This window comes from Geotrypetes seraphini, chromosome 13 (assembly GCF_902459505.1).
Source record: "Geotrypetes seraphini chromosome 13, aGeoSer1.1, whole genome shotgun sequence".
NCBI lineage: Eukaryota > Metazoa > Chordata > Amphibia > Gymnophiona > Dermophiidae > Geotrypetes > Geotrypetes seraphini.
The window spans coordinates 55,146,042-55,279,911 of record NC_047096.1 but is presented as its reverse complement, the minus strand read 5'-3'; the positions used below and the strand labels follow the sequence as shown (position 1 = coordinate 55,279,911).

General features: G+C 43.7%; 1 protein-coding gene across 1 annotated transcript; it reads left to right on the top strand.

Annotated features, from left to right (window-relative positions):
- Window positions 1-12,315: 12,315 nt before the first annotated feature.
- STT3A (STT3 oligosaccharyltransferase complex catalytic subunit A) lies at window positions 12,316-131,950 on the top strand. Its single transcript, XM_033919253.1, has 18 exons — window positions 12,316-12,433; window positions 43,251-43,375; window positions 49,531-49,591; window positions 53,361-53,485; window positions 55,911-56,056; window positions 58,854-58,944; window positions 62,116-62,222; window positions 66,722-66,886; window positions 71,026-71,206; window positions 76,825-76,980; window positions 103,386-103,477; window positions 108,847-109,002; window positions 117,708-117,896; window positions 119,819-119,935; window positions 123,187-123,289; window positions 123,399-123,587; window positions 127,409-127,524; window positions 131,736-131,950. Exons 5-18 carry the CDS (start codon window positions 55,916-55,918, stop codon window positions 131,772-131,774), a joined length of 1,842 nt encoding a protein of 613 aa, XP_033775144.1. The 5' UTR covers window positions 12,316-12,433; window positions 43,251-43,375; window positions 49,531-49,591; window positions 53,361-53,485; window positions 55,911-55,915; the 3' UTR covers window positions 131,775-131,950.
- The last annotated feature ends 1,920 nt before the right edge of the window (window positions 131,951-133,870 follow it).

Here is a 133,870-nt window from a genome sequence, read left to right as displayed (position 1 = left end):
GGCGCCATTGTAATTGAAATACTGTATCTTGTACTTTGCAGTCCATTCACATTCATTGTCTTTTTTTACTGTTTCCACCAGATAGTGATATTACTATTTCCTATCTGTTATACATAACATTTTTTTTCCAGCAGTATCAGCTTATTTTAATTTTTTACTTTCTCACCCACAATTTATCCACAAGCTGAATTTTTTTTTATTTTGCTATGTATATGTGAGTGTTTACTGTATTGGCTTGCACTCACTATATATCCACATGGCTTTTCTTGCTATTTACACATCACATTTTAGCATCTCCTGCTCATCATATGATTTGTTCTTTTCGGTTTTCAATATTTACTCCTCTTTTGGCATACGTTGTATTTTCTGGCCCTTCACTTGTGATAGACGTCACTTTGCGTTACAGGTTTTTAGCGCAGACCAGCACAGTAAAAGCTCCAGCACTCATAGAATTCATGTGAGCAGCAGAGCACTTACTTCACTGGCCTGCACTATAAACCTCTGCACTGCTTACACATCACCGTCGCCTCCTTGGGGATCTTCTCATAGAGCACTTGAGCGTTTTAAAGGTGAGACACTGACTAGGGGAGAAACACATCATTCGAGGAAGACAGCTGGGTGCTCACCTAAATTAGCCAGGCGGAGCGCCCGGCTAAAAGACGCTAGGGTGAACACTGGGGTTGCCATATTTTTGAAATGAAAAAAAGAGGACACGACCCTACCTTGGGCCCTCCCTCACTCCATCCCACCAGCAGAGGTTAATGTTGAAATTAAACATTGGCATCTTGCTTGCAGTCTGGCAGGACTGGCTTACTCAGAAAAATTGCTGCAGAGGCGGCATCTGGGGCAGGTCAACGGCAGCAGGCTCACATTGCTGAGCTGCCAGCGGCCAGAAGAAAATTGCATTGCAGTGCCAAGAGGGAGAGAGCCACCAGTTTCCTTGTAAGCCAGCCATGCCAAACCAAGACAGACTCCCACAATTTAAAAATCCCATCTGGACACCCGGACAGTCCTAAAAAGAAGACATTTCCAGGTTTTCCCAGAAGTATAGTAACCCTACCTATGTGTCCATATTCCCCTCCCATGTCTGTTATTGTCGGCCTGTGTCCATGTACCATCCCCATGCATTTCCCTTTGTGTCCCTGTCCCTATTCGCCTCTCCATGCCTATCATTTCCCCTCTGTTCCTGTATGTCTTCCCCCCTTCCTCCATCTTCTGTGTATTTACTATTTAACACCCTCTTCCTTCATTCCTTTAGTTCATAAACATCTCTTTCTTCTCCCCTCCCTGCAGTGAATGAGAAATAGGGCTCAAAGTTTGAGAGTGAAAAAGCTTTCAAATGAGTGTGACATACTCCTAATGAGTGAGACTCAGCTTCTCTGGAGAAAGAGAGCAGGCGTGAAAGAGGAAAGATTAAAATAAGGGGGAAGATTGTCTGGAAGGGGAGAAAAAGGAATATTAAAATATGAAGTGAGTGAGCATGAAGGTTGAAGAAATGAATGAAGGGGCAGAGTACCAGGAGAGAGGTGGAGATAGTGTGAAGGATCTGGAGAGGTTAGGAAGAGCTGAGAAGTAGTATTACATTCAGGTACTCTAAGTATTTCTCCCTATTTATCCCAGTGAGCTCACAATCTAACTACAGTACCTGGGGCAAGAGTGTTAAGTGACTTGCCCAGGGTTACAAGGAGTGGCATGAGGATTGAACCCACAGTCTCAGGGTGCTGACATAGGGGTTCTAATCACTAGACTAATTCACAGGAGAGGAGTTGAAAGAGGGGGAATGGGAAGCCAGGCGGTTGGTAAGAGAGACGATAGACTGGATGTCAAGAGCAGTTGAGCAACGTGGAAGGAGTTGGAGCTGATGAGGGAATGGGTCAATGGAAGGTAGACAGTGTTATGGGAAGTGATGAGGATGGAAATGAGCGGAACTCCGCTCGTGACTTTCCTCCAGCCCGAGTAGTGACCCTTCACTCCAACCCTCTGTCTCCTGACTGCCAACCAGTGTTTGATCCATCTGTGTACGTCCCCTTCCACCCCGTGGTTCCACAGCTTCCTAAGTAGCCGCTCATGGGGTACCTTGTCAAAGGCCTTTTGGAAGTCAAGGTAAATGATGTCTACAGGTTCCCCTTTGTCCAACTGGCTGTTTACCCCCTCAAAGAAGTGCAGTAAGTTTGTTTGGCACGATCTTCCCTTGCAGAAGCCATGTTGGCTCGCTTTCATCAGCCCATTTTTTTTGATGTGCTCACAGATGCTGTCCTTTATCAGTGCTTCTACCATCTTGCCTGGAACCGATGTCAAACTTACCGGCCTATAGTTTCCCGGGTCTCCTCTTGACCCCTTTTTAAAGATAGGTGTAACATTTGCTATCTTCCAGTCCTCCGGAATCTCTCCAGTTTTCAAGGATAGGTTGCAAACTCGTTGGAGTATTCCCGCTATCTCATTTCTTAGTTCTTTTAGTACCCTAGGGTGGATTCCGTCCGGGCCTGGTGATTTGTCGCTTTTCAGTCTATCTATCTGTTGGAGGACATCCTCATGGCTCACCTCTATTGCTGACAATTTTTCTTCTTGGTCACCATGGAAGATCACGTCGGGTTCCGGTACACTGGATGTGTCCTCGCTTGTGAAGACTGACGAGAAGAATTTGTTTAACCTGTCGGCTACCTCTTTTTGCTCCTTTATCACTCCCTTTTTGTCTCCATCATCCAACGGTCCTACTTCCTCCCTCGCTGGTTTCTTCCCCTTAACATATCTGAAGAATGATTTGAAGTTTTTTGCCTCCCTGGCCAGTCTCTCTTCGTATTCTCTTTTCGCTCTCCTAACCACTTGATGACATTCTCTTTGGCGTTTCCTGTGTTCATTCCAGTTTTCCCCAGTTTGGTCCTTTTTCCATTTCCGGAATGATTTTTTCTTGTCTCCTATCGCTTTCTTCACCTCATTGTTTATCCATGCGGGGTCTTTTGTTCGGTTTTTTTTGCACCCTTTTCTAAATCTGGGGATGTACATATGTTGTGCTTCTTGCACTGTGCCCTTGAATAGAGACCAGGCTTGCTCTACAGTTTCTGTTTTCCTTGAGCTGTTTCTAAGTTTTTTTCTTACCATTGCTCTCATAGCATCATAGTTCCCTTTCTTGAAGTTGAACGTTGTCACTGTGGTTCTCTTCCCTTTTGCTGTACTTACTCCTAATTTGTACTGGATCATGTTGTGATCGCTGTTTCCTAGTGGTCCTACTACTTCCACTTCTTTTGCAGGTCCCCCTATTCCGTTGAGGATTAGGTCAAGAGTGGCATATCCTCTTGTTGGTTCCTTGACAAGCTGATCCATAAAGCAGTCCCTCACAGCCTCTAAGAATTCTGTTTCCCTCGCACAGTTTGAGTTTCCAATATTCCAGTTTATCCCGGGGTAGTTAAAATCTCCCATTACTGTCACATTCCTGTTGTTGCCTTCCTGCCTCAATTCTGCTGCCAGATCTTTGTCGTTTGCTTCCGTTTGTCCAGGTGGACGATAGTATAGACCCAATCTTATGTCAAGGCCACTTTTTCCTAGTAATTTGACCCATAATGACTCCAGTCCTTCCGCCTTTGGTTCTATATCCACCCCGGACGAGGGAATGGAGTCTTTTATGTATAGTGCTATTCCTCCACCCTTCTTGTGGGTCCTGTCTCTTCTATAGAGTTTGTACCCTGGCAGCACTACGTCCCATTGGTTATCCTCATTCCACCATGTTTCCGTGATTCCAATGATGTCTAGGTTTTCTTTTTTGGCTATGGCTTCTAATTCTCCCATTTTGGTCTTTAGGCTCCTTGCATTAGCGTACAAGCAATTTAAGTCCTGGTCTTTTCTTTTCTCTGCTGGTTTTACATGTGTTTTGCTCCTCTTACCATCCCCTAGTTGGGCTGCCAGTCCCTCATTTCTGTTCCTTTCTTCCTCATTTTTTGGTGTATCTTTTTCGTCTGCAACCTGATTTCCTGATCTCTCCTGTTCCTCTAATTTTATCTGTTTGCCCTTTTTGTTGGTCAACAGCTTCTGTTGTTCGTCTCTTGCCTGTTCCCAGCATTTTTCCCGCTCAGTATCTTCTTTGGATACTCTTGTCCGAACCGTCAACGTCGACTATCGGCTTTCCCCTTCTTCTCAGTTTAAAGCCTGCTCAATTCCTCTCTTGACGTTGTTTGCTAGCAGTCTCGTTCCTGCCTTGCTCAGGTGTAGTCCGTCCCTCCTGAAGAGCTTGTTCTTCCCCAAAAAAGTTGTCCAGTTTCTTACAAAAAGGAATCCTTCTTCTTCGCACCATCTCCTCAACCAAGTGTTTATTGCTTGTAGCTCGGTCTGCCTCTTCACGTCTGCCCTCGGTACTGGCAGAATCTCTGAGAATGCTATCTTCTGTGTCCTCAGCTTCAATTTCCTTCCTAGGATCTTGAACTGTTCAATTAGCGTAGTCCTGCTGTAATTTCTCCTGTTGACATCATTTGTTCCCACGTGGATTATCACTGCTATCTCTTCTGTTTCCGCGCCATCCAGGATCCTCTTGATTCTGTCGGTGATGTCCTTCGTTCTTGCTCCTGGGAGACAGGTCACTAGCCGATCCTCTCTCCCTCCTGCTACGTGACTGTCCACTTCTCTCAGGATTGAGTCTCCCACAACGACTGCAGATTTCTCTTTCTTCAGCTTCCTCACTGGTCTCAAATCTGTATCCTCGGCGTGGTTCAGTCCTTCTCTTCCAGGGTACCCTGGAACAGATCCAGGGTACCCACAGAGACAGGGTACCCACGAACAGATCGAAGAAGGTTATCATGCCACTGTACTGGGCCATGGTATGTCCCCACCTGGAATACTGCGTGCAGTACTGGTCATCATACATGAAGAAAGACACGGTACTACTTGTTAAGGGTCCAGAGAAGAGTGACTAAAATGGTTAAGGGGCTGGAAAAGTTGCCGTACAGCGAGAGATTGGAGAAACTGGAAAGAGGAGACTGAGAGAGGGGTCATGATCGAAACATTCAAGATAATGAAGGGAATAGACTTAGTAGATAGAGACAGGTTGTTCACCCTCTCCAAGGTAGAGAGAACAAGAGGGCACTCTCTAAAGTTAAATGGGGATAGATTCCATACAAACATAAAGAAGTTCTTCTTCACCCAGAGAGTGGTAGAAAACTGGAACGCACTTCCGGAGGGGAAAACACCCTCCGGGGATTCAAGACAAAGTTAGACAAGTTCCTGCTGAACCGGAACGTATGCAGGTAAGGCTAGCCTCAGTTAGGGCAATGGTCTTTGACCTAAGGGCCGCCGTGGGAGCAGACTGCTGGGCACAATGGACCACTGGTCTAACCCAGTAGCAGCAATTCTTATGTTCTTTGAATAGATCAATTCTTATAAGAGACTATAACTTGCAGCATCCTCTTCTTCCAAGCCACCACCATAGAAGAGACAAAAGCATCAGCAACCTCAAAAGACCCATGCACTAAGGCAATTTTTACTGACTGTAAAAGCCCTTTATTTTCCATTTATTTCATTTTTGATGTGCACCAATGCTACCCTTTGTACTCAATGTTATCGCTCTTCTCTTTGATAATCCCCCATGGCCTCTCCCACATTGTTGCACTAGTTTCGGCATTTCCCCTCCTTCCCTTGTAGCCCTGCCCTTCCTTCCTCCCTCCCTTTCTCCACATCCAACCCTTGTAGCCTGGCATCTCCCTGTCCTATTTCTCTTCTCTCCTATTCCCACCCATGGTCTAGCATCTTTCCCTTTCCCTCTTCTCCTTCAGCCAACATTTCTCCATGTCTTTCTTCCTCTGTCCCATCTGTTGCAGGTTTGTTCATCTCTCTTCTTTTTCTCCCTCCCATTGTCCAGCATCTCTTCCCTTCTTTGGGTATGCGGTATTATGGCATAGGATTCAGCTTTGGGTGCAATACTGAGGATACTCCATTGGGTGTGAAGTTGGAGATTTCTGCTGAATGTAGAATCTTCAATCTTTTTCAAACCTTAGGTCCTATGATTTATAAGGTCTCAATAAATTCTTTTATGGTCTTAGTGGCTCTTTTGTCTTTGAAAGAGGCAGGGATTTTGTGTGACTTCTGTAGCAGCTCTGCAAACCACAGACATGGACAAGCTTCCCTGTCCACAATGAAAAAGTAGCTACAAAGAAAAATTATCTTGTGATTTTCAAAGATAACAATTGATTCAGAATGCTGCAGGAAGATTGATAGAAGGTTGCAAGCAATGTGACCACATTACACCATTTCTGTAAACTCTTCACTGGTTATCAGTACAATATAGGTTAAATGTAATACTTCTGTGTCTGACCTTCAAGGCAAAATCCTAATAAATAAACAAATTTGGCACCAAGGATGATGCAAGAATATCAGATGGCCTAGATCAGGGGTAGGCAATTCCGGTCCTCGAGAGCCACAAGCAGGACAGGTTTTCAGGCCATCCACAATGAATATGTATGAGATGGATTTGCATACACTGCCTCCTTGAGATGCATATCTATCTCATGCATATTCATTGTGGATAGCCTGAATCCTGACCTGCCTGTGTCTCTCGAGGACCAGAATTGCCTACCCCTGGACTAGGTGAACCTTCAGCTTCTCAACCCCTTAATTAACTTTCAGGTTTCTAATCTGTGTTCTCTCAAGATGAAATATTTTTAAATATTTAAAGTTTGCAGTGTGTGCTAGCTAGCATGCTTGTTTATTTATACACTTTGGGGTTAAGGGCAGAACCAGCCCGTGAATATGGAAAAATCATGAATAAATTTATGGCCAACTTTGACCCACCCCCGCCTTCCGAACCTGTCCACTGTACTTAAATTTTAAAGCCTGGTGGTCTAGCGAACCCAGCCAGAGACAAGCACAGAATAAATTCAAAACAGCTTTCTGTGCCTGTGTCGATGTTCCTGCCCATTAGTATAGTATATACAATCCTACTACCATGCCCTTCTGTCAGTTAGTCTCTAGCTGTCAACAACTTGAGTAGGATGGGTGGGATTATGTGGCTGTAGGATCCACTGTCCATGGAGAACTACCATTACAGGTAAGCAACTATCATTTCTTCATGAACAGGGATCCATGATAACCACACAGTTGGTGATTCCCAAGCTGCAAGATAACAGTTCAAAGCATTAAATATAATTATGCAAGAATATTGAATGTATGCTAAGTAAAAGCTCTTGGTGGAAAGTTGTAAATTCAAAGGGCTGAACTCTTCCAAAACTGGAATCAGTTGGAGTTGCCTCATCTAGACCTCTCCCTACTGGCCATACTTTTCCCTATTCAACCTAGCATCCTTCTAGCTTTTGCTGTCACTTTTTCAACCTGTTTGGCTACCTTAAGATCATCACATACAATCACACCCAAGTCCCGCTCTTCTGTTGTGCACATAAGTTCTTCACCCCCTAAACTGTACTGTTCCCTCGAGTTCTTGTAGCCCAAATGCATGACCTTGCATTTCTTAGCATTAATGGCCTCTTACAAAGCCGCACGGCAACAGCCCTGAAGCCCTTTAAATCTCTATGGGTTTCGGAGTAGAGAGCTGTACGGGAATGGGGACGACGGGAATCCCACGAGACCCGCGGGTTCCCCCTTCGGGTCACGGGGATCCTGTGGGGACGCCTCTGGGAGTCGCGGGGTTCCTCCGGGGCTGGATGTACTCAGCCCCGAGGCTCGACTTCTCCCTACCTGCCTTGCCGCAGCACACAGCCGAACGGAAGTCTTCCCGATATCAGCGCTGACGTCGGAGGGAGGGCTTAAGCAAAGCCCTCCCTCCCTCCGACGTCAGCGCTGACCTCGGGAAAACTTTCGGTCAGCTGTGTGCTGTGGCAGGGCAGGTAGGGAAAAGGCAGTGGTGTACCAAGGGGGGGGGCGGGGAAGGCGATCCGCCCTGCGTGTAGCACAGCCGGCCAGGTCCCCTTACCTTTGTGGCGCTTCCCCCGACCGACTGACAACAGACCCGGTCCGACAAACCTCCCTGTCCTGTAGCCGCAAATCTAAATTACCTTCTTACAGCAGCTTCAATACTCCAGCTGCTGTAAGAAGGTAATTTAGATTCGCGGCTACAGGGCAGGGAGGTTTGTTGGACCGGGCCTGTTCTGTTGTCAGTCGGGCGGGGAAGCGCCACAAAGGTAAGGGGCAGGGAGGGAAAATGGGAGGAAAGGTGGAGTGGAGAGGAAAAGACGCTTAAGGTAAAACTGAGGGGGGAGAAGGACGCTGAAAGCACTGGGGAAGACAAAGGGGGGAAAAGGACGCTGAAAGGACATGGGGAAGACGGGGGGGAGAAGGATGCTGAAAGCACATGGGGAAGACAGGGGTGGAGAAGGACGCTGAAAGGACATGGGGAAGACGGGGGGGGGAGAAGGACGCTGAAAGGACATGGGGAAGACGGTGGGGGGGAGAAGGACATTGAAAGGACATGGGGAAGACGGAGGAGAAGGACACTGAAAGCACATGGGGAAGACAGAGGGGGGAGAAGGATGCTGACAGGACATGGGGAAGATGGGGGGGGGGGAGAAAGGGAGAGGCACAGTAACAGAGCAAATGGAAGACGCAGAGAGAAGAGAGACAGTGGATGGAAGGAACTGAATGAGAACATGAGGAAAGCAGAAACCAGGCAACAAAGGTAGGAAAAAAATTCTATTTTTTTTTTTTTTTTTTTGCTTTAGGATAAAGTAGTATATTAGTTGTGTTGATAAAAATTTATAAACATTAGAGGCTCTGGTAGAAACCCGTTTACAAAGTATGTATTCTTCCCAATTAATATTTCCAAATTAATAAAGTCTTTTTACTTATTTGTAAAAGGGTTTCTACCAGAGCCTTTAATTCATTAGCATAATTAAATGAAATAACTATTTCTGTAGTTTATAGGGACGGGTGGGATTCCTCACGGGGACGGGTGGGACTTCAGTCCCCACGCAACTCTCTATTTCAGAGCCATTAGCGCAGTGCAGCTGCTAGCACGGCTTTGTAAAAGAGGCCGTAAATTTTAGCTGCCAAATTTCAGACCATTCTTCAAGCTTCGCCAGGTCTTTCTTCATGTTATTCACACCATCCGGTATGTCTATTGCAAATTTTGGTATATTTCTGCAGAGGCAAATCTTATCTGATAACCCTTCAGCAATATCGTTTATAAAAATGTTAAAAAGAATAGGCCCAAGAACAGAACTTTGAGTCACACCACTGGTAACATTGAACAATCTCACAGTTCTTCAAAGAGTTACAATAATTGCTCCAGTAGAATGCAACTTAAATCATACCGGAGATAAACTCATCTTACAACCATTTATAATAAACACCGTTATAATAAACAACCTCCTACCAATTATACAAAATGGTGTCCATAGACCTCAAAGACGCCTGGTCACATATTCCAATACATCCATCGTTTCAAAAGTACCTGCACTTCATATGCAACAAGCATCATTACCGATGCAAAGTCCTACCATTTGTACTTTCTTCAAACCCCCCCTCCCCCCCAGTTTTCACAAATGCATGGCAGTAGTGGCAGCTCACGTAAGAAAACAAAACATAGCCATTTTTCCATACCTGGATGACTGACTCATAGCTGCCTCAAAACCTTAAGAGGTAACAAAGTCTCTACAAACTACTGTTCAAATCATTCAAGCCTTGGGATTTTTAATAAATTTTGAAATTTATTACAGCTGACACAATCTTTGGAGTACATAGGGTACATCTTTATACTCCACTTATAACAACATACATTCCAATCCCACATCAACTCCAGATCCTTTCTTTAGGACAGGACTTGCAATCAAATCAATCAGCCCCAGCAAAGTCATTCCTATGCCTCCTGGACCATATAGTGTTGTCAGCCCACACCATTTCATATGCATATCTTGGGATCTCAAAACCAAGTGGAACCAGTTTCTATATTTGTTACATACCAAACTCCAAATAACTCAGGTGGGAACCTACTACATACAGTGGTGTACCAAGGGGGGAGGGCAGGGGGCAGTCTGCAGCCCATAAGAGCATGCTCTGAGCGAGGGCGCTGTCATGGTCTGACTCCGGGAACTTCTGGCAGTGGCAGCATTCAGAATTCACTGCTTTGCTGGCATCAAGCCTTTGCAGAAACAGGAAGTAGGTGGGACCCGGCAGAGGCAAAGGCCCAATGCCAGCAAGAGCAGTGAATTCTGAACATTGCGCTGCTGACTGGAGGGTGACAGAGAATCGGAAGGAGAAAAATGCTGCACCTGATTGGGGAGAGAGAGAGAGAGAGCAAGGGAGGGAGGGAGAAGGAAGACCAGGGAGAGGAGAGGAAAGAGAGATGTCAGACCATGGGAAAGGAAGGAATGAAAGGACATGCCAGACCATGGAGAGGGAGGAAGAAATACCAGGGCATGGGGAGGGGGGAGAGAAGGAGACAGAGATGCTAGACCAGGGAGGAAGGAGGGAGGGAAAGGAAATAAGAGATACCAGAGCATGGAGGGGGAGATGGAAGGAGAGGAGATGCCAGGGCTTGGGGGGAGGGAAAGGGACAGAGATGCCAGACCATGGGGTGGGAAGGAAGGAAAGGAGATTAGAGAGATGCCAGAGCATGGGAAGGAGGTGAAGAAAGAGAAGAATAGGGAAGGGTGATTTGTATGATGTACAAAGGAGAGAAGGGGCACAGGGTAGATAGTTTATGGAAGGGTCATAGAGGGAAGATGCCATATGGAAGGGGCAGTGAGAGAGGGCAGATGATGCATGGAAGGGAGAGGGATGACAGAAGCTGGATGGAAAGAAATGAAGATGTCCTCAATTCTCAATCAGTGTGTGCTACCTACATGTTAAAAAATAGTTTTAAATTTTGCAGAGTGGGCGTTCCAGTGCTGATCGGTAAGCACATCCACATTACCACACAGTAATTAGTACAGGATCATCACAGGAGTCATTATTGCTTACAAAATACCCTCCCCCTTTTTTTTTTTTTTTTTTACAAAGCCATGCAAGAGGTGAACCTCTTGTGCGGTTTTGTAAAGGGGGTGATAGATGTCTGTAAGTGCTTCTACGGAATTTTTTTAATGGTTTTGCACTAATGGCAACTTCATGCATAGCCATTAATTGAAAACAAGCAAAAGGTTGACCCTTAATAACACAGAAAATGGGAAGCCAGCAAAAACTGTGGAGATGGTGATGTTCAGGATGCAGGCTTTATTAAGAAATATACAAATTCATAATCCACATAAAATATATCTAGGACCCAAACCATTGGGAACTGTGGACCCAACACGGTCTGTGTTTCGACAATACCGTCTTCCTTAGGGGTCCCTAAAAGTCCTGATATAAAAACACGTAGATTAAAAACTGAAAACAATACTGCGTCGTAACTGTGCGCGACTCAGTATTGTTTTCAATTTTTAATCCACGTTTTTATATCAGGTCTTTCAGGGACCCCTGAGGAAGACAGTTTTGTTGAATCAAGGACTGTGTTGTGTCCACAGATCCCTACGGTTTGGATCCTAGATATTTCATGTGGATTATAAATTTGTATATTTCTTAATAAAGCCTGCATCCTGAAAATCATCTTCACAGAGTTTTTGTTGGATAGTCATTGAGAAATAAATAGAAAATCGACCATTTTACAGTTGTGGGGTAAAGCCATATAAGGCTAAGGCTCCACTTGATTAAAAAAGGACTTTAAAAGGATTGTACCGGTATTAGAAAGAGTCTGGGGTTATAAAAACGGTTCTCAGATTTTTGCCTGCTACAAAAGATATACAGTATGTATAGAAGTAAAACAAATCTATAAGCAATGAATATCCAGTTTTAATTTATTTTCCTGACACTTCAAACACCAGGAACTGTTTTTTCCTTGCACAGATGAAACAGTTACAGAAAAGAAAAAAGAGCTATCATTATAAACTACCCTACAACCAACCGGAAAATAAAAAACGAATGGTAAATGCCCACAATGAGCCTTACAATACTCTGAAAAAGGCTATTGGACCAGCTGAATGAGGCTTGTGAATACATTTAAAAAGACAATTGGAGTACCAGAACGAGGCTTAGTACACTCTGAGAAAGGCTATTGGAGCACGAACATGAGGCTTGAAATGCATAGAAGAATACCAGCTTGAAACGTTAACTGATTGATTAGCGATTACCGCCCTTATAAAGCCCATATACTATAAGAAGGTAGCATCAGCATCCCCCCCCCAAAAAAAAAACAACCAACCCCAAAACTAACTAAAAACCCTCTCAATCTGCAGCCACAAAAAATTTCCAATAGGTGGGCCTTAAGAGTAGTCCAATGTAGCTAAACTTGTAACACTTGACCCCCGGCCCTTCGGATACAACTTCTTCCCCCCTGCCGCGTCCCGCCCCACCTATAAACGCAACTTCCTGCTTCCGGCAGGACGGTACGTGGCAGAGGGAAAGCGCTGGGGCTGCAGCAGGCAGATGTATAAATTGCAGCTGCTGGCGGCCCTTAGAGATAATTTTGAAGGTAGGCATATGGGATTGGTTCAAGAGTGAGGGCGAAATACGGTACCGCGGGCAGGGAGGCGCGGGGGAGATATCCTAGTGCGGAGAAAGAAGGTGTCGGGTTCTTGAATGCGTGTGAAGGCTGCTCGTTGTATGAGGGCAGTCAAAAACGTGTGACTTAGTATCTCTGGCACCGGGGAAACAAGGATTAATTCTGGTTTTCTTCTTAATGTTGTTTATAACTGACCAAGTCACTTCACTTTTCATTGCCTCAGGTTATCATATTTGTGAAGACAAAAAAGAGGACATATGACCCGCCCTGTTCCCACTTTCCCCCCAGCCCCCCTTCCCAACTAAACATGCACGTGCCAGATCAGGTGACCACAATGATATACCTAGTATGTTTACCTTTGTTGTCTTTGGTTTTCTGTTTTACTAATCTTCTTTTCTCTCATCTTTCCATCCAGCGTTTGTCCTCTTTTTCTGCCCCTTCCATCCACTGTTTGCCTCTCCCCGCCTTCCATATAGTATCTGCTCTCTTTTTCTTTCATCTACACTAGAGCCAGCATCTCTGTCTGTCTTGTCTGTCTCTTTCTCTGCTGACCCCCCCTTTTCAGCATCTCTCGCTCTCTGATGCTTCTAATGTCTTTTTCCTCTCCCTCACCTGATCTCTCTACTTCACCCTGTCTCCTCCCCTCTCCTCCAATCTCCATGCCAGCTGTTTCCTTCCTTCCTCCCACTCCCCCTATGAGCTGCATCTTCTTTCCCTGTCATGTGGTCCGGTATTTCTCCCTACTTCTTCACCCATGGTCTTTTACTCCTCAGGGTTGTTGTTAGAGTCGGTGATTTAGACACCCGCTGTCAGCCAACTCCTGAACTCTTCTCTCTGCCATGTCCCACCCATGTGGGAACAGGACATTACATCAAAGGAAGTTGGACGCTGCAGAGAGAAGAGTTCAGGAACCGGCTGGCAGTGCCTCAATCACTAACGCTGCTGGCAATGAGTTTGAGGCTGCAGGGTGGGAGGGAGAAAAGTGCCTGGATGTAGAGGAAGACATCCAGACTTCAGAGAGAATGTACAGTAGGATGCATTAATATGCTGAGCGACTTGCTGGGTGGGCGGCTCGTTTGTCCAGATTTTAAAACAAACACAAATTCCCCTAAATTAAAAAAAAACACCCAGAATCTTGGGAAGTCCTCTAAAAAGGACATGTCTGGGGAAAACCAGACGAATGGTAACCCTAGGTAGATCGAGAGCCAATTTGGGCAGAGAAATGACTCACCAGAATATGTAACTTCTCTGGAATTCATATTTGGTAAAGGCCATGCAATTGTAAAGAAAACTTGAGCCTCCAGTAAGTGGTCATGTGTTGTCCTTCATGCTTTTCAATTTATATAAACCTATCCATCCATTTAAACTTAGGATAGTTTTCAGAAACATATATGGATAGTCTTATAGACAGGTGATTTAACCCTCAGTTTTGCCCATTTGTGGCATTATGGATCTAGCCATCAATAATTACTTGATATCGCAAAAGGTGGGAAATATGGTCTGGCCTACTTGACCTTGAGGCCATCCATACTGTGAGTAAATATTGATGGCTAGATCTATAAAGCCACAAATTGACAAAACTGAAGGTTAAACCACCTGTCTGTAAAACTACAGGGGAATCATGAGGGTTGATTCATAAGTCACGGCAACTATTTTTTCTCTCAAAAAATGTGCCAACACTAAAAATCTAATATATACGTTTGAAAGTATGTTGACATGTACTTCTTAATGTTGCCACCAGATGAGAGATGAGTGCAGCGATCTGGAATTGATCACACCCCCCAATGTCAATCTTTTTGTGACAAGCGGTGTGTAATGGAAGTAACTAAAGTCGAACAACGTTCTTATGTCAAGATAGCATTTCTCCGCGGCAAAAATGCAAGGGGAATGTCATGCGAGATTTACGAGAAGCATTGGGTGATTGTGCTCTGCCATAATCGAACAGTGGCAAGGTGGGTTAGAGGCCTTCAAACGGGGAAGAGTGTCAACTACTGACCTGCATCGCAGTGGACGCTCTGTGTCTGCTCACAAAGATTTATCGGTGGCTAGTGATCGAACAGTGCCTAAATGAAGACAGGCGCTGGACTATGACAGAATTAAGCCCAGCATACAGGTATTCCATGCTTCAACAGTAGCGCCGAATTTTACAGCAGGACTTAAAATGCACAAGATTGCTGCAAAGTGGGTGCCACATCACTTAAACGAGATACAGAAGTGGATTCGCTATGAAACATGTCGTATCAATCTGGAGAGATTTCACCGAGAAGGAAACGACATGTTGAATCGTATCATTGCAGTCGGTGAAACATGGGCACGAGCATACGAATCTGAACTGAAGCAACAGTCAAATGAATGGCGTCCTCCTGACTCACTACAAACATACAAAGTTCGACAAAATCCATCACCCACAAAGCTCATGATTATTTTAGCATATGACAGTCAAGGTGTTCTTGTATGTCATCTAGTTCGTGAGGGACACACTGTGAATGCACAGTATTACAAGTCATTTCTGCAGTACCACCTGCGTCGTGCAGTACGGGAAAAACGTCCAGAACTGTTGCACAACGCCATAATCCTACATGACAATGCTACAGCTCACACAGCAGACACTGTTAAACGTTGTTTACAGTGTTGGGGATGGGAGATCTTGCAACACCCTCCTTATTCTCCCGATCTCAGTCCATGTGATTTTGATCTGATTCCTAAAGTGAAGAAGCCATTGCGTGGGAAACGCTTTGCTAACAAACAGGACATTTTAGCTGCATTTCAGCGAGAGGTGACGCACATTAGTGAATCAAATGCAGCTGATGGTATTCACTGCCTTCCCCATCGATGGCAACGAACTGTGGACAACCTGGGAGACTACTTTGAAGGATGTTAACAGTTAAACAGTTTGTACTTGTACTTTGTTGTTTATGTTGTACATTGTATAACATAATAAAACAATGATTTCAAATGTCATGTTTTTATTTCTCCCCTATCATAGACTCCTGCAGTCATTTATCTTGTGGCAACGTTAAGAAGTACATTTCACACACTTTCAAACATATGTATGTATGTGTGTGTGTGTAAAATATATATATATATATATAAAATCACTTTCAGGAAACATTTTGGAAGTGAATAGGTGGCTTGGGACAGTGAATTATGGCATTATAGAACTTGTTTGTCTATTTCTATGGAAATGTGTCATATAATGTGTTTGGCTGTTTTGTAATTGTCATGTTTATATGTTTTGTGGATGTTTTTATGTGACCTGCTCAGATCTTTGGATGTGTGGGATATAAATGTTTTAAATAAAATAAATAAATTTCCAGTGTCTGTGCATTTGTGAGAGGAAAACAAATTAGTTGCTATGACTTATGAATCAACCCTTGTGTGTGTATATATCTATCAACAAATTTTGCATTAACATAAACCAAAATCTTTCTCCGCAAACTTAAGGACAGAAGGTTTGAAGTACATATCTGAAGAAAAGGTTTGTGGAAATCTCAATTCTGATGCACTTACCTATTTGTTTTGTTGTTGGCCTTTTACAAGTTATTAAAACATACTTGCAGTTTTCTGCAAACCCCAGAATGGTCACTAGAACACTGTACTTCATCTCTCACAAGATTGTAATTCTAAGGGTATTTGTATGGGACTATTGTTACAACATTACTCTAACATACACTTTAGAGTTTGGACATTTTCAATCTGATGGGGGAGGTGGAGTTAAAAACCTGAGCACCTGATTGTCAGTACCTAAAAGATATGAGCTGGCATCTGCTGCTGTGTAAGTTAAGGAGGAATTGCTGCTATTCTGGGTGAAAAATGAGCCATGCTTCCCTCTTAAGAAAATGTGTGCAGCTACTTCTTGTGGCTTGTAGGAACTGTGTCCTGCTGCTACCAGCTGATGTCCAGGAAGAGGAGGAGTTCTCCCTTTCAAGCTTTGCCATACTGGGATAAGATGGAAGGACCATCAAGCCCAGTATCCTGTTTCCAGTATTGGCCAATCTAGGTCACAAGTACCTGAAGATCCTAAAAGAGTTAACAAGATTAAGGATGTTATAATGCCCCTGTATCGCTCCATGGTGCGACCTCACCTAGAGTACTGTGTTCAATTCTGGTCTCCTTATCTCAAGAAAGATATAACAGCACTAGAAAAGATTCAAAGAAGAGCGACCAATTTGATAAAGGGGATGGAACTCCTCTCATATGAGTAAAGTCTAAAAAGGTTAGGGCTCTTCAGCTTGGAAAAGAGACGGCTGAGGGGAGATATGATTGAAGTCTACAAAATCCTGAGTGGAGTAGAACAGGTACAAGTGGATCGATTTTTCACTCCGTCAAAAATTACAAAGACTAGGGGACACTCAATGAAGTTACAGGGAAATACTTTTAAAACCAATAGGAGGAAATATTTTTTTCAGTCAGAGAATAGTTAACCTCTGGAACGCATTGTCAGAGTTTGTGATAAGAGCGGATAGCGTAGCTGGTTTTAAGAAAGGTTTGGACAATTTCCTGGAGAAAAAGTCCGTAGTCTGTTATTGAGAAAGCTATGCTCCCTGGATCGATAGCATGGAATGTTGCTACTCTTTGGGTTTTGGCCAGGTACTAGGGACCTGGATTGGCCACCAAGAGAACGGGCTACTGGGCTTGATTGACCATTGGTCTGACCCAGTAAGGCTATTCTTATGTTCTCCGATTTGTTTAAAATTTACTACTAAGATTCATTGCTTGTCCCTAGTTTTACTATTTTTGGAAAGAGTAAATAAGTGATTCACATCTACCCTTTCCACTCAGTATTTTATAGATCTTTGTCATACCTTCCCTTAGTTTTCTCCAAGCTGAAGAGCCCTAGCCTCTTTAGCCTTTCATTATAGGAAAGTTGTCTCATTCCCTTATCAATTTTGTCACCCTTCTCTGCACCTTTTCTAATTCCGGTTTATCTTTTTTGAGATATGATGACCAGAATCGCACACAGTATTTGAAGTACGGTTCTACCATGGAGCAATATAGAGGCATTATATAACATTCTCATTTTTGTTTTCAATTTCTTTCCTTATAATTCCTAGGATTCTATTTGCTTTCTGAGCTGCTGCACACTAAGTAGATGTTTTCAACATATCAACAAGAATGATACCTAATGTGGACCTTTGCATAATATAGCTATAATTTGGGTTCATCGTTTCCCACATGCATCACTTTGCACTTGCTCATATTAAATCTAATCTAATCTAATCCTTAGGTTTGTATACCGCATCATTAAATGTCATCTGCCATTTGGATTACCAGTTTCCTAAACTCATAAGGTCCTCTTGTGATTTATTAACTTTGAATAACTTAGTCATCAGCAAATTAACCCCATCCTTTTTACAAAACTGCAAAAGCGATTTTTAGTGTCGGCTGGTGTGCTGAATGCTCTTCGCTGCTCCTGACACTCATAGAATAAATATATTGAATAAATGAGCTCCAGATTTTGTCAGTATTAAAAAGTAAAGTCTTTATTGGAAGAATAAAATTCAGATAATGATTATCTTTGCAGCAAAAAAAAAAATGCACTCCAATTTTATCCATTTTTTATTTTCCTCATTTATCCTCCCCCCCCCCTTTTTTTTTTTTTTTTTTTTTTTTTTTACAAATCCATAGCGCTGGCCGCAGCGGTAACAGCTCTGATGCTCATAGAATTCCTATGAGGATCGGAGGTGTTACTGCTGCGGCCAGCGCTAAAAAACGCACTACAATTTTGTAAAAGGAGGGGGGCGTTAATGACTCGTCCTTCCAGCCTCTGTTCCCTGCTTCAGATGCCAGGAATCCTCTGTTTTTTTAGTTCAATATATTTTTATTGAAAAATTCAAATACATACAGTTCCCAACCCTCAGAATATCATTCTCAAATAGGTGAGTTCTCAGAACAATTAAACATTTAGTAAGTTGACAAAAAGCATCCAGTAGTGTCCACATCTCTTAATAGCAGCCACTTCATATTTATGAACCTTAATAGATAACATTCCACCAGGCATTTATTGACAAAGCAATATTAAACCCCACAAGATGATATAGCCCTATAAACATATCAAACAACATAGCTTTATCCATGTTCAAAACTAGAGACAAGATTGCTGATTGCATGTCACATAACCATTATTTTATGATTTAATTCAGTCTGAAAACCCAGCACAGTTGTAATCCTTTCCCATACTGAATCTCAAATGTTTTAAATTCAAACTTAAGCAAACAACATATTAAAGTACACATAGCAGTCTTGCAGGACCAGCACCTACAAGACCCCAAGTTTGACATTTTATAATGAATCCAAAACACTTTATGGGCAACAGAGAACAAAGACTGAAAAACTGAGTTTCAAGTTTAATAATAATTTGATTAATCGCTTAATCTAAATTCTAAGCGATGTACATACAGATAAAATTACAATATAAGGGGGATAATACAGTAACTAAGACTAACAAGACTATTGACGAATTTAACAAGACTAGAAACACAGGGAAGAGTTGGGAAAAAGTTACAATTTGTGTAGAAGTTGAAAAAACAAGTAAGGTGAACACATAAGGAAAGGGGAGTAAAAAAGAAAAATTATTTCAATAAAATTGTAATAAGAAAAATAAAATTAGTTCAAAGACTAAAAGGTTGGTGTGGAAAAGCCTCTTAAGATTAGTTTATGAAGGCATCTTTAAAGAGAAAAGTCTTCAGTGGTGGGTAAAGAAGACCTAGAAACCATAACCCCAAATTTTTCCCATACCAACTCAGAAAAAATTTCCCTCAAATCATATTTGCAAATGTGTTCCAATACAACACATGAAAACACACTCTTATATTTAACCTTTCTGTAAACTATGGAAGCCTTCTTAGGCATCCTAGCCAGCTCAACACAAAAATCCTTCATCCTTAAATTCCCACTAATTGCTTGTGCAACCAGACCAAAGCCCTATAGACAATGTCTCACTCACAAACACTGATGATAATTTTTCGGCTCCAACTTATACTTCCTCTTTAACACTTGAAAAGACTTAAATTGTCTCTCCCCGAAGAAGCTGGTAAACAAAGCAAATACCCTTCTCCTGCCAACTAGACCAGCTAACTATACTGTCCTGTATTCTAACATCAGAATTATTCTAAATAGTAATGAACTTGGAGCCAAGCCTTACCAGACCCAGACATAATTTTACAGTTGTGGCACTCAAAGGAAATGAAGCAGCAAGTTCTTTCTCTATCTGAAACCACTTAGGAAGATGTTCAACGGGTCCATCTGTAACCAAACCATAGTGGCAGTCAAATAAGCAAAATGTTAATGCTTAAAATCAGTTAATTTCACCTCTATCCTTAAGCAACTGAAGCTTCTTCAAAGCAATTTTGGTTGTCTTATTATGCCACAAAAACAAAATAATACTTTATAACAGGAGTCCTGAAAAGAGATTGGTACCTTGGAGTGGCCTTGTGGTTAGAGGAGCAGCCTCAACATCCTGAGGTTGTGAATTTGAGTCCCACTGCAGCTCCTTGTGACTTTGGGCAAGTCACTTAACACTTCATTGTCCTGGGTACAAATTAAGTACCTGACTAAAATATGTAAACTGCTTTGATTGTGTAAAAGCCACGTAGAAAAAGTGGTATATCAAGTCCCATGGTGACAGGTCAAATGCACGCAAGACAAAAGCGCACGGTCAAAAGCGCCAAGACAAGTGAGTGCAAGACAATTGAGCGCAATTGACTATGAACCAAGTCCCCTCCCCCTATACCTAAACCCTTACCTTACTTAGAATATAATTAATCTTTGGAACCATATCCAGCTGTCCTTAGTCCCCACCAAAACAAATACAGTGAAGACCACTAGAAGACAATATCATCAACCAGCCCTAAAAGGGCCTATTAAGCTTCAGAGTGCTCTTTCTTGTTACTTCAAAACATTTCAATTTATCTGGGCCCCAAAAACTTACCTATAAACACGCAAACTAAAGGGCATTGCCACAGACTTACCCTTTGATTGAGTTGAGTGGAGTTATTTGTTTGGTGTATTGACTTGGTTTGGATTGGGAGCACAATTTATAGCTATGATTTGCTTATTGTATTCTACTTCCCAGGCTAGTGTCTTCTTATCAACAGACTCAAAGACTGTGGTATCATAGGTCCAGCTCTTTTATGGTTTACGTCCTTCTTTAACGAACGCTACAACATAGTTCGCGTAAACAATGTTACTTCCGCAGCTACAACACAATCCTACGGAGTCCCTCAAGGTTCAATCTTATCCCCACTACTATTTAATATTTTTCTATCTCCTCTCCTTACATTAGCCCAATCCATTGGATTTACTGTCTTCGCATACGCCGACGACATACAACTTCTTCACTCGATCAACACATCAAACATTTCTGATATAAAAGACATAAATAATAAATTGGACATTATATATGATTGGTTGTTCACAAACAAACTCTCCCTCAACTTAGATAAATCCCGAAGCCTCCTACTTCCAATCAAAACCACAGAATTCTTACTGGAAAATATTTCAATCAAATCTACTCCAATTCAAACGAACACTAAAATAAAACTATTAGATGTCATCATCGATAGGGATCTCATCTTCCATGACCATATAAGTTCAGTTGTTAAAACCTGCTTTTTCAAATTACGTATCATCCGATCTTTAACTTCTGTTTTGGAGATCAAGTCAATCACTATTCTGAGACACTCATTAATTATCTCCCATCTAGACTATTGTAACTCTCTTCTCAATGGTCTACCTCAAAAAGAAATTCATCGCCTACAACTAATACAAAACACTGCAATAAAACTTATACATAAAATAGGCAAATACGACCATGTCACTCCTCTTCTAAAAAAAGAACATTGGCTCCCCATCACCCACCGTATCACCTATAAAATCATCTTACTTTCCTTCAAAATAAAACTTTCTCACCTGCCCTCATTCCTTGATAAACTTCTCATTCCCCAATGTTCCCCACGAACATTAAGATCAACTGATCAAAAACTTCTTTTCATCCCCTCCATAAAAGATTTTTACTATACACGAAAAGTAAACTTCGCCGTAACTGCTCCAACCCTCTGGAACTCCCTACCTCAGCAACTCCGCGATGAACAAAGACCAGATAAATTTAAGACAGGCCTAAAAACTTTCCTATTCCGCGATGCCTTCGCTAACATTTAGACTCATTATTTTTCTTCTTCTCACCAGCAACAAACCGTTTTGATAAAGCGATCCCGCCCCCTCTGTTCTATCCAAACCCCACTATCCCCTTTTTCTTCTTAAATATGTAACTCTTCCCCTCCTTTCCCCTCTACCCTCACTCTCCAGTTTGTCCTGTAATGTTATTCATGTTCACATACTATTAATACACCTATTTTATTTTAGTCTTCCTATCTTTTAAATTTATTGTTAACCGGCCAGATATTAATTTGATGGTCGGTATATTAAAATTAATAAAACTTGAAACTTGAAGTTTGTCAGGTTCTTTTCCTCTCTGTAAAGGTACGAAGCAGGGGTGCCCATGATTTCCTTTGTTGTTTAATCTAGCACTGGAACCTCTTGCTTTTCTGTGAGAGAGGTTGGAAGTATTAATGGGATGCAGTGTGGGAAGGTTAGTTGTAAGTTGTCAGTGTTTATGTATGATTTAATATTTTATGTAGATACTCGTGCTGCCCAGATTCTATAAACAGCGTAGCCTCTTAAAAAATCCCCCTTTTCTATTAAACTGCGCTAACAATTTTTAGCACAGAGAGCTGTGCTGAATGGCCCGTGCTGCTTCCGACACTCATAGGAACTCTGTGAGCGTTGAGAGCAGCACGGGCCTTTCTAGCACGGCTCCCCATGCTAGAAACTGCTAGCGCAGTTTAATAAAAGAGGCCCTATGTCACCTAAAGAAATATTTTACAAATTTTTGAAGGAAGTTCTCCAATACCCTGAAGAAGGTCTTCCTGCTCTGCATAAGATATATTTTTTTGCCAGTTTCTCATAAAATAATAATAATAATAATAATTTTATTCTTATATACCGCCAAAGCCATAGAAGTTCGAGACGGTTTACAGAAAGAAGCCAAGAGGTTACAGTCAAAGTCAGCGAAGAGGTTACAATCAAAGACAGCAATACAATTTTACATAATGAAGGAATATGAAAGCTATATAGTTCATTAGGGTTACTGGTTGAGTAAGCAGAGCTGAGTAGATTCTTAATTAACAAATCGATTGAACAAGCTCGTTTTTACCAGTTTTCTAAAATTGAAGTAGGATGATGAGAGCGTGAAAACTTTACTAAGCCAATCGTTCCATTTGCCTGCCTGGAAGGCAAGAGTTCTGTCCAAGAATCTTTTGTAGTGGCAGGCTTTTATAGTCGAATAGGAGAACAGATGTATTCTTCATGTGGGCCTAAGATAACTTGCCAGATTGAAGTGGGAAACCGGGTAAGTGGGGGTTAGGCCAAATATTGATTTGTAACACAGACAGGAGAACTTAAACAGGATTCGTGCCTCTAGGGGCAGCCAATGGAGTTTTTGATAGTAGGGGCTTATGTGTTCCCATTTCTTCAGCCTAAAGATCAGCCGAACTGCTGAGTTTTGAATGACTCTGAGTCTTAGGATGTTTTTTTTGTAGGATCCCAAGTAAATAATGTTGCAATAATCGAGCAGGCTCAGGATGGAAGATTGAACCAGTAAGCGGAAGGATGGAGCATCAAAGTATTTTCTGATGGTTCTGAGTTTCCATAGTACCGAAAAGCATTTTTTAACTAATAAATCTGTGTAAGCATTTAGAGTGAGGTGGCGGACCAGGGTGACTCCCAGGATTTTAATGGAGTGGTCAATAGGGACGTCCTGACCATTCAAGGAGATCGATGGGTCTCTGATTTTGTCATTGGGGCTTGCAAGGAAAAATTTAGTTTTGTCGGTGTTCAGCTTCAATTTGAAGTCGGTCATCCATAGTTTGATTTCCTTTAGAATGGATGATAGATGAATCTTAGTCTTGGAGGTCAGAGTAGTAAGGGGAATAACAATGGTGATATCGTCCGCATAAATATAGAATTTAACCTTTAGGTTTTGTAGTAAGTTCCCCAATGAGGCAAGGTAGATGTTGAACAGAGTGGGGGAAAGGGGAGAGCCCCACGGGACTCCGCACGAGTTAATCCAACTAAAGGATTTTTTATTGTTACTGTAGACTTGATATGACCGTTTGCTCAAAAATCCCCAAAACCATTTTAACACGTTACCTGAAAGACCATTTGACTCCAGACAGTCAATCAGAATAGTATGGTCAACTAGATCGAAGGTACTACTTAGGTCTAGTTGTAGAATAAAAGCACTGGTACCCTGACTGAATAAGGTGTGGAGGAAGTCCCGTAGTGATGCCATGACAGTTTTGGTGCTGAATCCAGAGCGGAAACCAGACTGATTGTCGTGCAGTATGCTAAATTTGTCCAGATACATTACTATTGTCAACCTTTGCCCCTGCTTGGACACACTTCCTGCTTCAACAAAAACACCAGTTTTACTACAATACTTCTTGTTTTGCTGATCGGAACCAATGGCTTTCTCCAGTCCTTCCATTAACTTGACCAGTCCTTCCATTATCTTGACGAAAAAGGGAGTGCAATTGGTCTATAATGTAGATGTCTGTTTGGTAGATTCTCTAGGGTTTTTTACGATTGGGGTGATCAAAATCTGACTTAGATCCTCAGGGAAAGTACCGGTTAGTAAGAGAGAGGAGAGCCAGTTGTATAACTTGGCTTTGAAGGAGAGTGGCGCGACTTTCATAATGTTTGAGGGGCAGCAGTCTAATCTGCAGTAGGAGACGGCGTATTTTGCATAATATTTGGAGAATTGTTGTCAGGATGCTGTAGTGAAGTTATTCCAGGCCATATCTACCCTAGGATCATTTTTGTGTTGGGCAACCGGGTAGTTCAAATGGTTGATTGAGGAGCCCACTAGATTTGATCTCAAATTGATGATTTTGTTGTTGAAAAATTCTGCCAGTTCATCTGCAGATGGTGGGGAATCAAGGGTAGAACGAGATAGGGCCTTTATGTCATAGAGATTGTTGACTAATTCGACTAATTCTACTGTTGGTGTTCGGCGATCCGATTTTTTGGGCGTAGAAGTTGGAGCGCTTCTTTGTTATTAGTTTTTTTATATTAGTTTAATTTTAATCTCCAATTTGACCTCCCCACACTGTCCCCTGATTTCAACCATTGTCTTTCGAGTTTTCCGTAACTCCCGTTTCATATTTCCATGGAGTCACGTGATGCTGTGAACAGGGAAGGACGTGTTTCAGCCCTGCTCTAGGAGCCTCCTGCCTCATTGACCTTATATTTTGCTTGAGACTTTGTGTGGTTCACCCTAGGATTGTGCAAAACAAGTGGCTTTCTATGGACAGATATTTGACAACGCCACTAAGTCCGGTGATGGCTGCGAGAGGGGCAAAGAAAGATCGGGTTAAATCTGTGGAGGATAAGATGGTGGAGCGGCCTAGTTGTAGTGGCGCAGTTACACAATTTTCTGAAGCTGCACTGGCGGATCTTACCACGGCAATGGTGTCGGCATTGGAGCTGCGATTTGAACAATTATCGGGGCATATGTCTCGTCTTGAGCAATTACTGACCGACACCACTCGGAGGACAACGGAGCTGGAATCGAGGGTCTCCGCAGTCGAGGATGAGACTCATGGATTTCAGGCAGAGTTAACTACTCTGCAGTCTTTGGTCAAAGCTCAGGCGGATAAAATAGACGATCTTGAAAATCGTTCTAGGTGGGGAAATATGCGTATTCTTGGCTTACCTGAACTTGTTCCTGATTCTGCACTACTTGGAGCTGTAGAGCATTGGATCCAACAGACTTTCTGTTTTCCTGAGGGCTCTGGGGTGGTGCGCCTGGAGTGGGTGCACCGCCTGGGCCGTCGTCGTGAGGGGGAGACTCGTCCTAGGCTGGTGTTGGTGAAATTTCATAATTACTAGCATAAAGCTGAAATTATGCGGCAATATAAATCAAAGCGTAGTGAAGTGAAATATGAAGATCATCTTATTCGTCTATTTGAGGATTATTCTGCTGCTCTTTTGGATAAACGCAGGCCCTTTCATGCAGTTTGTTCTAAGTTGGTTGAGAGGAAACAAAAATTTATGTTTTTGTATCCAGCTATATTGAAGATATTTTCGGAGGGCCAATGGATTGTTTTTGATTCTTTTCAGAAGGCACAGGATTTTCTTAATTCACATCCGGTGGATGGTGGCTCAAAGACCTGACTGTGTGATATATTGTGAATATTGATTTTGAAGGAACCGGGAGTGCTTTAAATGTTTTGTGGACTTTATTTTGGTTCTTTTAATGTATGGGCCTGGTGGATTCTTTTGGTGGGTGGCTTCCTTTTTGGATGGGTTTTGGGGTCGATGGGGCATGGGGTCCCAGTAGCATTAAGCGTGACTTCGCATTTCTCCCTGTTTTGGTTGGGGAGATGCAGTGGGTGGATTGTTTGTGTGAGGGTATGGATCGTGGGTGGTTGGGATTGTTGTTGTTTGTGGGATATTGGGAAGTTTTTGGGATGTTGTTGGGATGGGTTTCCTTCGGAGGGGTTTTGATTTCTTATTTGAGGCATGGTAGTAGTGTGGGTCTGTGTGGGTGGGAACATTCTAGGAGGAGTGTGTATGGTTATTTTATGGAGATCTCTCAGATAGGGGCTGGGGTCTGGGAGATCAACATTATATTGTATATTTTGTTTTTTGGTTTTATTTGTTTTCTGGATACTTAGGCTGTAATGAAGTCTCCTAATTCGCTGAGGTTAGCATCTTGGAACGTCTCAGGTATAAATTCCCCAATCAAGCGTTCCAAAATTTTGACTTATTTAAATCGCACAGCAGTGGATGTTGCATGCTTGGTAGAAACTAAATTATCGGCAATAGAACATGCTAAATTGAAAAAAGATTGGGTGGGTCAGGTGTTTTTTGCATCTAATCAACACAAAAAGGGTAGTGGGGTAGCAGTTTTGATAAGGAAACATCTCCCTTGCCAAGTCCATTGCCGTAGATCCGTATGGTAGATATTTATTATTACGTATGCACTATCAAACCAAAATTTTGTATTTGCTGGTGGTTTATGCTCCAAACGTTTATGAACATGCTTTTTTTCAAAAATTGATTGGATTAGTATCTCCTTATTTGGGGAAGTCTTTGGTGGTATTAGGGGATTTTAATCTTGTGTCTGATCCGCATCTGGATCGTTCTCGAGGTAGTGGCACTCCGACAATGGGAAATAGAAAGGGGTTACCCTTCTTTATGTTGGCTTTACATTTAGTAGATCCATGGTGCTTATTACATCCTTTTGATTCTGATTATACACATTTGTCTAGAGCTCATGGAACGTGGTCTCGCATTGACTATATTTTTTTGACACATGATTTATTTTCTTCTGTTGTTCAGGCTGTAATTGGTTCCATGGCATGTTCGGATCATTCATTGATTTGGACTGATTTTCAGTTTCCGGGGGACCCGCTTTTACGTTGTCCTTGGCGTTTTCCGGCGTATTTGGCATCGGACTCACATTTTAAAACTTATCTTTATAATAAATGGGAAGAGTTTGAGCGTTTTAATGCACAACATCATAATACGCCTTTGCTTTATTGGGACACTCTTAAAGTAGTGTTAAGGGAGATATTATTGTCTACACGGTAGCTCGCAAAAGAAGATTAACACAGGGTATTATTACTTTGGAGCGAAAGTGTAGACGATTTAAATCTGTTTATATTTCTTCTCCAACGGTACCTAATAAGGAAAATTATTTGTCCGCCCGAGCTGCTCTTAGTGCCCTTTTGCATGATAGAGCAAAACAGTTTTTTTATGTTAGGGCTCATACGTATCATCGGTATGGTAATAAACAGGGTCGTCTATTGGCCAATATCTTGAATGCTGTTAATAGACCAAGTTATATTTCATTTTTGGATTCCGCGGGGGGTACTAGAGTGACATCTACTGCTGATATTGCACAGGTTTTTTATGAGTATTTTAGTCAGTTTTATGCGGAAAAACCGTTAGAATCTGGTCCGCCTTTGGCTGATTATTTGGTTGACTCGGGGTTACCACGCTTTAGCGCTCGTCATTTAAGCGATTTAAATAGTCCTATTTCTGGTTTGGAGATTCAGAAAGCGATCAGGGCGATGAAGAGTGGTACGGCTCCTGGTGGGGATGGTTATTCTTCTGACTTTTATAAGCTGGTTTGGCATTTGGTACCGGATCCATTAGTGGATTATTACACTGCCGGTATTGATGCAGGTGGATTTCCGGCTCCTGCTAATCAGGCTTTGATTACATTGATTCTCAAACCTGGTAAGCCAGAACATCGTCTTGATTCGTATCGCCCGATATCTCTCATTAATGTCGATTTGAAAATACTATCTCGGATTTTGGCGACTCGGTTAGCCAGTTTTTTAATTCTAGTAGGGTTGGACGCGGAGAAGGCTTTCGATCAAGTTAGTTGGTCATACCTTTTTCAAGTTTTAGATTATATGGGCCTTCAGGGGTGGTTCCGAAAGGTGTTAATTGCTCTTTATGCGTTGCCTTCAGCAGTATTGTTGGTGAATGGTTGTATTTCTGCTCCCTTCTTCATTTATAGGGGAACGAGACAGGAGTGTCCCCTTTCTCCTTTGTTGTTTTTGTTGTATATGGAACCCCTATTGCGCACACTTCAGAATGATCCAGATGTGGTTGGGGTCAAATTTAAATCGGGTATAGTCAAATCCTTGGCCTTTGCAGATGATGTGCTTTTGGTCTTAACTAATGTACACTCTTCTTTACAACATGCTTTGGGGGTTTTGGAGGAATTTAGTTATTATTCTGGTTATCGGTTAAATGCACATAAATCGGAAGTTTTAGCAATTCCTTCATCATTGCAAACTGAATGGGAAGGCCCTTTTCCTCTTAAATGGGCAGATGGCAAGATTAAGTATTTGGGTATATGGATTTCTGAGTCCCTATCTGATTTACATTTGCTTAATTTGAAACCGTTACTCCAGGGTACAGAAACAAAATTGCGTGTTTGGCAATCCTTTCCCCTCACTTTAATGGGTCGTATAGCGCTATTTAATATGATTATTGTACCACAATGGTTGTATATTTTTCAAATGTTGCCATTATTATGTTCTTCGGTTTATCACCTTCGTCTGCGGAGAGCTATTCAGCAATTCTTGTGGTCAGGTAAACGTGCGCGTATTTCTTATGCGACTCTTACGTTGTCGCGAGATAAGGGGGGTTAGGCTTGCTCAATATCCATAATTTTGCGATGGCTTGTCAACTACGTCATCTTAATGATTGGTATAGAGGGACTTCTCACTTTTCTGTCACATCCGTGGAGCTTGAACTTCTCGCCCCATATACTGTGAGTACTCTTTTGCATGCTCCGGATCGGTATTTAGTACAGGTGTTATCCCAATATCCTATTTACCGTGCGGTTCGTCAGGCTTGGCAATGGACTTGTGCATTTTTTGGACTCTCATCAGTAAGTTCCCCTTTATTGACCATTAAAGGGAATCCACAATTTGTCCCGGGAATGGAATCTTCGTTGTTTGATTCTTGGGTTGTAAAGGGGGTGGTATATCTTTATCATGTTCTTACATCTGTTGGACAGTTGCGTCCTTTTCCGACTTTGGTTCAGGAGTATGGACTGCTTCCAGGTGATGTGTTTCCTTATTTGCAATTGCAACATTATATTCGTACCTTACCTATTGAAACTTTAAAGTTGTCTGTTTTTGATTCTCTGAAGGAGACATATTGTTTGGAAGCACAATCTTTTATACCTTTGCGTTTTTACCATAAAATTTTATTAGAGGAAGCCCCGAAATATAATTTTGCTTCTCTGAGCGACTGGTGGTCTTTGGATTTGGGAATCCCCATTTCGGTTGTTGTATTAAGGTCTTTTTTGAAATCATTGAGGCAAGTATGGGCTTCCATTCCTATGATTGAAATGCAATATAAACTGCTGATGCGTATTTATATTTCTCCAGCTAGGGCTTATCGGGTGGCTATTCGTTTAGATTCTTGTTGTCCTAAATGTGGGGGTGTTAATGCCACCTTGGGACATATGTTTTATTCTTGTCCTGTGGTGTTGAGATTTTGGACCATTCTTCATCACCATATTACACGTCTTTGGAATACTAGATGTTTGCCTCATCCGAAGATGCTATTTTCTACTTCTTTATTGACGCATCCTATACCGAGAGGTATTCGCCTTTTTCTGAAGCGTGCATTATTGTTGGGGAAAAAGTCAATTTTGATTCATTGGATGGATGCTACTTCCCCCACATTATCGCAGTGGCGTTTTTTAATGATTTCTCAATTGAAGATGGAACACTTGTCTATATCTGACATGGATTCTGTTCAGGGACGTAATTTACAGCTTATTTGGGAGCCATTTTGGGTATCCCTTACCGGGTATGCTCGTAGTCATGTATTGAATATTTGATTGAGTATCTAATTATGATGATATTTACTGCCATATTATTGTAACACCATGCCTCTTTTTTTTTTTGTTGTTGTTGTTGATTATACTTTTGTGAGGGTGGGGGGAAGGGGGTGGGAGGTGAATGTTTTCTTTCAAAAATTTGGTCAGCGTTGTTTGTTACTATTTTGCATTTGTGCTATGTTTTTTCTTTGACCAATAAACAGTTTTGAATATATTAGTTTAATTTTAATCTCCAATTTGACCTCCCCACACTGTCCCCTGATTTCAACCATTGTCTTTCGAGTTTTCCGTAACTCCCGTTTCATATTTCCTAACTCGGTATCGTACCAGCCATCCAGATTCTTGTTTCTTAGTTTAGTGGGGGCCATTTTGTTTAATAACTTCATACACTTGTTGGTCCAAGAGTCCGCCGAGAAGGAGACTGAGTCTGGGCTAGAAGTTAAGTCATAGTGTGACCAGAATTCTGTTGGGTTCACCCTCTGCTAGCTACCATTTTATTAGGTCTTTTTGCCACCTTGGGTTTGGATGGGGAGCGTCTTACTTGCCAGCTGAATTGGAAACTGCATAAACGGTGGTCTGACCATAGAGAGTTGGTCCATATGGCTTGGTTCCAGTGAATCTTGGGATTGGCTGGTTCTTTGGTGGAAAAAGTGACTATATCTAGCTGGTGGCCTTTTTGATGGGTCTTTTCTGGGGGCGGCACAAAGAAATCAAGTGAAGAAATGAAGGAAATTAGATCTTTGGAGTCACCCTGTTCTGTCTGCTCTAGGTGAATATTTAGATTGCCTGTTAGTAGGTTGTGTGGGCCTAGTGTAGAGTTTGTGAGGAGGAATTCGTAGAAAAAGTCTTTGGCTGCGGGCCATTTCTTAGGCGGAATGTAGAATAAGGTAATTATTAGCGTGTCTTCTAACTGATCTGTCAGAGTTTACAGGAAATGATTTCAAGGTCCACTGAGGAATTTGAGGCTAGGATTGTGGACTTGAATGATTCTTTTAAGATGATGGCTAATCCTCCCCCTTTACCTCTGCTTCTAGGTAGAGATAAAATTTTGAACCCAGGAGGGAGACAGTTGCATATAATAATGTCGTTATCAGAGACCAACCAAGTTTCTGTTAGAAGAACAAAATCGGGGTTGGCTTCTTCCAGCCAGTCTTTGACCAGCTGTGACTTGTTCCTAATAGAGCGTATGTTTAAATAGAAACCGTGAAGAATTTGATGGTAAGGAGCATCGGTGGTTACAGAGTAGGTAATCTTTCTCAGTTTCCATTGTCTTTTACAGTATGGTCTGCTAGGTTTTTGTGAGGGGGGTACGACCGGGATTTGGAAGGGACCCCATTCAGAGCAGTCGTATAGAGAAGGATTATCAGCTCTAAGGTGGTTTGAGTTAGCAGGGTGAGATCTTATGAGTAATGGGATAGGGATAGCAAAAAATGCAGCAACTGACCTGCTTTTGTAGCAGATCCAATAGACCATAAGGACCCAAATCAAATAATTAGTTAAGAAAGCCATCTTATGGGGTCACGTGATGCAGCCTACCTGACCGGTTGTGGGAGCGGAGAGCTCCGTCCTGATCCCGCTGAAAACCAGCTATTTCTCAGCACTTTTCCACCCGAGCTGAATCGCGCGATCCTCAGGAGCAGTGCTAGAAGCCTTGCGCTGTTACCCTCGCAGTTCGGGGACGCGCTGCCGTCGGGCATGCCGATTCGCTCGGCAAAGACCTCTCGGGATCGGCCTCAGTCTCCCGCTGTAAAAATGGCGGCGGAGTCAGCGTCATTCACCATCCCTGCGGGAGACTGGATTCAGGAGATTACCCGATCAGTTTCGGCTGCCCTGGCGGATCGCCTCAACAAACTGCAATCGGCAGTTGATGAGGTGCATGAAAAATTCGACTCTCAACAGAGGCGCCTCACTGAAGTGGAACAACGGGTCTCAGGCCAGGAAGACACGTGTGCGTCTCTGGAGGCTCAAATGTCGGCGCTCCGTAAAACTAACAATGACATGCAGGACCAACTTGAGGAGCTGGAAAACCGCAGCCGCCGTAACAACCTGCGGCTGGTTGGTCTACCAGAATCTGTCGGTGATGCTGACCTGTACCGGATCTTCACTATATGGCTGCCGGAGACACTGGGCCTGTCGGGCTCTGGCCTGCACTTTGACTGTGAAAGAGCCCACCGCATTGGCCCTAAATCGGGGGATGGCAAGAGAGCACGCACAGCAATTGCACGTTTCTGTAACTGGAGAGGCAAGGAAGCGCTGCTAAGGGCATACCGCAAGGCTGGAGCCCTGGAATACGAGGGGGTGAAGGTACTGGTCTTTAATGACTATTCAGTGCGAGTTGCCGCCCAACGCAAGTTAATGTCACCTTTCTGCTCTGAGCTTCATAAGAGGGGGATCCAGTTTGCCCTGGTTTTCCCTGCCAAGCTGCGGGTCTGGAGAAATGGTGCCTCTGAGACCCTAACCACTGTGGAGGAGGCCCGCACCTATGTGGGCAATCTGGCAGCCCACCCTCTTCCTTGATCCTCGACCGCCGGGCCTTTGCTGTGCTTTGGATGCCTCGGATGCTGACCTGTGGCGGACACCTGCCGCTCTGACTGTTGCTGTTTGTGTTCTGACGGTTTCTGCTGGTGCATCGGTCGGATCCTTGAGTGGTCTAAGGATCCGAGGTTGGCTGCTTTCTACCACGCCATTTTCGGGTACATCTGGACACCAACCCTCAGCTGTTGGGGCATGGCACTGCTCTTGAACCTATTTCGGCTTGATCTGGACCTCTTATATCCTACATGTTTCTTTTTTGTTCGTTGTAATGGTCCATTTGGGGTGGACAGTTTGCGGGAGGGGGGAGGGTTCTGCTATGGGTAGGCAGTGGGTTTGTTGGGGACAGTGTATGGGTTACACGAATGGGGAGGGGTGGGGGAGGGTGGGAGGGGGGCGAGGGGGGCTAGGGAAGGTTGTTGGGGGTGTATGTATGGGGTTTTGTATGTCGGTGTGATTGTGCTAGGACTGTGGGTTGGATGGAATGGGGGGGAGGTATCGGGGAGGTGCAGACTTATTTGGTATCTGTTGTCTGGCTACTGGGTTCAGCTGGGAGACCCAGGAGTGGTTTTTTCTCTCTTTTCTCTGCTCGGCTCCAGCCCACCTAGAATTGATCCTGGCTGACCTTAAGATACTCACATTCAATGTGGATGGTATCAAGTCTCCTATTAAGCGATCGCGAGTGCTTTCTTGCCTCCGCAAGTTGGGCGCGGATATAGCCTTCCTACAGGAAACGCATCTCTCTCAGCTGGAACATATCAAGTTACGCAGGGGATGGGTGGGGGACGTGTTTTCCTCGGCCTATACGGGCCGCCAGCGGGGGGTGGCCATTCTCCTTCACAAACACCTCCCTTTTCATCTTCATAAGCAAATTCAGGATCCGGAGGGTCGTTTTGTTCTGGTGCTGGGAGAGCTTTGGGGTCTTAAGTTACTGTTGTGCAACCTGTATGCACCCAATGTCTATTGTCACAAGTTCTTCTCTACTGTATTGGCCCATATTTCACAACACTCTGATTACAATTTAGTTGTGGGCGGGGATCTCAATATCACTGCGAACCCGGGTGTGGATTGTAAGCCGCCTCGGGCACGGACCCGGGACCACGACACACGTGGGGTAGGCTTTCTCACTCAACACTTGGAGTTGGTTGATGTTTGGCGTACCTTACACCCCTATGACATTGATTTCACTTTTTACTCACATGCCCACAAGGTGTATGCCAGGCTGGATTACCTCCTCCTTGATAAACGCCTTTTCTCGAGGGCTACTCAATCTGAAATTTATGAGAGCACATTATCTGACCATGCACCAGTGGGACTCCGTTTATGCGTGGCGCCGGCGGGAAGGACCTCCTCTTGGCGATTGCCCTCTTCCTTGTACCAGGACCCGGAGTTCCGCATTTTCTTGAGGGCGCGTTGGTTAGATTACCAACTTACTAATGACACGCCGGATGTGGGCCCCGTTACATTCTGGTACGCTTCCAAAGCAGTGCTCCGTGGGCACATTATCGCTTATATTGCTAGCAAACGTAAACAGACGGAGGGGGAACTCTTGAGGCTATCCAATCGGTTGCATACCCTCCGCCAATCCCATATCACCACACTATCGGATTCGGATCGGGAGGAGATGCGGTTGGTGCGGGGTCAGCTGGAGGAACTTCTCAATAAGCGAACGGAGACCTCCTTGTACTACCAAAGATACCAGCTTTATAGGTGGGGTAGTAAAACGGGGAAGCTCCTGTCCAACTTGATCCGCCCGCATAAAAAGAGACAGGTCATCACGTCTATTAAGGACTCTAGGGGGGTTCGTCACGAGGGGGAGAGTCACATTGCCTCCCAGTTTGTTCAATACTATCAGGCCCTTTACGGCCGGCGTTTTTTGGATGCCGACGCTATGTCACAGTTCTTCGCCGACTTGAAGTTACCCATGTTGTCGGCGAGCCAAGCCGCGTCTCTCAATGAGCCTATTACGGCGGAGGAGATCTCTACCACGATTGGCTCGCTCACTTTGGCTAAGGCTCCGGGACCGGATGGCCTGGGTCCGGAATTCTACCGGATTTTGGGGGATCTGGTGGCTTCTCCGCTCAGTAAGATGTGTAACGCGGTGGCGAGAGGGGACGCCCCCTTTTCTGACAACATGGCCCATATAGTATTGTTGCCCAAACCGGGGAAGGACCCTGACCTGGTGAGCTCTTTTCGCCCGATCTCCCTTCTGGACCAGGATATCAAGGTGTTGGCTATGACGCTGGCGCGGCGGCTTAATTGTTACCTACCGCACCTGATTCACCCGGATCAGGTGGGTTTCGTACCGGGTCGGTACGCCTCCATGAATCTGCTCAAAGTGTTAGGGGCCATTCACGAGCATAGGGGTAGGGGAGGGCAGTCGGCAGTGGCGGGATTAGACATGGAGAAAGCGTTCGACAGTGTCTCCTGGGAATACTTATTTCAGATATTGGAGGGTTTCGGCTTCACAGGGAGTTTTTTGGATTGGATTAAAGCTTTATATACCAAACCGCGGGCCCGTATACTTATCAATGGGAGTTTGACGGAGGCGTTTGACTTGCAGCGGGGAACAAGGCAAGGGTGCCCGTTATCTCCTCTGTTGTTTTTGCTAGCCATAGAACCCCTAGCTATCAAAATACGTCAGGCCCCGGAGGTCCGTGGCATCCTAGTGGGGGGACAGGAGTGCAGAATTAGCATGTTTGCGGATGACATTTTACTATATCTGGATCGGGCTCCCGTACACCTGGAGGCGGCTTTGACTATTGTTCGGGAATTTGGGGCCCTATCTGGCTTGCTGGTTAATTGTAGTAAATCCGAACTCTTGCTGCTGGCTGGCGGCCCCGTGGAACCATGGCATGCCTTACTACCCATCCCGCCGTCGCTTCATCCGGTCCGTTATCTGGGTATTTATCTCAGCACCAACCCAGCCACATTTTACTCTATGAATGTTATTCGTCATCTTGACGCCGTTGGGAAACTGTGCCTCCAGTGGCAGGATCTCCCGTTAGGTTTGCTGGGTCGAGTGGCATTGGTGAAGATGGTCATGCTCCCCAAACTGCTTTACCCGCTCCAGACAGTGCCGATCTGGATTCGCCGCCCTGATGTCCTCCGCTTTCACTCTTTGATCTCCCGGTTTCTTTGGCGCTCTAAGGCTCCTCGTGTTGCGCTGGCAAAGCTAATGCTGGCTAGAGGAAGGGGAGGGCTGAATGTCCCTGACTTACGCCTGTACAATGTAGCGGCCCTGATGCGGTGGATTCACGAGGGCCACACCGGTGTAGCGCGCTACTTTCCGCAGGGCTGGGTTGCATCTTGGAGCCTACCTTTTCAGTTCTTCAACCTGCTTCATTCTCAGCCGGACCATCTGGCTCGCTCGGGGGGCCGCTCAGCCCTGTTGGCTCCATTTAGAAGGGCCTGGCAGTGGTGGCGGCGTCGGCAAGATCTGCCGGTTGCGGTTTCGCCCTTTATATTCCTCGAGGGTAATGCGAGTTTTCTCCCCGGTTGGGGACGGACGATATTCAGGGCCTGGGCACGCAGTGGATGTCGCACCATATCCGATGTTTTGGCTGTTTCGGGTGGCACTTTCCCCTCGTTTCAACAGATCCAGACGAAATGGGACTTCCCCTCCTGGTACTTGTTTTCTTTCTTTCAACTCCGTCACTACTGGGAGGCCACGCGACAGACTCATGCGCGGGGCTGGGATGCGGGGCCACTAGACCGGATTTTCGAAGGGACCCCGCCGGCGTTCAATCGGCTGTCTCACTGGTACAGCGTTCTCCGTCTCTCGGCACAGGTTCCTGGGATGAGTGCCCTACGGGAGAGGTGGGAGGGGGACCTAGGTTTGAGTATTTCCGAGCCCCAATTTTTGGACTGCTTCCAGTCTCTTTACCTTTTCTCTAAATCGGCAGACTACCAGGAACTACAGTATAAAATCTTGCACAGAGTCTATATTACTAAACAACGGGGGGCTCAGATAGGACTTTGGGAAAACGACCTATGCAGTAAATGTAAATCACAGCCTGGCACGTACCTTCACTCTCTCCTTGAATGCACAAAACTCACTATCTGGACGGGGCTGCTGGGCCTTCTTGATGTGGTTACTCACAGCAATATTGAGTGGGACTATGGCACTCTCCTCTTGGGTTTCCAGGGGTCTTTACAGGAACAGGGTCTCTCACTTCCGCAAAGACGATTCCTTTACAATGCTCTTCTAGTGGGGAAGAAGATGATTATGACTTACTGGGTATCCGAAGACACACCCCCCCAGGCCCAATGGCGGACCAAGCTGAGAGAGATGGCGCAATTCGAGATCCGCGCCTACAGTAAATCTAGTAAGTTAGAAATGAGACACTATGTTGCTTTGTGGGAGCACTTGCTGGAGCTTCTTTCACCATGATCTCTTCTATTTGAGGGCTTTCCTTGGCCATACTAATGGTCAGGAATTTCTCTATTTCTACTGCTGTCTTCATCACGGTTCACTTCGTGCTTGCACTCTCACCGGGGCGGGGGGGGGGGTTGGGCTTGGGTGTGGGGGGGTAGGTGTGACTGGTAGTACAGTTTGTGTGGTGACTGGGTGCCTTGTGAGCGTCTGTTGTGAGGACTGGTGTGCTTGATGGACGGTTTGGGTGTTGGTGCCTGTGGGGAATATTCACAAAAATTTATGGCTGAGGGTCCAGACGGGCTTCTCATCGTTGTGGGTTCTGGGAAGGAGTTTTTGTGTTCCTAGTTTTGGCCTCTTACTGCATGTTGCCTTGCGCTTGTTGGCTGTGTTCAGTTGGGAGAGGCGAGTTCATGCTTGTTGCTGATGTTCCTCTTCTCTTCTGTGATACTGTGACATTGTGTATGTTTATGCTCTGCTTGTGGTCGCTTGTCCGGACCTTTTGCCATTTTCAATAAATATATTTTGAAAAAAAAAAAAAAAAGAAAGCCATCTTATATAGAGTGGTCCAAGAGACTGAAAGACTTAAGAGAAGTAAAGCTAGTAGATCAAATCATGCAGGGAATGGGTAGGAATTGACTGGAGTAATCATGCAGGTATTTTAAGTGGAAAAGTCAAGCTAAAGATTTATCTGGAGTAGTCATGCAAATACTTATCAGTTTTTCCAGTCCGTGGGCCTGCGGGGGTCTTCCAGAGCAGAAGTAGAGATCTCTCAAGCAGGCGCAAGTTGTTGAGAGGAACTTGTAGAGGTGTGTGGAAGTTCTGCATAGCAGTCCCCGAGTAGCTGGGGGAAGGAAGTGGTGGCGGAATGAGTGTCTTTCGCCCGTTGTTTGTATGTGCCAGGCTACAGGTGGTGGGGAGTTGGAGCAAGGGAGATTGGGTATGCTCTGCTCAGTCGTTTCGCAAAGGCGCGTGCCTTAGCTGGCGCGCCGAACGGCTAAGCACCGTTCCCTCTTCGAACTTGAATGCTCCCGGCAAAGGAGGGGCGGAGCAAGCTTGCATGCCCAGATGTGGGAAAGGGACCGCCGCAAAGCTCTGTGCAGGAGCCAGCCCGATCGTCGGTGGATCCAGAGGGGCGGCTGCTGTAAAGCTCCGTGCAGGAGCCGACTCCAAACGAACCAGGAGATTTCCCTTCTGTAATTTCTTCAAGTCCATTAGATCTTTCTAATATACTGGAAAATTCTCAGGAGAAAGTTGTATTGCGTTCTAAGCTTTTGATATTTGTATTCTAACAGGATAAGGAAGCACTTCTTCGCCTTTTTTTAGGCATAAAGAAGTATCCTTTCTGAATGGAAAAATTTCAATTTTTCAACATGTCTCAAGATCTACCCAAACAAAAAGGAAAAGATTCCTGGAGATAAAAGAAAATGTGAAAGCATTGGGGGTGAAATTTCAATTACGTTTCCTTTGTAAATGTATGATTTATTTGGATCAAAATACTTAGGGCTCCTTTTACGAAGCCGCGTTAGTGGCTTCAGCACACGCGACTTTTAATCACGCGCTAACCCCTGCGCTAGCCAAAAAACTACCGCCTGCTCAAGAGGAGGCGGTAGCGGCTAGTAAGGCCAGCGGTTTAGCGCACGCTATTACGCACGTTAAACTGCTAATGCGGCTTCGTAAAAGGAGCCCTTAAGTTTTTTATGAACCCTCTCAATTATAATTTTTCTTAGAAGAAAAGGGGTAATAATTCAGGGGACCAAGTGAATCGTATTGTGCTAGTCCATTTAAATGAATGGAGAGGAGTCACTATTAACAAATTTGGAAATGTTTATTATAGTTTTGTTTAAATATCACTCCTTCTGATATGTGTGATTGTTTCTTCTGAATGTGGGCTATGGAAGAGTCTTAAAAATTATTATTTTGTTGTAATGATTTCTAACTTGTTTAGATATGTTTTATTTTGTAATGAAATTGGGTTCTTGATTTGTTAAAAAAAATTTTTTGTTGGAAAATGAATAAATGATTGATAAATAATTTTTAAAAAATGGCTGCTGATCATGGGTCAATCGTGCCATGGCACTGTTTATAGAATTGTGGTTTTGGAAAAGGTAGGCGCTGGAAATGTAGGCCAGGGTTTTCAAGGCTTGCATTTCTGGCGCCTACCTTTTACGTGAATCGTGCCTATGGAGGCGCTTTATGACAACGCCAGTTCTGGCATTAGCCATACCTACAATGGTGTTAGGTGTCATAAAGCGCCTCCGTAGGTGTGATGCAGGCACCGGTAGGCACCTACATTTTTCCTTTTAAATGCTTTAAAAAAAAATTGTTTTAAATGGCGCCTTCAACTTAAGTTAGACGCGGGTAGGGAGCCATTTACAGAATATGGGCCTCAGTCTTTACCCAGTTGATTTGATTTGATTTGATTGAGGAATCATCTTTTTTTCTGCGGTCTTTTAACTTGTGAGACACTCCATCATCTTTCCTCACATCTCTCATCCAAGAGTACTCTCTTCTGGCCTACAAGACATCTCACAGTATTTCCATTGTCCAAACTCCTCCCTCCTTTAGAAATCTCATTCTTAGGATTCTTTGAACCCAAGGAGAATATTGGGGTAGGCCCTGCTCCCAACATCTCCTCTCTTTGGCTTATGGACTATTACCCCATGGCTCTCTTTTATATACTGCTTTAATCCTGAAGGACATTTGACTATCAGAACCCTGGTTGTTTTTTAATTAGTTCAGTCTTTCTGACCTTTGAATATTGACCCTACACAGAATTTTCCCTCCCAATCCTGGGACTTCTTCCCTGTGGGCTTCCCTCCTCAAACAAAGAAATGTTCCTCTCTCTTGTCTTAATTGAAACTGATTTGATAAACAGGCCTAATCTTTCAAAGCCTGGAGCTCTCCATTAAGCTTGCTACCATATTTAAGACAATAGAAAAGAAGCAAAAGATAGGGGGGGGGGGGGTGTTTCTCTCATACTAGTGGCTTTTCTATTCAAGTCTGACAGCATCCTATTTCTATATCTCCTTCTATGGCCTTTCTCAATGGGGAAGCCATTTATTTACCTGTAATCTCCCACATGTTATATGGCTACCAGGGCAGGTGTAAATGGTGGATGTGAACTACATGATGCCATCGGTTATTGAATGAATCAATTGAACACATAACACCAAATTACAAGGATTTTTTAGTGACCTTGTTGCACAAAAATTAAATCCAACAACTTCTACCTTAATGGTTTATGGATTGTTCCTCAAGGAATTTGTCCAAACATTTTTTTTAAACCCAGCTACATTAACTACTTTTATCACTTGCTCTGGCACTGAGTTCCAGAACTTAACTATACACTACATGAAAGGGAATGGGGACTTGTATACTGCTTTTTTTGTCACTTTGACATTTCAAAGCTGACATTCAAAGTGGTGAGTACTGGTGGATTAAGTGACTTGACTTGACTTGCCCAGGGTCACAAGGAGCAGCACTGGGATTTGATCTCACAACCTCTGGGTGCAGAGGCAGTAGCTCTACCAGTGAGCCACAACTCTATTTTCTCCTATTTGTTTTAAATATGCTGCTATGTAACTTCATGGAGTATCCCTTCTCTCTTTTGAAAGAAGTAAACAGTTGAATTGTGTTTATACTGTGACAAACCTAACTCTCCTACTAGCTTTGTCACAAGATTGAGCAGAAGGAATAGTAAACCCCTGTGCAGGAGAGCTGACCAGGTTAGCTCTGTTGATTATAGTAGTGCTGACCTCCCTTGCACTAGTAATGATGAATTAGACAGAGACTGCCAGGTAGAGCTCAGACCAACTGTAGTACACTCTGCCAAGCCTTCTTTTAGCTCAGCTAAAACTTCAGAAGCTAAAAGACTACATATCCCAGAAAGGCAGAGAACCAACAGGAAGCTGACACGAGAGCAGTCGCAGCTGCAGAGGGAGCTTTCTCCCTTCCCTCTCTCCAGATTGGGGAGGTGTGGCTTAGAGCCAGTTAAAGCGAGGCAACTCAGAACCATAGAGGAGGAGGAGCAAAGGGGGCTGCAAGGAGAGTCTCAGAGGAAGCAGTGCTTGCCTCCCCAGCTGAACTCTGATGAGCTGGGAAAAGATTGGGAAATGATGGACATCTCAGATGTACCTTATACTACAGCTGAGAGACAACTAGAAGGCTGGGAACCCATGGACATGGTGTGCTGTTTATTTCTGAAGGGAGACTGGAAGCAATGGACACAAGCTGAGAAAAGTTGGGAGTGTTTTTCTATTTTTTTGATTCTTACCTTTTTGCCTGAAAGTTTTGGGACTTTGCTTGTTTTGTATCCTGAATTGTTTGAGCTTGCCAGAGCTAGGCTCTGAAGAATTCAAGTACATGGACTTTTGCCTTGTACTGTGTAACATTCCAAACTAGGTAGGCTCTTCTAAGCCCAGCATTAACTAGAGATAAGATATTGCAGAAAACGAACTCCGTTTGGATGAGTTCCCTATCTGCAGGCATTCAGTGTGAAAGCTTCAAGGTTAGTGAACTAACTTGTTTGACAGAATTCTCCCAAGGTTTTGTTCTTAACAGGGGAGAATCTGGCCAAGGCTATCTGGAGCAGTTTCCTTTTTGTTTTTGGTAAAGCTTTATTTTCATACAGCAAGTATTTTGTTTGTTTCTCTCTCCTGCTCTTTCTTAGGAAGAGAGTAATGCTAAGACTATCCTAACCATATAAGGCTGGTGAAGAGATAGAAAGACTAAAGTCCAGCCACAATTCTTGTATGATTTTTGTTTTGAATTAGAGCCAGGCTGTTAGCTTGTGAAGCCAGTGTGGCCAGGTTGGCTCAGAGCTTTATATTTTGGTTCTTATGCAACTGTATTGAAAAGTACTGCAACCTGCTGATAATATCAGTGCAGACTGACCAGGGGACAGAAATAAAAGTACACCTTTTTGTTTTGTACAATCCTGGGTGTGTGTTTTCCTTGCCTAGTACACTGTGGTCATTTACCTGATATTATTCACTATAGGCTGGTGCCTAGGGAAGAGCCTGAAGGGTTCCTTAGTTGGAAGGAACACGCTGGGTCAGTATCGGTCGCAGAGAGCCTGGCTTACTGTGCATATCAGGAGCTGTGGTTGTGACAATACGTCCCACTTCACTTCAGATTTTATAGTCCTCTATCATAGCCCTCTCTTCACCAAGCCAAACAGCCCTAACTAGTTTATCCCAACTCTGTTCCGTTTCCTTAATCATTTTGGTCATTTTTCCCTGTACCTTTTCCAGTTCCATTGAATCTTTTTTTGAGACGCAGCAACCAGATGTACATAATACTCAAGGTGTGGAGTAGCATGCTTAAAGATAAGTGGGGGCTATTCTAAAGTTTTGAATTGAGGAGAGGAATATGTCGTGGGTGCCTTTGTCCCTTTGCTATGGTCATGGAGTCTCTGGCACAAAAAATAAGGTATGAAGGTCAGTTTAGGGTAGGAGTTCTTACCAGTGGAGGACGAGGTCAAGCAAGGTGCGTGTCTTGAAATTTATTGAAACTTTCTAGACAGAGTGAAAGCAGTTATTAGGACAGTTCTAAATCATTTCAGAACAAAGCTATTCATATGCAATGTAATGACAAATAGAATATTTTTAGAGCTTTGATTCTATTATCTTGAATGGGCAAGTGTTTGAACACAGATTGTGTGAGGTGCGTATGTGCGTCTAAGGTTAGGACGGGGGAGAGGGGAAGGCAAAAGGGGGAAAGAAGTTAAATGCAATTTGTGACGATAGCTGGTTGGTTTGCATATGAATTACGTTTGTGCGGGAAAATTCATAAAAATAAAGTTCAGTCTTTTGGAATGATGCTTGTATGGTCTTAGGAAGGAAAGAATATATATAGATATTTTTGAATTTTGTGTGATATTTGTTTGAAAGACAATGCTTTTAAAGACATAGTTAAAAAGCACAATGGTTGAGTGGAGTTACAGGCAGTGATGATAGTCTGTGATCTGGATGCTGTGTGTATTTTATTTACCTATTTTTGCACCCTTTGTTTGCTGCTCTGTTGGGTATACCTATAATATCTGATGTTGTCATAGCGCCTGGTATTCCCTTTTAGTTTCACTTCTTAAGGGGTTGGGAGGGGGACAGCATCAACTGGGGAATTATGGAGAGTCAAATCTTAATCCCTCCAGGGATCAGCTGTCAGTCAGAGCACCTGCTTGTAACTTAAACCTGATTGAAACAGGTCTAGATAAAAATGTACTTCTTTTGTGTCCTGGATGTTTCTTCCATTATAGCTGAAAGATGTCCTGATTTCAGGCCCACTCTAGTTCTGTTCAAAACATGCCTCCAACATCTCCTCTTGCTATTTAGACATTTTCAGCAGATGGACCTTTTTTTGGCCATTTTGAGACATCTGTCTTTCAAAAATGTGTTTTTGTTTCCTTTATCATTTTGTTTCCTGTATGCTTTTTTTTCCAGGTGTGCCAGCATTGACTTCCCGGTTTTTCATCTGAAAATGACTAGATTAGGATTTTTGCGCCTCTCCTATGAGAAGCAAGACACGCTCCTCAAACTCCTCATCCTCTCTATGGCAGCAATTCTCTGTAAGTACCTATAGTTTATTTTCTTAATTTTGATATCCACCACAGGTTGGGCTAATTTTAGTTTAAATCTGTTTTATTGGTGATAAGTGAACTACAAAGCAAACATGGTAGTACATCAAGAGCAGATGAACAAACAATGGAACATCTATTGTCAACGATTATCAGGTCACAAGTGATCCCCCCCCTCAGTCTCCCAACTCCCCCTCCAACTCCCTCTAATTACTCACCTAACCTTTCCATAGATATACAACAGACATGTCAGTTTCATTGTAGACCATGGACCCCTAAGGATCCCCACCCCCTCATCCACCCATCCCCTCCATACTGAAAGCAAAGATTATAAGGCAAGCAACACTCCAGGTAAATATAACAGTTCTATTCAAGGAACCAAAAGCCCTCAGCCCTATCCCAGAGGCTAAACTCTTAAACACCCTGATAAGAATCTAGAGTGTGAGAGCCCACTACAACATACCACCCTCCTCCCTCCAAATACCCTAACAGCGAAAACCTTTTAACAAATGAGTGATGGTAAACCTGCAAGTATACCCTAAGCACACATGGGCACTCCTACCTGCGTGATCTGTGATCCGTAGCTCCATGGCCCCGCATGTGCAGTAGAAGGAGTCAACGTTGGTTTCTTCTGCGCATGTGGAGTCACCTTAAGCAGGGACGCATGGAGACGACTCCCCCTTCCCTCCCTCGCTCCGTCTAACAGAACGGCCCCACACTTGTGGCCCCCCAGGTACTGGTTTGCGGCCCACTTTCTGGCCAGCTCCCTTACAGTCCCTGACCAAAATTATTTTTAAGTTCAAAGCTGCAGCGGAGACTCCTCTCACAGCCACACCTGCGTCGGAAGCCTCTCTGATGTCACGTCAGAGAGGCTTCCGACGCAGGTGGGGATCATGAGAGGAGCCACCACGGCAGCTTTAAACTTAAAAATAACTCCGGCAAGGGACTAAGGGAGCCGGCCATAAACAACCAGCTGCTGGGAAGGGAAGGGGGGGAAATACTGCTGCTGCAGCTGCACAGGGATGTGGAGGGGGAGGGAAATACTGCTGCTGCTGTTGCTGCTGCACAGGGAAGTGAAGGGTGAGAAAAATACCATTGTTGCTGCTGCTCAGGGAAGTGGGGTGGGGGAGGGAAATGGAGGGGGATGGAATGTTGCTGCGGCTGCTGCACAGGGAAGTGGGGGAAGGGAAATGCTACTGCTGCCCAGGGGCAGGGAGAGAGACAGAAAGAAAGACAGCGGGAGAGAGAGAGAAAGAAAGAAAGATAAACAGCAAGAGGGAGACAGACAGAAAGGAAGAAAGATGCAGGAAGAGAGACAGAAAGACAGACAAAGGGGGCCAGGGAGAGAGACAGAAAGAAAGGAAGAAAGAGACAGGGGCAGGGAGAGAGACAGAAAGAAAGAAAGACAAACAGATATATATTCTAGCACCCGTTAATGTAACGGGCTTAAAGACTAGAATCTTAACTTTTTTGACTCTCAAAAAGCATGTTTGACTTCTAAATTTAATAATATATTTATCAGTAAAATGCAGAAAGAGCTGTCCACCCATGACTGTACCTCTTGATGTAAAAGAAAAGCTTTATGCATTTAGAGACATCTAGGAAAATCCACACTTATTGACCCAAGACAGAACTTGATGCTGATGAAAGTAAAGTCTCAAATATAGAATCCTTATCAGACTCAAACACAAAAGTTACTAGCAAAGTTGCTCACCCCTGGATATTCTCCTGTGCTGTTTTCAAGAAAGTGATCAGATTTAATTATTCAGGGAAATTCCCCCAGATCTCCACTAATCTGTAATTTTCCTATGATTATGGAAGATAAAAGACTTTTTGAAATGGAGGAACCACTTATTCCAATATTCCCAAGACTCTCTCCAATTTTCCTGAGGCACAGAGAAGAAGTTTGAGGAAAATTCAGTATTCTTAAGTTCCTAATTCTGTTCTCCTCCATAAACCCCATCTTGTTTTGTAGTGACATAGAATCTTTAATTATTGTACTCTTAATTTCTTGTAAAGGTTAAACATAGTAAATGATGGCAAAAAAGACCCAAATGGTCCATCCAGTCTGCCCTGTAACTACATACATTACAACGTCATGATTGAATTCTTTTTTTCTTTGTTTCTTCTGGGCCACAAACCTTAGAAGTCCACCCGACACTGTCCTTAAGTTCCAACTACTGGAGTTGCCGTTGAAGTTTACTCCAGCCTATCCAATCCATCTCCTTGGCAGGATTCAGACCGTGATAGTTTGCTCATTCATAACTTGAACTTGCACCTCTCAGCTGTTCCTTTTGCTCAGACATATTCCCTTCCAGGGTATTGTATTGATCTTCCAATCTCCCCAAAGCTCCTCCCAAACTGGCAATTTTGCCACTTAGTTTTCTTCAAAGTCACTAACATTCATCATATGGCTTCCAAAGTTATGACAGTGGGTCTGGGCAGTTCTAAAAGTTCAGAACACCAGAGCAATTGTACAGGGCTAGTAGTTTCTCCATCTTCATCAGTCACCAAGCTACTTGTGCTGCAGCAAGCCTCAGGGGCAACTGGAAGTACTTGGAATCATGCACTGTTTATGCTGTCACAGACACCACAGGTCTTGGAGAGGACAGAACATCCAGTCCCTACTACAGCTTGACTAATCATTGATGAAATGCATACTCCTGATGGAGGAAGGGCTCTCAGAGCTCAAGGAAGTCTCAAGTGAGTGCTAGTCCTGCTGACTTCCAGCTGCATTAGGCCTCAGCACTGGAATCGATATCTGTTGTAGCTGGTGCACCTTAAAAGAATAACCACAGTGATTTGGAGGCCCCTGTACACCACACTGTGTGGTGTGTCTACTGCAGGGGCTGATGGGGTCTTATCCTGCCTGTCAAGGGGGAAGATCCCTATAGTGGGCAGAATGGTGATTTTAAATTTGGATACTGAGTTGTGTATTCTGATTGTGCAGGCCTATGGTTCTCAGTCAAAAACTTTAAGTCTTAGCATAAGAATTTATTTTTGTATTAGCCATTTTACTAATCTGTGAATAATGTGGGGCTCATAATCAAAACTTCAACACGTCTAAAAACCTGCCCAAGTCGGCACTTGGACAACCTAAAAGACAGGTCGTCCAAGTGCCAATAATCAAACCAACTTTCTGGACATGTCGTGGGACTTTTTATGCCTCTGAATGCCGCTGTACGCCCAGAGCTGAAAGGAGCTTATCTGGAGGAGTGATATGGGCGGGATGGAGGCCGACCTAGACTTAGTCGTCCTGCAGGGATAATCGATTGTTTTACTGGATCCTGGATGAAACTTAAATGTTGTGAGTTAGACAATGTAAAAACAAGTGTAAGTGCCAAAAAGGTATCCAAAGGGACCAGATAACCACTGCAGAGACAAAGTAAAGACCCACACACACTCCCCCAGTGTTCACTGACCCCCTCACACTCCCACAAAGATCAGAATAAAAAAGGTACATACCTGTCTCCAGAACATCAGCACCTGGTATAGGAAAACCTAGCAGAACTGCATACAGGTGTCTTAAATAGCCTGGGGGCTAGTAAACCATAGAGAAGAGGACCCAGGTCCATAAGCTACTCTAACCACTACATTTATGGTGGAATATGTGTGCCCACCAAAACCCTATTGTACTGCCATATAGGTGCCACCTGCAGCCAGAAGAGCAATTGGAGTTGTAAAATTATCCCAGTTTACAAACAATGGTATAAATATCTAGAATTTCTACAACCACTCTTTCTATCCACTGTTTCTAAAGTGACATCAAATCTATAAATCCAATAGCCTCTGATACAATCATTTTTAAATCTTTTATTCAATGGTGGAAAAAAGCCGCAGATCTAGAGGGAAATGCTGACAATTTGAAAAAGTGTGCAGAGTTTGGATAAAAGTAGATCTACAGAGAATATACCCTGAGGCAGCAGTTAAATAATGAATACCGCGAAACGCTGGCCACAATGGTGAACAAGAAGCGGCTTATGACATCTTTTTATAAAGAGGAGAAACGGGAGGAAAAGTTTGAAAGCACTGACTGGACTGCTAAAAGAAAAAAATAGGGCTCAATATAGAAAATTAAGGAACTTTGATATGTATGTATGGGTATAAAGTATATATCCCTGATATATAACCTTCCTGAAAAATAGACTGATATAAACGAAAGAAGATTAAAGAGAAGAAATGAAAAACAAATTTAAAGAAAAGGAGATTGTTTTAAATAAAATAGGAAGGCAGGCGGTTTTTTTTGCCAGTGATTGAATCAAGAGCTCTCACATACAGACACCAGATGGTGCTTTTGTTCTAGATCTGAGGCTTTTTTCCATCATTGAATAAAAGATTTAAAACGATTGTATATTTATAGATTTATTGATTTGACGCTACTTTAGAAAACAGTGGATAGAGAGAGTGGTTGTTGAAATTCTAGCTATTGGTGTTGTAGACAAGTGGGTATAGTGGTTTTTGGGGGTGTTAGGGGGAGCTCACCATAACCTATAAGGGAGTTCTGGTGAGATGTTTATCTGGCATCCGTTTTGTGAAGTTCACAGCAGTGCCTTCAAAGGTGCCCCACTGCTCTGTTGCCATGTCTGGGTGGCCAGTCCATTACAAGATTGGCCCCTCCCACATCCAAATGGTCTTGTTCTGGGCATTTGCAACTTGGACAAGTTTTGGTTGAAAATGTTGTATAAAGATAAACATCCTGGCGGTCTGGACGAACAGTAGCCTGAACGTTCAGATAGATGATTTTGGGGGAAAATAATATTCTAGACGTATTTTTCGAAAATGGGCATTTTCCCATTGCCAACTTTGGGTGTCTAGCACCATATGCCCAAATCGGACTTAGATGTATGTTTTGATTATGCCCCTCCAAGCCACTTAATTTTGAAGCAGGTGGACGTCTCAAAATGGCCAAACAGATGTCCATCTTTCAAAAAGCAGAATTTGGACATTTTACACTGTGGTTAGTCCAGATAGCAAGGGGCATATTGGAGGTTTTTTAGTGGGACACATTGGAGGTTTTTTAGTGGGACTAGCACAGGCCCAAAATTAGGATGTTTTTTTAGTGATAAAAAGGCAGAAAATGACATTTTTATCTAGACCTGTTTCAGTTACTTTAAGGGTAGAAAAAGGTGCCCTGATAAAACAACTGACCAGTGGAAGAATGAAGACATGGCTCCTCCTTAAATCTTCCAGAAGTTATTGACCCCCTCCCACTCCTCTAAGAAGTGAAATTGACAATGGATACCAGGCTGTTTTGACAGGTTCAGGAGTTATAGCCATTCCTAATAGAGTAGCAAGCAAGTGTAAGGAGTAGCCTAGTAGTCAGTACAATGAATTCTGGACAACGGGACCCATGTGTAACTCCAACTTTAATTCTTTTATTTTTGTACAAATATGCGAGTCCTGGAACATAGAAATACCTACCTGAATTTTTAAGACACCTGCAAGCATGATGGCTATTGTAGTAGTGTACCTTTTAGATATAGTAGGTTCTCATCTGTTTCTGGAGGGCTTGCAATAATATATAAAGGAATTAAGATTGGATTTGTTCTTGGGTCTGATTGTTTAAAGTTCATTGCTCTGCAGGGACATCTGTGGGGCCTTTTTTATACAAAGGAAGCCAGACACGTTTTTGTGCATGGGGCATTCATATTTTGGATGTTGAAATGGCTGTTAATTTTGGGCATTTTCAGCCTAAGAAAGTCCGTCTAATGTATTTTCAAACAGGAAATCCTGATGTTTTCCCTACTCAAAAATGGCTATGGGATGACTGGGTTTTATTTGGATGTTATGAGCAGGACATCTCAATTCCCCAAGCCCAGTCTTACTATTCTTTTAGAAAATTGCTGGAAACTTATTTGTTTGATAAATATGTGACCTGACTGCCATTGCTGTATTTTCCGAGATGTGTATATGTATATGATTCACTGATTGTACAGTTTTTCTTGATGTGAACTGCCTAGAACTAAATGGTGTGGCAGTATATAAGAATAAAGTTATTATTATTAATTCAGACCTGGATATTCCTTTGAAAATGCCCTTCCATACTTTCTGACTATTCATCTGTGAAATTGTAAAACATACCTTGTGTATTGCGGCCTGTTTGTATATTGTTAGATGCTAATGCACTTTTTGCAAATGTTTTGCAGCCTTCTCTACCAGACTATTTTCTGTTTTGAGATTTGAAAGTGTCATCCATGAATTTGACCCGTAAGTATAATGTAGAGTTTAAGTTGCTAATCCATTTTGCAGATCCTTCTTAGGCAGGAGAGAGTGCATTTTTTCCATCATGCACTTGCAGCCTGAAATTGCTTCTGTGTAGTATATTGTAAATAATTTGAACACCCTTAAGGTATCCCTTTTGGAGGAGAACTTTGGGGAGGTGGACATTGGCATGTGTGCTTGTTTATTTGGCATTCTCAGATAATGCTATTTTGTCTTCTGAGGTCAGTCTGAGGAAATTTATTATTTTTTTACTAAATTCTGGTCTGGCATCTCTATTGTGAGGGTGTTGGGTTTTTTGGGGTTGTTTTTTTTTTTTATTTTTATTTTTTTGCTATATGCTTCTAACCATTTTTCTATCTGAAAAAATATAATTCAGAATGCATTGAAGTGTGAATTTTATTTCACCGATCTACCGAACAGATTTTACTCTTTCAATTGAAAGAGCAATTACAGAAATATTCAAAAAGTAATCAAGAAAAGTCCTGATTGCATAACTCTTCTTACCCCTTGACTCAGTTCTTGGTGGAAGTCCTTTTTACACCAGTAAATGGTATGAGTTGTTCAAGGTAAGCTCTTTCAAATTTGAAAGCATCATCTGTGGACTGTAGTCGTCAAGTCTTTCCATAGATTTATGTTTTTTTATTGGTTTCAGGTCTGGACTTTTGACTAGGCTACTTGGACATTCAAGGCCATTGCTTGTCATCAAAATAAAAAAAAATTGCTTTATTCTATTCTTTTAAATAACAGAGACCAAGAAAAACCAACCAAATGTTAAAAAGTAAGAGAGACAGGATTGTCCCTTTCTAGGGCACAAATCCTGCAGTTAAACTAGTTCTTAATATTTGCAAGAGATTGATCTGATTTAAAAAAACAGTCTGTGGTCTTTGGAGGTGGAATGTCCCTGGGAGAGGGAGGTAACGAGAAGAAATGCAGGACACCATGAGGAGGAGAAGGTTGAAATATAAACCAAGATGCAATATTTGATGAAGTTTAGTGGCCAAAAAAACCTCATTTATATTTGAGGATATACAGTACTTATTATAAATAATAAAACCCTCTTATTCATCACACCAGAGATGTGGTTTTCAAATGTCAAACCAGCATCCAGATTTAACGTCAAACTTATAACCTGGTCTCCTGTAACAATTTCCATCCTGTCCTACCTTACTACATAAGAATTGCCGCTGCTGGGTCAGACTCGAGCGTGTTTATATCACATTGCAGGTCTTCGCAATCCTCTGAATAACTTCGTATCGTCTGCAAATTTAATCGCCTCACTCGTCGTACCAATTTCCAGATCGTTTATAAATATGTTGAAGAGCACGGGTCCAAGCACCCAACCCTGCGGCACTCCACTTGTGACGCTTTTCCAGTCCGAGTATTGTCCATTTACCCCCACTCTGTTTCCTATCCGCCAGCCAGTTTTTAATCCACATGAGTATTTCACCCTCGATTCCATGGCTTGCAATTTTTCGTAGTAGTCGTTCATGTGGGACTTTGTTGAACGCCTTCTGAAAATCCAGATAAACAATGTCGACTGGGTCACCCTTGTCTATCCGGCTGTTTACTCCCTTGAAGAAGTGCAGCAAGTTGATCAAGCAAGATCTTCCTTTGCTGAAGCCATGTTGGCTGGTCCTCATCAGATACTGTTCTTCAAGGTGCTCAGTGATGCGGTCCTTTATCAGCGCCTCTACCATCTTTCTCGGTACCGAGGTCAGACTCACTGACCTGTAGTTTCATGGATCACCCCTTCCAATCTTCCCGATTTGATCAACAGGTTGGCTATTAGTTGAAGCAGTTCCGCTATAACCTCTTTCAGTTCTTAGGCCTGTCGTTTTCTCCCTTCCTCATGTTCACTCACTGCCAGGAAAGGGATATAACAAAGGACTATATGTTTCCATAGAGTGATACACTGTTTCTCATAGCACACACATTTTAATGCTGAGGTAATGTGCACACCATTAATTTACCGTATTGGGAATAAGAGCCTTTTAGCACATGGATTAGAATGTCTCAGTGATTTTGATTAACTGCTAGCAGAGTTGAAGCCTGAGCAGTTTTTGGATTATTTGAAATACAGTAATGTTAATTGAGTGGAGTTATGTTATTTGACATGTTATACTAGTAAAGGTACTCTGGTAGTAACTCTTAATGCTTTCTGCATCTTCTAGTTTAAAAAAAGTGAAACAAAATTAAAATTTGAAAAATAATCTTGTGGTTTTCACTGTGACAGCATTGTATCTCCTCAGCAGATTAGTTTAGTTCTATGCTGTGATAAGATTCCTCATGCTTTTAGACCAGGGGTTCTCAGCCCACATCTAGCTAGTAAGATTTTCAAGATACCTGTAATGAATTTGCTTGCACTGCCCCCATTTTGTGTAAATCTATCTCATACATCATAGTTTATTCAGGATTTTATATACTGTCTTTCACAATAAAAAATGATATCAAACATTGAAAGGAACGCTATAATTCAAGATAGAAAAACCTAGCAATATCAGATTAAGAGGTAAAGATAGAGAGAGCATGTACTGCCAAAACAGCAATGAGATCACTGAAGACTCTGGGAACACTTTACTGAAGAGAGAGGTTTATAAATTTCTTATAAGATTTCTCTGATTAAAGGGATAAAGGAAGTGAAATAGCACCAAAAGGTTCCACAAAGGAAATGAAGCAGCAAAACAAGAAAAGATTGTGGAACAGAAAATTGGATGTATTAGTTTGTAGTTGAATAAGTGTCCCAAAATACAACAGCTTAAACAATCCATAAATGATGTATGCAGTCACAAATGACCCACAGAATGAAAATCAAATAATGTATAAAAGCCAATTATCAATGAGAAATAACAAACTTCTATTAGTAATGAAAGGAGTTGCCATGCAGCTCATTTTAAGAAATTGGAAAAATTGGGATAGGTTGAATTACTCATTTTGGTGGGAAACCCTGTGTTATACTTATAAAATGGAATGTTGCATTCAACAGGGACGCTTTAAGAATTTTATGGATGTTTGGGAGCCATTGGCTAAATATTGTAAAGAGGAATAATTTTTCATTTTGTGGACTTGTAAACATACACATCCTGGGGGTTGGGAATGGAAATGGTATTGATATAGGAATTAATAAATAGTTTCATGAAGGTTTTGATTTATTTGTTTATTAACTGGGAGGGTGAGGGAAAATTTATTTGTGCATTAATATTTGTAAGGTTTGTTGCGCTTATTATATAATGTACAAATATGTGAATCATTTAATAATAATATAATTTATTTTTTGTATACCGCTATAACAAAAAGTTCAAAGCGGTTCACAACAGAAAAGATACATACAGTCAATGTATATAAAGTACATAATATCACAGTCGATAAAAAGAATACATCAGTTAAACAGCAATGATAGTTAAAACAGTATCACAACTAAACATGTATTGCGCATTTGTAGTTTGAAAATCAATAAAGATTTTTTAAAAAAAATAATAATAATAATGTATAAAATACAGATGACCCAACTCGGGCTGTTTTCAGCACATACAAAATGCCTTCCTCAGGGATCTTATTGGGTCCTTGGCTATCTTAAATATAAAGGTCACAAAATCCAAATAGTTAAGGAGACTACAAACAAAACAGCAACACACACACAAATCTCTAGTGTTGGCTGGTGTCAAACAGTTGGGAGATGTGAAGCTGTTAAGCAATCAGTATATGAATGGCATGCTCCAAGAATGCAAAGATCATGAATGTCATTTACTGTTACCAGGTACTTTAACTACCGCACAACTCGTTTCCTGGCTTGAGGAAGGCTTTTTTATAAGTTTCACAACTGGTTTGATGAACAGGCCTGGTACCCTTTGGGGAGGATTATTGGAGGAACCATTTACCCAGGTAAAATATGTTGTGAAACTTGCATTGTGGATGAGCTTTGTTGTAATGGTACTGTAAATGCTCAGAGTTCTGGAGAGCTGCTCTGCCTCTGGTGACATGTGATGACAATCATCCACTTGAGTGACAGCAGTAGGGCATTTCTGTGCATAAAGATTTATTATATGTCATCCCCCTGAGTGCCTGATTCAATCTTGCTGTCTATGAAAACTACCTGTTAATTGCAGGGGTCTCAAAGTCCCTCCTTGAGGGCGCATTCCAGTCGGGTTTTCAGGATTTCCCCAATGAATGTGGCATGAGATCTATGTGCATACGCTGGCTTTCAATGCACATTCATTGGGGAAATCCTGAAAACCCGACTGGATTCTGGCCCTCAAGGAGGGACTTTGAGATCCCTGTGTTAATGTAAGCAGCAGTGCTTTCTTTGCAAAATGTGGTGTCATGCTAGCCAGCTAGATATAAGAAATGCTTATTTCTATTCTTGAATTAGAATCAGATTATAATTCCTCAGTGCTTTCCTTTAATCAAAAATCAATTATTGTTTTAATCTGTGCAAGGAGCAACTGTTTTTATAATTTTTTTCCAACAGGGGTTGAGAGTGTCTCTCCATCTGGGGGAGGGGTGCAAAATAACTTGCTTAAAAATTAAACAGAATTGGATGAAACTTGGGTATGAGAGAAAAATCAGTAAAACGACACATAGAGTTTGAAAATGGGGCCACATTGGACTGGAAGTTCCAGAGAAATAGCCCTCCTCTCTTAAAATAAAAAAAAAAAAAAAGCTCAATGCATTTTTGTGGGAGGAGAATGAAATGTAGCAGTTAGAGAACAGGGCCAAATGTCCAAACTACCTCATGCAACTACCTCCACCATCCTGTAAAATTGCCTGTCCTTCAAAACTAACCCCTGCAACTGCCTCGTACCTGCAACTCTCCCCTGTAAATAACTATACCATCATTGCATACAACCCCACTTCAAAAGACTACTATTTCAATTGCCCTACCTCAAAAACTTATCTCCCCCTCAACTACCTAATAAAAGAATGACACACTGACAAAATGTATCACCATTCTCATGCCCGCGGATAATTGTGGGAAATCATCTCCATGTCATTCTTAAGGAGAGAGGGTAGAATCAGAGTATGAATGGGCACAATCTCTGACCCTCAGGCCTTGCATTGAAGAAATGCTGGTGTAGAAGGACGTGGGTGGAGATAGACACTAAAGAATGACTTGGGATGGTTTCCCGCGGTTATCCGCGGAGATGAGAACGGTGATGAATTTTGTCACCGTGCCATTCTGTATGTATTTGTCGCCTTGCAAATTGTCCCTACTGCCAAAAAACTAACCCCCTACAACTGATCCATCATCCTGCAAATTATTCCATTTTCAAAAATTGTCTTCTGCAACAGCCCCTCCCCTAAAACTAGACCTTTACAATTGCCTGCCATGACTACTCCTATATGCTAAGGGCAAAGCTAGATTATGCTGTTGGCAAACTTTATATATACTTTGTGTGCATATGTTTAGGAGGGCTCCGTACTCTGGAGGTTAGATTTGCTAATTTCCTGACTTTTTCCAAATGTCTGTTGAATTTTACATTCATTTTCAGAAGGTAGAAGGACAGGTAATATGTCTAGACATTATTTTGAGTATAAAACCTCTATCTGCTGTTCTGCTGTCCCTCTCCCTCCCTACCCCCCCCCCCCCCATCCCTCCACTCAGTGAGCCCATAGGAGCCAACTTTTCAAAATTATCGGGGGTGCTAAACCCAACAGAAATTCTCTCTCCTTGGACACTGTCAAGGAATATATTCAATATAGGGGATGCACAAGCATCCACAGATCTAGCTCCTATAATTGAGCCTGCCCTTCCTCCTTCTTTAGTAACTTGCAGCCAAGACTAGAATTTAGATCCAGCCAGTGGGAAGGCATCAGGGGCAGAGAACTAGAATGCAACTTTAATCACTGGAATGGAGGAGATGATCTGGGGAAGTTTTTAAGGATTTGCACCTTTCAAACTGCTTTCCCCTTATCTTCTTTCCTGATCACACATACCTATGCAATCATGCCTTACCCACCATCACCCTTAATGCACTTGCACACACCCATCCACACAAGCACAGACAGGGATTGGAAAGAGTTTCATGAGCCATGCTCTGTATGCTTTCCTCAAGAGTTTAATATTGCACAAGATTATGGTCTTTGTGCTTAATGCAGGATGAGTAAATATCTCTCAGGAATAATCCTTGAACTGCTTCTTATGCTAACATTGGCCTACTTAGGCTTCTTACTGAATTTATTCCAGTCCAAAAATGAGGCAGGTGTCGCACAGATTGCATACAGTTTTGTGTAATTTACACTGCTTTTTGTAGGTTGATTATTTAGACAGATTGGTTACTAGTTTTCACTGAAACTTGTTTTCTTGCAGGTCTTATGATCACCTCTGCAGCTATTTACCATGTCCTGCATTTCTTCCACATCACCATTGACATACGAAATGTGTGTGTGTTTTTGGCTCCACTTTTCTCTTCCTTCACTACTATAGTCACATATCATCTGACTAAAGAACTAAAGGTAATTTGTGTATTCCATTTAATTGTAAAAGATGTAGTACAAAGAGGGAAGAGAGTAGGGGTTGCCTTTTTCACATCTTTTTATTCCCTAGATACTTCTCATACTGTTTGTCAAAGTGAAGTAACTTTGGGGAGTAAAAAAGTTGGTTAAGTAAAATAGTTTAAATGAATACTTTTTACTCATTTCTGAGTAGCAATTACCGCTAATCAAAAGAAATGCTTGGTTAATGCTTTCATAAATTTTAATTTCTTAGTGTGGCAACAGATCAATTCAAGATAAGTAGGTTATACACTTCATAATGCTTCTGGAGACAGAGGAAGGAGACCTATCAAAGCTACTGTCTAGCTTTGCTCTTTTTCTACTGCTTTATCAAAGAATACTAAGAGGTTACACTGAACACCAAGGCTTAAGGCACATGTTCAATTCTGTCTACTCTATCTCCACCTGCAGGGTAAACACATAAACCCATCTGTCTTGGATTGATCTGTTGCACTAAAGGAAAGAGAATTTTCCAGTAAGAACAAATTTTTCCTTTTTGCTGTTCCCATGTTAAATAATATTCATTCCTATTAGTTAACTAGTGGGCAATAGACCTGAATGAAAATTGGTTTAGCTTTTTTATAGTCCTTGTTGCTTTTCTGCTTTGTGATCCAAATAAAATGTCCATGCTCTGAGGCTTGAACTGAAAAGGTATGATGAGATATAAATAAAGCTATTATTATTAAGGGCCATACTGCAATACACTTGTATTCAAGTCTCCTCTGTGGAGCTGGTTCTAGTTGGACACATTATATATCTGATGTAGTCAGGTTCCAGGAAGGAAGAATTAATGTAGCTGCAGTAATCACTCTTACTGGTATAAGAGTGGTATTGAAAGCTTCTATCACAGAAGAGCCCTTGTCCAGTTGTCCTGAATTAGGGAAAGCAATGGACTTTAAGGACTTTTTAAAAAAATTATTTAACTATCAACTTTTCACTTTCAAATACAAGCATAAAATTATACTCGAACATAGAATCAAAGCCAAAAGAAAAATATGTACAAGAACGCCACCCAGAAAACTAATCACTTAATTAGTCCACAATTTAGGAGGCCACAGAGAGAAAACTGATCAATAGAAACAAATATTCAAAAGAGACGGCTTAAGAGGTGGTAAACCCAGCAGCCAGGTTCGCATTAATCTGTAGAAGGACCTACTGGTCCTATTGTTACTCCAACCTCTTCTTTAGCCCCAGTAAAGTCCAGCAATTGTTTTGGTTCAAAGAAAAGAACATTTTTCCTACTGTACGATATGCAACATTTTGCCGGAAACTTCAAAATAAAGGTAGCTCTCAAAGCTAGATCTCGAGAATGATAAACCAAGAAATCTTTTCTTCTTCTTTGTGAAGCTTGAGATATATCAGGAAATACACGAATAAATAAACCAAAAAATTGCTCATTTATATGTTTGAAACAAGTCTGAAGAACCAAATCTCTATCGTATTCCAACGTGAATATGACGATAAGAGTTGTCCTATCCACAACTACTTCCAATGAATTTTCCCCAAAATTGGTTAGATTCATCTCTCCATTCAAGATTCCTATATTGTCAGTGGGAGTAGAGCTTCCTGGTTTATTCCTGATGGTAAGATATCAGGCTCTCAATATAGGTGGTAAATTTTCAGATGGTATCGATAAGATCTCACGTAGATATCTACATACCATATTTCTACATCAGTGCAGGTGAACTCTTGCGTTTCTTTAAACCAATCGTTGATGTATCGCATACCACAGCCTACAAACAAATATCTCAAGTTAATTAGTTCCCCCCCTTTATTGGCAGCAGCATCTGTTTAAGTGAGAGATGAGCTATCCTACCCCTCCATATGTAGGTCTGTAAAAGTGACTATCTTCTGCTCCTCTCTAACTGACAAATACAGGGGAAGCATCTGAAAGGTACAGCTAGGAAGGTACCACCATCATCTTGTACAAATGGGTGCGACCCATCAACGATAGGGTATAAGAGCACCAGATACTATTTTCATTATTGTTATCAATCCTCTGGTACACAGTTATCTACTGTATACAGTACTCCCCTGATATTCCCCCCGCAAATTTTGAAAAACTAATACAGTTTTTACCAGGGGAGACAGGAGAGAGCAGCCAGAGTGCCGGCAAGTGAAGGAAATCACTCGTGGTATGCTCCGACCGCTCTCTCCTGCCTCTTTGGCTGCACTCTTCTGCTCGGTCATTCTCAGTCGGAAAATACCGCGAATGACCGGTGGAGCACTGTATACTCAAATATAAACTGACCTGAATATAAACCGAGGAAAAAAGGTTGATTTGAATATAAACTGCGGGGTTTAATATTCAAGTGCCTTGCCTTGCCCTGCCAGGCTCTGCACCCTGTTCCTCCCTCACTTCTCTGCCAGGCTCTCCATCCAGCCTCCTCTCTCTCTCCCCTGCCCTACCAGTCTCTGCACCCAACCTCCTCCCTCCATGCCAGGTTCTGTACCGTTTTCTCCTGTCCCTCCCAATGCCTTGCAGGCCTCCACCGGGCCTGCCGTGAAACCTGATGGTCCAGCAGTGACCGGGACAGGAGGGATCCTTACTGCCTCTTGTCCCAGCCTGATTCTAATTATTTTTATCTCCCTCCTACCTCCCCCGTGTACCTTGAATATCCCTGGTGATCCAGTGATGAATCGCAGCACGAGCGACCTTCCTTCACTCCTGTCCATGCAGAGCCGCTAGCTGATTGGCTGCTGCAAGTTCTCGCGATCCCGCTCTTTTACTATTGTAACCTGAGCTGTTTTACTCCAGGATGCAGGTGCAGGCCTTTTAGCAGCTGCTATGATTGCTGTGGTACCTGGTTACATCTCTCGTTCAGTTGCTGGCTCCTACGATAATGAAGGTAAGGGTTCTACTAAATCAAGTCAAAATTAACTGTATGCGGTCACTGAAAATGTAGATATCTTCAGTATACATCTGTTTGCCTCTCAGAAATATTTTAGTATATTCCTAGAAATCCAAAAGAGCCAGTACCTCAGAGGGGAGAAAGGGATGAGGGATATATTGAATTCGAAAGACACTCTGGTTAGTGTATAAAAATTAGTACATGAATAACTTTTTTAAAATTGATAAATGCATAACTTCCATACATAACCTGAACTCTGCACTATTTCACAAGTACATAAAAACAAGGACTGGAGGTGTCTACACCTTGTAAATACAAAACCACATACTCTCCAGTATAACTCTAATTGCCCAGCATATGCAATAAATTCTTCAAATAAGTACAGGAGAAATAAATGAAGAAAAAGTATTGTGAATGGATCTGTTCTCTGCTCGCTACAGTAGATATGTCTGTCCTCTGTTTGTTCTTCCGGTCCTCTTTTTGCTACTCTGATCCTTTGTCTGACCATGATCCAGCTGGTTTCATATCTGCTAATCAAAGGTTGTCACTACTGTCCACTTTATTCCTCCTCCTTCAAGCAGGTTTACAAGGGGTTAGGCTGAAGTTAGCATTCATCACCCTCTCCCAAGGGTCACGTGTGAGAGTCCTTGTCTCTAAGAAGAAAAGCTCAGAGACTACTCTCTCCTCCAGTCCTACCAGCAATAGAGTCCTAATTGCAGTCCCCCTGTAAAGTCAGGGTAAGGCATCACTCCATTTCTGAAGATCATCCAAAACCACCCAAAAGTCTAATGGAGACCTAGGCTCACTTCCCTCCTAGACCCCTGTTAGACCCCAGAATGGGCCTTTCCCCCTTCTGGATAGTCTTCACTTCTCATTGGGGAGTGTGTGGTACAGTGGTTAGCGCTATGGCCTCAGCACCCTGAGGTTGTTGGTTCAAATACCATGCTGTTCCTTATGACTCTGGGCAAAGTCACCTAATCCCCCATTGCCCCAGGTACATTAAGACAGAGTGTGAGCCCACCGGGTCAGATAGGGAAAATGCTTGAGTACCTGAATGTAAACCACTTAGGCTATAAGTGGTAAATACAAAAAATAAATAAATAAACAAATAAATAATTCTCTCTTATATGCAAATTAGCCTTTTCAGTTCATTTGTCAGGCACTACTCGGTCCTTCCCAATGCTCAGGGAATTATGTTGCCAGAGTTTTGAGGGAAAGCCCACCCCACCTTCCCTGTCAAACTACTACCTCCCATTGACAGGTTCCCTGTTATTCATCCTAACCTTATAAAGTGGATTAGAGACCCTCAGACCTTGGTTGTCCTCTGGTATTGTATTTTCCTGGGGATACTCTTCTCCCCATGGCAGGATGTACACCCCAGATAGCATAGGGAAAACTCCAAGGCCTGAGTCTAAAAACAGCACCCTAAGTTAGGGGGTGGTAGGTGCTCTGTTGCTGCCTAACTTAATTGCTTTTTATTGGTTTAATCAGTGCACTAATTGGCTGTGCCAATTTAAGAACCAATTAAAATACCATTAAAAAAATGGAAGTGCCTCCAAAAAGACCACCCTTATCATATCTATGGAAACACCTTACAACACCTAACGCCACTGTAGGCATGGTTAATGCCAGAAGTGGAATTAGGCATTATAGGGCGCTTCCGTGGACGCAATTCTCATGAAAGGTAGGCACCGGAAATGTAGGCCTTGAAAATCTGGTCTACATTTCCAGTACCTAGCTTTTACGTAGCCACAATTCTGTGAGTGGTGCTGTTGTATGATTGACAAGATCCAAATGCACAGTGTTCTTACTCGACTATGTCCAGTGACACAGTGACTTAGTTGAGTGAGAGTGCTGTTTGCATCTGTGGATCTTGTGCCCTGAAACAGCAGTGAATTGACTGCAAAATGATGGCCACCATCAAGGGATCCTATTTTTTTTTTTTTTTCAGATAAGCAATTCAAAACAATATAATCAATTGAATGCATATAAGTAAAATGTGTGTTTGACTGGTGGTTTGAACAAGTTTTGGAAAAGTGAAGATGTGTGAAGGTTTTTTCTTGCCATTGATTAATGGTATGGACTAATACTAGTGTTTCAGCTCACTTTATTATGTACACTTCAAATTTTCCCCTTGCTGAGTTTTTTCCCCCCCCTTCACTTATTTACATTTCTTTCTTTCTTTCATTCTCCTGTATTTTATTTGAAGAGTTTATGTTATATGCTGGGCAGTTAGAGTTATACTGGAGAGTATGTGGTTTTGTATTTCACAAGTATGCAGGGCAATTAGTATTTGCACAACTAAACTAAAAATGTCTTATCAATAGAAGGAATTTTTTTTTCACTCAAAGAATAGTTAAGCTCTGGAACACATTGCCAGAGGTTGTGGTAAGAGCGGATAGAGTAGCTGGTTTTAAGAAAGGTTTGGACAATTTCCTGGAGGAAAAGTCCATAGTCTGTTATTGAGAGACATGGGGGAGGCCACTGCTTGCCCTGGATCAGTAGCATGAAATCTTGCTACTCCTTGGGTTTTGGCCAGGTATTAGTGACCTGGATTGGCACCGTGAGAACGGGCTACTGGGCTTGATGGACCATTGGTCTGACCCAGTAAGGTTATTCTTATGTTCTTAAACTAAAAATATTAAAATGAAGTGAGTGTGGTAATCTCCCAAGCCACATGGAGGAGGTGGAGCTGACTCCCACAGTGGCATGGGTGTATGGTTTTTGATGTGATAGAGGTGGATGATTTTAGTTGTATCTAGGCCTATTGCATGATTTTTGTGCTGACTCTCTTGGCTGATGTTTTATGTTGCTATTGTAGAAACATAGCAAAATGAGGGCTGCTAAAGACCATGTGACCTATCCAATCTGCTCATCCTTACTATCCCTTTCTTTCCCTGTTTAATTATAAATATAGGAACTTTACAAATGTACTACATCTTTAACTATTTTATATTTTACATAAATTAAGGTGTTTCTCTCTTCACTTCCTATTCCTTCCACTCGGTAACAAAATGGGGTGAGATTTACTTGTTGGGGTTCATTGTGTCACTTGGATTGCTCACTTTCTTTTGAATAAATGCCATGCATTTCCCATAGAGTATTGGTTTGTTACGCTGTTTCCCTGCTTGTCTTTGTTTAATCTGTTCTCCTCATGTATTTGCCCAGGTATTGCTATATTCTGCATGCTTCTTACTTACTACATGTGGATCAAAGCTGTGAAGACTGGGTCCATCTACTGGGCAGCCATGTGTGCGCTGGCTTACTTTTACATGGTAAATATTTGTGAGTCTTGTGTGCTTTGGTGGTAAGCATTTACTTATGGAGGAAACTTCTTCAGAAGGTTGGCAAGAAGCAGGATTGGTATGTTATGAAAAATAATAATATAAAATTAGTAAATTAATAAACCCAAGGTATGTCTTTCCTAAATATCATGCCTAACTACCCTGAACTGCCATGCTAATAACATGGTCAAGAACACTGCATGTCTCTTGCCACATGGCCTTGAAATCACCAGGGAAAGATTGCTAGGAAAATTGGCACAGTTAAAGAAGTGCTTGTGAGCTGTGAATAAATTGCAGTTAAATCTTCAAAAGGCGGAGGCCCTGTGGGGCGTTAACTATGATGTGAGACTGTTTGATTACTTCTTGGAAGGGATTTAAGTTGAGGGTTCAAAACCAAGTGTGCAATCTAGGTATGGAACTGGTTTATCAGTGAAATTCCAAATCTCATCAGTTAGATGTTTTTTCAAACTGCAGCAGTTGAGGCTTTATATGAGGAGGTTCACCTTCAGAGGCTGATTTTGCTAGACTCGTATGTTCAGTGATTTACTTCAGGACTAGATTATTGTAAGATTATGCACTGAGGTCAGGGGTGTCAAAGTCCCCCCTCGAGGGCCGCAATCCAGTTGGGTTTTCAGGATTTCCCCAATGAATATGCATGAGATCTATTTGCATGCACTGTATGCTAATAGAGCTCATGCATATTCATTGGGGAAATCCTGAAAACCCGACTGGATTGCAGCCCTTGAGGAGGGACTTTGACACCCCTGATCTAGGGTGTTAAGGCAGGTAAATATCCGAGCATATTTCTTCAGTTTTGGTTGAGCCTCTACCTGTGGTGAAAAGAATACAGTTTAAGGTGTTGAATCTGACCGTCAAGGTATTAGAGAGCTTGGGTCTGAAATACCTTAGTGAAAAATGAACTTGATATATTTGGTTAGGAACCTGTGTTCTGCAAATTAGATTACTGGAGATTCTGGGGTTGAGAGTTATCTGCTTGTGCTTTTAAATTTGTGTTCCTACAGTGTGGAATAAGCTCCCTGGGGCATTCGGCCAGTTGCCACCATTGCTTACATTTAGAAGGCATTTGAAAACTTACTTGCTTAGTGTCCTTTGTATGATGATCTGGTACCTGCTGGTCAGTGGTCTTTTGTGGGTGGGAACCACACATTACAGTTAACATGCAGCTATTTAACTCATGTTGTCACTAGTGCAAATAGTGTGGGTGTACTTACTGCCTCCTGAGTAGATGGTAGTAAGTACATCTGTACAAGGTGATAAAGAATTTTCCTATGCCGTAATTGTATGGGAAGGCTTTGCACACAGGCTTTGCACTAAACCACAAGTTAATTTTTCCATCTAGTTCATAGTAAATACAAAATTAAATGCACTTTAATGAGAGCTACCTATTTTTATTGCTGTATATATTGATAATTACTTCTGCACCTTAAGGAGGACCAACATAGTATCCATACTTCTTTATAGAATACAGGGGGCAATTTTCAAAGACAGACTTTGAATAGTTTCTCTTTGAAAATTAATTCAGTAATATGTGTGTACAGATTTATACCTTCTATTAATGTGGCTATTTTTCTATGAAAATCTATCTATCTATCCATCCATCCTTTTGGAAATTCAAAACTATTGGCCTCTTTTACAAAGCCGCACTAGCGGCTGCTGCAAAGCAACAGCCCCGAAGCCCTTTAAATCTCTATGGGCTTCGGGGCTGTTAGTACAGCTTTGTAAAAGAGGCTGTATGTGTTTAAATACAGTCGAGTCGCATTATTATGACCCACCGCCTACCTCTGATGTCAGGGACTCACAGCTATTGAACAAATGCAACCGTCACGCGCAGACTTCATGGGTATATAAGGTGGGATGTCAGCAAGTTGCCAGTATAGTAACCGTGGCTGTCATGGAGAAAAAGCACAATATATCAGACATTGAAAAAGGCATGATCATCGAAGACCAAGCCAAGGATGGCAACATATCAGAAACGGTGGAGTTTGTGAACTGTTCACGGGCTGCTGTGATTAAAGTCTACCGTGAGTGGACAAATGGAACCTTTTTGACCTGACGTAACTGTGGGACTACCATGGAGCAGCTCACCATACAAACAAACCAGGGGGCTTCTAGATGTGTGTCCAAATTGACTATGCAGTGAACCCTGTTGCAAATGGGGCTTTGGAGCAGACAGCTGGTGACTGCACCCTTGCTCTTGAGGGTTCATCGCAAAGAATGTCTACAATTTGCACAGAACTTGCATAAACTGGCCTTCTCTGATGAGTCACGTTTTGAGGTCCATCGAATGAATGGATGTTGGCTTGTCAGGTGTGAAACCGCCGAGAACAAACACCCAGCAACCATTGACGTACACATTTTTTAAATTTTATTTGCTCAATTATTTAGCCCGTCCTCCCAAAGGAGCCCGAAACAGGTTACAAAGTACATCCACAATATAATATAATCGAGATAGGCCAAAGATTGCATAATTTACAATATAGATATGACAAAAAAACATATCCACTAAGCAGCTCTGGTGAGAGTAGGTGGCATAGGTGCGTTGACTCTGAATGGCATTTCTGGGTGCATGTCCTTAAGGCGCTGGGTTTGTGAAAAGGAAGGTTTTCACAATGTTCTAACAGATGGGGGGGGGGGGGGGGATTGTGTGCCATCCTCTGGGAATGAAATGTGAGTAGGAGCGTTTGCAGGCTGTTTCAGTTTTGAGAGAGCGGCCAGGAGGTATGGTCAGTTGTTTTTCTCCTTGGGACTTCAGTGGTCACTTTGGGAAGTAGATTTGTAGTTTAGTTGTCATGTAGTGTGGAATCGTTTCATGGAAGGTTTTGAAAGCGAGCATCAGGGCTTTGAAGGCACAGCGTTTTTGAATGGGAAGCCAATGCATGGAAGCTAATGCAGGGGTAACATGGTTGTGAATGCCAAGGTTTTTCAGGAGGTGGATTGCGGCATTTTGCACCCTTTGAAGGTGGGAGAGAGGTTTGGTAGGCAGGCCCACTAGTAGTATGTTGCAATAGTATAAGCGAGATAGTACAAAAGCGTACAGTAGTTGGGCGAATTAAGGTTCTAAGAAAGTATGCACGTATGGTTTTTATCTGGTGGAAGTAGTAGAAGGAGGAAGATACTAGTTTGGATGTGATCTGTCATTGATAAGTTTGAGTTGAGAGTCACTCCTAGGCTGTGGACATTATCCTTGGGTGTAAGGGTGTTTGTGCCCCAGGAAAAGGACGGACGGGGTATACGCAAAGATCTTTGTGGATCCAGAGAAGTTCTGTCTTGGACTCATTTAATTGTAACTTGTTCCTGGTCATCCAAGTCTTTATTTCAGTTAAGCAAGACTGGAGATTTTTGATTTGTGTGTCCTCGGTGTCGGCCTAGTGGGAGTAGAGTTGTAAGTCATCTGCGAAAGAGTGGATTCTGATTTGGTGTTTTTACGCTATGTCCAGTACTGGTTAGACATAGAGGTTGAAGAGGAGTGGTGATAGTAAGGCTCTCTGAGGCACCTCCATAGTGGAGAGGTTTGGGTTCAGATAAGGATTTCCGTAGTAGAACTCTTTGGATCTCTGGCGGCAGCAGTATAGTGTGGGGATTGTTTTCCTTGGTATGGTCTGGGTCCTTTGATACTTCTGGAAGGCACTGTCAACTGATATGGGTATCTCTCCGTACATGTTGACAGCCTTCCCTATGGCCGATGGGATCGTTCAACAGGACAATGCGATGTGTCATACCTCCAGAATTATTTGCGAGTGGTTCACAGAGCATGACTAAGACTTCAGCTGCTTCCCTGGTTTCTGAATTCTGCAAACCTTAACCCAGTCGAGCACATTTGGGACCACCTTGATCGACATGTTCAACAACTGGATCCACCACCACGCACTCATCAGCAACTGTTAGACGCATTGCAGTCTGCATGGCTCGAGATACCTCTAGCAACCAGCCAGCATCTTATTAAGTCACTCCTATGGCATCTAGTTGCCAGAGGCAGTTATTCTGGATATTATGTATGCCGCTTAGAAATTTGATAAGCGGGTTAACAAATTTTAATAAACTTGAACTTGATCAGTAGACGGTCATAATAATGTGACTCGACCGTGTATATAGTCCATCCCAACTCCAGCTCCATGAAAGTCTACATATGCTTACACATGTATGTATTACGAAATTTGAAAAGTTGTATTTCTGCACTCAACAACCTTGTTTTATATGTGAAAAGGCTTTTGAAAAATTGACCTCATTATATGGATTATTGGTTAGTCTGAGTATTGAAGGTAATTTGTGAAAGTTGGCTTTACATATTCTGTTTTTCCTGTTTCTGTACTAAGTGAAACTTTTGATTCTTCTGATTATTGATCCTACATTACTATGAACTATTAGAATTATTACCAAACATTCTTAAAATCATGATTTTTTTTTTATTTTTATTTTTAAAGCCCAGTGTGCTCTGTGTTTAAGGACTCTTCCTTCCTGCTGTCACATAGGTCTCCTCCTGGGGTGGCTATGTATTTCTGATTAACCTAATCCCGCTGCATGTTTTGGTTTTGATGCTGACTGGACGGTTCTCACACAGAATTTATGTGGCTTACTGCACAGTATACTGCCTTGGGACCATCCTGTCCATGCAGATTCCCTTCGTTGGGTTTCAGGTAACTACACAGAGACCATGTCAACTTCTTATCAATGCATATTGTTTCTTCCTGGGTTTTTTTTTTTTAACTTAGCATGTATAGTGTGATTGATAGTAATATTTTAAGGAAGTAGTTATTCTATGAAATACTTTAGGTAATTTCAGCTAGTACTTGTAACAGTCATTAAGATCTGTTGAAATTGTACTGTCCTAGAGTGTTGTGTTTATATCTGGATGTCTACCTCTGAAGGCATAGAGAGAGTAGAAGCAGTCCAGAGGGCAGCTACCAAAATGTTGCAGCATCCACACCCAGGTGCCCCTATGACATGAGACCTCAAGACCTAAATCTGTATACTCTAGAGAAGAAGGGTGAAGGGGAAATATGACAGACATTCATTAACCTCAAAGGTATAAATAATTCATAAAAGGGGTTTTGCAATGGAAAGAAATTTATAGAATGAGCCGATCGCGTCAGGGGGGTGCCCGATCGCAGGGGGGAGGGTGCCGGATTGCGAGGGGGCACTCGTAAATCAAGCCATGCTCGGTTTCTGAATGCACCGATTTTTGCAAATGTTTTGCTCGTCTTGCAAAACACTCGCAAACCAGTGCACTCATAAACCGATGGTACCACTATACTTCTATTGTCCCTATAATTCTTGGGAGATCCTTTAAAACAAGGGTCTCCAAACTTTTTGCCATGAGGGCCACATTGGATACTTCAGCACTTTTCAGTGGGCTGTAGTTAAAAAATAAAAAGAACTCTAGATATGAGTTTTATTGAAAGCTGAAAATTTTTATAAACTAATTACAGAGTATGTGAGATTAAATTATCGTATATTAATGACGACTAACACTACCAGCAAATTCTCATATTTTCATCACAAATTATAATAAAACCATTGATATGAAATGATGGAATTGTTTTTGTGTTTTTAAAATCTTATTAAACAGGTTCAAATTGTGAAATGCTAATTACAATTAACGACTTCAAAATGTTCATCAGATAAATTTGCCCTGTATTTGACTTGATATATTATCATTAGGAAAAAGATTGTATTGCAAAAGATACGTATGTCCCAACATTGGAGATAAATTTACAAGCAATTTTTAAATCTATTCAACACCCCGTGTTTATGGGTTTTTTTTTCGTGATTCTCATTGGAAAATTAGTCCAGTTGGCGCATTTCTGCACAATTCTTCCGTGGGCCGGATAAAATCAATATCACGGGCTGGATATTGGCCCATGGGCCTGTGCTTTGAGACCCCCCACTTAAAACAAAATCTCCCCCCCCATATATTTTCAGACATGAGTCAGAATCTTTAGCATGGGACATCTCTTGGTGTCCTGCATGTGGGACTTGAGGCTTAAGGCCAATTACAAGGTGACAACAATTGCTTCAATTTTCTCTGCAAGAAATGAAATGTATCTTTGTGTGAGTTTACATTTTTGCTTTTAGTTTAACTACAGTTTTTTTCTAAACAATGCAGTGACCACAGAGAGGGTTAGTTACTGAAATGTAACAACTCTCACAGAACTTAGGGTAAAAGTTTTGAGTATGCACAGCCCATCCTGCATACAGCATTGTCCTCACCACCTCAGTTTTTAAGAGTATTGTTTTCTGTTCTGCTGGACTCAAAAATAAAACTCTACAGAGATTTGTTTTGTTTTGTTGTTTTACACCTCTGTGGCTTGATGTTTTTGGGTTTTTTTTGCTAACTTTTCTTTCTTTCTAAAAATTCTTTGCCCTGCCCACAGTATGGTAGAAAAAAACCTGAATTTTGGCTCTCATTTTAAGTGTCTAATCTGCTTGGGCTCTGATACAGAATGCAAGCATTGTACTTACATGTTTTTATGATCCTGAAAAGACTGCCTCAAATGTCCACATTCACTGTGGATCTGAGAGAGGCTCCCATAAAGCAGTTATTTATTTACCATATTTATATTCCACTTTAACCAAAGTGGTTTACAGAGAAACATACATAATTAAAATCAACTTACTATAATCTATCCATCATCCATTATTCTCTACATACATACAAACGCACATATCTAATATAATAAAACCCTATGCGCGCATTGCGCACTTTTACACTGTGTGCTCCCTTTTTCCGTGCACTGTAAGGTCCCCACAGGTAGGAGTGCATTTGCGCGGCTTAGGGTTTTGTCAGCTTCAGGCGGCGCGGAGGCTGGACGGGGGAGCAGGTAAGAGGTGCTGTTTTCTAAAGCATTACCTACAAAAAGATGCACACAGAGAAAATCCTGGGAAAGTTCTCCATTTGGGTGCAGGGAACTTGAAAGCAGTCTGTAAGGACTAAAAGCTCACTTCCAACTGCTTTCCTCTGCTCAAAAGATGCCCAGATCAACTGAAAGGTGCTGATGGACAGGGGAAGAGAGAGGGGGGGGAGAAAAAGGAAGGGAGGCCTACTGCTGCACAGGGGGACAGGAAAGAGTTGCTGCTGGACAGGGGGGGAGATTAAAAAAAGGGAGAAGTGCTGCTGCTGGATAAGGGGAGCCATGAAGGGGTGGTGGTGGACACAGGGAAGATAAAAGGAAGGGAGAATGGGTGGACTAGCCGAGGAAAAAGAAAGGACAGAAATACAGAAAGCAGCTAGAGTAGAGAGAGAGAAAGAAATAAAGACAGACACACACACACATATTCTAGCACCCGTTAATGTAACAGGGCTATAAGACTAGAATATATATGGCTCTGTGCTTTCATGTAGGGACTCTTCAATAAACCTGCTGTCCACTTCAAAGTGCAGTACTTGCAAAAGACAACTGCTGGATCCCATTGGAACTGATGCATTTGGAGGTTTTCAGGTTCAAAATGCAACTAACTGTCTTCTCAGTGCTCTCTCAGGCCTGTTGTGGAAAGTGTCATTCCCAACCCTTTCCAAAGCACATGTGTAGACGTGAATGGTATTTTGATGACACACACACAAGTGTCCCAGATAGAATCATCAGCAGAAAGATGTTCTTAAAGAATAACATGAGGCAAAGTGTCTAAATTTTTAAAAGAACATTATATTTTAGTTGCCAGATGTCCAATATCGGAAGCTCAGTGCAACACCACCTTAATCTTCTGGCTTAACTTCCTCTCCCCAAGATCCCATAGACTCTCTTCTGATTATTTCAGGTTCAGAACCTGGATGAAGTTTATAAATGCCCCATAGACTACTGTTACAGTACAAAAACTTCATATGTAGTAAACACCTGTTTACTGGGAGTGGAGGGAGTGGTAGCCTGAGAACCAGGGGATCCGGGTTCAATTCTGGGCAAGTTACTTAACACTCCCCAATGCCCAGGTACAAAATAAGTATCTGTATATAATATATAAACTGCTTTGATTGTAACCACAGAAAGGTGGTACTGTATATCAAATTTCATCTCCTTTCCCTTACTGTAAAGCCTATCTTCAAAATTATGGATGTGAAATATAAGATCCAGCCAGCATTTAGGTTCAGCAAAGTCCAGTTCTAACACCTCTCTTGTAGTCAAGGCTGGCATGGAGAAAGCAAACAAGAACAGAATTTTCTAATATTACTCCTGGAAAAGATCCATTTTTCTTGGACCATTTAGCCAAGGAGGGGTTCTAGGATTGATGCTTTCTGACTGCATTGTAGTTCATCAGCTTAACATACAGTTGAGCATCCTTGAGCTTGGAAGTCGCCCAGTTGTAGGCTTGACTCAATGCTGCTTGATGGAAAAAGCAGTTTTGCTCATTTGTAACAGGTGCTTTCAAAAGACATCAGGATTGATCAGACTCTGAGGAGCTGGGGAATGTGCTTTGCATGGGAAAGGCCAAGAATGCTCAGATTCTCGCAGTGTGTGATGTTTCAAGTTTATAGGTTTTTATATACCGCTTATCAAGGTTATCTAAGTGGTTTAACAATCTGGTACTCAAACATTTTTCCAGTTGTGTGCCTGATCTGTGCTGCTGTTTGTGGAAAACGGTTAATGGTAAGCAACAGTGTTAAATATAACCTTTAGACAGATACCTATGACCAATTATTTTGAATGTTTGATAAAAGTACTGTTTTCCTTTTTATTCTGTCTTAAATAATTGGTTTAAGAATATATGGGTTTCAGTCTACCTGATAATTTTTGCTTTCTGTGTCGGATATATTTCAGTAAGTCTCTAATTGTTCTCTCTACAGCCAGTCCTGTCCTCTGAGCACATGGCTGCTCTTGGTGTCTTTGGTCTGTGCCAGATTCATGCTTTTGTGGATTATCTGCGCAGTAAATTAAACCCCCAGCAGTTTGAGGTGCTCTTCAGAAGTGTAATCTCTCTAGTTGGATTTGTCCTCCTCACTGTTGGAGCTGTTCTCATGCTGACAGGTAAAAATTTGCTGATAATGCTAATATCAAGCAAACAACTTGTGATAAAAGATAGTATCTTTTGGTTAACTTTCTTGGACAGAAATTTAGGACTAATGCATTTGCCAGCAATGTGTAAGACACTGGTATACTGTTTAAATACTTTATCTAAAAGTTCAAAAGGAAAGCTTCTCCTTAGACTTCTTAACAACTTTGTACACTTGGGGCTCCTTTTACTAAGCTGCGCTAGTGTTTTTAGCGCATGCTGCCAATTAGCATGCGCTAACCCCCGCGCTACGCATAAAAACTAATGCCAGCTGAATAGTGTCGTTAGCATCTAGCGTGTGCGCTAAAACCCCTAGCGCAGCTTAGTAAAAGGAGCCCTTAATATACAACCACATTTACCACTTAATTCAAAGTGCTTTCCTCGTATCAAATTTACTAAATCTTTATTTATTTATTCAATTTTCTATACTGTTCTCCCAGGGGAGCTCAGAATGGTTTACATGAATTTATTTAGGTACTCAATCATTTTTCCCTGTCTATCCCGGCGGGCTCACAATCTATCTATTGTACCTGGGACAATGGGGGGATTAAGTGACTTGCCCAGGGTCACAAGGAGCAGCGTGGGGTTTGAACACACAACCCCAGAGTGCTGAGGCTATAGCTTTAACCACTGCACCACACTCTCCCCTTCTCCTCTCTTTTGCAACTAAAGCCTGTGGCTTCAAACAGTACATTTGCTGCTTGTGGCATTAACATCATACTGACAAAAACAAATACTATGCAAGCTGAATATCCAAAATATAAAAAACACCTAAAGATATTCAGATATCACAAATTATATCAGAAATCTATGAAGGCAGGTTACTACCATGGAGAAAAAGACCTCAGTGTTCCATGGAAATCAATCCAAGAAACCACTATGACATAAACTAAGTTGTCATAGAAAAATAGAGTTAGATGTATCTTGGAATAGAGTTATTTTGAAGTATTCTATCAATATAAGAACAATCCACTGAGTTTTTTTATGACCAAGGATGTGTTTTTCTTTGACAACTTAGTTTTTGTCATAGTGGTTTCTTGGATTGATTTCCATGGAACACTGAGGTCTTTTTCTCCATGGTAGTAACCTGCCTTCATAGATTTCTGATATAATTTGTGATATCTGAATATCTTTAGGTGTTTTTTATATTAACATCATACTGCCTTTACAAACAACTGATGGAGCTCTCTTATTTGCTGGTCCTGGCTTTCTTGTCTTAAAGCACAGCAGTTATTTTCAGTTATCTCCAACTTACAGTCAGTTTCTCCAAGTACACTTTCCAGTCAGGCAATAACATTTCCAGTGTAAACATGGTAAATGACAGCAAATAAAGACCTGTGTGGTCCATCAAGTCTGCCCAACATTCACATTCATCAAGACAATGTTGAACCAACAATCCAGTATATTATTATTTATTGATGTATTTTATTTTAAAAATTTCTATACCGTTTAAAACTAAACGGTTTACATAATTTACATACATATTTTACTTGCTATGTTCCACTAAAAGATGTCTTCCCCTCCCCCTGAGATATGCAAGAGCTATACTCGGATAATACTTCTGATCCATCCTTGCCATTTTCAGGGCTCAGTCCATAAAAAAAGTCTGCCTGTATTGGCCCTACTTCCCCAGCTGCTGAGGTGCCATCAAAACCAGCTCAAGCCCCTGCTGATCTGTCTTCCCATGTATGGGACACAGACTGTAGAAGCCCATCCAGCATGGGCTACACTGGAGTTGCCATCAAAGCTAATTCCAACCCATCCTGATATGTCAAGGTTTCTTCCTTGCTTATTTGATGAAATTCACTCAAGGTTTGGCATGTATGCAACATTACAGTATCAACACAATACGCAAAAAATAATTTTAATAGACAGCATATTATGTTTGCATTCTGGTAGTCTGCTTAGTAGTTTAGGCGGAATATAGGTGCTTGAATAAATAAAATAAATAGATGTATCTTGTATAGTTCTAGTGGTTATGGGACTCATTTTCAAAAGAGAAAAACATCCAAAAGTAGCATAAAGTGGCCTTTGGATAGTTTTCTTGCTAAAAACGTGCAAATCACTATTTTCAAAACCCATATTTTAGACATTTCTCTAGGCTGTTTGTCTCCTGTTTGTCTAAATTCCAAGGGGGCGCGTTGAAGGCGTGTTTTGGGAGGGCTTACGACTTGGATGTTTTGCAGTGATAAATATTTAACAAAATGTCCATGGCACCATTTAGATGTTTGAGGCTAGATCTGTTTTAAAAACAAATTAGGGCTAAAAAGGTGCCAAAACTGACCAGATGACCACTGGAGGGATTAAGGCATGATCCCTCCCCCCTCCCACCACCCAAAGATATGAAAGAAACAGTACATACCAGCCTGTATGACAGCTCCAAATGGCCATGTAGATACCTGAGCAGAGAGGCACTCTAGGGAGTATTGCAGTGAACATTATATAAAATGTCCCAGGTACCCATCTCAACATAACTGGCTTATATTGTATGGTGCGCCCTCTAAAACCCACTCAAAACCTAGTGTACCTACATAAAGATGACAGCTGCAAGCATAAGGGCTATTGTTGTGGTGTACAGGTGGGTACAGTAAGTTGTTTGGGTGAGTTTTGGAGAGCTCATCATATAATATAAGCAGATTATGGTGAAATGTGTACCTGATATGTGATGTTCACTGCAGTACCCCCTAAAGTGCCCCTCTGCTCTGCTCAGATGTCTGTGTGGCCAGTTTGCTAAAATGCTGGCTGCTTCTATATCCCAGTGGCTTGTTTGTGTGTGTCTCACCTGGATCCAGTAATTGAAGATGCTGAAAAAGTTGTTACCTCCTGGCAGCACATCTCTATGTCAGTCATCAATAAGGTAGCATCTATCAAATACACAAGGGTCAAAGAGAAAACCAATCCTTGGTACACAAAGGAACTACGCTCTCAGAAAGGACAAGTATGCCGGCTAGAGCGGGCATGGGAAAAGAACAACAGCAATGAACAGTACATCAATTGGCGAAAGGCAATGCAGCAATATAAGCTAGTGGTGGCTGAGTCTAAAATGGCATATTATGACAAGCTGATATGCAAATCAGAAAATTCTACGAAGAGCCTTTTCAAGATATTTCACAACATTGATATCCACTGAAGATATCACCACAAATACAATCACTCAATGCCCAGATGAAAACTATCTTGCCAGCTACTTCCAGAACAAAATCAAATCTTAAAAGATAAACTTTCTCTCATACCTTAGAGGACTGCATAACTCCAAACACAAGACCGTTCAAAGACAGCAGGAATTCCTGCAGACAGAACCCGGTCAGCATTCACCAAAACCAAACCAACTGAGATTTCTAACATACTAAAGCAACTTGTAAAGAAACGTTGCCATCTTGACCTATATCCAGCAAACCTACTAGACCAGGCACCTTCTGACTTCATACACTGGTTGACTAACCCATTCAACCTATGCCTGATGAATGGGATCTATCCCTTGACACTTTGCCATCTCTCTAACACATATCATCAAAGCGACAGGGCTTGACCTCACCAAAGCCAATAGCAGGCATCCTGTGGCCAGCCAAGCTGTTGGAATTCTGTGTCCTTGCGCAGCTATCAGACTTCCTTGATAAGATAGACAGCTTCCACAACTCCCAGGATGGCCAACATAGCACTGAATCGCTCCTTCTCAAACTCACCTCCAAGGCGAAACACTATCTGAGCAAGGGCCAGCAAACAGTTGTACTGCAGTTTGACGTGTCCACTGCCTTTGATGCTGTTGATCACTCTGTACTGCTAGTAGATGGGCAAGTGAAAAAATGGTTCAACAAATTCCTGACCAAGTGAACTTACAAAGTTAGGAAATGCCAAGGGAAATTTCAACCATGGAAAGTGACGTGGTGTTCCTAAAGGCGCTCCCCTCTCACCATCACTATTCAGCATATACATGAGTGCCCTTGGCAGGTTAAACCTCGGACCCCATGTCCACACCTACTCTTATGCTGATGACATCTTCCTCCTTTGCGTAGCAAAAGATACCTTCTCAGATACGATTCAGTACATCTCCACACTAATAGAGGACCCCTGAGCACATGGTCTCACCAAGGCTTCCTCAAACTAAATAGAAAACAAAGGTCCTATGGTTTGGTGATCAAAACACTTCACCACACCAAGAATTTGCCCTTGCCTCAGGAGATAAGATAGCTATAAGCAGATCATCTAAAGTCCTTGGAGTTATCCTTAACTCAGACCTAACCATGAGAGACCAGGTCAGTTCACTAGTCAAGAAATTCTTCCATCTAAGACAGCTCAGAGCCATTAGACCAGCCTTGAACCTGACAAACTTCAGGACAGTGGCCCAAGCAGTCCTCCTCCCCTACCTTGACTACTCTAATTTTCTCTACTGCTGTATTGCTGAGAGAGACTTTGAGACTACAATTGCTCCAAAATACAGTGGCGAGACTAATCTTTTGCAAAACCAAATATGAGAGGGTAACCCTTCTCCTTAAGGAATTACACTGGTTACCAGTCAGAAGCAGGGTCTAATTCAAGGTAGCATGCATGGTACATAAGGCCATATACGGCGAAAACTCAGCTGGTCTCACATCAGCCATCCAAATCACGCAATCCTTCCACAACTCAAGGACAATCCAAGGATGGAAACTACCACCCCCCCTCTACTTGCTATATTAGAAGGAAGGCTCTCTTTGAGACCACCTTCAAGTTTCAGGGCCAAGAATCTGGAACAATTTCCCGGGCAGTCTTCAATAAACACCCACATACTTCCATTTCCGGAAAGCACTGAAAACTCACCTTTTTTCCTTAATGCATTGACCCATTCCCATGCAGCCCCTGCATAATATCTTCCATTCAATTTCTTTATAATATCTATGTCTCTGTAGCAATTCTAATATTGTGAAGCTGCAATGATTCCTAGCTGACATTTATGGGATACAAGAGTTGGCATGGTATGGTATGGTATGGTTTTATTTCTATCAATTTGCACAGAACTAGCTTACTGTTTTAGTAGTAACACATATTTTTAGGATGGTAATAAAGACAATCTCCCTGATATTTAAAGGCGCTGACCACTATGGACTGAATCTGAATATTCCATTCCGGGTCTTATCCAAGCACTGGATATCTGAGTCTTAAGTTGCTGCCAGAAATTATCTGGGTGCCAGCTGATATAACTGCCTGGATAAAGTTAGGGCAACCTTATTTCTGTCCATATCTTTATCTGGGCAGTAACCCAGTCAGCAGACTGAAAATTTTGACTAACTGGCTAAGTCCCAGATACACCCTGATTCTATCATCAGACCACTCCATTACTAATGATGTCACAGCGGTCTTTGTTGATATTCAGCAGCACTAACCAATTAAGTGCTGCTGAATGTTAGCAGCAGAACTGGCCAGCAGAATTTAACCAAGTAATAGCTTTCCTACCTAGTAAAATCCCACCAAATATCTACCTCAGTGCACTTTAAAACAACCCTTCTATTACATCAAAATTCACTACAAAAACAAGATATCTTTGTGATGAACCAGTGTCTTAAGGGTTCTGAGATACAGAACTATACATAAATCTTTGTCATATTTTTTATTTTAGGTAAAATCTCCCCCTGGACTGGACGATTCTATTCCCTCCTGGATCCTTCTTATGCAAAGAATAATATTCCCATCATTGCGTCTGTGTCTGAGCACCAGCCCACCACCTGGTCTTCTTACTACTTTGATTTACAGCTCCTTGTCTTCATGTTCCCAGGTAAGTTTCTTACTATTAACTTTAATAGACTGAACAAAAGATTTCTTTTAAAGAAGGGGTGAATAAACGTGGATAAACGTGAGCTGGTTGATACTGTGTATCTGGATTTTCAAAAGGCATTTGACAAAGTACCTCATAAAAGACTTCTCAGGAAATTAGAAAGTCATGAGATAGGGGGTAATAATACAGCGAGTAGGGCCAAATGGCCAATATTCTCGATAGTGGGGGCTCCCTAGGGGCCTGTACTGGAACAACTTGTTTTTAACATATTTATCAGTGATCTAGAGAATGGGAATTAACTAGTGAAATAATTAAATTTGCTCATGACACAAAGTTATTCAAAGTTGTTAAATCGTAGGAGGATTGTAAAAAATTGCAAGAGGACTTTGCGAGACTGGGCATCAAAATGGCAGATGACATTTAGGGCTCCTTTTATGAAGCTGTGGTAGCAGTTTAACGTGCATAATAGCTCGCGCTAAACTGCTGGCTGCACTAGCTGCTACTGCCTCCTCTTGAGCAGTCGGTAGTTTTTTCGGCTAGCGTGGGGGTTAGCGCGTGATGAAAAAGTCCCATGCGATAAAGCTGCTAACACGGCTTTGTAAAAGGGAGCCCTTAATGTGAGCAAATGCAAAAGTGATGCATGTGGGGAAAGAGGAGCCTGAATTATAGCTTCATGATGTAGGGTTCCATGGTATGAGTCACCACCCAAGAAAAGGATATAGGTGTCACTGTTGAGGATACATTGAAATCCTCAGCTCAATGTGCAGTGGCAGCTAAGAAAGAATTTTAGGAATTATCAGGAAAGAAATGGAAAACAAAGATGAAAATGTTTTTTTTTTTTAAATTATTTTATTTCTTTATTAATTTTCAATTTAAATCAAGCTAACCTCTTGTACAGAAAGCAATAGTCATAATAACAAATAATCATAAGGTAATTTAACATCCAATAAAGAAACATTATTTAACTATTTATGCTCAAGTCCTCCTACTGGATCCAAGTTTTAAATTTAGCGAAAAGTTAAAATAACAGAAATTTTTTTTTTTTTTTTTTAGCAAGATGCTAAAAGCAGAAGCACTGAAAAATGAGGTTTCTTAATTATATTAGGATTCAAGATGATCCTCCATCCAGACGAGATGTAGCTACAAAAGTTGTCAATTGAGATGGTTCAAAGAATACATATTTAACAGAACGGTAACACACTATACATTTACATGGGTGTCTCAAATAAAAGGTAGCCCCCAGAGAAGTAACCCCAGGTTTCAAAAGAAGAAATTTGTGGCGACGCTTCTGTGTCTCCCTTATAAGATCAGGAAACATCTGAACTTTACAACCAAGAAAAATTTTTTGTCTATTTTTAAAGTAAAGTCTTAATAACCATGTTTTATCTAACGAAAGCACCACAGTTAGAATCAAAGTTGCTGGTGATGCCAAGTCTTTATTAGATGTCTCCAATCATTTTGCCTTCTTGGGGTGAGGGAGGGTTTTAGATTTTTGTGTACTTACACCTCCACTCTTTACAGGGTTCTATTTTTTGTTCCAATAATTCTGAAACATTTAAAGTTTGTTGGCCCAGTTCTTTTTGTTGATTTACAGAAACTTTCATCGGCAAATAATAGACACGTGTGAATGGTGGTAACATTTCTTCTGATACTTCTAGGATTTCCATCAAATACCTATTAAGCATTTCTCTTGGATTTACCATTTCTAATTTAGGAAAGTTAATTAGCCTTAAGTTATTACTACGAGAATTGTTCTCAAGCATTTCAACTTTTCTTCTCAAGTTGGTATTGTCTTTAATTAAAGTATCTTGAAGTTGTTTAGATGTAATTATTTCCTTTTCAATTTTCTGAATAGATGCATCTGAATCAGACAATTCTTTTCTTAAATCTTTAAGTTCTTTTGTATGTTTTATGATTTTTCCTTCCAGATATTGAAATTTAGGCGTAGTAGACTTTACAAAACCAGCAATTAAGTCCCATAATGAATCTAAGGTTATAACTTCAGGTTTAACCAAAGAAATTGAAGCTTGTAAAATAGTAGAGTGCTCACCATTCTGTAGAGATTCTTCGAGGCTTGTCTCCTGGATTTCGCTCCCTTGTAAAGTTGGATTCTCCTTAGGTATGTTTGTTAGAGCTCCTTGAGTATGAGCCCCAACCTCCAAACCTTCTCCCAAATTTAGTCTTGCCTCTGAGGGAGAGAACACCACCAACTCTGGGGTTTCCCCGCCCCTGGGAGAACTGGTAACCTGAGGTTGTGGGGGCGGCGCCCTTGCATCGGGGCTCAGCGTAACATCATGCCCTGGAGGAACAGCTACGGGTTCGCCTCCCTGTGTCCTCAGCGGGCCGCCTTCCGACGCCCGGGAAACCTCCTGCACTCGCCTCAAGAGCCGCTCAATGTTGCCCAGAGAGGGAACCTCGGGACGCCGCGAGACAGCAGCAGCGCTCCGTCCTCTTCTCTTAGGCATAATTGTAAGTAACAAAAAACCCCTTCAGGGTTCAATAGAAGGAAATTATTTGATTTATGAACCGGCCCGACGAGCAGCTCAGCACGTCTAGCTTGAAGCAGCCATCTTGGCAAAGATGAAAATGTTATCATGCCTTTGTATCGCACTGTGGTGATGCCACACCTAAAATACTGTGAGCAATTCTGGTCACTGCATGTCAAAAAAGATATAGCTGAATTAGAAAACGTGCAGAGAAGGGCAATGAAAAGGATGGGACGACTTCCCTATGAGGAAATTCTAAAGTGGCTGGGGCCTGGAGAAGAGACTGCTCAGGGGAGATTTGAGGTCTATAACTTCATAGAATGGTGAGGTTCAATATTAAAGTGAGGGATTAGAGGACTTACTCAAATTTTGAAGGTTCTAAACTTCAAAAGAACTAACTTTGTCAAAATGGGGGAATACCTCAAGGAGGAGTTAGTTGGATGGGAACAGCTGAATGAAGTAAAAAAGCAGTGGGCAAAACTGAAAGGAGCTATTCTGTAGGCGACAAACCTTTATGTTAAGAAGGTACATGAAGGTAAAAGGAAAAGAAGGCCACTTTGATTCTCAAATGCAGTACCTGAAAAGGTGAGAGAAAAAAGGTTAGCCTTCATAAATTACAGGACATTGCAGAAAGAGTAAGACAGGCAAAAATATGTGGAAAAGCTACAAGAAACTATTATCCCAGGATAAGCAGGCAGCATATTCTCACAGATGGATGACGTGTAATAATAATAAGTTTATATACCACAGGACCGTGAAGTTCTATACGGTTTACAAAGATTAAAAGATGGTACAAATTGATTGAACTTAACAGGGTGGAAGCTAGTGATTAACAGCTCAAGGGATCAGTTATTGAGGAGAAAGAGTTGTATGGTTCAGCTGCCTAGATACTTCAGGAACAGATATGTTTTTAGGCCTTTCTTGAATTCTCCATAAGTAGTAGGCGTAAGCAATTGTTCAAGATCTTTACCCCATAATACTGCCTGATGTGAGAAAAGGTGTTGATGGTGTCTTTTGAGTTTACATCCTTTAACTGGGGGGAAAACAAAGTGCAAATGTGAGCTTCTCTTATGTCTGTTAGCTGAGAAGGAGAAAAGGTCAGTTATGTATTTAGGGGCTAGACCGTATAGTACTTTAAAGCAGAAACTGGCGAATTTAAACTTTACTCGTGCCTCCATCGGTAGCCAATGCAGTTGTTGGTAGAAAGGTGTCACATGATCAAACTTCTTCAGCCCGAAAATCAGTTTGACCACAGCATTTTGCACTAATTGTAATCATCGCATATTTTTTGGGGGAAATTGCTAAATAGGCGATGTTACAGTAATCAAGTTGACTCAGTACGAGGGATTGTACCAGGATTCTAAATGCTGACATATCAAAACATGCTCGAATGGATTGAAGTTTCCAGAGAGTGAAAAGACCCTTTCTGATTAAGGAGTCTACCTGGTCCTTCATGGTTAAGCACTGGTCTAGTGTTACACCCAATACCTTCATAGTAGACTGAATAGGATAACTAAGTTTATTGATGCATAGTGGTGTTTTGGTGTCAAGCGGGTGTGGCGAAGCTACAAAAAATGTTGTTTTTTCTGAATTAAGTTTCAGTTTGAATTCATTTTAGCGAAGCTTCGAGACTGCCTGCACCGCCCATGCGCGAGTTCCTTTCCATCTGACGCCAGCTCGCGAAGTTGTCAGTTTTTCATTTTCTGCAGAATGAAGACGACGTGTCTGGACTTTGTCCAGTCAAATTGGCCTTCCTGCTTGCATTAATGTTATGTTTACATGTTTATTTTCTTCTATGTCGGCAATTCTATATTTCATTTTTGCCACAAAGTTTATATTTTTTCAACTTCAGACCTCTGACAGCTTTTCAGCCTTACCAAGTGCATCGGTGGTTTTTCCAGCTTAGTGTCACTAGGCCCTCAATTCCACAAACCTTGCCTTCATTGATTCTCCCCTGTTCCATTTTCCTAAGTTGAGTCTTTATTTTTTCTGGAGCTCATCCTGGTATGCCAGGGCCAAAACCCCCCCCCCCAACAATTTTAATGGTCTCCACAATAGTGGGCTCAAAAATTGGGTCTGGGTATCAGGTTTCTCGTCCAGATATTTAAGGTTCCTCTTCCCCTTTACTTTTCTTTTGGAACCATTCCTTTTTCTATCGGTACTAGTGTACATTGACATTGTTGCAAATAAAGCTTCTCCTCCAGTGATCAAGCTATGACGCATCAGCAAGCATCAAAGGCATTCTTAGTATGGAATCAGTCAGTGCATTCCATACATCGATGCCATCATTCTTCAATGCAGGCTGTCACCTCTAAAGCGTGCCTCTTTCTTAGTGTTACCAACACTTCAACACCCTGCTGCACCTCACGTACCAGCTTCAGAGCTCACAGTATGGGTGCATCCACTGTAGCACATACATAAGAATTGCCATACTGGGGCAGACCGAAGGTCCATCAAGCCCAGTATCCTGTTTTCCAACAGTAACATAGTAACATAGTAGATGACAGCAGATAAAGACACGAATGGTCCATCCAGTCTGCCCAACCTGATTCAATTTAAATTTTTTAATTTTTTCTTCTTAGCTATTTCTGGGCAAGAATCCAAAGCTCTACCCGGTACTGTGCTTGGGTTCCTACTGCCGAAATCTCCGTTAAAACCTATTCCAGCCCATCTACACCCTCCCAGCCATTGAAGCCCTCCCCAGCCCATCCTCCACCAAATGGCCATATACAGACACAGACCGTGCAAGTCTGCCCAGTACTGGCCTTAGTTCAATTTTTAATATTATTTTCTGATTCTAGATCCTCTGTGTTCATCAATGCTTCTTTGAACTCAGTCACGGTTTTACTCTCCACCACCTCTCATGGGAGCGCACTCCAGGCATCCACCACCCTCTCCGTAAAGTAGAATTTCCTAACATTGCCTTTAAATCTACCACCCCTCAACCTCAAATTATGTCCTCTAGTTTTACCATTTTCCTTTCTCTGTAAAAGATTATGTTCTACATTAATACCCTTCAAGTATTTGAACGTATGAATCATATCTCCCCTGTCTCTCCTTTTCTCTAGGGTATACATATTCAGGGCTTCCAGTCTCTCCTCATACGTCTTCTGGCGCAAGCATCCTATCATTTTCGTCGCCCTCCTCTGGACCGCTTCAAGTCTTCTTACGTCCTTCGCCAGATACGGTCTCCAAAACTGAACACAATACTCCAAGTGGGGCCTTACCAATGACCTGTACAGGGGCATCAACACCTTCTTCCTTCTACTGGCTACGCCTCTCTTTATACAGCCCAGCATCCTTCTGGCAGCAGCCACTGCCTTGTCACACTGTTTTTTCGCCTTTAGATCTTTGGACACTATCACCCCAAGGTCCCTCTCCCCGTCCGTGCATATCAGCTTCTCTCCTCCCAGCATATACGGTTCCTTCCGATTATTAATCCCCAAATGCATTACTCTGCATTTCTTTGCATTGAATTTTAGTTGCCAGGCATTAGACCATTCCTCTAACTTTTGCAGATCCTTTTTCATATTTTCCCACTCCCTCTTTGGTGTCTACTCTGTTACAAATCTTGGTATCATCTGCAAAAAGGCACACTTTTCCTTCTAACCCTTCAGCAATGTCACTCACAAACATATTGAACAGAATTGGCCCCAGCACCGAACCCTGAGGGACTCCACTACTCACCTTTCCTTCCTCCGAGCGACTTCCATTAACCACCACCCTCCGAAAGCCAGTTTCTAACCCAGTTCACCACTTTGGGTCCTAACTTCAGCCCTTCAAGTTTGTTCAACAGCCTCCTATGAGGAACTGTATGAAAGGCTTTGCTGAAATCCAAGTAAATTACATCTAGCATATGTCCTCGATCCAGCTCTGGTCACCCAATCAAAAAATTCAATCAGGTTCGTTTGGCACGATTTACCTTTTGTAAAGCCATGTTGCCTTGGATCCTGTAACCCATTAGATTCAAGGAAGTACACTATCCTTTCTTTCAGCACACTTCCATTATTTTTCCAACAACAGAAGTGAGGCTCACCGGCCTGTAGTTTCCTGCTTCATCCCTGTGACCACTTTTATGAATAGGGACCACATCCGCTCTCCTCCAATCCCCAGGAATCACTCCCGTCTCCAGAGATTTGTTGAACAAGTCTTTAATAGGACTCGCCAGAACCTCTCTGAGCTCCCTTAGTATCCTCTGTTGGATCCCGTCTGGTCCCATTGCTTTGTCCACCTTCAGATTTTCAAGTTGCTCATAAACACTCTCCTCTGTGAACGGCGCAGAATCTACTCCATTTTCTCATGTAACTTTGCCAGACAATCTCAGTCCTTCTCCAGGATTTTCTTCTGTGAACACAGAACAGAAGTATTTGTTTAGCACATTTGCTTTTTCCTCATCACTCTCCACATATCGATTCCCAGCATCTTTTTGTTTAGCAATTCCATTTTTCATCTTCCTCCTTTCACTAATTTATCTGAAAAAATTTTTATCTCCCTTTTTTACATTTTTAGCCATTTGTTCTTCTACCTGTGCTTTCGCCAGACGTATCCCTCTCTTGGCTTCTTTCAGTTTCACCCTGTAGTCCTTTCTGCACCCCTCTTCTTGGTTTTTTTTATATTTCAAGAACGCCAACTCTTTCGCCTTTATTTTCTCCGCCACTAGTTTGGAAAACCATATCGGCTTCCTTTTTCTTTTGTTTTTATTGATTTTCTTCACATAAAGGTCCGTAGCCATTTTTATCGCTCCTTTCAGCTTAGATCACTGTCTTTCCACTTCTCTTATGTCCTCCCATCCTAACAGCACTTTCTTCAAGTACTCTCCCATTGCATTAAAGTCCGTACGTTTGAAATCTAGTACTTTAAGTAACGTGCGGCCGCTCTCCACTTTAGCCGTTATATCAAACCAAACCGTTTGATCGCTACTTCCCAGGTGAGCACCCACTCGAACATTAGAGATACAGTGGTACCTTGGTTTAAGAGCATAATTCGTTCCAGAAGCATGTTCTTAAACAAAAACACTTGTATATCAAAGCAACTTTCCCCATAAAAGATAAAGGAAACTTGAACAATTTGTTTCCCCCCCCCCCGAGGCTACCGGCGCTGCTCCATCACCCCCTTCCCCCGCTCTCACCGGCATCGCACCCCCCACGAACCGGCATCGCAACCACCTCCCCCCCCCCCACCCCCACCGGTGAGAACCGCAAAGCACCCCCGTGCTGAAAGCGGCATCCGCCCGCCCTTCCTCCCAAGCACGGTCCTTACCCCTTCTGCTCGTTGTAAGGGTGAATGCGAGCTCCCGCCTATTGCCTGGGCTGGGCTCAAGAAGGGCTCAAGAAGGGCAGGCCAGGTCACTACATTCAAGGACTCCAAGAAAGGAAGACAGCAAGGTAAGGAAGTATACACATACACGCACACACACAAGTAAAAGGGAAGCAAATACAGAAAAGAAGGAAGGAATAGGCCCAGGAAGGACCACACATCAAAGGAACAACAGGCAAGAAGGCACTGAAGAACAGTAGCAAGGGCAGAAGACAGGGTAGAAGCAGGCTAAGAAGGTAGCGCACACACATACACAGAGACAGCAGTAACAAGCTCAGCAGGATAAGAAAAGGCGGACTCAAGAGAGAACACGAGCTAAAGGAAAAGGCAGCCACAGAGGGTAAGCAAGGGGCAAATAGCACAAGCGCATAAGTAAAAGGAAGCGAAAGACGAAGAAGGTAAGGAAGAGCCAAGCACAGGAGTGAACACACTAGCAAAGAGCAACAGGACTCCTAGAGAGCGGACAAATAATGGAAGCGGAAGGAACCCGAAGGATGAGCTTCCCAGTGTACTGCACGGACTGCCACATGTATGACTACCTCCCCTCCAGGCAGCAGTCATATGTGTGCGGACGATGCCAGGAACTGGAAAGCTTGAAGAGCGAAGTCAGTCGACTGAAGCTCAAGAGCTGGAGGGACTCTACATCTCCGAAGCCCCCTTCCAGACAGCCGAAGACCCCATGCGAAAGGAGTGCATCGAGGAACAAGTCAGGGAGCTCGAGAGGTTCATCGAGGATGCCTACAGGAGAGTGGAAGAACAAGAGCACGGAAATGAGGAAGACACACAGAGCAGAGGACAAGAAACAACTGACACCAAGGTAGAGGATACACACGGAGGAACCTTGCTGGAAGAAACAAAGAACACCAAGGACACAGACCTGCGACCGACACGGAGGCTGAAAGAAGGGAAATCTGCAATCCTGGTGGGAGACTCAATCCTGAGGCACGTTGACAGTCACATAGCAGGAGGGAGAGAGGATCGGCTAGTGACCTGTCTCCCAGGAGCAAGAACAAAGGACATCGTTGACAAGATTGAGAGAATCCTGGAAGGAGCAGAGACGGAAGAGACAGCAGTGATAGTCCATGTCGGGACGAACGATGTCACCAGGAGGGAATACAGCAAGAATGCACTGACTGAACAATTCAAGATCTTAGGAAGGAAACTGAAGATGAGGACCCAGAGGATAGCCTTCTCAGAGATCCTGCCAGTACCGAGGGCAGAAACGAAGAGGCAGACGGAGCTACAATCAATTAACACATGGATGAGAAAATGGTGTGAGGAAGAGGGATTTCTCTTCGTGAGGAACTGGACAACGTTCTGGGGAAAGAACAAGCTTTTCAAGAAGGATGGTCTACACCTGAGCAAGGCGGGAACTAGACAACTAGCAAATAACGTCAGAAGAGCGATAGAGCAAACTTTAAACTAAGTAGAAGGGGAAAGCCGACAGTCGACCTGGTATCGATGGTTCGGGAAACAGTACCCAGTGAGGGTACTGAGGGGAAAGATTTTGGGGAAGACACAAGTGGCAAGCAACAGACTATGAGCAAACAAGGGAGTCAGATGAAGCGAGAGGGGGAAAGGATGAACATACTGGAAGGGGAAGTCAAAACGGGATTGGATGATGAGAAAGAACAAGAGGAGGACAATAGGAACACGCCACAAGGGGAAGGCAATAGGAATCTACTACAAAGAGAGGACAAAAGAGACAATACTCAGGAGTTGACAGGCCAGGAAGGGGACAGAATGAAGCATGAAATGCAAGGTAAAATAGAAAGGAAGGGAAAATGCCAAGACTTGAACTGCATGTATACAAATGCAAGGAGCCTAAAGAACAAAATGGGGGAACTAGAAGTCATGGCCAATAATGAGAAACTAGATATCATAGGGATCACGGAAACATGGTGGAACGAGGAAAACAAATGGGACATAGTACTGCCAGGATACAAACTCTACCGAAAAGACAGGACGTACCAGAAGGGGGGAGGAATAGCACTATACATAAGGGATACCATCCACTCAACCACTGTGGACACAGCAGAGACAAATGCCCAACTGGAGTCATTGTGGATCAAAGTACCAGGAAGCAACGGATCCGAGATAAAGATGGGACTGTTCTACCGTCCACCTGGGCAAACTGAAGCTGAAGATACAGAAATGGTAGCCGAGCTGAGAAGGGAATGCAAGAACCCAAACACCATAGTTAATGGGAGATTTCAACTATCCTGGGATAGACTGGTGTCTTGGAAATTCAAAATGTGCAAGGGAAACGGAGTTCCTGGAAGCAGTCCAGGACTGCTTCATGGAACAACTAGTCGAGGCACCAACGAGAGGATCAGCGACTCTGGATCTGATCCTCAATGGGCTGAAAGGCCCCGCGAAGGATGTGGAGATCATAGGACCACTAGGAACCAGTGACCACAACATGATTCAGTTCAAAGTGCAAGTAGGACTACCTATGGGAAAGAGAACCAAGGCAACATCATTTAACTTCAAGAAAGGGAACTATGATGCCATGAGACAAATGGTGAGAAAGAAGCTCAAAAACAGCTCCAAGGAAACTCGGACTGTGGAGCAAGCCTGGTCCCTATTCAAGGACACAGTAAACAAGGCGCAAAACCTATATATACCAAGATTTAGGAAAGGTTCCAAGAAGAATCAGACAAAGGACCCTGCATGGATAACCAGTGAAGTAAAGAAAGTGATAGGAGACAAGAAAAACTCATTTCGGAAGTGGAAAAAGGACAAAACTGAAGGAAACTGGAGAGAGCACAGGAAGCAACAAAAAGAATGTCACCGAGTAGTCAGGAAAGCCACGAAAGAGTATGAGGAGAGACTAGCAAAGGAAGCAAGAAATTTCAAACCATTTTTCCGATATGTGAAAGGGAAACAGCCAGCGAGGGAGGAGATGGGGCCCCTGGATGAGGGTGACCGGAAGGGAGTGGTGAAAGAGGAAAAAGAGGTGGCTGGTAGGCTAAACAAGTTCTTCTCGTCGGTCTTTACAATAGAGGACACATCCAGTGTGCCAGAACCGGAAAAAATCTTCAGGGGAGACCAAGAGGGGAAATTATCATGCATGGAGGTAAGCCTCGAAGACGTTCTCAGGCAGATAGATAGATTAAGAACGGACAAAGCTCCGGGCCCAGACGGGATCCACCCGAGAATACTGAAAGAGCTCAGAGATGAAACAGCTGAGTTACTGCAGCATATTTGCAACCTGTCCTTGAGAACAGGGGTAATCCCGGAGGACTGGAAGATAGCGAATGTTACACCGATCTTCAAAAAAGGATCGAGAGGCGACCCGGGAAACTACAGACCGGTGAGCTTAACCTCTGTTCCGGGGAAGATGGTCGAATCAATGATCAGGGAAGGTTTCAATGAGCATATAGAAAAAAATAATCTGATGAGATCAAGCCAGCATGGTTTCTGTAAAGGCCGATCATGCCAGACAAATCTACTGCATTTCTTTGAGGGGATAAGTAAGCAATTGGACCAAGGTGACCCAGTAGACATTATATATCTAGATTTCCAAAAAGCCTTCGACAAGGTGCCCCATGAACGCTTACTGAAGAAACTGTGGAGTCACGGGGTGGAAGGGAACGTGTACAGATGGATCAAAAATTGGCTGGCGGACAGGAAACAGAGGGTAGGAGTAAAGGGGCACTACTCTGACTGGATAGGGGTCACAAGTGGTGTTCCGCAAGGGTCAGTGCTGGGACCATTGCTGTTCAATATATTTATTAATGATCTAGAAACGGGGACAAAGTGCGAAGTTATCAAGTTCGCGGATGACACAAAACTCTCCAGCAGGGCCAGAACTGTTGAGGAATGCAAAGAACTGCAGAGCGACCTGAACAAACTGAGTGAGTGGGCAAAAAAAATGGCAGATGAGCTTCAATGTGGAGAAATGTAAGGTCTTGCACATAGGGAAGGGGAACTCCATGTACAGCTATACGATGGGAGGGAGGGTACTCGGGGAAAGCAGCCAAGAAAAAGATCTGGGGGTATTGGTGGATAACACAATGAAGCAGGCGGCACAATGTGCAGCGGCCTCAAAAAAAAGCGAACAGAATGTTGGGCATTATCAAAAAAGGTATCACTACCAGAACAAAAGAAGTTATCCTGCCACTGTATCGAGCAATGGTGCGCCCACATCTGGAATACTGCGTCCAATACTGGTCGCCATACCTCAAGAAGGACATGGCAATACTCGAGAGGGTCCAGAGGAGGGCAACGAGGATGATAAAGGGTATGGAGAACCTTTCATATGCCGAACGGTTGGACAGGCTGGGGCTCTTTACCCTGGAGAAGCGGAGACTGAGAGGGGACATGATAGAAACTTATAAAATCATGAAAGGCATAGAGAAGGTGGAGAGGGACAGATTCTTTAGACTAGCAGGGACAACTAAAACAAGAGGTCATTCAGAAAAACTGAGAGGAGACAGATTCATAACGAATGCAAGGAGGTTCTTCTTCACTCAGAGGGTGGTGGACACCTGGAACGCGCTTCCCGGAGAGGTGATAGGACAGAGTACAATTCTGGGGTTCAAAAAGGGACTGGATGACTTCCTGGAAGCGAAGGGGATAACAGAGTACAGATAGAGGTTTACCTTACAGGACATTGAGCGAATAGGGTATGGATATTTTAGGTTAGGTAGGGAACACTTTCAGGTCATGGACCTGGGGGGCCGCCGCGGGAGCGGACTGCCGGGCACGATGGACCCCTGGTCTGACCCGGCAGAGGCAACGCTTATGTTCTTATGTTCTTATATCTAATGTTTTGCATGCAAGTTTTCCATCCTCTGCTTATATCTCCTACACTGCTTCAGAATACAAGGTATCTTCAGCATCAAGTAAGATGCTGCATACCATTCTTCAAGAGCATTATTCTCACCAAGCTATGTAGATTACTGGGCTCCACAAGGAGAACTTTCAGTGTCTTTTACCAGAAAGTTGGTACAATATTGCCTTTTACTCTCTGCAGCCCACATTTATTCCACTGCAGACTCCACCTTGGACTTGTTCTCCGCTGCGCATACTTGCCTTTATGTAATTTTTTTTTTACTCTTGTTATGGCTCCAATCTTTATAGAACCAATTCATGGAGTGATTTCAGAGTTTTCAATCTTCGCTTCTATGGCTGTACAATCTTCTCAGATTGGATCACTTCCCCTTCCACTACGTAATTTGCACAGTTATCTACCTCTTCAACTAATCCTTCTCTACCTCTGCCTAGATACGGATTTTAAAAAAAACCCAAAAACAGCAAAAGAAAAACAGAAGAATAGAGATATCAATGGACTTAGAGAGGTCCCTCAAAATTGCCATAGCATCAACCAGGCTCTTAGCAGGATCAACCAGGTTTTCACATATATTTTTTTATCCCAGGACAAGCAGGCAGCATATTCTTAACGCATGGGTGATGTCACCGACGGAGCCCCGGTATGGACCTTTTTAACTAGAAAGTTCTAGTTGGCCGCACCGCGCATGCGCGAGTGCCTTCCCGCCCGACGGAGGAGTGCGTGATCCCCAGTTTCTTCATTTCCGCGGAGCGAAGAAGACGCATGTGTTTTCAACGGCCGTTGAAAAACTAATTTTTGCCTTCCCGCTCGCGTATTTTCTCTCTTTTTTCCTTTTTTCTTATCGGATTCCCTTTATTTTTGTTAAAAAAAAAAAAAAAAAACTCATCGAGTTTTCTTTATTTTTTCAGGCCGGCCCCGGCGGGGCCTGTTGCCACCATACAGGCCTCCGGATTCAATTTTGCGGAGGCCGTGTTTCCCTTCATGCCTACTCAACCGGGTTTTAAGAAGTGCCAGCGGTGTGCACGCCCGATCTCCCTCACCGACCCACACAATTGGTGCCTCCAGTGCTTGGGTCCAGAGCATCGGGCTGACACCTGCACCCGCTGTGCTACGCTTAAAAAGCGTACTTTGAAAAATCGGCAGATCCAGCAAAATATTTTGTTTGGTACCGGATCTGCCATGGAACTGGCTGCGACGTCGACGGCACCACAAAAGTCGGCACCGACGACATCGACACCACCGGACCCTTCCTCGGGGTCGTTGGGCCCAGGTAAGCCGGCTAAGAAGCCTCCCACTTCCCTTGAGCGCCCTCCTGCCACGGTTGCGACACCGGCCCTCCCGGCTCCGCACCGGCCCTGCAAACGCTCCGCTCCGATCTCGGTGAGTGCCTCATCATCGGCCTCCTCATCGCCGGAACGTAGAGCGGCACCTATGGTACCGAAGAAGAAAAAAGTGGTACCGGTGCCTCCCCTGGATGACCGCATCGCGGCCATACTCCAAACACAGTTACAGGAGCAGCTGCAACAACAGCTCGAACAACTGTTGCCGGCGTTGCTGGCACCGCACCTTCCGGTACAGGACCGGTCCGAGCCTCACACTGTCCCATCGGTGTTGACCCCCTCGGTACCGATTAATCGGTGCTCTTGGCAGAAACACCTACAGTATGTACCCGTGATGCTGCCGACCCTGTCCGGTCCCAGGAACGACATCGGTCTTCCTCACCCGGTACCGCCTCGGTGCGCTCAGGCAAATCTCTTTCAAAGACCCGCCATGCCGAGCCCTCCACACCGATGTCCAAACGTACGCACCCCGACGTTAGGGACCCAGATTTGTGGGAAGACTCCCCTCACGGTACCGAGGAGGACGCTTCATCAACCGATGAAGAACCCTCCATGACCGACACCGTCTCCAAACCAGAGCAATCCTCTTTCTCCAAATTCCTTAGGGAGATGTCAGCAGCTCTTTCCATTCCCTTGGAGTCCGACTCTAAAAAGTCTCAGGCTTTCCTCGATGCCCTAGACTTTGAGCAACCTCCCAAAGAATTTCTGAAGTTGCCCGTTCACGACATCTTACGGGAAACTTTCTATAAAAACTGGGAAGCTCCCCTCACGGTTCCTGGAGCCCCTCGTAAATTGGATAGCTTATACCGGGTTATCCCAATCCCAGGGTTTGATAAACCTCAATTGCCCCACGAGTCCCTCCTGGTGGAATCTACCTTGAAAAAATCTCAGGGTTCCAGTGTATATGCCTCCACCCCTCCTGGCAGAGAGGGAAAAACCATGGATAAATTTGGTAAGCGCCTTTTCCAAAATGCCATGTTAGCCAATAGAGCCAACAACTACACCTTCCACTTCTCCTTCTACATGAAGCATCTGGTGCAACAGCTCTCCTCCTTACAGAAATATCTTCCTGAACGTAAGGTCCCTCTTTTCCAGCAACATATTTCTAGCCTCCTCCAACTCAGGAAATTCATGGTTCGCTCCATCTACGACTCATTTGAGCTGACCTCTCGCGCATCTGCCATGGCGGTGGCCATGCGCCGTTTGGCATGGCTGAGAGTCTCTGACCTAGACATTAACCACCAGGACCGCCTGGCTAACGCACCTTGTCTGGGTGATGAACTCTTCGGAGAATCACTGGACTCGACCACCCAGAAGCTCTCGGCACACGAGACCAGGTGGGATACTCTGATCAAACCTAAAAAGAAGACTCCACCTGCTCGCCCCTACAGGCAACAGTCTTCTTACCAACGCAGGTTCTCGGCCAGACCTCTCAACCCGCCTCAACAGCAGCCATGCCGACCTCGGCAACAACATCAAACCCAGGCTCGCTCTCAGTCTCACCAACCTGCCAAGTCTCTACCTCCGTCAAAACCATCTCAGCCCTTTTGACTCTTTTCTCCAGGGCATAGCCAGTCTCCCAACATCATTACCTCTTCCTCAGCCTATCGGAGGTCGCCTCCAGCATTTCCTCAGCCGTTGAGAGGTCATCACATCAGACCAATGGGTCCTCAACATCATTCGCCACGGCTACTCTCTCAACTTCCAGACTCTTCCACCAGACAATCCTCCCGTAGAGTCTGCTTCTCACTCCTCCCAAACCCCCCTCCTCCTGAGGGAGGTCCAATCCCTCCTTCTTCTCAATGCCATCGAAGAGGTGCCTCCGGACCAAAGGAGTCAGGGATTCTACTCCCGCTACTTCCTGGTTCCCAAGAAGACAGGAGACCTCCGCCCCATCCTCGATCTCCGGGACCTCAACAAGTGTCTGGTCAAAGAGAAGTTCAGAATGCTCTCCCTGGCCACGCTTTACCCTCTTCTCTCTCATCACGACTGGCTATGTTCCCTGGACCTCAAAGAGGCCTACACTCACATCCCCATCAATCTGAATTCACGTCACTACCTCCGCTTTCAGATTCAGCACCGCCACTATCAGTACAAGGTACTACTTTTTGGCCTCGCATCATCGCCCAGGGTGTTCACCAAGTGCCTTATTGTGGTAGCGGCCTTTCTCAGGTCTCACATCCTCCAGGTGTTCCCCTACTTGGACGATTGGTTGGTGAAAGCAACTACGTCTCCACTTGTGCTGCAAGCCACTCATCACACCATCTCTTTCCTCCATCTCTTGGGGTTCGAGATCAACTACCCCAAGTCGCATCTGCTTCCCATACAGTGACTTCAGTTCATCGGAGCAGTTCTCGACACCACTCTGATGAGGGCGTTTCTTCTCTCCGACCGACACTGGACCCTGCTCCACCTCTGTCGTCAGGTGCTCCTTCATCAAACCATCCCAGCTCGACAGATGATGGTCCTCTTGGGCCACATAGCCTCGACGGTCCATGTACTTCCTCTGGCGCAATTCCACCTCAGGACACCTCAGTGGACTCTAGCCAACCAATGGTCACAGACCACGGATCCTCTTTCTCATCCCATCTCTGTGACATCGTCTCTTCAGCAATCTCTTCAATGGTGGTTGAACTCCTCCAATCTTTCCAGGGGTCTACTCCTTCATCTACCCCCTCACTCCATGATCATAACCACGGATGCCTCCCCCTATGCGTGGGGAGCTCATCTAGGAGATCTACGCACCCAGGGACTCTGGACCCCTCAGGAGCACCAACATCACATCAATTTCCTGGAACTCAGAGCCATGTTCTATGCTCTCAAGGCCTTCCAGCACCTTCTCTGCCCTCAGGTTCTTCTCCTGTGCACAGACAATCAAGTCGCCATGTACTACATAAACAAGCAAGGCGGCACAGGATCTCGCCTCCTCTGTCAGGAGGCTCTCCGCATCTGGACCTGGGCCACGGACCACAGTCTCTTCCTCAAGGCTGTCTACATCCAGGGCAAACAGAACTCCCTGGCCGACAGTCTCAGCCGCATCCTTCAACCTCACGAGTGGACTCTGGACCCTCCAACACTCCGCTTCATCTTTGCTCGCTGGGGCACTCCACAGGTGGACCTCTTTGCAGCTCCTCACAACCATCAGCTGCCCCAGTTCTGTTCCAGACTCTTCACTCCCCACCGTCTGGCCCCGGATGCATTCCTGCTCGACTGGACGGATCGGTTCCTCTATGCCTTTCCTCCACTCCCTCTGATGTTGCGGACGCTATATAAACTCCGCAGGGACAAGGCCACCATGATTCTCATCGCCCCTCGGTGGCCTCAACAACACTGGTTCTCCCTTCTGCTTCAGCTCAGCTCCAGGGAGCCCATTCCTCTTCCTGTGTTTCCTACTCTACTTACACAGCAGCATCAGTCTCTACTACATCCCAATCTGTCTTCGCTCCACCTGACAGCTTGGTTTCTCTCGGGCTAACCTCTCCAGAGAATCTGTCTCAGCCTGTCCGTCACATTTTGGATGCCTCCAGGAAACCGGCCACTCTTCAATGTTACCATCAGAAGTGGACCCGGTTTTCCTCTTGGTGTCTCCTGCATCATCACGATCCCACCTCATTGGCGGTGGAACTGTACTGGACTATTTGCTCTCTCTGTCCGATGCTGGCCTCAAGTCTACCTCAATCAGAGTCCACCTCAGTGCCATCACTGCGTTTCATGAGCCTATCCTCGGAAAACCTCTCACGGCTCATCCTCTGGTTTCCCGGTTCATGAGAGGCCTCTTCCATGTCAAACCACCTCTGAAGCCTCCTCCTGTCGTCTGGGACCTAAATGTGGTTTTATCAGCCCTCATGAAACCTCCTTTTGAGCCTCTTGCCACGACTTCGCTCAAACTTCTAACTTGGAAGGTGCTTTTCCTCATTGCCATCACCTCTGCCAGGAGGGTTAGTGAGCTGCATGCACTGGTCGCCGATCCACCGTTCACTGTTTTTCTCCATGACAAGGTGGTTCTGCGTACCCACCCTAAATTCCTCCCCAAGGTGGTCTCGGCTTTTCACCTCAACCAGTCCATTGTGTTGCCGGTCTTTTTCCCTAAACCCCATTCTCATCGTGGGGAACAGGCGCTCGTCTCCTCAGCTCTTTCTGACCTTCGATCCTAACCGTCTAGGTCGTCCTGTCTCTAAACCAGGGGTGTCAAAGTCCCTCCTCGAGGGCCTTAATCCAGTCGGGTTTTCTGGATTTCCCCAATGAATATGCATTGAAAGCAGTGCATGCAAATAGATCTCATGCAGATTCATTGGGGAAATCCTGAAAACCCGACTGGATTCTGGCCCTCGAGGACCGACTTTGACACCTGTGCTCTAAACGGACGCTTTCCAACTGGCTTGCTGCCTGCATTGCGTTCTGTTATGCTCGGGCCGGTCTCTCACTGGAAGGTGCTGTCACGGCCCACAGGGTCAGAGCTATGGCTGCTTCTGTGGCTTTCCTCCGTTCCACGCCCATCGAGGAAATCTGCAAGGCTGCCACTTGGTCCTCAGTTCACACGTTCACTACTCACTACTGTCTGGATGCCTTCTCCAGACGGGATGGACACTTCGGCCAATCTGTGTTACAAAATTTATTTTCCTAATGGCCAACCATCCCTCCTCCCTCTCTGTTAGCTTGGAGGTCACCCATGTGTTAAGAATATGCTGCCTGCTTGTCCTGGGATAAAGCACAGTTACTTACCGTAACAGGTGTTATCCAGGGACAGCAGGCAGATATTCTTACGTCCCACCCTCCTCCCCGGGTTGGCTTCTTAGCTGGCTTATCTTAACTGGGGACCACGCACTCCTCCGTCGGGCGGGAAGGCACTCGCGCATGCGCGGTGCGGCCAACTAGAACTTTCTAGTTAAAAAGGTCCGTACCAGGGCTCCGTCGGTGACGTCACCCATGCATTAAGAATATCTGCCTGCTGTCCCTGGATAACACCTGTTACGGTAAGTAACTGTGCTTTACCACCAGTGATTGTCGCAATCCTTTTCACATACTTCTACAGGATAGAAGATTACTCTCTATGTTTCATCAAAACTCCTTCAAACAACCCTCCAAGAGAGTACTTTTTCAATTCTAAAACTCAATGCCATAGGGTCAGTACCCCCTTGCTAGAAAAGCCAGGGGTTCTACTCAAAATACTTCCTAATTCCAAAGAACGCGGGAGGTCTTCGTCTGATCCTCGACCTCTTAGCCCTGAACAAATGTTTTGTCAAGTAGAAGTTTCGCATGCTACCCTTAGGGACTTTATACCCACTTCTAGACAATGACAAATTTCTGTGCCCTCTAGACCTTGCATCTGGACATCACATAGCTGGTCATGAACCACTGGGAGTTACCAGAAGGGTCCCTGCATGTGGCTAAGACTATAGCCAATTTCTGCCCGATGGCTCCGGATTTCCAGCAATTGTTTGTTCAGCCAAAGGTGGAGTCACTGTCTCAGGTCACCAAACGAACCTTGTGGCTTAGTGAAGGATGTGTGATGTTAAAGGATACTCAGGACCATAGAGTGGACATAGTCCTCAAGTGGCAATTTGAAGCTTTGACCCTAGAGATTAAGGCAGCAGCTTTAGCTTCTTTTGTGGCACATACTTGCCATACCCGTCTGTCTCGGGTCCCAGCCTTGAAGGGCAATGAAGATCCCCAAATGCTCCTATCTGGGGTGGATTATATAGTAGGCACACTGTATGATATTATCAGAGTTATAAGCAAGGTGTCTGCCCTGCAGATACTCTGGATCAGACAAGTGGGCAGGAAATTCAGCCTCTAAAGCTACTCTGTGCAGGCTTCCATTTCAAGGGCAGATACTATTGGGCAAGGGTCTGGATGACCTGATGACCAGAGTTATGGATTGTCACTCTAAAACCTTGCCGGACAGCAGACCATGGATATGGGGCGTGGGAATTTTTGAGGCTCTCAAAAGATTTTGTCCTTATACAGGAAGTCAAGCAATGCAGAATCTTTTTTAGGGGTCATGGCAGAGGTTCAGTGGGGGTAGGAGACAGAAAACTTCTGGCTCTCGTCCCTCCCCAACCTCCAAGAAAGCACAGTAATTCCAGGACAGAGGTCAAGCCTCCCCAGATAGGGGACAGGCTGTTGACTTTCTGGTCCGTCTGGTCTCAGATAGGCACAGACCGTTAGGTCCTAAAAGTTGTTTGAGAAGGTTACAAAATCAGGTCCCCCTTCCAGATCTCTTTGTAGATTCTTAAATCACAAAAGGTGTAGAGAGTAGGTCTTTCCTGTTTCCAAACTCGAGGAGAAAGAGGCTTTCTGGCCTCTCGCCCAGATATCATCTGGTTCATTAGAGGGGCTCTTCGTTTGCGTCCTCTGGTGTGCCTTCCTTTCTGGGATCTTAACACTGTATTTCACGGTCTCAGTAGAGTTCCGTATGAGCCCTTACGGGAAGCTTCCCTTCTGGATCTTACAGTCAAGTCGGTGTTTCTGGTGGCAGTTATATTGGTGAAATGAGTTTCTGAGTTACAAGCTCTATCCTGCAAGGAACCGTTCCATAAGTTTACGGAAGCAGGATTCCTTGTGCATGGTTCCGTCCTTCTTACTGAAAGTAGTCTCGTCAATCAGGAAGTCTGTTTGCCCGTTTTTCACCCTACAGGTTTAAGAAAAAGGATAAAGCATTGCATTGGTGGAGTGTCATGTTTTAGATCATCTTTTTGTTCTGACCAGTCTTGCCAAGAAAGGGAGACCAGCATCTAAAGTCTCGATTTCCACATGGATTAAAATGATTATTTTCTCTGCATATGTGGGCTGCAGTAAGCAGCCACTGATCGCATTGACAGTGCGCTTCACTAGAGGAGAAGAGTTGCTACCTCATGGGCAGAAACTTGGGCAGTTTCACCCGAGGAAATCTGTAGTACAGCTACTTGGTCTACCCTTCATACCTTTACCAGGTTCTATAGGGTGGATGTAGCAGTCAGGAAAGACACTGCTTTTGGGTCTTCTGTTTTGAAGACATGTTCGGTAGGTCCACCCTAGACTCTGAGAACTCTTTGGTATGTCCCTAGCATTCAGGACTACTAAACACATTGCACTAGAAAGAAAGATTAGGTTCTTACCTCGATAATCTTCTTTCTTGTAGATGTGTTAAGTGGTCCTGAAGCCCCACCCTGTCAGTGGACTTCGCCTGCATTCTGCCTTTAGATCAGTCTGAATGTCAAGAATTCTCTGTATCTCAGAACTGAGAGGATATAAAAAAATATGAAAGCACTCAAGAATAGGAAATGCAATTATCTACAGGCTCTATATAAGATTAGTGCTGGTTGCACACAGTTTTTGTACCTGTTTTGATCAGTTACTTTAATATTATAATGTTAATGGCTATGTTTGTTACAAAGCAGAACTGAATTGTAGTGTCGGGGATTTTTCCTTGTTTCCCTCCTTCCAGTTATATCTACTACTATTAATTATTTCTATAGTGCTACCAGATGCACGCAGCGCTGTACAGAGTCACAAAGAGTAAGAAAACAGTCCCTGCTCGAAAGAGCTTACAATCTAAACAAGCAAGACAGACAAACAAGATGTCATGGATACAGTTCAGGGGAACGGTTAATGAGCTGGCTGGGTTGGAGGGCAGAGGAGTAGGATTAAGAATTGAAAGCTATATCAAAAAGGTGGGTTTTCAGTCTGCTTTTGAACAAGGGAAGGGGCTTGACGGACAAAGTCAGGTAATTTATTCCAGGCATAGGGGGCAGCTAGATGAAAGGAACGAAGTCTGGAATTGGCAGTGGAGGAGAAGGGTAATGTTAAGAGTGACTTATCTGAGGAATGGAGTTCTCTGGGAGGTGTCATTACTTGATTGCTTTTGTACAAACTGTATGTTCAGATGCAAAACCCCAGTGTTCAGGACCACTAGATACATCTATAAAAAGATTATTGTTGGGGTAAGAAGTTAGAACCTAATCTTTCTTCACATGTACCAGGTTTGTGAATGGAGACTCTGAAGTTGGTAATTTGTAGTAATTTTATATTTTACTTCCTTAGATCTATCTTCACATCCCAGTCAGCGTGTCTCATCAGCAATATCTTAGAATTCCAATTTTGTGCTCTTTCATTTGGCCTTGCCACAGCTCCTCAGGTGTTTGTAAAAAATTATGGTAGTCATGGCCAAATTCTCTGTGCATGCAAAATGGGCATTTTAGTTCTTTCTTATTTGGATGGTTACTTAATTGGTACACAGTACTGAGAAGACAACTGCTCTAATAATTCAGTTTCTGCAGGACTTAGGCTGGGTAGTGAGCTAATCCAAGAGCAACATTGTTCCTTCCCAGACTCTGGAATATTTGAAAGCCAGGTTCAACACTGTCTTAGGCAAAATAATTATAATAATAGATCAGAAATCTGACTTGACTCGACAAACTGGCTGTGTTACTACCTTCAGGTGTTAAGATTGATGGCAACATCCTGGATTTAGTGCCATTGGGCAGGATGCACATATTCCCCTTGCAAAGATCTCTTCTATCTCAGCAGTCTTAGTTGCAGGATTACAAGTGGGTGGTTACCATTGACTCAGGAAACCATATTGTCTGATGTTTATAAGATTCAGGATTCATATTTGTCTGTTGAAAGTTTTTTTTAGCTCTTTGGGGAGGGGTAGGGTTACCATATGGCTCCAGAAAAAGGAGGACGGATTGAGACATCCGGGTTTTACTCCCATTGCTTTCATTGGAAGTAACATATAGATGTTGTAATGTGTTCTCCTTACTTCCATTGTTTTCAATAGAAGTAAAACCTGGATGTCTCATTCCGTCCTCCTTTTTTTGGTAACAGGGAGAGAAAATATTTTGTGTTTTATTTACTTTGTTGTTAAAATTCTGACTGGCTAAGCTGTTGCACAGGGTTCTAAAGCTATGACATCAAAACTAATTAGTATCCCAGTCTCCACTTGCTGGTATGATGGCACAAACTCAAATGTCTAGAACAGACATGGGCAACTCCGGTCCTCAAGGGCCAGAATCCAATCAGGTTCAATATGCATTGAAAACAGATCATGCAGATAGATCTCATGCATATTCATTGGGGAAAATCCTGAAAACCCGATTGTATTCCAGCCCTCGAGGACCGGAGTTGCCCATGTCTGGTCTAGAGGGCCTCGGAGAAACAAAATTAGCAAATAAGACCTAGTTTAACTTTTTATAATCTATGCATGTAACTGTGTACACTGCTGATACTTCCAGTCTAACTCTACCCATGTGCAAAAGTATATGCCGTCGAATATTGGTGTGTACTTACAGAACTGCTTCTCTCCCTCCGTTCTCTTTCTCTGTAAATAATACTGTTATTGTTCCTGTCTCCTTTGCTCTTAACCTTGGAGTCATCTTCAACGTTTCATTTTGTACCCACATTCAACAGACTGCTAAAGCCTGCCGCTTCTATCTCTACAACATCACCAAAATTCTCCCCTTCTCTGAGCACCTTTGTCCACACTCTCATAACCTCACGCTTAGACTACTGCAATCTACTTCTAACAAGTCTCCCGCTGAACCACCTATCCCCCCTGCAATTTGTATAAAGCTCTGCTGTACAACTTATCTTGTGCCAACCTTGCTACACTCACCCCTCTCCTCAAATCCACTGGCTCCCTATCCGCCATCACATACAGTTCAAACTCCTATTACTAATCTACAAATGTTTCATTCTGCAGCCCCTCAGTATATCTTCTCTCTTGTCTTTCTTTATACACCTCCCTGAGAACTCCATTCCTCAGACAAATTGCTTTTATCCACGTCCAATTTCAGACTTCATTCCTTTCAGCTCGCTGCCCCGTATGCCTAGAATAAACTACAGTCAAACCTCGGTTTGCGAGTAACCCGGTTTGTGAGTGTTTTGCAAGATTCGCAAAACTTGTCTCGCAAACCGAGTGTTGACTCGATTTGCGAGTACCCCCCCACCCCCCCGAGAACCGGCATCGCTCCCCCCCCGCTTGCAAAGCCCCACCCCGTGCAAACCGGCACCCCCAACCCGAACAACTTGAACTTACCCCCCCCCCCGTCTGGCACCGGCACGCAGCCCACAGGACGTGCCGGTGCCACTTGAAGATCTTGTTCGGGGGGGTGCCGGTTCACACGGGGGGGGGGGGGGGACGCTGGCCTCGGGGGGGGGGGAACGTATCAAAGTGAGTTTCCATTATTTCCTATGTGGAAACTCGCTTTGATATACGAGTATTTTGGTTTACGAGCATGCTTCTGGAACGAATTATACTCGTAAACCAAGGTTCCACTGTACATGAGTCTGTCTGCCACGCCCCTTCCTTTGTTCAAAAGTAGGCTGAACACCCATCTTTTTGAGGCAGCCTTCAGCTCATGATCCTATTTCTCTCTGCCCTTTTCTCACCACCCTAGCCAGCAGTTTAGCCATCCCTTCTAACTGTAACCCCTACTCTAACCTGTTTGTCTGTCTAGCATCCTATTTGTCTTGATTGTTTGTGACTCTGTACAGCACTGCATACATCTGGTAGCGCTCTAGAAATAATAATAGTATCATGTAGCTGGAAACCACTCATTTACATGCATATGGATGTAAATGACTAGACTGTTGCCATTTACATGCCTACTTGTTACTAGAGAATGACACGGTGGCGGTTTACCCGCGGCCACCGCATTTTAGCCGCGGGTCACCCGCCGAAAACGGGGAAGAAAACTAGCAGTCGCTGCGGCGACGGGGACAAGGCCATTCACCGCCCGCGGGGCGGTGAATGGTCTTGTCCCCGCAGTGAGGCATGAAGGATCGCGCGGTCCCCGCAGCTCACACCCGCCTGCCCAATCGATTCTAGTGTTTAGCCAGCTCTCTCCCTTCTCCTCACCTTAGTTTGTAGATTTTCTTTTTCGGCGACCCGCACGCTATCAGAGAGCCGCGCACCCGCTGCTGTTCAGTTTCCATCTTCTGCTCTGACGCAACCGGAAACAGGAAGTTGCAGCAGAGCAGAAGATTGAACACTGAGCAGCCGCGCGTGCGCGGCTCTTTGGGAAAGCGTGCAGGTCGCCGAAAAAGAAAACCTATAAACTAAGGTGAGGAGAAGGGAGAGAGCTGGCTAAACACTAGGATCGATTGGGCAGGCAGGTAGTGGCTGCAGGGACCGTGCGATCGCTAGTGTTCCCGGCTCAAATTGGAAGGAGGGAGTGAAAGGGAAAAGGATTCTGGGCCAAGGGGATGAAGTCGGAAAGAAAAACCCACAGCAGGAAAGAAAGGGAAGGACAGGCAGGTGAGCCAGATGCTAGAAGCAGGGGGGAGGGAAGAAAGAGGGAAAAAAGCTAGATGGGGTTGAAAAGAAGAGACACACTGGTATGGAAGAGGAAGATAGGGGAAATCTGGGCACAGGAAGGTAACAGAAAGAGGGGAAATTATGTGCATGGGGCATAGGGACAGAGACATAAAGGGGACATGCCATGGGGATGGTATATGGACACAGGGGGGGCAATGACAGATACATAGGGGAGATATTAGAAATGGAGAAAATAGGAGCACAGAAGCGAGATGGTTTGTGGGGATGGGACAGGGACCGAGCTTGCAGGCTCCAGTGGCTTGCACAAATTACATTGTAACGTGCCATGAAAATAAGAGGAAGGAAGGTAGATAGGCCACGCGAGAGGAGCTGAAGGGTAGTAGAAAGGAACAGATGGTAAAGGAGGGAGGGAAGGGTGGTGGTGGAAAGGAATAGAACAGACATTGAAGGAGGGTGGAGAGGAACAGACCCCCAAGGGAAATGTGGAAGACAGAGTGGGAAGAAGACAGATGCCAGACTATGCGTGAGCGGAGGGAAGAAGATGGGTGCTAGACCAATTGGGGGGGGGGGGTTAAGGGAGAGGCACAGTAACAGCAAATGGAAGACGCAGAGAGAAGACACACAGTGGATGGAAGGAATTCAATGAGAAGATGTGGAAAGCAGAAACCAGACAACAAAGGTAGAAAAAAAAATTATATTTATTTATTTATTTTTTGCTTTAGGATAAAATAGTATATTAGTTGTGTTGATAAAAATTTATAAACAAAGCCCTGTCAGCTGAACATCTCTTTCTCTAGTTCAGCAGCAGGAACTTTGATTTATAAGAAAGGAATAAGCTAAATATTACAGTACTAAGGCTTATATGGATGCAGCGGGGACGGTGACGGGGCGGTGAATGGGATGGCAGTGGCGGTGACGGGGCGGTGAAAGGGATTGCGCTGAAGGGAACGGCGGTGACGGGGCGGTGCAGAGGATGGTGGGCCGGTGACGGGGCGGTGACGGGGACAGATTTTTTCCCCGTGTCATTCTCTACTTGTTACCTAAATTTGGGCAGCCCCTTACAGAAAAACCCTTCTCTGGAAACGCAAATTTATAATTCAAAGGAAATAATAAGGAGGTGGTCAGACATTTAAAACAGTTGATGTAAATCTTGCTTTTAGGCTGAGCTGCTGTATTTAATTGTTTTCAATATCTTTTCTTTGCAGTGGGTCTTTATTACTGCTTCAATAACCTGTCTGATGCCAAGATATTTATCATTATGTATGGAGTGACCAGTATGTACTTCTCTGCTGTTATGGTGAGAGCTGCCACTTGAGGGACAAGTTTACAAATGCCATAAAAACTAGTAAATGTATACAGTAACCATGGATACCTTTTTTGATTAATTGAAATAAAATAGTATAGGATTAAATTTAGAGGTTCAGACCCTCTAGTCTGATTCTTACCCTAACACAAATCAAAGATAGGGGCACCACTACCCATAAAATATAGAGATAGCTACCGACTCAATGAAATTTCACTTTTAATTTTATATTGAGTTTATAAAGGGAGAAAAAGACCTCAGTGAGGTTGGTGTGTTACACATATGACAGACACCAATCTTGCCTCAATCTCAATCATCATTCAAAAAAACCCTACATTTGCAAGTGACAGCAAAGTGCAATACATACTCTAAGTCCAGAGAACAGCAAACAGCACTTATTTCCAAATCCCCAATGGGAACTGCTGTTTCACATATAACTTCATCAGGGGGGTACTGTCAGAAAAGATACGGAAGTGTATGGCACAGTGGTTAAAGCTACAGCCTCAGCATCCTGAGGTTGTGGGTTCAAACCCACACTGCTCCTTGTGACCATGGACAAGACACTTATTTCCCCCATTAAATAGATTGTGAGTCCACCAGGACAGACAGTGAGAAATGCGTGAGTATCTGAATAAATTTATGTAAACCATTCTGAGCTCACCTGGGAGAACAAAATTGAAAATAAATAAGTCCACACACAAATTTCTCACATCCGTTTCTTCTCGTGATAATTTGCAAGAGCCATTCAGGAAGCCGCTTAGCACTGACCAGCAGTGCCAAAGCACACTCCCGCTCATTACCACTCAGCGGCTGAAGTTGGACCGACTGAGTTAGTGGGGTAGGAGCGTGGAAAGCTTGCTCCTGCCCACTACACCTCGACCACCAGGGATTCCAGCGGCAGAGAAGCTACGATGGACAGGGCAGGGAGGGGGGGACAGGGTGGAGAGGGAGGGAAGGGGGCTGTGTTCCCTGCCTGGCAGGGAAGGGGCTGGGTGCAGAGCCTGACAGAGGAGGGAAGGGAGGGGGCTGGGTGCAGAGCCTGACAGAGGAGGGAGGGAAGGGGGCTGTATGCAGTGACTGGCAGGGAGGGGGCTGGGTGCAGAGTCTGACAGGGGTAGGAGGGGGTGCTGGATGCAGATCCTGGCAGGGCACTTGAATGTTAAGCTGCACAACTTATATTCGAGTCAACCATTTTTCCTCTTTTTTGGGGAGAAAAATGTGGGTCTTGACTTATATTTGGATTGGCTTATATTCGAGTATATATGGTAAATAAGGGGGGGGTTCTGTTATCTTCCTAGAATTGTAGCTAGGCAATCTAAAAATTATTGTAAATCAGTTAGTCCATTCATCCCTTGGAGCCCTCACCTGAAGTACTGCGTCCAGCCGTACATGAAGAAGGACACGGTACTACTCGAAAGAGTCCAGAGAAGAGCGACTAAAATGGTTAAGGGGCTGGAGGAGTTGCCGTACAGCGAGAGATTAGAGAAACTGGGCCGCTTCTCCCTCGAAAAGAGGAGATTGAGAGGGGACATGATCAAAACATTCAAGATACTGAAGGGAATAGACTTAGGAGATAAGGACAGGTTGTTCACCCTCTCCAAGGTAGGGAGAACAAGAGGGCACTCTCTAAAGTTAAAAGGGGCTAGATTCCGTACAAACGTAAAGAAGAGTGGTGGAAAACTGGAATGCTCGTCCAGAAGCTGTCGTAGGGGAAAACACCTTCCAGGGATTCAAGACAGAATTGGACAAGTTCCTGCTCAACTGGAAAGTTCGCAGGTGAGGCTGGGCTCATTTAGAGCACTGGACTTTGACCTAGGGGCCGCCACGTGAGCGGACTCCTGGGCACGATGGACCACTGGTCTGACCCAGCAGCGGCAATTCTTACGTTCTTATCATTCAAGAGTGAAAACAGTTTGACACTACCAATACACTGCCTCTATTAGACCATCCTCCAGATTCTGTAGCCTTAGATTATAGAAACTGCTGAAGGAGGTTACTGTGTGGTAAGTGCATGGGAACATCCTAGAATGCCTCCAGTAGTTAGTGCAGTGTTTGTAGTTACCACATGTATATTTTTGCAACTAACATGGTAAGTAAAAAAATGAAAGAACTTTACCACACTTTAGCAACAGTGACCCTTAGTAGAGAAATAATCTCCTGCTTGAGCAATACCTCTTCTAATTAGCAATCAGTGGCAAAGTTACTAATAAAATCCAAGCCAGAGCTTTTCAGTAGCAGGACCATGTCTATACTGTCCTTATCAAAAAATGTTAGGAAAGATATTCCCTTTTTGATTTTTTTGAAAAATGTTTAAAGCCATTTTTATACTGTAAGGCTTTTGGATAGCTCAGGGGTGTCAAACTCAATCATATTAAGGGGCCGAAATCCAAAATACAGGGTAAGTCGTGGGCCATACCCCACCCCATCTCTGCCCCAGACCCCACCCCCATAATAGTACTAGTTATAACACCATCTTTTCCATTCATTTTTCATATATACACACACAATATAATCTTATTAACACATAATGGTTAACCACAAAATTAAACTACACAAAGCACACTGTATGCTTCTCAACGTTCATTCCTACCAGCATACAGATAACCCCTATGCAAATATGGGACCAAAAACTAAAAGTACTACCAGTAATATATAAAAAAGAAACCCTAAGATTCAAGACTGCATGCAGTACAACCCCCAGAGAAAAAGAAACAAATGTCTTTCTTCCTGAGCAGTGCAAAAGATAGACAACAGATTAAAATTCTCAAAATTGACACAATTCAAACTCTAAATTGAAAATAAAATCATTCCCCCTAGCTTTGCTGTTTCCCTCCCTCCATGCTGTGCCTCCCTCCGGCGAGTGTCTTACCTTCTGGCTGGCTCCAACCTGGCCGTTTTATGTGATCTACGGTCCAATGCCTCCCCCTCCCCCCCCCCCCCCGGTGTTATTTTGTGGTTGGCTACCTCCTCCTCACAGCCGCAGTGTGCACAAAGCCGTGTGCAGCAGCTCCTCATGCGTCCTGCGCCTGAACTGGAAGCCATCTCTCTGACGTTGCAACATCAGAGGGAATGCTTCTGGATGAAGCATGAGACGCGCGAGCTGCTGCTGCTGCTGCTGCAGCAGCACACGGCTTTGTACACACTGCGGCTGTGAGGAGGAGGGAGCCTGCCACAAGATAACACTGGGGGCATCGGCTCAAGGGCCACATAAAAATGACCAGGTGAGCCAAATTCGGCCTTCGGGCCTTGAGTTTGACACCTGTGAGATAGCTGATAGGCTATTCTTAACTATATTGCCCTGTTTACTTGTTTTAGTGTTTCATGCTAAAATTTATTTCTGATTCAGAGAGTACATCAGTCTTGACCAATGGGTTATTTTCCTCTCTTAACTGCAAGTTGTGTAGAAGAAGTCATCTGCCGTTTTTGGCTCTGCCTCCTTTCTCAGTTAGCTATGCTGTAGCTTCTCAGTCTTTTCTTCTACTTGCAATTTGGAAGATGTCTTTCTGATCTGCTCTGAGTGAACTTTTTATTTTCAGGCTTTTATCCTGAGTTGGAGGCTTTTTTAGTGCTAAAGAAGTCTCCAGCAGCCCTGGGGCAGCTCTGCCTGGGAAGAGACACAGACTTTCTGAGCAGAAGTCTGTAGCTACAAGGACAACCCTTTTACAGGGAAACTATTTAGCTGGCCTGCATTTAAAACTGTGGAGCTTGGGACCATTCCCCTAATAGCATGGTTCACTCCTGGCCGTTCCAGAGCTTGAGTTCAGGCTATTTGGCCCCATTGTGACCAGTAGGCTTTGTCGGGTGGCAGTTGCATTTCCCTTCCCCTGAGTATGCGTGTAGAGCTATAGGGGTTCTGAGGTCTCAGTCTGGCTTCAGTCCAACTGGCAGCCCGAAGATTGCAGCATTTGGACTCTTGATTCATGGTTGTCTAAGGCAGGTCTTCTCCATTATCCAGCTGTAGTGGCAGCTGAAGCTGGCACAGCACTATCATAGAATAAATGAGTACTGGCTATTATAGCCTATGAGAGAATCGAGGGGGGGGGTGTCTGAAAACTTTTGTTTTGAGGGTTGCTGGGGCTTGGTTTAGGGTTCCCCACCTCCAGAAACCCCTTCCTTGAAATCTTCGAGTGTTAATATTGTTCTCCCAAGCCATTTTATGGTGCCACCACGCTGCTACGGTAGACATCTTAGATTTCCCTATTTTGATTAAAAAGCCTCAATATACCTCAACTTTGCTTAAAATCAATAGAGATGGACTCCTCAGGCTATTTTACCCCTTATTTATGCCAGATTTGCACTAGATGGTCAGCTGAAGAACATCCTGTGTGCCACATGCTGCAGGTCATATGAGGGGTGCAGAAGCTTAGCCCCCTATGGTCCCTCTAGAGCTGGAGAGATGCAGACAGATGGTTCATGTTTTGGGAGAAAATTCCTCCCAGAGCCCTTGTTTTCTTTACTTTTTTTTTTTACATTGTTTGTTTAACAATAATTGTTGCAGACCAGAACAAAAGTGACTTGTCAGGAAGGTTCCTCTCCTTTTTATTTTTATTTTTATTTTTTTTTTAATTTTTAGTGAAATTTAATAAACATATAACAGCACAAAACAGAATGCAAACGGAATACCACATACAAAGCATATCACCCCCACCCCTAGTTGGCCTAACTAATACAAAATATTCCTGACTAAAAGATTCATAGGCCAGCGAATAACTCCTCCAATCCCATGAACAACTCCAAACTCACTCCGTTCCTCCCCAAACCCCCACCCCCACCCCAGCATCCATTGTTCACCAAAAAGAGGAGTATGCAGTACTTCTTTCAGCATACCAATCCCGACTCTAGAACCCCCCCTGCATTAGGTTACCCTCCTTTTTTTTTCTCTCTCTCTCTTACAGTAGTTTATAATTGCTTTGAGACAAACTGAGGAGCTACCGTACAGCCCACTGAGGAAGGAGGCGTTGACGAAAAAGGTAGATAACGTCTTCTACACAACTTTGCAGAGAGGAAAATAACCCATTGATCAAGACTGATGTGCCCTTGTACCAGAAAGAAGATTATCGAGATAAGAACTTAATTTTTACATATACCTTTAACCTTCCTTTCCCGACCTCCCCTTGGTTTATTAAGCTATTGTATGGGACCAAAGGATCCCTATCCAACTTAGTGTAAATTTCCACTCATAACAAGTAAAGCCTTCCAGCCTTATCTGCAGCTGTGAAAAAACACTCTTTGACTCTGGCAGATGTTGTCATTCGTCTGTGTTGCTAATTATCCATCTGCCTACAGAGAACATCTTTTACAGGTTAGCACCTTAGTTTTATACTGTCTCATTTCAATGCTTGTGGATTTTGATTCTCTCGCAGGTCCGTCTAATGTTGGTGCTGGCTCCTGTAATGTGCATTCTCTCTGGAATTGGTGTTTCCCAAGTACTCTCAACTTACATGAAAAACCTAGACATCAGCAGACCAGACAAGAAAACCAAGAAGCAGCAAGACTCAACCTATCCTATTAAAAATGAGGTGATTGAATATTTCTGCAGAGACAATTTGCTTTTATACTGAAACAAGATCCCGTGTAGATAATTGGCAACATGTTTGGGGTTTTCTGTGCTGTTATGGCTCAGAATCCTGGATTCTGTTCACTAAAAGATACTAGTGTTGAAGAGTATTGCAGACTTGAAGTCTGCATTAATGTTGAAAATCAGAATTATATTATGATTTATGAAATCAGATGCTTAAATTATCAAGGTTAAATTTTCTAGTTCAGGACCCTTCAGTTGTAAGTCTGTTGACGTGGTCAGCCATCAGAGGAAGGCTACTAAAATGGTGTGTGGTCTTCGTCATAAGGCATATGGAGACAGACTTAAAGATCTCAATATGTATACTTTAGAGGAAAGGTGGGAGAGGGGAGATGTGATAAGAGATGTTTAAATACCTACTTGGCGTAAATTATCATGAGTCAAGACTCATTTGAAAGGAAGCTCTGGAATGAGAGGGCATAGGATGAAGTTAAGAGGTGATAGACTCGGGAGTAATCTAAGGAAATACTTTTTTTTTTACAGAAAGGGTGGTAGATGTGTGGAACAGTCTCCCGGAAGAGGTGGTGGAGACTGTGTCTGATTTCAAGAAAGCATGGGATAGGCAAGTGGGATCTCATAGAGAGAGGAAGAGATAATGGTTACTGTGGATGGGCAGTCTAGATGGGCCATTTGGCCTTTATCTGCCATCATGTTTCTATGTTTCTATCAATTGATTTCCCCCCCCCCCCCCAATTCTATATGTCTTCAGCAACTTAATTTTTTCTAAATTGTGGTCACCATGCTTTTCTGCATGATGGTAAATTTTGTCTTGATGGGTAATATAGCACAGTTACTTACCGTAACAGTTGTTATCCAGAGACGGCAAGCAGATATTCTCAACAGTGGGTGATGTCACAGACGGAGCCCCGCAGCAGGCAGCCTCGAAAGCAGACTTACTTGAAGATCTTTGTAAGAGCTTCCGAGTGCTGCACTGCGCATGCGCGAGTGCCTTCCCGTCCGAGTTAGGGCGTGCATCTCCTGTGAGGAACCTCAGTTCAGATACTTAGCTAAGAATCCAACCAGGGAAGGAGGGTGGTTATGAGAATATCTGCCTGCTGTCTCTGGATAACAACTGTTACGGTAAGTAACTGTGTTTTATCCCAGGACAAGCAGGCGGCATATTCTCAACAGTGGGTGATCTCTAAACTAAGCAGAATGGGATGGAGGGAGAGTTGGCAAGTTAAGAAAAAAGATTTTGCAAAACAGATTGGCCAAAATGGCCATCCCGTCTGGAGAAAAGAATCCATACAGTAATGAGAGGTGAATGTATGAACCGAGGACCAAGTGGCAGCCTTACAGATTTCCTCAATAGGAGTTGATCTAAGGAAAGCTACAGACGCCTCCATAGTTCTAACTCTGTGGCCCGTGACTTGACCCTGCCGAAGGAGACCTGCCTGAGCATAGCAGAAAGAGATGCAAGCACCCATCCAGTTGGAGATGATTTGCTTCGAGACAGGATGCCCCAACTTATTTGGATCGAAGGAGATGAAAAGTTGTGGGGCTGTTCTGTGAGGTTGAGTGTGTTGCAAGTAGAAAGCCAAGGCACGCTTGCAGTCCAAAGTATGGAGCGCCACTTCTCCAGGGTGAGAATGAGGCTTTGGAAAAAATACTGGAAGAACAATAGATTGATTGATGTGAAATTCTGAAACAACTTTAGGTAAGAATTTTGGATGAGTATGGAGGACCACTTTGTCATGGTGGAAAACTGTGAAAGGTGGATCCGCAACCAAAGCTTGTAACTCACTGACCCTTCAAGCAGATGTGAGGGCAATCAGGAAAACTACTTTCCAAGTAAGGTTCTTGAGATGAGCCTTATCAGTTGGTTCAAAGGGAGGTTTCATCAATTGAGCCAAGACAACATTGAGATCCCAGACCACTGGGGGTGGTTTAAGTGGTGGATGAACATTAAAAAGTCTTTTCATAAAGCGGGAAACCACAGGATGTGCAGACAGAGGTTTCCCATCAAGAGGCTGATAAAAAGCAGCAATCGCACTGAGATGGACTTGGATAGATGTAGACTGAAGTCCAGATTGTGATGAGTGAAGTAAATAATCCAAAACAGAAGCCAAGGAGGTAGACATTGACTCCATATGGCGAGTGGAACACCAAGCAGAAAATCTAGTCCATTTCTAGCCGTAACACTGCCGAGTGGACGGCTTTCTGTAAGCTACCAAAATATCTTGTACAGACTGAGAGAACTGTAGAGTCTGTTAGGTTGAAAAGTCTCCACACTTAACCAAGCTGTTAAGTGTAGAGACTGCAGGTTGGGATGTAGCAAGGATCCTTGACTCTGAGTAAGCAGAGAGGGAAAAACTGGTAGAAGCAGAGGCTCCCTGGTGCTGAGTTGAAGTAGAAGGGAGTACCACGGTTGTCAGGGCTACTGAGGAGCTATCAGAATCATGGCATGTTCTGTCTTGAGTTTGACAAGAGTCTTAAGAATCAGAGGGAATGGAGAGAAGGCATAGAGAAAATGACCCGTCCAATCCAGGAGAAAAGCATCTGCCTCGACACGCTGGGGAAAGTATATTCAAGAGCAGAACTGAGGCATCTTGTTGTTGAGGGGAGACGCAAAGAGGTCTATCTGAGGGGTCCCCCATTGAGCAAACACCTCACTTAGATGCAAGGAATTGAGTGTCCATTCGTGAGGTTGCAGAAGACAACTCAATTTGTCCGCCAGATAGTTGTGCTGACCTTGAATATATGCAGCTCTGAGAAGTTCTGATGGATTGCCCAATCCCACAGCTTCAGAGCTTCGTGACAAAGGGAGTGAGATCCCGTACTTCCCTGTTTGTTGACATAGTACATGGCGACTTGGTTGTCCGTCCGGACAAGGACTAGGTTGTCGTGAAGAAGGTGTTGAAAAGCTTTGAGAGCATTGAAAATCGCTCTGAGTTCCAACAGATTGATGTGACAAAGACGGTCCGCAGGAGTCCAATGACCTTGGGTATGGAGTCCGTCGAAATGTCAACCTAGGCATGGGGAGCCCAAGTCTATTGTGAGAACCTTCTGATAAGGGAGATTGTGGAACAGCAAACCTCTGTAAAGATTGGAAGAGAGCATCCACCAGTGGAAAGACTGCTTCAACAATGGAGTTACTGTAATTTATTGAGAAAGCAGGTCGGTAGCTTGTTGCCACTGAGATGTCAGGGTCCACTGAGGTATGCGAAGGTGGAAGTCTGGCAAAAGGAGTCACGTGAACTGTAGAAGCCATGAGACCGAGCAGAACCATCATTTGTTTTGCTGAAATTGATGTGAGATGAGACACTTGATGGCAAAGGCGAATGAGGGTATCCCGACGTGGTGGAGGTAGAAACGCTCTGAGCTGGACAGTGTCTAGAGTGGCCCCAATGAATTGGAGAGACTGAGATGGGGTCAGCTGGGATTTTGGAAAGTTGACTTCGAACCCCAGACTTTGGAGGAACATAATAGTCTGTTGGGTCGCTGCAATAACTCCTTGTTGAGAGGGGGCCTTGATAAGCCAGTTGTCCAGGTATGGAAAAACTTGAAGACCCTGGGCACGGAGGGCTGCAGCCACCACCACCAGACATTTCGTGAAGACTCTGGGGGGATGAGGCGAGTCCGAAAGGAAGAACTCTGTATTGTTGATGAAGATTCCCCACCCTGAATCTAAGATATTTGCGAGAGGCTGGATGAATCGGGATATGTGTAAGCCTCTTTGAGATCCAGAGAGCATAGCCAATCTCCCTGATCCATCAGGGAATATAAGGTTGGTAAAGATAGCATCCACAACTTCTCTTTGACTAGAAATTTGTTGAGGGCTATGAGGTCCAGAATGGGTCGCAAATCCCCCGTTTTCTTTGGGACTAGAAAATAATGGGAATAAAAGCCCATATCCCATTGGTTCAGAGGAACCTCCTCGACAGCTCGAAGGCAAAGAAGAGCCTGAGCTTCCTGAAGAAGAAGGGGAAGTTGCGACGAATTGGAAAGACATTCTCTTGGAGGGCAATCTGGAGACACCTGAACAAAGTGAAGTGAGTATCCCTCCCGAAGGATGGTGAGAACCCAGAGATCTGAGGTGATCATCTCCCACTGGTGATAAAATTGGTGAAGACTACCTCCTATGGGCAGAAGAGAATTTTGATGCAGCTCAGACTGAGAATGTCAAAAAGACTGAGCTGGTTTAGTCGCAGCAGGAGTCTGAGCCTTCTGCTGTTGTTGTTGTGGAGGCCTTCTAGGCGGAGGCCTGGAGAAAGCTGGTGTCGTTTTTTGGGGGATAACGATGCGGTGGTTGCTTGTATGGCCGAGCAGGGGGAGTCTTAGCTTCGGCTGAATCAAAGAAGCAAAAGAGCACTCTTGTTCAGCTTCAATAGAATCATCAAAGAGTTCATTTCCCTGGCAAGGCAAGTTCGCTAAATGGTCCTGCAGATTGGGATCCATATCAACAATGCGGAGCCAGGCGAGACAGCGCATGGCTACTGGAAAGGCCGAAACTCTAGAAGAGAGCTCAAAAGCATCATATGTGGCTTGCAGCATGAAGAGGCGAAGTTGAGACAGAGTTTTGATGATCTGTTTGAATTCTGGAAGACTTTGTTCCTCAAAAGCCGGGTAGAATTTAGGCAGTAATTTGAGGAAATGGTTAAAATAAGCCGTGAAAATGTAGTTATAATTGAGAATTCAGTTAGCCATCATGGAATTCTGGTATAATCTGCGGCCAAACTTGTCCATGGTATGGCCCTCCCTGCCTGGAGGGACCGCAGCATAAAGCTTAGATGGATGAGCTTTCTTTAAAGAATATTCCATCACCATGGCAGATGAGGTTCAATGTGGATAAGTGTAAAGTGATGCATGTCGGTAACAAAAATCTCATGCACGAATACAGGATGTCCGGGGCGGTACTTGGAGAGACCTCCCAGGAAAGGGACTTGGGAGTTCTGATCGACAAGTCGATGAAGCCGTCCACACAATGTGCGGCGGCAGCAAAAAGGGCAAACAGAATGCTAGGAATGATAAAGAAGGGGATCACGAACAGATCAGAGAAGGTTATCATGCTGCTGTACCGGGCCATGGTACGCCCTCACCTGGAGTACTGTATTCAGCACTGGTCGCCGTACATGAAGAAGGACACGGTACTACTCGAAAGGGTCCAGAGAAGAGCGACTAAGATTAGAGAAACTGGGCCTCTTCTCCCTCAAACAGAGGAGATTCAGAGGTGACATGATCGAAACATTCAAGGTACTGAAGGGGATAGACTTAGTAGATAAGGACAGGTTGTTCACCCTCTCCAAGGTAGGGAGAACAAGAGGGCACTCTTTAAAGTTGAAAGGGGATAGATTCCGTACAAATGTAAGGAAGTTCTTCTTCACCCAGAGAGTGGTAGAAAGCTGGAACGCTCTTCCAGAGGCTGTTATAGGGGAAAACACCCTCCAAGGATTCAAGACAAAGTTAGACAAGTTTCTGCTGAACAAGAACGTGCGCTGGTAGGGCTAGTCTCAGTTACGGTGCTGGTCTTAGACCAGAGGGCCTCTGCGTGAGTGGACTGCTGGGCATGATGTACCACTGATCTGACTCAGCAGTGTCAATTCTTATGTTCTTATGTACCATAGACTGATGGGATAATTGAGATTTCTCGAAGCCTTTGCAAGGTACTGTGCGATACCTGGATTCCAGCTTGGATGGAATGGCTGTGATGGAATAAGGAGTTTCCATATTCCTTAAGAAAGTTTGCTTCAATACTGGAGTCATAGGAAGCCTCAAGGTCTCCTTGGGTGGATGAGGCAACTCCATGTCGGCCAAGTATTCAGGTGTATACTTGGAATCAGAGTGGAGATCCAGTTGAAGAGCTTTTCCCATGTCGAAGGCAAAGTGGCAAAAGAGGCAGACTTCGAGGTCGAGGCATCTTCCGGAGAAGGAGTATGAGACCGAGGAACTACTGAGTAGGAGGGAGAAGCCTCTCTGGAATACTGAGACAGAGGCTCAGAATCCAGGCGCACAGTGATTAAGGAAGCTGCACTACCTGCGTGAGGAGGAGTCAGTGAGGGTTTGCGCTTCAAAACCCTCGATGGTAAAGTTCCCGGGGTTCGAGGAACAGATTGGGTCGAGGCAGGAGGAGAAGGCTCCCTCGGAGGTGGTCTCGATGGAGGAGTCCTCTACCTCGAAGGACTTCGAGGAGAAGCAGCTGGTGTAATAGCTTTGCGAGACTTATGTAACCTTGGATAAACGAGGCATAGAAGTCTCAGTATCTAGAGAAGGCGAAGGTTTCTGTTGTAGAGCTGTCTCCTGAGGAAGCTTGGAAGCGAGATGCCTCAAATGCCTCGAGCGATGCTTCGGTCGAGGTGGAGGAGACTGTGTCCGAGGAGTAGGTGAAGTCACTGGATGAGAACTGGCGAGACTTCCGAGGCTTGCCTCTAGGTGCTTCCACCGGGGTCTCAGACTGCTGCTCAGGCTGGCTCACAGGAAGCAGGGTCGAGGATGGGAGGAGTTGAGCCATGACCGTGGAAATCTACGTGGTCAGAATGGTTTTTAACATGTCCTCAAACATGGGCACCGAGACAAAAGGATCATGTCTCGAAGGTGCAACAGTGCGCTCCAAGGAGGGCGACCTCGAGGTTGAGTATTCCCGATGCTTGGAGGTACGCTTAGCTGGAGGTCTAGTCGAGGCAGGTAGGCCGGCAGATATGGCCTGGGATGCCTGTGACTCTGGAGGCTTCTTAGGAGTAGTACCTAAAGGAGAGACAGGAGACTTACCCGTCGAGGTCTTCAGAGGAGCTGCCTTCGAGGCCGAAGGAGTCGAGGGCGAGGCCTTGGTGGAGGCAGAAGCTGGAGTCGAGGTTGAGGACTTAGAGGTCGAGGCCGTCCCCGAAGCCGAGGTCGAGACCTTTTCAGTCAGCTGGTCCATCGTGCCAAAAAGTTGAAGGAGCTTGGCACGGCGCCGACGAAGGGCCCGAGGTTGAAGAGTAGCACAGCGCGAACAAGTGTCGGGACAATGTTCAGGACCCAGACAAACAATACACCGACTATGAGGATCGGTGATTGAAAGGGTCTTGTTGCACTGGCTACACTTTTTGTACCCGGTTAGAGGCCGGGACATAGAAAAAACGAAGTCCGACGTACCGAACGAGGTAAGCGGCCAGGCCTAGGCTATAAGGTCGCTGCCGGAAGAAAAAAATAAAAGTTTTTTGTTTTATTTTTTTTTTTTTTAAATTATTGTAAAAGAAAGAAAGGAACAGTGAAACGCGAGCACAGCGACTAATAAAATAACAAAAGCCGCGGTGAGAGAAGGCAACGAAGGCTGCAGAGCTGAAAGAAGAGGACTTCTCGGCTCCGCGGAAAACGTTGAACTGAGGTTCCTCACAGGAGACGCGCGCCCTAACTCGAGCAGGAAGGCACTCGCGCATGCGCAGTGCAGCACTCGGAAGCTCTTACAAAGATCTTCAAGCAAGTCTGCTTTCGAGGCTGTCCGCTGCGGGGCTCCGTCGGTGATGTCACCCACTGTTGAGAATATGCTGCCTGCAGGCCTGGGATAAAAACTGGTTCCAAATTAGGCTGTGATGTATATTTTTGTTACATGTTAGACATGATGCACATTTTGCTAATGTGACTACTTTTGTGGGTGCACGAACACCATGTGAACTGTTTAGTTTTTAAGAGGTATAGAAAAATTTAAAATAAATAAACATGTGTAGGGGCGGTGTTTATAACTGGTATGTTGTTTGCAAGTCCACAGATTATTTTTAGCTTGTTGGCCAGCATGAATTTTCAAAAGGAAGTTTCCTAAAATACCCCCCACCCCCTTTACTGAGCTGTGGTAGAGGTTTGTAGTGCAGCCCAAACGCTAAATGCTCCAATTCTCATAGGAATTATATGAGTGTTGGAGCAGCGTTTGAGCATTTAGCATTCTGGGCTGCCACAGCTTAGTTTAAAGGGGGGATAATTTAAGGCAGTCTCCTCTGTGGTGACTGTAGTGGTTGGAGCCTCAGCACCCTGAGGTTGTGAGTTCGATCCCAGCCTGCTCCCTCTGACTTTGGGCAAGTTACTTAATCCTCTATTACCCCAGGTACCAAAGTCCCTGCTGGGACAGATAGAGAAAATACTGAAGAGTACCTGATTACTATTCAATGTATTGTAAACTACTTTGGGCGAATCTCTTCATGAAAAGGCAGTTAATAGATCCCAATAAATAATAAATATGATGTTATGTTCAACCATAATAGTGTTCTGTACCCACAGACTATACATTTGCTTTGTAACAGGTGCAACACCAGCATCAGAAAGTGCACACAGGGATTTTAAAATGAAATCTCTGCACGTTTTCTGTTGGCAGCAGCACCCATTGCCTCGGCATTGCACTTTTGTGGCATGAGTAATATAGTACAGGGACTTTTACCTGCAAGGAAAAGGACAATATTTAAACAAGGATTTTATCTGAAGAACTACATAGCTCTCAGGAACTGCCTTTCCTTGACTAAAGGTAGCATTTTATGTCAGCGAGGTTGAATGCCTTCACCTGCCATATGTGTTTTTTTTAGTTCACTCAGTTTCTTTTAAGCACAAGACCTTGAATAGTAGGTAAATGAGGAAACCAGAGCACTGATCAGTTGCCTACAAAATGTTGCAGTTTGTCAGTTGAAGCTATTTCTTCAGAAGGTTTGCTTGTCTGTTCTCACTATTTTTCTCACTCTTGTGTAGGTAGCTAGTGGCATGATCTTGGTAATGGCTTTCTTCTTGATCACCTACACCTTCCATTCAACCTGGGTAACCAGTGAAGCCTATTCATCTCCTTCTATTGTGCTGTCTGCACGTGGAGGTGATGGCAGCCGGATTATCTTTGATGATTTTAGAGAAGCTTACTATTGGCTCCGTCACAATACTCCTGAGGTAGGCGATGCAGCCATTTTTAATAGAAAAGATTATTTTTAATGCTGCTTGTTTTTGATATGCTGCCTTTTTATAAACATGTTGATGTACTTTACTCTTCATGATTTGTTGGTGCTCTCTATCTGTAGGCTATATCTTTCTGCTCTTCTTTATATTTGGACTATTTTCCCCGTGTCTTTGCTATAGATATGTTTACTGAGCAAGAATCAGCAGCATTTACTTTGCTTTAACCCAAAAGAGTAGATACTTGTCAAAAAAAAAAAAAAAGAGAAAAGGAAAATATGTGTAGCTGGAAACTTATTTATTCCTAACTTAACTGAAAAAATAATTCAACACTCCCTCCAAGAATTATAATACCCTTCCTAAAAATATTACTCCCATTTCCCAAATGAATATGCATTGAAAGCAGTGCATGCACATAGATCTCATGCATATTCATTGGGGAAATCCTGAAAACCCGACTGGATTGCGGCCCTCAAGGAGGGACTTTGAGACCCCTGATTTATACCATTACCTCCATCCCATCCCTTATGTTATTTATTATAATGTTTTTATTAATAATGTGTGACTTTACTTCATTGGTGTTGAAGTCCAATGATCCAACGTTGGACCAGCAGTTTGCTGTGTAAGATAATGTTGCTGATTTGAAAGTTTAAAGCTATATATCAAATAAAATTTAGTATCAATGGGGTAATTTGATTGATGAAATTAAACATTATTTAAGTAATTTGATTGATGAAATTAAATACCAATGAAGTACACATCTTTTGCTTCTATTGAAAACTTATTGGTTGTTCTGCAGCTGCATCTGTATCTCAAAAATTGAGCAAAGGGAATGCTTATTTTCAGATGAACAGGATGCATGCTATCAAAATGTAATATGGTGTTCCGGTCAGTACTTTTCTGAAATACAGTAGTCGTCAATTTCTGATCATTCAACCGAACTTGTACGTCTAAAAAATTTATTTGTCCACATTCCCATATAAACCAAAGTTCTACTAAAACAGGATACAAAAATCAATATTATAACCCTATACTATTCAGACACAAAATAATTATATATGTATATGTAGCTTCTTTTGTAAAGGAGGGTCACTCATATTGGAAAAGTATTCAAGCTATCACTACCTCCCTTTATATAATTATTGGACCCCCTCTATCCACTATCATCAAAAAGTCCATATAGTGTTCAAAAAGTCCATATAGCGTTCAGAAAGTCCAAATAATTTAAAATATCTCATTTAATGTTCTGAATTCAATGTTCATTATTGCCCACAATTCTGAGAAGATATGCCTTTAAAATCTTCTAAGTTTCCAAGTTTATTTAAAATTTTCTATCCAACCCTAGGGAAAACCTTCAAGGCAGCTTATAGTTTAAAACATATTTAAAATGCAAAATATACAAATAATCTACACAATAATAATAATACAAAGAAAAAACCCCAAAACATTAATGATATTCTTCTGGCTTCTAAGATCCATAGCACTACCCGTTACACCTGAGAGTATTCATCAGAGAAAAGATAGGTCTTTAAGTTTTCCTTGAACTTATCTACTGATGTTATTGTTTTAAGTGCCAGTGGTATTAAATTCCAATATTTTGGACTGTTTACAGCAAAAATTGCATCTCTTACATGTGCATATACAATATCTTTGTACGATAGAATTATAAGTAATTGCTTATTCAAAGATCTCAAATTTCTACCCGCTACGTATGGATTCAACAAACGTGCTAGATATAATGGCTTATTTGCTCTCAATACCTTGAATGTGATTAAGTAATTTATATACAATTCGGTTTCACAATCTGCTTTGGAGGCTGGGGAATTTACTGCAGTCCTTCCTTGAACAGTTTTTACAAATTTTTAATGAACTGTGGTTTGGAGTAGAATTAACAGCACCCCCTTATTCTTTGGCTTCAGGATGCAAAGGTGATGTCATGGTGGGATTATGGATATCAGATTACAGCCATGGCTAATCGAACTATTCTAGTGGATAACAACACATGGAATAACACACATATTTCTCGAGTTGGACAGGTGAGCACAGCTGTGAAGTGTGATAGAATGATATGTGTCCTGGAATGGGCTTAGAACATTAAACTTGAAATCCTTAAACACAAACACATTCTTTTTCAAGACCTGCAGTTTGTGCTTGAAATGCTCTCTCGGTGTCTATGAGAACTATCTGTACTCCATTAGTCCAAGTGGAAGGAGCCCATTGAGTGGCTGTGCAGCCCTGGCTCTTCCAGGCTTGTTCACTCACACGTTTCTTATCGTTTAGGTCTGCTTGGAAAAAATAGTGCAGCTGGAAATTGTTTATCTTTAAACTTTCTAGTGCTGTGTAAAGCTGTTAGTATTAAATGGGTATTTTCAAATCTGGGGGCTTTATAGCAGATGGTGATTGACTGCATGCTTTGTAGAACTGTTTGACTTTCCAAATATGTATGTTTGTTTAGTCACTTGTTAACAAAGCAATTTGCAAAATAAAGTTAGAAGAACATAATGATAGAAAGAACTGTATTGCTTAACATTGGGACAGAAAAAAGGGGCATGTGGAAAGTAGAAGAGGGATAGAGAGCAAAACCAAGGTCATCAGTATGCTGGAGGAACCTGGCACCACCTGGACAAAGCAACCCTGTATGGTTATACTTTTGTACACTAACTCAAAAAAGAAGTTTGTAAAGTCTGCCTTAAATAATTTTATAAGATGATTCTATGTGAAGTGAGAGGCAGTAAATTCTACAAGGTGGGGATCAAAAAGGCAGGATGCCTGGTAGAGTCTAATATTGAATGAGTCACAGGAAGGACTGGAGGAGTCAAAGGGTGGGTAAGGAATAATCAATAAAGATGATGTGGAATACCAACGTAAAAAGCTTCTGGGCTAAGAGAAGAATCTTACCTGACCCAGAAAGTGACAGGAAACCAGTGATATTTAATCGGCAGAAGTGTCATATGGTTATATTTTAGTGTATGACTGAGAAGCTTGACTACTATGTTTTGAAAGGTTTGAAGCCGTTTAAGCTCAGATAACCTAAGACAGGGGTGGTGAGTCTTTGAAAACAGAGGGCTGTGTGATATCTAGTACTACCTCTAGTGGGCTGCAATATAATATAATGTCAGAACCGGAAATGCACACAGCTATGTAGACCTCCTGTGATGAATAAAAAAATATGTAAAAATGTAACAAAAAACAATGTAAACAAACTTCTAAGAGTGCCTATTCTGAAAATATTTGCCAAATACAATATTTAAAATAGCCAAAACTCTGGTTAATAATACTTTCTGTGTATACTTCTCATGATCTCTTGGGCTGCATAAAATTCAATGATGGGCTACATTTGGAACCTCACCAGAAGTTAGGCTGCTATTGATATCTAAGACAATAGAAATAACACTAAGCATTGGTTCTTTAATCCACCGTGAAGGACTGAACCCACCAAATAGGTGGTGGGTTTGCTAACAATGATGCCTTTTTCCAAAAGACAACAGTATTAGATTGAATAAGGGCCACAGCTGAGGATTAGAACTAGAATCTACTTTGGACAAGTTCTGGGGGGTCCAGGCTAGAGAGAACTATTCCATATTTTGGCCAAAACAATGGGCAATTTTATTTACTATAAGCTCCTGGTGCATCGCTATGCCGCGAGAGAGGCATCGGAAGTTTTTTAAAAAGGTACACATGGGGGGGAGAGGAGGAAGAGGATCGGGGCCTGCCTGCTGCTTGCCATCTGCCTGCTGCCTGCCTAGGAAGTGAGGAGGGAGAGGCTGGGGCCTGCCTGGTGGATACGGAGAGAGGAGAGAGAGGCTGGGGATTTCCTGCTGCCTGCCTGGGGGGGGAGGCCTGCCAGCCACTAGACCTGCCTGCCCTGTGTCGGCCTACCACTAGACCACCAGAGGGGGGGGGGACAGGTTACAGAGCCTGGCAGGGAGGGGGGACAGGGTGCAGAGCTTGGCAAGGAATGTGGGGTTGGGTGCAGAGCCTGGCAGGGAGAATTTAGTTCAGAATGTTTTTTTTCTTGTTTTCCTCCTCTAAATTTAGGGTGCGTCTTATGGTCAGGTGCATCTAATGGAGCGAAAAATACAGTATTTATAGTTAGCTTACACCTTTTCAGTAGTAGCAGCTCCAAGGTGAGTTACATTCAGGTACACTAGGTATTTTCCATGTCCTTGGAGGGGTACAATCTTTTAATTAGGTTAATTAAATATGACTAGTTTCTGGCTGTATGAAGCTCCCTACAAAGATCCATGTTTTGAGGGGAATTTTTCTTGGACCATTTTCTCTTCAGTTGTTTAGCCTGTTGCTTCAACAGCTGGAGTTCCATTTACCAGTCACTTGGACTGCCCTCAAGTGTAGCTCAGAGAGAGTGATATAAAAAAACAGAGACAATGATCTGACAGCCAGCCAAACTGATATACAACACACAGGTCAAATAGATTGAAGAAAAGTGGAGTTTATTAATACAAAGACCTGACGGCTCGTTTTGCCTAGATGGCTGCATCAGGAGTAAATACCATAGGGGCTCTCTTGCAGATATAACGTTAGGTCTTTGTATTAATAAATTCCTCTTCTCTTCAATCTATTTGATCTGTGTGTTGTATATAAGTTTGGCTGGCTGGCAGATCATTGTCTTTGGTTTTTGTTGTAGCTGAGAGAGTTCAAATACTTCACATGATCAAGTTCAAGTTTCAAGTTTATTAGGATTTTATATACCGCCTATCAAGGTTATCTAAGCGGTTTTACAATCAGGTACTCAAGCATTTTACTCAAGCATGATAGCTTGCTACCATTGTAATTTCCAGTAATATATTTACAACCTTAAAGGATCTATGACAATTGTTGTAAAGCCATGAAAACCTTCTTGTATGTCTTTTGCCCTAGTGGAAGAAATGCCCCTCCATTAAAAATGAGGGGGCCGACTATTTCCCAAGGTATTCAGTGTTAAGTGCCACATCTGGGGACCAACATTGAATTTCCAGGCAATTTTTGGCCAGCTGAATTTAGCCAGTGATCTGACTGGCTATGTCGCATAATTTGGCTGGTCACCTGCCAGTCTACTGAATGTGATATTTAGCAAGAGATAGCCGGCCATGTGATATATTGCCAGCCAGGAGCTGTTGTCCAGCCAAATAGTACTGAATATGGGCCGGATTGTATTATGTCTCAATAAAATATGGCTAGTCTGAGGAAGAGCTAACCAGAAACTGTAGACATTACCTATGAAATTCACTCCAAAATTCTACAGCAGATTTCTTGACCTTAAACATATTTATTTTCTTATTCCTGGAAGGCTATGGCATCCACCGAGGAAAAGGCTTATGAAATCATGAGAGAACTGGATGTGAGCTATGTCTTAGTTATCTTCGGAGGCCTGACAGGATATTCCTCAGATGGTAATGTAGATTCTGTTCCTCTAACTTGATTGTTATAAAACAAATATAATTTTGTCCATGTTAGTAATCTGAGTGCCTAACTCATAAGTCCCTTTGTTGTTGCCTTTAGATATTAACAAATTCTTGTGGATGGTGAGAATTGGTGGCAGCACAGACACTGGCAAGCATATAAAGGAACACGATTACTATACTTCAACAGGCGAGTTCCGTGTCGACAGGGAAGGCTCCCCTGTGCTGCTCAATTGTCTTATGTACAAGATGTGCTATTATCGCTTTGGGCAGGTGTACACAGAAGCCAGTAAGTACCAAAGGGCCCTGCTGTTATAACGAGCAAATGTAATCTGCTGTTGCAATCTCTGAACTAAAGTCCAGGAGAAACCTGTACTTTAAGTTCTAATTTCTGCCCCTCCCCCCTTTTCAACTAACTTCATGAGAAAGTCTAGTGCCTCAGTTTAACTAACCTAATGTGCCTTTTTGCAGTGTAAGTTATAACGGTAGACTGTAAACCTTAGAAATCATAGCATTCGTGTTTCAGAAATTATAATTCAGTCGAATAAGCTGCAAATATGTTAATTATGGTTTTGAATACAATGAGCAATGAAAGAGGGGCTGTGGTAGATGAATGAATGCATTTATTGGCACTGCAGTAGTAATACCTTCCATCAAATTCTGTATTTCTATTTACCGTATTTTCACGCATATAACGCGCGCGTTATACGCGTTTTTACCTACCGCGCATACCCCTCGCGCGTTATATGCGTGAGCGCGGTATACAAAAGTTTTAAAACATAGTTCCCACCCCCGCCCGACGCCCGATTCACCACCCCAGCAGGACCGCTCGCACCCCCATCCCGAACGACCGCTCGCACGCGCTCCCACCCGCACCCGCATCCACGATCGGAGCAAGAGGGAGCCCAAGCCCTCTTGCCCGGCCGACTCCCCGACGTCCGATACATCCCCCCCCCCCGGCAGGACCACTCGCACCCCCACCCCGAAGGACCGCCGACTTCCCGACAATATCGGGCCAGAAGGGAGCCCAAACCCTCCTGGCCACGGCGACCCCCTAACCCCACCCCGCACTACATTACGGGCAGGAGGGATCCCAGGCCCTCCTGCCCTCGACGCAAACCCCCCTCCCTCCAACGATCGCCCCCCCAAGAACCTCCGACCGCCCCCCCCAGCCGACCCGCGACCCCCCTGGCGACCCCCACGACCCCCCACCCCCCTTCCCCGTACCTTTGGTAGTTGGGCCAGAAGGGAGCCCAAACCCTCCTGGCCACGGCGACCCCCTAACCCCACCCCGCACTACATTACGGGCAGGAGGGATCCCAGGCCCTCCTGCCCTCGACGCAAACCCCCCTCCCCCCCAACGACCGCCCCCCCCAAGAACCTCCGACCGCCCCCCAGCCGACCCGCGATCCCCCTGGCGACCCCCCCACCCCCCTTCCCCGTACCTTTGGTAGTTGGCCGGACAGACGGGAGCCAAACCCGCCTGTCCGGCAGGCAGCCAACGAAGGAATGAGGCCGGATTGGCCCATCCATCCTAAAGCTCCGCCTACTGGTGGGACCTAAGGCGCGTGGGCCAATCAGAATAGGCCCTGGAGCCTTAGGTCCCACCTGGGGACGCGGCCTGAGGCACATGGGCCCAACCCGACCATGTGCCTCAGGCCGCGCCCCCAGGTGGGACCTAAGGCTCCAGGGCCTATTCTGATTGGCCCACGCGCCTTAGGCCCCACCAGTAGGCGGAGCTTTAGGATGGATGGGCCAATCCGGCCTCATTCCTTCGTTGGCTGCCTGCCGGACAGGCGGGTTTGGCTCCCGTCTGTCCGGCCAACTACCAAAGGTACGGGGAAGGGGGGTGGGGGGGTCGTGGGGGTCGCCAGGGGGGTCGCGGGTCGGCTGGGGGGGCGGTCGGAGGTTCTTGGGGGGGGCGGTCGTTGGGGGGGAGGGGGGTTTGCGTCGAGGGCAGGAGGGCCTGGGATCCCTCCTGCCCGTAATGTAGTGCGGGGTGGGGTTAGGGGGTCGCCGTGGCCAGGAGGGTTTGGGCTCCCTTCTGGCCCAACTACCAAAGGTACGGGGAAGGGGGGTGGGGGGGTCGTGGGGGTCGTCAGGGGGATCGCGGGTCGGCTGGGGGGCGGTCGGAGGTTCTTGGGGGGGGCGGTCGTTGGGGGGAGGGGGGTTTGCGTCGAGGGCAGGAGGGCCTGGGATCCCTCCTGCCCGTAATGTAGTGCGGGGTGGGGGTAGGGGGTCGCCGTGGCCAGGAGGATTTGGGCTCCCTCCTGGCCCGATATTGTTGGGGAGTCGGCGGTCCTTCGGGGGGAGGGATGTATCGGACGTCGGGGGGGGGGCATCAGGCTTTCAGGATGGGGACAGACCTTCAAGGGGGGACAGTGCACGGAAGTCAGGGGGGGTGAACGGAGAGTCGGGACAGCGCACGGAAAGTCAGGGCAGTGCACGGAAGTCAGGGGGGGGTGAACGGAGAGTCGGGACAGCGCACGGAAAGTCAGGGCAGTGCACGGAAGTCAGGGGGGGGTGAACGGAGAGTCGGGACAGCGCACGGAGAGGCGGGGCAGTGCACGGAAGTCAGGGGGGGGTGAACGGAGAGTCGGGACAGCGCACGGAAAGTCAGGGCAGTGCACGGAAGTCGGGGGGGGGTGAACGGAGAGTCGGGACAGCGCACGGAGAGGCGGGGCAGTGCACGGAAGTCAGGGGGGGTGAACGGAGAGTCGGGCAGCATGCGCGGTATAATCGTGAGCGCGTTATACCAAAGTTTTTGTGCTTATCATCGTGATTTCTGCGCGCTATACACGTGTGCGCGTTTTATACGGGTGCGTGTTATTTGCGTGAAAATACGGTAATTCTGTCCTCTGTTTACATGTGTTTTTCTGCTCTTGGCTCCAATTTTCCAACAGGTCACAGACTCCTGTGGATGATTACATATTCATTCTTTCATTTCATTTCATTTTATTTATTTTTTATTTTATTTTATTCAATTTTCTATACCGTTCTCCTAGGGGAGCTCAGAACGGTTTACATGCATTTATTCAGGTACTCAAGCAGTTTTCCCTTTCTGTCTCGGTGGGCTCACAATCTATCTAACGTACCTGGGGCAATGAGGGGATTAAGTGACTTGCCCAGGGTGACTTGCCAAGGAGCAGCGTGGGTTTGAACCCACAACCTCAGGGTGCTGAGGCTGTAGCTTTAACCACTGCGCCACACTCTCCCCTTTCATATCAGTTTCTTATACTGTTAGCTGTTCAGTGACCAGAATCTAGCTCTGTTTTGTGTGCAGTGGGGCCAGTGTAATCCTTTATTTTGCTATAAATGCATTCAGATGAAAAGCTAGCAGGCACTGGCTGTCAGAATAACAAAAGGCACTGATCTTGGCCTTAACTGGAGGTATAGAACAACATGGCATGACAGTAAGGTTAGAGGGGAAAGGGGCAGTTGATAAATACCCCTTAAAATTGTACTAAACTTTCTGATCAGGATTCACATTGCTTTAGCTACAGCACTCTGCACTAAAATGCAGGAATACATCCATGGAACCAGCTTTCCTTGACATCACATGGAAGCAGTATGTGCTGACCTGGGGAAGGAGATTAAGTGGCACCTGCTCCTATGATGATACCAGCCAATGAAGAATGCCAAGGGCATGCTAGTGGAAGGCATTCTGTCAGGCCAGGGAGGGATCCTTGGACCACCTTGTCATTTCATCTGGTGATGGATTTGGGGGAGGGGTGGACAGCAGAGACCACAGAGGAAGGGAAAAAAGTGGATAGAATTTTAAAAAAGCCCTTTATTAGTCTAAAACATTATTTAAAGGAAGTCTTTAGATTATTTGCATCAGGATAAATAAGTTAATTCAACACCATGGGCTCCTTTTATCAAGCCGCGCTAGTGGTTTAACACGTGTAATAGCGCACGTTAAACTGCCGGCTGCGCTAGCCGCTAATGCCTGCCTTGAGCAGGCGGTAGTTGTTTGGCCAGTGCAGGGGTTAGTGCGGCTTGATAAAAGGAGCCCCATATGTTTCTGATCGACCCCTTCATTATGGAAATCACAGCTCGTAGATGTTTGGTCTCATTTTTTTCTCTTTGTTTTACCTTTTAACAATTTAGAACGCCCCCCAGGTTACGACAGAGTAAGAAATGCAGAGATTGGAAACAAGGACTTTGAGCTAGATGTTCTTGAAGAGGCATACACCACAGAGCATTGGCTGGTCAGAATATACAAAGTAAGCTATCACCAGTGTCTGCTGTTCTTTTGAAGTATTCTTGGGGTAGAAAGAGATTCTAGCTGTGTTAGAGTATATTATTATAGCTTTGCAATTTTGTGGAAGGCAGGGTATGAGCAACAACAAGGAACAGTTCTGTCAGGGGTAATGTCTCCAAATGAATTATTTTTATGCATATTACACTGCTTAACCAGTGGCCGATAGGACCAAAATAATCATTCACCCAAAAAAACATTCAAAAGGTAAAGATCAAAGGCTTCAGGCTATTAAGGGAAAAAAACCCTCAGTGTTCCACAGAACCTGTGAAGGACTATAATGAACCTCCACTGCTGGCCACCGACTTCCAATATTCATAAGATCAGAAGAGGCAAACACATCACTGGTTTAAAACCTCCTGCATGCTCTTGACTTTATTGTAGATCACCCTTTTCCCTTTTGTCTCTTGTTCGTCTATTTTGTCCTTGTAATTAAGTTTTTTGTTGAGTATTTTAAATGTGTAATGCCCCATTATTTTAATATATTATTGTATAATCGCCTAGAATTATGATAGGTGATCAATCAAATTTTTATTAAACTTGAAACTTGATAAATAGAGTCACCAGTATACCATATTTCTTTCAAATCAGCAATACAGTACTCCCTCGAAATTTGCGGGGGTTCCATTCCAGGAGCATCTGCAAATTTTGAAAAACCGCAAATGCGGTTTAGGAGCAGATCGGCGGCGGGTGTTAAAAAATAATATTTAGACTGGCAGGTGGTTTGGCTGTGCAGAAGGCTGATGGGGGAAGAAGAGGAGGAATCAGCTGTGTAGAAGGCTGATTGGCTGATGGGGGAGGGGGTGGGGAGGAGGATGAATTGGCTGACAGGAGGGAGAGGAGAATGAATTGTCTGTGCAGAAGGCTGATTGGCTGACCTGGAGGGGGGGGAGAAGAGGATGAATCGGCTGTGCAGATTGGCTGACCGGGGGGGGGGGGGGGACAGGAGAAGGAATCAGCTGTGCCGAAGGCTTATTGCAGGGGTGTCCAATGTCGTTCCTCGAGGGCCGCAATCCAGTCGGGTTTTCAGGATTTCCCCAATGAATATGCATGAGATCTATTAGCATTCAATGAAAGCAGTGCATGCAAATAGACCTCATGTATATTCATTGGGGAAATCCTGAAAATCCGACTGGACTGCGGCCCTCGAGGACCGATATTGGACACCCCTGGCTTATTGGAATCGATGGCTGTGCAGAAGGCTGATCGCGGACTCATCATTCCCTGTATTTTCTGACCAGAAGAGGCAGTCAGAAAATACCACAAATGATTGAGTCCGCGTTTTGCAAACCGCAAATTTGCTGGGGCTCAACTGTACTTCAATCCTTCCCGATAGGCATAAATCCACTCTGGGTTCCCAGCAAGGGCCTCTGTTTTGCTACTGCTGCATCAGGGGAACCTAGAACACAGCCAGAGTGGATTTATGCCTAACAGGAAGTCTTTCATCTTTTTGAAATATGCCGAAAATTGATTACAATAAGGACTTTGCACATTGGATTACAATACCGTTGTACATTGGAGTTCTGCCATCCCTGTAACAGAGTGGTTGAAGACTTTAATTTTTGTGGGCAAAGATATATTTATTTGATTCTAAGGATTGAAGTGTTGCTGATTTGAAAGAAATATGGTATACTATTGAATCTATTTATGCGAGCATACAGGAGTTTTTTAACCAGTGATATGTTTGCCTCTTCTGATCTTATGAATATCAGAAGTCAGTGACCAGCGGTGGAGGTTCATTATAGTCCTTCACAGGTTCTGTGCAACACCGAGGTTTTTTCTCCTTTAATAGCTTGAAGTCTTTGATCTTTACCTTTTTGAATTTTTTTTTTGTGTGTGTGAATGATTATTTTTGCACATTCCTTGACAGTAGTGATCCTCACTCCTAAGCCAGAGTATGTGGCATATATTCTTTGGGATCTGCCAGGTACTTCTAATAATCTAGACTATCCACAGGATGCTGAGCTTAGTCTGCTAATTGTAGCACATCTTAACCCCAAAATTCAGTGTGAGATGTCCAGGTAAGAGAAGCTCCTATCAACTTATACTATGCTGACCAGGTGATCCTTGGATTTTCAGGAGCACATAACCAGATAGTGCTGCTAAGGAGATTGTTGTGGCACTATCCATTTATTGCCAGGGCAGTCCAAGAGCAGATTTGCCAGGAGTCACCCGGGCACCACTGATAGTCAACAGCAGTACCCAGATAATGTAGTTAATATTATTATTTATTATATTTATAGCCCACCTTTATGCAACACGGGTTACACCACTGTTAAAACAGTTCAACAAAGAACAGTGATGCACATGCAGTTTTAAAATAATCCAGCATAAGTAACCACATAGAAAAAAAAGGGCTCACCGGGATTAACAAAATGCCATGCGCAAGAGGTACATCTGAATGGTTTATAATGTAATATACTTAATATAGGTAAAGTTGGACAGAAGATATTAGTGGGGTTAAAACAGAACAAAAAAGACATGGTTAGAGAGAGAGCTACAGTTTTTAATAGGAAAGAGGGTAACAGTAGGGAAGGAGGGGAAACTGTCTGGCCAGCATCACAGGCAATTCCCTGGCCATCTTGAAGAAAGAGATGTCTAAGACAAAAGAAGAGAATAGGGTAAATGCCAATTATAGAAATGAGAGGCATTGGTTCTAAGCATCCTCCAAAGAGCAAAGTTTTTAAATTCATCTTAAATTTATCTAAGGACGATTCTTGTTATGAGATGAAAGATGGTTTCAGAGCATGGGACCTATAACCGAAAAGATTCTGTGATGGGTTGTATCATAAGTTATGTGATGTGTATTTGGAATAACTAATAAATTTTGTTACGAAGAGCGTAAAGGTATCTATCAATCTAAGAAAAAAGGAGTGTGGGATTGTTTGACCTTGAATATTAAGAGAAGAATTTTATATGCTAATCTGTGATTTATTGGAAGACGGTGAGAATTTTTTCAGCAATGGAGTGATCGAATTTGTATACACGTGTTATCAATCTAATGGAAGTATTTTGAATTAATTGAAATATGTGTACTGTAGTTCCTTTTAAGGTAGACCATAGTAAAGAGAGTTGCAATTGTCCAAATGTGTTCTTACTAGAGAATGAATAAGAATGTTTATATAGCAGCAGGTTCTAATAGAGCTTTAATGAAATGGACCATGCAGAGTTGTAAAAGCATCATTGCATAACTGTAGAAATCTGCAAATGGAAATTAAGTTTATCGTTGATAGTGAAGCCGAGAACCTGTTGCCTTCTCAATAGAAGTGACTGGAACATCTAAATATGTATACTCTGGAGGAGAGGAGGGATAGGAAAGATATTATTCAGATGTTTAAATATTTGAAAGGTATTAATGTAGAACCAAATCTTTTCCAGAGAAGAGAAAATGGTAAAACTAGAGGGCATAATTTGACCCAGTTACTTGTTGGAGCCACCTCGCTCCCTCTGCCTCCAGCGAACTCCATGCAGGGCAAGCAACGATTCACACGCTGCACGTGGCTGGCCCACAAGCCTTCCCTCTGACGTCAACTCTGACATCAGACAGAGGTTTCCGGGTCAGCTACTTGCATGCATCGTGTGAGTCGCTGCCTGCGCTGTCCCTGCACAGAGTTCACTGGGGGTGGAGGGAGCAAGTGCTGCTCCAGCAAGTAATTGGGTCGGTTTCAGGGGTGGGGGGATGCAGGGAGTGTGGGAGGGAACCCCAGCAGTGGCTTGGGGAGGGGGCAGGTAGGGATCCACAGCGACTTTTACTGACGGACAGGGAATATCTTCCACAGTGGCCAGACTTTATACTCCGAACAAGCGACCCGTATACCCCTAAGGGTTCTCGTACCCCATGTTGAAAAACACTGGTCTAATTATTACCAGAATGGCCTATTATCGTATGCTTTTTTCCAAATGTTTGCTAGCACTGTCAAACAAGTTTTGTCATTTTGTATTTTTCAGCGGTTCCATTGACAACAAAACTCTGGTTAATGACAATTGTGTAGTACACTTTTTGTGTATTCTTCCCATGGTCTCATTGGCTGTATACATTTCAGTGGCAGGCTGCAGGTTGCCCGCCCTGTTCTAGGAGAAGTCCTTAGAGGCAGGTTCTCCAAAACCTGATATACAAGAATATGTGCATATCAGCAGAGAACTTTGGGAAAACTTAAATATGACTTGTTTTTACAGGTAAAGGATCTTGACAATCGTGGCTTATCAAGGACCTAAATTTTCAACTTTAACACAAACAGCATTGAACAAGCCTTCACCTGTGAACCTGAAGATTTTTTTATACAGAAAAGTTGGATTTAATTTCCTATTAAGGCACATTTGATACAGTCTATGTCAGCCGGAATGATCTATGTAAATGAACATTTTGCCAAATAAAAGATTTTTTTGTGTGTTTTGTTGTCTTTACAATGATCAGTTAAAAAGCGGGGATAAATTGTTTTGTATATTTCTTTCTAATGTTTCTTTCTAATGTATATGGGGGTGGAATTGCCATTTAATTTACTTCCTCGAGCTAAGTTTGTATGACAGATGTTGAAGAGGAGTCAGAAGTAATGGGTGCTATGTTTTTACCTCTGATTAAGGGCTAGATTCACAAAGCAAACCGATTGTGTACCAACCCCTTTGTGACCAGATTTCCCTCGGGCCCCATTCACTAACCTCTCCTGCGATCTGCTTCAAATCTATGCATGCAAATGAGGAGAAACGCAATTCACAACACAAAATTCTTGATCCGATTGGGCTGGCCGATCAACTGAAGAAGTGACTGCTGGGGGCTAGTCGAAAACGTCTTTCTGACTCTGGATGCCCTGCTCGCTGCACTCTCCTGCCTGCTCACCGCATCTCTTCCCAAGTTCTTCTGCCCTGACTTCCACGAAAATCTCCTGCCTGCTCGATGCATTGCCGCCCCGGTTCTCCTGTCCTGACTTCCCCGAATCTCTCTTGCCCTTCCCCGCCCTACAAGCCCGTGGTTTTAACCTGCGGGTTTAAAGCAGGTTAAAAGCACGGGCTCGCAGGGCTAAAAACTAATAAAAAAGTTAAAAGTTAAAAAAAAAAAGATTGCAGCTTCAACAGGCATGCGCAGACCATCTACAGATGGTCTGGGCATACTTGGGGATCGCAGAAAAGCAATCTGTGCCGGCAGATGGCAGCGTTCCTCCGATCGCCCCCATCTGCATATTTTAGCTTCCAGAATTCATTGGACCTGCCCAGATCAGACAGGTTGATGAATCTAGCCCATAGTCAGTCCCCTATGATAACCCCCCAGTGACTCAGGCATATCAAACCCAGTTGCATACACTCAAAAACGCACCTCACTCGCTCAAACGTACTTAGCACAGCACATCTCAAAACACACTAATTTAATTACATGCACAACTCGGAATAGTGTACAATTTTGCAACTGGGAGTGCCCTTTATACAACAGTGCTTAGCGCTGATTCTTTTAGTGGTGATGTTTGAGTGCCATTTACTGATTCTGGCCCCCTATGTGAAATAGGCACAGCCTCAGAATGACCCAAGCCCCACCCCCTTTTCAGTCATATAATTCTAGATGCATATTAATGTATATATTCAGAACTATCTCCTAGATTCTATATATGTCACCCAAAATTGTCCAAATTTGGGTTCTAATTCCAGATGCGCATACAAACTACTCAGTCAATCAAGCACTAGCAATCAATTACTGGAGTTAACCGACACTTAGGGCTCCTTTTACTAAGGTGCGCTAGCGTTTTTAGTGCACGCACAAGATTAGCACGCGCTATTCCATGTGTTAAGGCCCTAACGCACCTTTGTAAAGGAGCCCTTAATTGGCAGTAATTAGGAGTTACATGTGCATCTGCCTTATGCCATATTCTATAAAATGTGCACATAAATTTCATAGCAACCACAGAAATTAGGTGCAATGTTATAGATTATGTGGATTTATGTGCTCAATGGTCACCAGTTGAGCACATAAATTTATGCCGGGCTTCAGCAGGTCTAAGTCCCAGCACTCAAAGCTGGGTGCAGGAATCCACACTAATCACTCTTCTATAAAGGTTTCTTAGCACTAAGCAACCTTTATAGAATTAGCGCTTAGTATGGTTCTTAAGAGAGAGATAGATTCTTCAAATTTTCAAAACATAAAAGAACAAGAGGGCATTCGGAAAAATTGGAAGGGGATAGATTCAAAACAAATGCTAGGAAGTTTTTCTTTACTCAGCGGGTGGTGGATACTTGGAATGCGCTTCCAGAGGACGTAATAGGGCAGAGTACGGTACTGGGGTTTAAGAAAGGATTGGACAATTTCCTGTTGGAAAAGGGGATAGAGG

Bases quoted from the DNA above. Each gene is read 5' to 3' on its own strand.
- STT3A (XM_033919253.1), top strand. From the start codon at position 55,916: ATGATCACCTCTGCAGCTATTTACCATGTCCTGCATTTCTTCCACATC. The intron at 103,478-108,846 runs GTGAGAGCTGCC...ATTCTCTCGCAG, and splicing joins TGTACTTCTCTGCTGTTATG to GTCCGTCTAATGTTGGTGCT. The intron at 109,003-117,707 runs GTGATTGAATAT...ACTCTTGTGTAG, and splicing joins CCTATCCTATTAAAAATGAG to GTAGCTAGTGGCATGATCTT.